This window comes from Leptidea sinapis, chromosome 3 (genome assembly GCF_905404315.1).
Source record: "Leptidea sinapis chromosome 3, ilLepSina1.1, whole genome shotgun sequence".
Classification (NCBI taxonomy): Eukaryota; Metazoa; Arthropoda; class Insecta; order Lepidoptera; family Pieridae; genus Leptidea; species Leptidea sinapis.
The window spans coordinates 12,534,172-12,643,333 of NC_066267.1; the positions used below are offsets into that span (position 1 = coordinate 12,534,172).

Below are 109,162 nucleotides of genomic sequence, written 5' to 3' on the forward strand. Positions count from 1 at the left end.
TAAACACCATCGAACAAGCTGGTATTTCAATCGAGCGCCTCAGCGTATCAAGCCGCCAGCCTCAGCAAGTACAATTTTTTCCACATTTCGGGATGTCGTTAGGGAATATATCTGCTGTCGCCATCCAGAATGTAATTAATTATACTTAGTATCTAAATTTTTAAATAAAATATAATATCATTAGTAAGGGATTATATCTGCTGATGATTCTTGAGGGATATAGGAAATTATTAATAACATAGGTACTTATAAGGAATTTATACACCAATAATGGGATGCAGAGTATTTTATTGTGGAGAATAAAAGCAGTTCAGCTACTTGTTTGATATTTCGTGAATTATTTTATTTATATTATATGGGGCAAACGGGCAAGAGGTTCACGGGATGGGAAGAGGTGAGGCAACAGCCCATGGACATCCGCAACAACAGGTATCAAGAAATGCGTTGCCGGTCTTGAAGGTATGCTTTTTTCTTGAAGGTTCCTAAGTCGTATCTGTTCGGGAAACCGCGGCCGGTAATTGATTCCACAAAGTGGCTGTGCGAAATAAGAAATTTCTTGCAAAACGCGCGGTCGTTGAATGCCACTCGTCAACGTGATGAGGGTGATACTTTGCACGTAATGTCCGATGGTGAAATTCATTTATTACGGGAAGTAAGCCCTGCACCACCAATAGGCACAGAGAAGGATGGAATGGAGAGCTCCATACCTTGCAGTACCACATCAGCAACAGCGGCATCTGGATCTCCCAGCGAAAAACAGATCTGCCTCTACGGGTAGGATGCAAAAAAGTACCGCATCTCATCCCACTCTGCTGACCTATAGCGCCAAACGCGGCGATACCCTAAGTAGCGGAGCTGTGTTAGGTGCGTGAACGGCACGGTGGTCCGGATCAGGCAGACGACCCCAGGAAACGGTAAACAGAAACTAAGTAGCCGTCCGGATGTGAGGTCAACAGAAGGTCCAACAATGAAGGTGTATGATCTTCCACATACGCGATTCGCGTTGGCGCAATAACCAGTTGCGTCAGAACATATGCTAAGGCGAACTCGTGAACAGAATTCCCTGCATGATCGGTGGTACGTGAGCCTAGCCATTCGGCGTGGTGGGTGTTAAAATAGCCAAGAAACACGTTCTCTGCACGGGGAATCTGCCCCAACACGGTATCTAAAGCCATTTGGATGTGCTCGAGGAGCCGGCCAGTCTATAACGCAGTTATTTAGGCATGCGTACATTCGCGGATGGTCATCGCAGTCTATTCGCAGCCAGATGATGGATAGGTCCTGTCCTTCAAGAAAACTCAGGCACCGAGTTCAGACATCCTCCCTGACGTAAGCGCACACGCAAGTTCGCAGTATAAAGGAGTGTTCCAAATTATACCCTGGGTATGAAAGGTAAGATGTATCAGCCTGAGAGGATATCTGTGTCTCGGTTTAAAAGAGCAGGGTCGGCTTCGCCGTCTCCAGGTGGAAGTGGACGGCATTTAAATTTGAGCGAAGCCCCTTGATGTTGCAGCAAAGACCACGGCGAATGTGGAGGAGGGTGGTTTGAGGTTTGCCCCCTCCAGAATACGCAGGGCAGCCTGGGCAACCATTATGTTGTACCATACCTAACCTACTGTACCTAACAGGTCCTAATTGTGGACGCCCAGGGACGGATTCTCCAAGACTACATAGCCTGGTACCATCCTGGAGTAGTCTACTTTAGGTCTATGCTGCCATTTGTGTTTGCTTTTTTAAAAAGATCTTTGCGACAACAACAAAAATATGTTATGGTGGCATTATCGCAAGATGCAGCGTAACTAAAGCATCGTATGAAATTTCGTCGAAATGATATTTCGTGACTGCTGCCGATGTACTATTTGTTAAATACAGCAACAAAAACAGATACTATACAGTAATAACAAAAATACAGCTCTCTTTTTCTCTGTGTAGTGTCCATTACACTAGTGAGTAGAGCGAGAGTAGTGACACATAGAAGATATCGCCAAACATTATAATGTAATTGACTACTTGAAGAAGTGCAAGTATTTTAGCTTAGCTTTTGACTCCAGTACCTACCTACTGATATTTCGGCAACATCCTAATATTCAGTTTTTTTTTTCTGATTTAAAAGTCTTTTGGAAGAAGTGGGTAGTAAATTGTTGGCTTAGTAGAGGAAAAGTTTGGAACGGTTTTTTATGTCAAGAATAAATTTCAACAGCAAAATGATAAAAAATATTCTGAACTGCAAAATAGCAAATGGTGGTGTCTTTTAGCTTTTCTATGCGAGATAACTAAGAAATTCAACAGCCTTAATCGAACCTTGCAACGTGAAAACAAAATAATTTCATAAATGGCAAACACAATAGTTGCTGTCGACGTTACCTATTATTACGAAGAAAATAACGTACCTACTGCATTATTAATATTACCGAAGAAAACTATTTGATTATTTCAAAGTATATAATATCTGCACTATCAGATCAATTTAAGGGAAGTTTTCAGGAGGAGGAGAAGGAAATTTTAAAATTTGCTACTGCTCGCAGAAAACCCCTGGCACCTAGAGCCGATAAGTATTTCACAATTATTTGCTTCTGTTTTCGATTGTAAGCAACATTTTTGACGAGTTCATTGAAATGAAAATACAAATCTTGAAGTTATTTTTAAAGAGGCAAGAGAGAAAACCAGGGGTGGCACAGACGCCTTATAGTGACGTTTTCAGAAGACTGTAGTGCCATCTGTTAGTTGGCCCGAAAATGAAAGCTTTGTCAGCTGTCACTCGCTTTGAAACTTTTCAACTTTTCTTTATTTGTGTCACTGCCCACGGTCATAAAATGGCGGCTAGTTCTAGCGTTTGCGCATGTATGTAGCTCTCGTGTTCCATTTTGCATATACGCACTACTAAATCTATCCTTTATGTTCTATGTTGTGACAAAATTAAATAACTAACTGTATGCGCAATTTCAACATGGTATAAAATTGCAATACCTTTAAAAAGTAGAGTTAGTTATTTAATTGCGTCACAACATTAAAAATGAATTTTATAATTTGGAGCATTTAATAGTATTTTCGGGGCCAATCTCCAGATGGCGCTAGCTTTCAAATAGACAGCTCATAATGCGTAGAGAGGGGCTCTCTTTTCCCTGTATATTATTATACTCTTTGGAGAAAACGGTGTGGGTACGCTGAATTTTAGGAGTACCTAGTGATGGCTGGGCTTGTTTGATTGTAACTGTCACAGTCAAATATAGGCTGTCATAATATGTCAGTGTCAAATGTCAAAAGATGAGATTTGATTTAGATCGATTCTCTAAAGGTAAAGTGTAAATTGGGAAATTGGTATTGAAAAATGAAAATAGTTTCTTATTTTTTAGTTATTCAAATATAACTCACTTTCTGAAAACTATGATTTTATTAGATGTGAAGTAACAAATAACCGGTACAATGGCCGAAAATGTATTAAAATCCAGTGAATCTGGAACCATCAGAGGTATGTTGATTGTTTTTTTTACAAATTTGCTTATTTGTGCTGATAGGAACTTGAGAATTATATCTCTTTCAAACAGACGCAGACGACAGTGGCTGCTCAACGCCGGATGAATCAAGACGAAATCTTGAAGAAGAATTTAATGTTCAAAGAGCTAAAATGAAAGAACTCTTCTTACAAAAAGAAGGTAGGAGATAGAGACAAAAGAAATTGTGCTATGTCAACATAACATAGTGTTCTTAGTGTGTCTTTCAAATAAACACTAAACAATTTATCTGTATGTATTTGTATACAAAATTAAAGCAGTGTTGTAAAGGTTTGTTGATAGTGCTTGAAATTTGATTTAGTTTAACTAAACATTGTTGCTCATTCAATGTAGACATAAGCTTCACAGGTATTTTTATCCGTATTTATATTATCTATTCATATAATCATTTCAAATAATCTTTTTCAAATTAAATCTAAATTAGCATTACCAGAACACTTAAAAACATTAGAAAGTTACCAGTACACTTAAAATCCGAAAGAAAAATTAATAAGTTTGTAAGTTCTTTCAAGACACTAATTTAAAAATATCATTATTCTATTAAAGAATACTTCGAGGAAAATTTTCACTAGCTATGGCATCCTTCTGACTGAAACACAATACTGCTTCACGGTAAATAGGTAAAACCACTGGCAAACTCCCACCTTGTAGAAAAAACCTTTACTTCACCATATTTGTTATACCTATCCAACTTCCCATTTTTGAATTTATCATAGTCATCCTTATAAGCTTAATATCCTGTATTTGGCATTATATCTAAAATATGAGTAGCAGTTTCATAGTTATATCAATGCATTGTGCTGTGAATTATGTTCAGCTAGATTCCAATGGTTATAATGTAAAATTCCTGATGAGTACATAAAACAGATGTTATACATACCAACTACAACATATTTACACATTAAAACCATTGAAATAGAGAAAAAGCTGTTGATATATCAAAATGTGGCTACTGTAACCACTATCAATTAATAAATTTCCGATAGAGCAGTAATTTATTTTGCCATATAAGTTAAGTAACCCTCACCCACTGATTGTATGAATTGTCATATGTAATGAAATTTCATTGAAAACATAGATAGGGTCACTAACAACTGGGCTATATGGTTGTCATACTTTACATAAACAATTGAAAAATTTGATATATTACTTTTGAGGCACAATCCAGATTTGTCTACTTTTATATTGTAACCTTCATTTAAAAATTACTTCATTATGTTTGTTATTAAACATGCATACTTAATTTAGCTGTTGTGATTATTGCAGATAACCTCAAACAACTAGTGCAGGAGAAGCAGCAGTTGGAGTCCGAGCTTTTTGGAGTGAGGGCCCAACTGGAGCAGCTGCAGACTCTCACTGAGAACCAGAGGTCGGAGATACAGAGCTTACAGATGTTAGTTAGTGGTGGGTTTATGCAATTTTATAAAGTATAAAAAATCTGTAGTAACAGTATACAGTCTGGCTCTATTATGGAGACATTAAATGAACTGAGACATTAAGTGTTCTAATGTGGAGTACCTAGCTAAAATACAGAGCTAAATAAACACTACTGCCACCTGGTGCTGTAAGGTACGGACAGACATGCTCAAAAAAAAAATGCTTTTAAGTATGCTTAAAGTGAGCATGCTCATGCAACTGTTCACATTTGCCAGCAATAAGCATGCTTGCTTCAGCATACTCATAAAAAGCATGCTCAAAGCAAACATACCGGACAGATGTGCTGCTATTTGGCACCAGGCTCTTGGACAAAATGGATGAACAAAGATATAGTGACGGTGATATCCATACAGAACTCAATAAAATAATCATAGTGGCTCGCCGCGGATCGAGATCAAATCGATAATACCATGCTAATAAGCAAACATGTTCAGACGCGCTCGGAGCACGCCCCCTTCTACCCGCGCCTCAGGTAGCATGCTCGAAAACCAAACATCGGTTGATTTTTAAGCACGCTCTAAATAAGTATGCTCATTACAGTACACACATGCTACTAATGAGCACATACTCAATAAAAGCATGCTTTCGTGCTAGTAATGAGCATGTCTGTCCCTTTAATACTGTTTTGTTCAATTATATTTATCTCTTAAGTCTATTGGTACTGGGGGCTGTGCATTGTGATCAGAGCTGTGTCATGGTAACTGTGTGAAGATGTTCCACATTAACAACCGGCGGGCCTGCTGCTTGGTCCGTTATGTTTTCCCACTAGAAATCGCCAGGAGGTTCAGATATTCAACTATAATAATTCATACTAGTATAAAAAATCATTGATATAATCTATATTTATATAAATGCATGAATGATGTTTGTTTCCAGTGAACTTAATTAATGAACGGATTTAAATGGAGGATTACTTCATGGAGTGCAGTTTATTCGAACTTGAGACATAGGATACTTTTTATTTCGATTTATAATCATTTTTATTTTCTACTATTTGTTTTGTATGGTTATATTTTCTATGAGAGAACTTATTGACGCACAGCTTAACAGTTCTGCTGTGAAACAACGTGGTCGCTATTCAAGGACTTTTCTGCTCCAACGGCCCCAAATTCATAAATAACAGTATTTTATTTATTATGCACACAACAATATCTACTAGTAAAATATATTGTTAACAGAACATAATAATGTTAATGGTGTCTCCATTCTGTTTAATACTATGTGATGCATAATGTTTTTGGATAACAAGTCTGATATGAAAATGTTAATTAACACATTTACCTCGACTTGCTATCAGATATATAACATTTTCTCTATATGTTAGACAATCAGCTTCATTATTTCGTTTGTTTTTTATGCCATGCTATTATGCCATTAAATAAGTTAAGGTATTGACAATATGTGGATGTACCAAGCACCTTAAAGCAAGCATCTTAAACTTGATTAGATACAACTAAATTAGTCATCAGTTTGTCATTATGCCTGTATTCTATTGGTGGAGAACTCAAGGTAAATATTTTATCATTTACTTTAATGTATTTTGTGTGGGAAGGGTTATTGGTTGTTCATTTTAATTTTTATTAACTTTAAGTTTTGTATATTAATTAACTTTATCTTTTACAATGAGTTAACAGTTTTTTTTATTCAATATAATATTTGTCACATTACATACAGTGTATTTAATGTCTAAATATTGAAATTGTTTGCGTTTCGCGTATAGTTTCGAAACCATTTGGTCAGTCTATTAATTTTTATTAATGTCAACGAAAAAAAAAAGATACCGCTGAGTTTCTTCCTCTGTTCTTCTAAAGTTCTCTCGAGAAGTTTCGGTCCGAATCAAAAGAACGACGAACTTCGAATTGAATCCTTATACAAAAGTACTTCTGGATTCGGTTAGTGCGGACGGATTTCGTATCGGAACCATAGACATAACCATATAAAGCGAAATGTAGTTACGATCATAATAATGTTAAGTGAATTTGGGAATAAGATAACGAAAGACAAAATGTTTCATCGCGAACTTCGTATCGGATATTCGGATCCGAAATATATTCGTAATAGGAAAATGTACGATCCGTCAACTGAACCAACTGCTCCAGTTACCATCAGCTGAACGTCTTGATCGTCTCGTCCCTTATTTGCATAAAAAAATAACACTTTCATAAGTCGGAAAAGTCGGTAACAGTACTATCACATATTTTATAGAAAACGGGACGAGTCCCGGCAACGGCGAGTGCGGCAACGTCGTGTGCAGGGTCGCCTGCACACGACGTTGCCGCCGCAAGCAGTGATATTTCAGTATGCGTGACAAGCCATGCTATTGGACGCAAGAATAGAGAGAAACGTGAAAGTTAATTACCCAATAATCATTTCCAGAAACATTGGAGGCGTCGTCGTCGAGTTCAGAGGAGCTTCGTCGTCTGCGCTCCGTCAACCTGGACTTAGAACAGAAGATATCACAGCTCAAGTCACAGGTACTGTGGGTGTTTGTGTGTGTGTCTGTGTGTGTTGTTGTAAATTCTCTCTGCGGGTAGTCGTAGAATGGAGGGAAAGAAAGAAATGGCCACTTGTCACTTGTTTGTAACTATTCACATATTTTTATGTATTTTTATTTTTAAATCTACAGCTTGCCTATCGTTTACGTTAACTTGTTAGAGTCTCTGTAGATATAGGTTTTAATTTATTTTTAATTATTTATAACACAAAGTTAAACAAATAGTAGGTACTCTACAAAAAAATTGCGTTTGGGGGCGTATAACGCTCTTATTTAAAATAACAATACATTGTACAATGCACACTTCATCATCATCATCAGCCGGAAGACGTCCACTGCTGGACAAAGGACTCCCCTACAGATCTCCACGACGACCAGTCCTCCGCTGCCCTCATCAAACGTATTCTGGCGATCTTGACAACATCGTTCGAAAAGAAATAGTTATCTTAATTGGTATTCTTGGTGGCACATAGAACACCAAATGTATACTACCAACCACCACTCACACGGTACATCCTCAGTTCACCTCAGTTTCCAACATGTCTTAGCTATATCTTATCTTTTAGTTACTGAAATAAATATATTTCATTTCATGCCAAGTGACCATTCCTTAGCAAATGATAGTTATTACTAATACGCATATGATTTATCTCGTCCTTTTATTCAAAATGAAACTATTTCAGCTTCTTAAGTTGAAATATTGTAAATTTAATGTCTGCATTATCTGTTAATTATATATCAAGCCTTTCATTCTACGACTCACCATGAATGTATCTATACATATGTATAATCACGGACTAGTAAAAGAATAGACTCCGTGCCACCTAACATAACATTGTAGGACCAGAACAAGCCGATTAACGTGTAAATACATAACCCCACGCACACACTTACACTACTACAGGCCGATAGGCGGCCATTATGAGAGTTGTCATCGTCTGTGACAGATCAGTTTGCGTCTCAATAAAATATTTTAAAAATGCCGTCGTGCGTTGTGAAAAAGTGTAAAAACGATACTATATCAGTATTTGTGATCCATGTGGAAAATAATAAAAAATGAAACAAATAAAAGTACTATAAGAATAAAGCAAAACATAAGTCTTAAATCTTCAGAGAATAATATTATAGTAGATCCGAAAATTATTGCTAATAAATTTAATAGTTTCTATTTATCCATCTCATCAAGCCCTAAAGTAAAAAACGACAATATAGCTATAAATTCTAATAAATTAATTAATTCGTTATTTCTAAATTCGTTTGAACCCAAAGACATCTTTAACATAATAAAAAATCTTAAGAATAAAAACTCTTTCGGAATAGATGAAATCCTCCCTTTTTTAATAAAAAAATGTGCTGATATTTTAACCTACCCGTACACTAAACTTATTAATCAATCATTCTGTGAAGGATTATTTCCGGACGATCTAAAGATATCCATAATAAAACCGGTATATAAGAAAGGAAACACATCTGATGTAAATAATTACCGACCTATTGCCCTTCTACATACATCAGCGAAGATATTTGAAACTGCAATGGCTATACGCCTAAGTAGTTTTCTGGAAAAATATTATATCCTAAATGAAAGCCAACATGGTTTCAGGAAAAATCATTCCACAACTTTAGCGATATACAAATATATACAAAAAATATTTGATTCACTTAATAATAAAAAATATTCAGTTGGCCTACTGCTTGACATGAGCAAAGCATACGATAGAGTCTCTTATGATATCTTACTAGAAAAATTATTTCTCTCAGGAATCCTAGGAATTGCCCATAAATGATTCAAATCTTACCTTAATAATCGTTTTCAATATGTGGAAATAGAAAATACTAACTTCGAGACTGGAAAGATAGACCACATAAGATCTAATAAAGCTCACTTATCAGGATCGATTCCACAGGGCAGTGTGTTGGGTTGTATATTGTTTCTCATATACATAAATGATCTTCCTAACTTAATAGATGATGATTGTACTCTTTTTGCTGATGACATTTCTATTTTGATCCCATGCTCTAATTTAAAACAACTAGAAGAAAAATTAAATATTACAATGGACAAAATCTTTTATTGGCTAAATAATAATAATCTTGAACTTAATATTAATAAAACTAAAATTATACCTTTTAAACCTTATCAAAAATCCCCCTTAAATATATCTTATTCTTACAAAAATTCACAACTTGAAACAGTTGACACAGCTACACTACTGGGAATTGATTTAGACTCACACTTGACATGGAAGCCATATCTACAGAAATTAAAAAGCAAAATGTCATCTTTTACTTATGCTCTTTACCAACTAAAACGCGTAACAGATTTCAAATCTGCCCTTGCTGCTTATTATGCATATGCACATTCTAGATTATCATATGCAATATTAATATGGGGAAACTGTAGTGAAATAAAAGATATATTTATTCAACAGAAAAAATGTATCAGAATTTTAGAAAATATTCAGCAGATGGATTCATGTAGACCATATTTTACTAAACACAAAATTTTAACCCTTACTTCAATTTACATCCTAGAAGCATGTAAATTTGTTAAAAAACATTCGGACTTATACTCAACACTACCAAGTAACAAGCGAAATAATAGAAATTTAAACAAATTAAAAATTCCCCAAACAAGTATGTCATTAGTGTCATCGAGCCCTCACCACATGGCAATAAAAATTTATAATCACATCCCAAACGAAATTAAAAATAAAGAGAAGCCTTCTCTATTTAAAAGACATCTTAAAAATTTTTTAGTTTCAAAATGCTTCTACGGTTTACCCGAATTTTTTAATTACAAGTGTGAGAATTAGTTACAATATAGTATAAGAATGTAAAAAATGTATAAGACTTATTTATTTCATGTATAACGTTGCTGTGCCCTTGCAGGGCGTCACATATTGTCTACCCATTAATGTACCAACCATCCTACTGTAAAATGTGACTTGCAATAAAATATTTTGATTTTGATTTTGATTTTGTGGCCATATATGATTATTTTAGGGAGAAAAAATTGTGTAACTAGTATCCCCCGTAGCCGCACACACACTAGCATAACGGTGCTTCACTTGCTAATATCACGGCGCGGAGTCCTTTTTTTACTCGTCTCGTTCGTGTTAAGTAGTTGTTATGTTACTTAAACTACTTCTTCGCTATATAAATAAATATTTAGTATATGCTGCCTGCTACTATGTATATTTGACAAAATAACTGTCCAAGAGTGTACACTTATCTTTTTATCATTACAATGTGTCTCACGCCTAGAACTTTAAAGTCGATATTATTTAATGTAGGTAAGAATTAAATATATATTCCGTTAATTTTGAAATAATGCTTGCCTTTATTTGTGAGAAAAACAAAGAATACAATATGTATATTTATTCAATTTGTGAAGGAAAACCCACGGGTGTAACTACAGTTAACTTAATTAAACCTCATTAGAATATCTTCAAAGTACTAAACCATGTTTGTAGGTACTGTATTACTGATGGTGTAGAGGTTTCCTGTGGCGTTCAAAAACTACGATAAGATATAAATAACACAACATAACGTGCTAGGCTTTTGACAAAAAAATACGTAAAAACGACGATAAACAGAGTAAATCAATAAAAAGTACAGAAAAAAGTAAATAAAAAAATAGTAAAGCACATGTGATTGAAATGTATTCATTATTATTATTATATGTATTTAGTTTTGGGTGATATTTGAGTGTATTAAGGTCAAGAGGACAACAAAAGATAAATTTAAATAAAAATAATCAGTCTTTACTTCCAAAGGGAAAGAAAAAGTTATTCAATTCTTAATCAACACTGACCAGTCGAGTATTAAATATGATATATTTAAAGAGCTATCTATATATGTGATCAATTTGCAAAGTGATCCGAGCGAAATTGTTTCGCTATTCATTTTTTATCATAAAATATTGCACTGAGTCAGATTTTACGTACAATATTCGGACGAACAAAAAAAAAACTAATGAGACCAATGTCCCATCTGAACTATCACAGTCTTGTACATAGTGGCGAAATTTACCTTTGTATTCTAATGTTATTGTACATTTATTTAAATTGAAACCTAGCTAGATCGATTTATCGCCCCCAAAATCCCCTGTATACTAAATTTTATGAAAATCGTTCGAGCCTTTTCCGAGATTCAGATTATCTTAATATGTATAAATTATGTGTCACGTTGTTTGTCCGCGATGGACTCCCTAAACTAATGAACGGATTTTAATGGGGATTACTTCATGGAGTGCAGTTTAGTCCAACTTGAGAGATAGGATAGTTTTTATTTCGATTTAGTACTCGTATATATTTTTATTTACAATATTTGTTTTGTATGGACATATTTTCTATGAGAGAATTTAATGACGCACGGTTTGACAGTTCCACTGTGAAACAATTACATTATAACAACAGGGTGCATTTTTAAGAAATAATTCTTGATGTTTTGAAATATTATTGGCAAATTCCTATGAAACAGTATTTTTTTTATCTACAGAACAACGTCTGTCGGGTCAGCTAGTATATATATATATATATATTCAAGAATTAAAGAGCCTATATATGTGATCAATTTGCAAAGTGATTCGAGCACAATTTTTTCGCTATTTCATTTGTTATAGTAAAATATTGCATCGAGTCAGATTTAACGTTATTCCGGTGCAATTCGTACCTTATTCGGTTATTGCAAATAATTCGTAAGGTACTAATTCCGGTGTGATGTATGTGAGTAGAGTGATGGAGGTGAGTTCTGGCGTGTGGCAGGAGGTGTCGCTGGCGCCGGCTACCTTGGTCCGCTCGCTGGCGAGGAAGCTGGGCGCGGACCACGAGGACACACCAGCCAGGAAGGTGACACCCTCGACAACTGTCATATCATTTAACATAAAGGGGAAGAATACAGGATGCCGGCTAGATTATGGGTACAACAACGGCGCCTATTTCTGCCGCGACGCAGTAACGTGTAAGCATTTATTGTGTTTCAGTCTGAAGGGCGCCGTAGCTGTTGGAATTACTGGGCAAATGAGAATATCTTAAGCCTCAATGTGACGAGCTCAGTTGTAGTGCCGCTCAGAATTTTTGCATTGTAATGGGCAGGGCGTATCATTTACCATCAGCTGAACGTCCTGCTCGTCTCGTCATTTACTGTCAAAAAAAAGTCCAAACTAATCTTAGCGACAATTCATTCGAAGTTCAAACGAAGCAAATTTGCTGTTAGTTGAAGAAAAAGGTTTAACTGGATTATATTTAAATAGAAAATTTGATTTGTGAGAATTGATGTGACTTTAACAAAACTAATTAGTTTGTTGTTGTAATATTATCTATTTATAATATTACACTTTCAAATTGGCGGTAATTTTCCGAAACAATGCATTATATATCAATTATTGACTTTCGTGTACAATGCGAATAAAGGACCATCATTGATTTTTCCAGTCGAATTAGTAAAAAGTTTTATATTTTTAATTAATTTGGCTAAAAGTTTAACGGAATTTGTTCAACCACAGACTGCTTCTTTCATACGGAGTGTTGTATTTTTTGTTTTATTTACTTTTATTATAAAATCAAATTATTTTTAAAAATTGCACCAATCAATGGCTGAATAGCTTTTTAATATTCCTGTGCTTCTATTTTTCGAGTTTCAATATGTTTTTTGCATGGAATGTTTCAAGTGTGCTTGTTGCATTACTATAAGTAATTATAATAACTGTTATTTATAATTCACATAATTTTCCGTGTTCTGTGGGCGCAAAAGAAGTACTAAATATGGCCGCATTTATTTGTGACCGATTTCTTATTCTAAGGTGCTGTTTCACAATATCCAAGTAAAGTTTCTGATAGGCTACTTGCTACTTACCTATCGAATAAAGACATCATTTGCGTTTCAAAATGTATTGATAGTGTTATCTAGCAGGTAAGTGCCATTTAAATTATTAGATAGTTGTAGGTAGCAGATATCATAGTTTTATGATGGATCGCCTCACAGAGTGACTATAATTTGAAAAAATAATATCATTTTATATAATGGTAGGGGAGCCCAAGAGACTAAATAGGGATTTACTCGAGCGTGGTGGGCACCTATTGGATTGTGTAGGCAAGATACTAAAAATAAAAAAGTTTATATCATTTGTTATCTGTCACTGAGGTGAGGTGGGGGGAGTTATATCGTATAAGAAACAGTTTTTTTTTATTTTCTTTACGTCAAACGGAACTATTGAGTTGAGGTTGCCATAACGATCTGCCAGATAAGTCATCTAGAAATCTAATATAGTGATCATGAAACGCAATCTGTTATATCTGGAACTTTTGTTGTGGCCATTAATTTATCTAGCCTATAATAAGCTGCTACTTTACTTGGACATTGTGAAACAGCCCCTATCGGCCGTTCCCAATATTCAGTGTATCTCTTACTTGAGATAAAAATCGTAACTATCGTCGACTTTTCTGTCCCAATAAACTTATCGAAGGTAACCCACCTTATCCGTACACATTGTCGGTCAATGGGACGTCGTATAGCTTACCAGCGATAGAAGTTTGTATGGAAATTGCAATTCACGCGTCCCAATATAAGGCGATAAGAATGACTTATCGTGTATATTGGGACAGCTTCAGTTTATTGACAGCTAATTACTGAGAGTAAAAGGTAGTAATTTATCTCTATCTGTAGATAGTATATTGGGAACGGCCGTTAGGCACATTATTCGAATAGAGATATCATGGATTCATGAAATGCGAATCTGAATAACTTTTATTTTGATGTCATCAGCTTTGTGTATATTCATTATAAAGATTGCAAATTAGTTTTTCGTTTTAAAGAGGTTGAAGTTCGGGTGTTATATGAAGGATTTAATGTAATGTAGAATGTGGAGGATAGCGAGCTGGTGCGCTCCATAGTGGAGCCCCTGGAGGCAGAGATCGGCGCGCTGAAGACCAAGCTCAGAGACACGGACGCGAGGCTGCAGGAGACACTGGTGAGAACCCTGACGATATATACTGGTAACGCACAATAAACCAGGTTAGGATACTCACACGAAAATGTAACTATAAAAAATTTTGAAACATATCTTTTTATTTGTATGGCAGCTTGGTTTTTTTTATATTTCAGAATAGTAATACATACTCTGTCAAACTTTCAGATGTATTAACTATTGTGACTTGTAAGATATAGCCCGTTGACGGACAGTGTTCCCGAAGTTTAACCTTCGGGTATGGAACTTGATCCCGTCATCCCCATTCTCTAGTACGCACTGATAATTTGCGACAGAAATTGATGTAATCTTTTACAGTTCTCAGGGAGGGATCCACAGAACTACTGGCATTACTTTTTGCTGTCGACTAGTCATATTAATACGTATATTTTGAATACAGTTTTTCGTTGCGCAGCGCTTGTTTTTCATACTTCCATCTGACACCAAACAAAAATAAGTAAATCATTCGATGGAACCCCAAGCACTTTCACCACTGCAGATGCAAATGTAACCCGTTTCGCGATAACAAACTTAATATTGTTTATTCGTTGAAATATTTATTTCTTGCCCTCATAGTATTATCGCTAACAGTTCCGTAATGTCATCTTCATATCATGAAATATCCTATACTGTGTATGATAAACCCTGTCCGCTTTTGTATATTTCGTTCTCTAGTGTCAACAAATTTAATTATATATGAAGATAATTTCAGAAATCAGTCGAAACGAAAGAAAAGACGAAAGACATCACAAACAGTGGCGGCGATGGGAAAGTAGAATCAGGTAATAAAAAAAATCGGTCTTGTGTAGGCTGAATCACATTTTGACGTTTATTCATTTTCTTACATTGCTAAAAATACTATTATAGAATGATGTTTTTCTATTTTTTGGAAGCGAAGTCAAAAATAACATTAATTAACTAATGCGATTATAATTTAAAATCAACCTTCCAAAATCGGGAAGTGCCGTTTGGCACTAGATCTTTCATATAAACTAAAATCGAAAGTGCCGTACGGCACACTACGCCTTGAGCTAGGTCCAACCCTCATTTTGTTTATAATATAGTTTATTTTGCATGGTCTTATAGCTTGTTCAATAGCTTTCTCAAACATTCTCTTATATCATTCTAATTATAAGCAATATATTATTAATACATACGACGCGGCGCGGTCTGTCAGATCGACGAGGATATTTTGTGTGACAGACGCATTGTTTGAGATACTGCATATAATTCTATACGTTTTACTATCACAGACTAAAAAGTGCGTCACGGAAAATCTGTCGTCTGCGATAGGCCTTTTATAGCGTATGTTTCTATTCGTATATTATGTGAGTGTGTGTGTAGGTCTGCCGCAGACCGAGGGTCCGAGCGGGTGTGACATGTGCGTGAACTACGAGCGACAACTGGTGACCGAGCAGAGCCGAGCAAACCGGCATCGAGACGACGCATTGCGAGCACAACGCGCGCTGCGTTCAGTGAGTATACTGTGTTGTATACTAGGTATATCTTAATATATATATTTCTTCTGTGCGTCTGTTGTAACTCAACTCCTCCTAAACGGCCGGACCGATTTTTCAAATTTAAGACGTCTGTACAGGACAACGTCTGTCGGGTCCACTAGTATATAATATATACTTAGTCTGGCCATAAATACTGTAACAAGAAAAAAAATATCTATAGCAAATAACATTTATTATTCTTAGTGTGTTAGATTTATACATAAATATAAAACAATGTAAAATATAAAAAGCTTATTCGAAGTGGTCACCATTGGTCCTTTAAATGTTAAGGCCAGTTATCAATAGAAGCACGCACTCTTTCCATGGGAAAATTCTTCACTGCCAATCGTACGGATTGTTTTAGAGACTCCAAATTATCATGACGGTTAGAGCAAGCCCGACTCTCTAAAACTGACCATAAATCATAATCCAGCGGATTAAGATCAAGACTAGACGACGGCCAGTCTTCAGCTCTGATGAAGTCCGAAACGTTCGTTTATAACAAAGACTGCGTAGACCGAGCTTTATGACCCGGCGCTGAGTCTTGCTGGATGGACCATTCTAGTTATTTAACATGGTGTTATTAAGAGGCTTTACTACCTTCTCAAGAATGGTATCTCGATACACTTGTGCCGATGTTTCTTTTTCACAAAAGTATGGCTCAGTTACTCCTTCATAGCTAATAATCCATCCCCACCAAACCATCAATGATGTCGGATAGTGCCCTACTTAATAATCACATGTCATTTCATCTGTTTGTGTCTTATTCATAATGACTTAGCGGAAATTTAAAACATCGCTAATATACGCTTGCTAAATAATGGTATTCATAATCGCATATTAGAGCTAAAACGCTCATTATCACTTCGATTAAGCTGACGTGACTTATAGTAGCTAGGACCCTTTAAACCTATTTTAAGCACTCGAACGCAAAAAAACATGGCCGACATCGATCAGCTGTTCGTTAAATATCCGCTCAAAGTCGTTGGAAATACGTCATAGATTGACAACCGACAGACTTCAAAACTTTGATTTTCGAAGTTTGAAATTATTTTGACATCGACTTTTGACAACCGACAAACCATTGACATTGAAAAAATGTCTATTTCCATTGACAGTTCCTCATTAAATTAGTTAAAATAATGTTTTTTTGTATAAAATAGCAACATTGTGTAACTGTATTGTTTTTAAAAGGTGTGTTGACATCACAATTGCTATCTTGCTGAAGATCACTCATTGGTTCTTCTAAAAAAAACTACACGAGTAGGTATTTTATTACTTTCGTTTATTCAACGGGCAGTGTTACGACGTCCCAGAGAGGTCCGTACCGTACGACAGCCCGAGCACGACAGACCCAAGTGTTGACCGTGCGGCTGTATTTATAGGACCCGGCGCACGTGCTAATCCACGTGTTTTGGAATGCGGCGGTATTTATGAGGCTCGGTGCACGTGCACGTGTTTTCAATTCGTGTTGTAGTATTTGCGCATATATATAGTTATTGTGTCAAATTGGTAGGCGGAAAGCAACCACCGGATTCTGAAATGAAGCTATTGTTAACTCGTGACTCATCTTGTGTCGACAATATTTTTCGAGTGATGTGTTGTACTCCGATGTGTCGCACTCCCAACCAGGCGACGGAGGAGCTGGAGGGCGTGCGCTCTATCCACGACGAGACCGTCCGCGGCTGGCAGGCGGAACGCGCGGAGAGCGGGCGCCGAGTGCACGAGCTGGAAGACGCATTGCGGGCGGCCGACGAGGTGTTGCGGGCGACGAGTGAGGCCGCCGAGCGAGCCTCGCAGCGGGCGTTGGACCTGGTCACCACGCTCACCGTCGACCGGGAGACGCTGCAGAAGAGGCTGGACAGGTGCGCTCATGTCACCTGTACCCACGTGAAGGAGCGAGAACATATATCTACACACATGCTTCAAAACCTCTATTAAAGATTCTAAAACAGTTAGCTTATTGCCAGCATTAAAACACCCACCTACTAACCACTAGTGTTGTAATAAAATTCAGCACAAAATTACAACACTCGTTTGGATGATGTAATGGTTACTTGGACAGGCTTTTTTAATGTTACCAATAAGCTATTTCAGAATCTTTCATAGAGGATTCATATTATGGGTGTAAATAAAGTCTTGTATGCAACTGTTGATAATTAGGTATGAGAACACTTTTGTGATACTATTATCACACCCACATTCGTGTTTTAATATCCCTTATTACACAATAGTCGCATAATTAACTATTATTAAGGCTTACAAACTATACACATAATTTAACATATACGAAAAAGATAAACATTGATAAGTGTTTCTATTTACATATCTAAGTTAAAGGCATACCTTTATATGCACAACGTTAGTAAAAATAAGTTCGCGAAAGCCGACCAAAAAGCCGCGTTCTCCTACACATGACAACGCTTCTTCACACAAGACCAACAAAACTAAGTCATTTTTAGATTCTGAAAAAGTAAAACTCTTCACCCATCCTGCACATAGCCCCGACCTAGCACCCTGTGATTTTTGTATTTTCATCAAAATCAAAGATTTGATGAGAGGTTCACTTTTCCCAATTCCGAAGAGGCAGTGATAGCGTTCAATCAGCACGTAGAAAGCATGCCGTCAGATCTGTGATCCTCCTGTTATAAAAAATGGTTCGATCGCATGAAAGAACGTTTAAAATATAAAGGAGACTGTTGAAATGCAATAAACATAATATTTTGGTTATAACATGTTGTTTTTTTAAGTTACGCAAAACTTTTAGTGTGACCTACATACATCGACGTAATTAACAGGATATTTATTAATAAACGTTTTAAAAAGCACGCTTAAAACTCATATTCATAATTTATTCTTTTAGATTTATTTTTTATGTCAATTAAACGTCTACCACCGATTCGAAAATGAAAAGAGCCTACTAGTATTATTAGTAAAAGTCTGTATGGTTTTGAAAAAAAAATAAATTTGAATTTCTTGAATTTTTTAATGAATATACCCGAAATCGAACACAAAATTTATTTCTTTCAATGTAGACTACATACTAAGAAACTGTCTATAAACAATCTGATATTAGTATTAAACAGTTTTCTACTGCAGGTCTAAGCTATATTTCAACATGACCTAGGTTTAGTAAAAGTACTGCATGTTGTTTTTATACATGCATCGTTCTATGAAAAAAAAAGTAGTCTAGAAAAGAAAAGTCTACTGGAAGTTGAGTCGTTACGGGACGCTTAGAAATAATATGCACAAAACTATGACATATTCAAGTAAATTTATTTATTTACACCCATGATTTAAATCCTCTATTAAAGATTCGAAAACAGTTAGCAGTAAGCTAACTGTTTCAGAATCTTTGATAGAGGATTCATATTAGATGTAGACCCCTTATTACACAACAGTTGCATAAATAACTATTAATAAGGTAGACATTACCTGGATTCCGGATATCTCAGAAAAAATAATAGGTAAGTTTAGTATTGTTTGTTAAAACTCTATTATTTGTTTCGTCTTCGATATCCGGAATCCATATTGAGTGATATGTTTATTATCTTCTGGTACTCTTTACGATGATGCTATAATGTGTTGATTACATAAATAAAATTAAATGAGAATTAATTCAAGTCGATATATTAATTGGTATACAATAATTAAAGATCAAAATATCATCTATTTGACAGCATTAAAATAATTAGATAAGGAAAGGGACCATTGATTATTAACATTAGAAATGATTTGTTTCTGATAGTACTTCCGAAATGTGTGTTCTGATTTCCAATTTCCCGTGGACAGAATCTGATCGATGCTAAAATTTTCTAACCAGTTTAAAGATCCAACTGCCGAACGAACTGAACCAGGTGGGGCATTAATTCCTGCATCTTTAAGTGCTGATTTTACCCAGCCCCCTATTATTGTTCTCGTAGCAGGTCGTGGACTACCCCTGGTTGTAATAAATAGATGACTGAAGTCGCCTTTCTCACGGCGTTCCTGTGATACGTGTATCAGACGTCTAATCCAGTACACACAGCAGATCTTTTGGTTGGTATTCTTAAGCATTTTCCACCCGGACTGTCTGTGATTAGCCTTATCAGTTTTCGAGCCGAATACTGGCCAAAGCAAGACTGAATCACCTTCATCTATAAAGTTTCCTGAGCTTTATGCAGCAAGGTGAGATCAAGGACTCTTCTGCCGTACGACAATAATAACAAGATTGCAGTTCGTTTAGAAACTTCAAAAATATTATTTTCATTAGGATTGACTTTAGATAAATGACTTATAAGAATTTTAGGATCCCAAATAAGGGGTTTTAAAGCTTTTACTCGTGATACCGAAATTGCTTTTAGTATATGCTTAATAAAGAAATTTGAAGATAAATCAACGTTATTGGTGATATTGGTAAAAGTTGAAATCACGGATTTATGAACAAGTATAGTTCTATAGGCCAGTCCTTCTACATTGTGGAGGTATGCAAAGTATCTTGCCACCTCTGTAGGAGAAGGTAATTTAAAATTTGATGAACCCTTAGCACACCATTCTTTCCATTTTCTCCATGCTGGCGCATAAGTGTTAAGAGTTGATTTTCGGCAACTGGATAGCAATAAGGCTTTATCTTCTTCTGAACAATCCTCGATTACCTCTGACCACCCAAAATCAGCCACGTTTCCAACTGGATTTCTTGTATTCGAGTTGGATGCATCCACGTCCTTGTGTCTACCAGTACTCTGAAGATTTGCAATGCGAAACGGGGCTTGTTTTGCTCTGCGCTGGATGTCGGCTATCCAGAAGGATCTCGTCCATTGTGGGGCTATCAATATGTAAAGACCCTGAGCCTCGTTTAAGTGCTGCAATACCAGAGGAATCAAGTTTTGCGGGGGGAACAACCATGCTAGCCGAAAGTTCCATTGTTGACAAAACGCGTTGTGAAATAGGGCTTGACTGTCTAGAGTGTCTCTCGTTACGTAACAGTCCACTAAATGAGCCGTATTTGATGCAAACAGGTCCACGACTGGAGTTCCCCACATCTGAAATATGTTTGAGTGGCTTCGTTCGTCAGATGCCATTCGGGCAAGAGGTCCCTTTGGCGTGACAAGGAATCTACTTCGACATTGTACCGCCCCGGGAAGTACTGAGCTGTTATGCATGTGTCCAACTCGTCTAGGAGAACCAGTAACTTCTTTGTCAATTTGAGTAATTTCTTTGACTTGGTCCCACCTTCCTTGTTGATATAAGCTACCACTGTGCTGTTGTCGGTTTGGATCAGTATGTGACATTGGGGCAATTGATCCTTCTTTTCCAATATTTCCTCTTTGACATTTACATGCCAGCGTTTCTGTGTCTCTGTCCACTGACCTTTGATCATGGATTGTCCAACCTGAGCACCCCATCCCATATCGGAGGCGTCCGTTGTTAGGAGATGGGAGAACGGTGCCGTACCCGAGGCTGCGTTGTACCACCATTTCATTTCTGTCACGGCAGGTTCTGGCAACTGAAACGGTTGGTAAGGGTGTAGTTTTGGAAGCTGTCGACTGTAATATTGTAACGTTCGACAATGAAGCCTTCCTCTCCGAATCACGAATGTGGCAAAGTTGAGTTTCCCCAGAAGGGACTGGGCCTGTTTGAGGGACCAACTGCCTTTCGACATTTGTTTCTGAAACGCTTTGCGGAGCGTAGTGCACTTCGGCTCTGACAAGGATCTCGTGTTGTGTTCGGTGTCCCATAGAATTCCTAAAAACTCTAATTGACGAGTCGGAGCCAGATCAGATTTGTCGAAATTTATCGTCCATCTCAGTGTCTGCATGAAGTGTACTGCAAAAGCTATGTGATCGTAAAGTATCCGGCGATTTTGATTTACGATAATAAAATCGTCGAGATATACTACGCACCTTATGTTGTGTGACCTTATATGTTCTGCGATCCAGTTTGTCACTGTGGCAAAAGTCCTTGCTGCTGAGGACAGGCCGAAGCGTCATCTGGAGCAGTTTCCCTTTGTAGCTCAGTCTCAGGAATCTGCGATGTTCTCTGGCAATCGGCACGTGGAAATAAGCCTGGCTCAAATCTAATTTTGCCATCCAATTTCGATTCTGTAAAAACTGTGGCACTCGGAAATGGCTGAACAGATGGTATTCCTTTTACGTATTACAATCCTTATTTACAATCCGTATTTACAAATTCGTTTAACTTTCTGAGATTGAATATCGGTCGAAGCGATCCGTCCGACTTCGGGACAAGAAAAAGGTTGAAAGGTAACTGGGAGAAGTTTCGGCTTCCTCTAGAATTTGAGACTTAAGCATCACTTCTATTTGTTGGGTCATTAGAACACTCTCTTTGGTTTTGAAACATTCCAGTACTAGACGACTTGGGGTTATTAGGGGTGGTTTCAACATAAAAGGGATGCGCATACCTTTTAAGATTTGACAGACATGCGGTGGTGCTCCAATTTCTTTCCAGATATGATAATATTGCTTTAGACACCCACCTCGAAATGCTCGCGAGTCATGCACGGCGGTTGAAATGTCTAGTCGGGGAGTCAGAACGGTGCTTTCTTGGTTTTCCATTCTGTCGTCCCCTCGATGATGCGGATCTGTTATCTGAGAATGGTTTTGATTTAATAATTTTTCCCCTTTTAGAACTGTTACGAAATGGCTTTTCACTCAGTTGCTTGCTTGTGGAAGGCTTAGGAATATTATCGTTCATCTGAGGTTGCCTAATTGAACTGCTGTATCCCTGTGTTGTACGCATTGCTGACGGCGGCAGACAATTTCTCGGCCCCCCCAATTTTTTGACTCAAGATATTTATTTGTTCGTTATTAAACAAATACTCTGCGGATGGTGGGATTTTCCTCAGAGCTTCAGAATGATACTCATCAGGAATTTGTTTAAAAAGCAGTTCGCGGCGGTTCTGAATGGTATCAGCTCGCCTACCGCAAGTAAGTTGTATTAAATCATCCGTAATTTTCATGTAAGTAGAAGAATCTTTATTAAACGATTGATTAATTTTTTGAAAAGCGAAGTAGGTGTTAGATTTGTTTCCTTATTTCTAGACCAATCAATTATTTCTTGTAATATTTTACCCAACACATCTTTTTGTGTCAAAAGAGCATTCGTCATGGCAGAGAAAGAACGTTCTAAAAGATATTGACGATATTCTTCAGTGGATTGAGAACCAAAACGTTATAACTCGTCATTAATTTCTAGTTCTACAAATCCAGGTGTCGTAACGTATTTCTTTTGTACTTCAGCAAACCGTATCGAATTCCATTCCTTACAATTAAATCTTTGCAATTATTTTAATTTAGTGAGGTACTTTTCATTTGATTTAGGGTAGATCGGATCTTTAACTATAGTAGATGACTCAGCTAAAACCAGTTAATTTTTATCCTGATCGTTATTTGGGGGCACTAATGAGAAACTCGAACACGATTGAGAACCCGATGTCTGCATTGAGGGAACATCAGAATTTAATGACGTAATCGGAACATTATTTAAACACGACGTTGCAACCTCTAGCAAGATTGGTTTTTTGTATGTGAGGTATTCGCAGAATTAAACTGATTATAAATCATATCTGATTGAGAGTGGGTAATGATATTTGTTAAGAAATCAACTTGTTGTGATAATAATTCAAATTGGGAATCACTTACTTGGCGCACTCGTTTCGACTTCCGAATGTGTGATTTTTCCTGATGCTTATCGGTATTTGAACTGGATTCACTCTCCGAACTGGAACTCGATGACGAATTTTTCCTACTTCTTTCTTCATATCTTCTTTTATTTGAAGCACTTATATTTTCACTAACTGAATTAGGCTACATTTAGAAGGGAGACAAAGTAAAGCTTAAATAACTTTTTTTTTTAATTTAATTTGCTTTACTAAAGTAGCTAGATCGATGAGAACGCAACGAAAAACGACGCTATAATGAGGAAAAGATTTTGTGCGTCGTTCCAACTTAACAACTTTAGTCCGTAAAAGAAACACTAGGTGGCACTGCACGCACAAACCGGAAGGGAGATAGATGTCGCTAGCATCGAAAACGCTTGAAAAGCAAGGCTTTGACTCAATATGGATTCCAGATATCGAAGACGAAACAAATAATATCGTTTTAATAACTAAGAACTAAGAAAAGTACATATTATGACAACAACGAATATTTATAATCAGTTTACTGTAATATGAACGGATATGATTACAGCTTAGAGCGAGATAACGCTACACTCATCGGCAAGTACACGCGAAAGGCAGTCGAGATTCAGAACGAAGTTATCAACCTCCCCGACACTGTCATTGTAAGTATCTTTATTGTATAGGAGGAGTAACGGGCTCATGAGTAACACCGGAGGAATTACACGAGTGTGGATAGTATAAATAATAATAATATTATGTAGTTTCGCTGTTTCACTACCATTCAGCTGTTGTTGGCGATCTTTAAGTAAAAAATGATTGGAAATAGTACCTGGAGTATAAGGTATACGTTTGATAACATGTAAAGATACCATAAGAAGTGACGAGGACAACTGCCCGCCCAATACATTGCAGTGTGGTTGATGAGCCAATGTATTGTCACCACTGGTGGTGTGGACTGACGCCCTTCAAACATAAACACAAATAGGTTTGCATGCTTATAGTTTGGCGGCAAACAAAACTGTTGTAAATAATACAAAAGGTGTGGTTCAATAATTGAGCCGAGTGGTAATTGTGTAGGAGCTCCAAGAGCAATGCCTCCAGCTGCGAGACCAGCTGATCGTAGTGCAGCTGGGACGAGAGGAGGCACTCGCCAGCGCGGAAGAACTGCGGAACCAGCTGCTGCAGCACAGCACCATGCTGCACCAGCAGGATGCCGCGCTCGCGGCAGCCAGAGCCGAGACCGAGCAGCTTAGGTATGGACTCGTCCTTCGACCTGTTAGATAAAAGACGGAACCTTCCACACCAGGGCTAATTCCACACCAGCGCTAATCCACAGCGGTCAGTAGCAGTTGTTTAACGACATGTTGTTATAATATCTTTGAATAAAACACTTTTAAAGCATTAAAACGCGTGTAATTGTAACTGTGTTTGAATGATAATTTTTTGCCTAAATAACTATTCATAATCAAAATTTTGTGATAAAAATATAATTATTTTGTATTTACTGGTAATAACTGCGACCTAACTCTACTTCACCTAAAGCAGCGCTAGCGCGTCCGCACATTGACTGTGGTTCGGTTCAACCGTATTTAAGAAAAGGCTAATCGTTTATTTGTTATCTTTCACCTTACCTTTTATTTAGCAGTAGATGTTATTGCAAGTTGTAATTAAGTTTTTACAATACATTTGCAGAGAGCAGGTAGACAAGTTACAAACGGAGCGAAGTCAGATCACGGAGATAGCGGACAACCTGCGCAAGTCCACCATGATGGTTGAACAACTCACTGAAGAGAAGGTGAGTTTGTTGATAGGATTTTATTTATAAGAGGAAGCAAGAAGGTCATTCACAGAAGCAGGGTCTAGAGATGAGTTGCCAGCTGGGAGAACTGTAGATTCTCACATACACTTTAATATTTCACAATTGTACATTTCATTTAATAATTTATTTTTGGCACACAAAAGTGATGAATGTTAAAGTTGTATTTAAAAAGAAATCTTAATTAAGTCCATTGTTTAATTAAATTAACCCCTCTGTTAATTAATTAATTGTGCTTGCAATAATGGACTGTATTCAGTGGATGAAGATGCGAACGTTCCGATGTACGGAAAGACTACGTTTTTTCCGATCAGAAGTAACAAGTATATTATTGATTTATAATTTATTTTTCATAAATTTGTTAAGTATGAATACCCTCCCAACGGAAATACTCTACATATAAACTATAGAGTCAGTTCTATTGTTGATGAATATTACAAACTGACAGCAACGTCTGATGGCGGAGGCCCAGGAGAGCCGCTCGCGTGTGTACGTGCTGCAGCAGGAACTGGACAACAGCGAGAAGGTGCAGCAGGACTTCGTGAGACTGTCACAGTCCCTGCAGGCGAGACATCCAATAACAATTGTTTATAATAAACTTTTTTTCACATTATAGACATTTAACTAAAAATTTTTGGAATAATATTCCATTAATGATATAAAAATCGCTTTACCAATCTTAATTTTATACTTGGAAAATTGGAATGATAATGGGAAATAATAAAAACAAACAAAATAGCGTGAAGCACTGGCACAAATGAGTAATAGTCTATACACTACACGGTCAGCTGCTGCGAACTATAGGCGCCGCCCGACCGTCACGCGACATGTAACACACAGACGAAAAAGTTTGAGACGATGTAATAAAAGTTTCATTTTAATAATAAAACTTTATTTAAATCCATGCATAGTACATATTAAACGATAACAATTGATAACTTATTAACATATTATATCCAATTACACTTAGATTAATCTGATTTCTAGTTATGAACTCTATTTTGTAATTAGTTTCATTATTATTTGCTTTAAAGGGTAAGAGCCACCCCCAAGGAACAATTGTTAGTAAAAATAAAATACTGCAGTAATTGAGGAGCTCAAACACCAAATCGTACCAGATTTATACTTTGAACGCAGTCATCTGCGTAAATTTAATAAGTAATTTATTTAGCGATTGTAGTGCTATTTCACCGTTTCACAAATGTGCGAACAGGAAAGATGCAGCCCGTTATCGATTTCTGTATATTTTTTGGTGAAGTTGGCAGTTTGGTAGAAAATTCTTTTGGCCATCTAAATCGTATCAAGTAATTTTAATGAGCAAATTTTAATCTAGGCTTGTGGCGTTTTGTAATTTTGCGAGAAATTGTAAAATTTATGCTGTCTATGACTTTCGATATACTATGAAATTAAGAATAAGTAAAACGTACAAGCATTGTTTTCAATCTTCATCACCTAAAAATTATCATAATTGGATTTTATTTTTTGATAGAAAAATATTTTTGCTTTATATGCCAACAAGTGTGTGGTATATCTTAAATGTTTTCTACTCAACACTGTGTTTTGATGATGTTCATTCATTTTTATTTTATTTTTTATCCAGAGCACAGTTATAATAATTTTACACAGCTTACGTAAGCTAAACTTTAGAATATACAAGGAATTTATGGACCTTTTTTTTCTAAAAATAGTACACGAGCAAAGCTGGGGCGGGTCGCTAGTTTTCAAATAAGGAAGAAATGACATATTTTTTTTTCTGTTTAGAAATAAATGTACGGGTATGTAGGGCGTTTCTCAAAGTTTTGCCCCTAAGAGGGTGAATCAGGTTGAAAGACTATTTGAGCAGTTCGTAAATTTTTAAGGAATGAGCCATGGGAAGGCGTGGCCAGATTTTACCGATTTATAATAAATAGTAAACAATGTCGGATTCATGATTTTATGACGATAGGTTGTGATAATTATTACATTACCATTTTTACCCGGCGCCCGCTCGCTTCATTTGTTGAGTGAACTGTTCGTATTACCTGCTCAGGGGCGTGCATACCATATAGGCAATTAGGCAATACCTACCTCGTTAAGAACCTAAATAAATTTAACACTAGTGTTAAAGTTGCTTTAGTTTAATGTGATTGCGTTATTCTATAACCAAAGTTAGAATAACATAAACTAAATTAGGTAATAGGTTGACACCGAATGGTCCCGAAATTATATGCGAAACACAAATAACTACAGTATTTAGACTTCAAAACCTAGCGCTGTCGGATTTTAGCGCAACTACGTCTAGTTAGATTTACAGTGCGAATGCCTTCCTTGCTAGAAAACCAATGCACGCCCCTGTATAGGTACAGTACACAACCCACAGGACCCACGGTAGGCTGTGGGTCCTGTGGGTTGTGAGGGTGATGGGAAGGACAGCAGTCAAGTGATATGTAACGAGCTTGTGTTGGGTCCTCAGATACAACTGCAGCGGATCCGCGAGGCCGACACGGAGGTGCGGTGGCAGCACGACGATGACGTCACCGAGTGTCCCTCCTGCAAGACACCGCTACCCAACAATAAGAAGAAGGTGCGATGTGAGACCGCCACCGTCGGCTGTGATCACAGCTGTCGAAATGAAATCTTAAGAGAACACACAGCCTCTAACCGGAATTATCGGATACTATAGTAAATCTGGAGGAGAACTATGTCGCCGGACACTCTTGTCAACGTGTGGGAAAGTGGTACTTTGAAAACGCAAATGCATGCGCAAAATCGAACTTTGCGCACGATAATAGGAAAACCTTATTAAAACCTTTATCTGCACCTATATTTTAAAACCTCTATTAAAGATTCTACAACACTTATCTTATTGCCAACATTAAAACACCCAATCTCCTAGTAACCTGACTTTGACCCCTACCCCCCATACCCCTTATTACACAACAGTTTCATAAATTACTTTTAAGTTATAGCTTGATTTTTGCGTTAGCAAATAATTTATTTTATAAAGAGGCGGTACTCGAACGGTTAGCTCAGTTGGTTAGAGCACCGGCATGGAACGCCGGAGGTCGTGGGTTCGAATCCCGCATCGTTCATAAAATTTTGTTTTTCAAATTTTATTTGTGTAAATAATATATTTTTAAAATTATAAATTATTATATGTATTAAACCAACTAGCGAGTGATTTTGTCGAAGTGCGTATATCTCAATTCATCAATTTCCTGCTTGGATAAAGGCTAAAGATTGGAGATGTTTGTTTTTGACGGTTGTTGTTTAATGTTAAGGCTCACTCGAGCCTGTGTTCGTCTTATAACGACTGTACAAGTGGCGAAGCGACACACAGTCACCTGTGGCAAGTGAAACTGCTCGTAGTGCTACGCTATGGTTCCGTATTATGACTTTGCTGTCCATTCACCACAGACCGCAATAGTGAGACATTGAAACCAGGAAGGTGAATCCGAGTATAGGCCTACTGGGATTCACCACGACCTTATGTCAAAAAGTTAAACTTCGTATTAATACTAATAATATTAAATACGGTTCAGTTCCGAATGTGGTGAAGTTACGTTACGATTTAGGGAAATTGTACGATGCGTATTCTCGTTACAAGATAGAAAGCCAATTGTTGGGAGGTGGTTATTTTGCAATATTTTGACGTTTGGTTGAGTAAACAACTTAAAACATTATCTAATAGAGCATAGAAAACCCTTTTAATAGTAGTAGAAATATTTGTATTCCTAGAACAATATTGGTAACAAATAAAATTCGAAAAACAAACAAAATTTTTATGAACGATGAGGGCTCGAACCCACGACCTCTGGCGGTATGTGTCAGTGCTCTCCCAACTGAGCTAACCGTTCAAGTGACGCATCGTCATAAAATCTTGTCTACTTTGTTCAACTCTCAGGTTGTGGTTTCAAATTTTGTTTGTGTATTAATCCTAGAAGTGAGGGTTATCACTTTAAAAACATAACAAATATTGGTAACTTCGTGCAAGCTTTACGTTCAAGTGTCGTTGACGTGCGGCTCCGATTCAGTAAACGTTCTATGGAAATGGAGTAGAATACCAATCTAGAGCAAAACTTGGATAGGATCGAAACTTCAACGATTTTGTAATTACTTACGTGAATAGCGCCGTATATTGTTTTCATCTATTACCACTCTCATTACGTAGAAATATTGCCGACGTCTCATTATCGATGATGATAGCTCAATCTAAAACCAATTGTCCATACGTCCTTTCTAAAGTTAATTTATATGTACCATACCTGCACTCTCAGAAAATAAACTCAATGTCCCGCGTAGCCGTTCCAATTACAGAGCTAATGCATTTGTCCACCGCAATTCAAATATTTTCAATAAATTAAAACACTTGGATAATATTGACCTATTCTGCTCTGACGTACAATAAGCTAAAATAATTTTGGCTAATTGTAACTTAGGGCTAGATCCTAAATGGGATTGTATTGTATATAATCTAGTTTATATGTTTTAAATCTCGCAAATGTTATACCTAGACTTAAGTGTAAAGCATTGTAAATATTACTTGTGGAGGCTCATAAAATATTTACATGTCTAAAGTAGCGTACAGCAAAAATTGTTGAGATAAGTTACACCTATCTATCTCAGGGACTTTGCAACATAAATCTATACCTTCATACCAACAAAAATCTATACTTTCATACCAACAAAAATCTGTAACTTCTGTCATAAATTCTCAAAAGATTGTAATCTATATAATACTGACATTAAAAAAGTACGAAAAATTAATAAGTACCTTACCTTTAGGCTCTCGTAACACTTCAGGACTGTTGATTTCATTTTGAAATATATCTAGCATTAACTTAATCTTTGCCATTTGACGATCAGATTTTATTTAAGTACCTAACCACAACGTGTAAATGATTAGGTAAACAACTTATTTACTAGCAAAAAAGCTTTGACAGCTATCACAGTTACTAAGTCATACAAAATGGCGACAAAAAGTAGCGCGAACGTTCGGAAAGTGTAAGTGTAGGCCGCTTAACGCTGTTCATTAGTAAAATAATGTTAGGGATAACAAAGACAAGCCAATGTTACATTTAGTTCACCACAAAAAATATACTACGGAGTTTCATCCAACCCCTTTTAACCATTGTTATTATTATTAGTTAAAATACTTAGGTGAGTTGTCTCTCTTCACCCGCAGTAAAATATTTTATTCGCATTCAATTGTGCTATTAACTCATTTACCATAAAATGTGGGTTGACTCTCTTCACTACCAAAGCGACGAAATGGCCATTACTTATTAACATTTACCTCTGTATTATGGCTGTCAGCCCCTGTAATATAAATAGTTTGTTGTTACGTGTGTTTATTGTTGTGTGCGCAGGTCCACTGCCGCCACTGCGGGCGCATCTACTGCAGCGCGTGCGTGTGTCGCAGCGTGCCGAGCGGGCCCCGCGGCACGCCGGCGCGCGTGTGTTCCGTGTGCGACACGCTGCTGCGGCCACACACCGCGCCGTACTTCAGCACGGCGCCGCCGCACTCGCCCGACTAGCGACCTCGTGTACTGAGAACGTTGCGTTACGTCTCCAATCAGAAGGGCTCTTATTAGTAGGCAAGGGACTCATCTACTCGTGCCGCTGTGTGACACTAGGAAAAACTTGTAATATATTTCCGGCTCTTACTCTCATTGTCAGCTCCTAAAACGGATATGGAATTTGTGTTGATGACTCCATCAGGGGCGTGCATATTAATAGGCAATAAGGCAGTGCCTACCTCATTATAAACCTAAATAAATACAACACTAGAGTTAAAGTTAATTTAGTTTAATTTGGGTACATTATTTTATAACCAACTTCTATTTAACAACTACTCATAAAATTCTACCTTAAGCTAAATACCTACGGTCAGCAATCTTTTCAAATTCCAAAGCTCAACTACGACTAGTTAGATCCACAGTGCCTTCTTTACTAGAAAAATAATGCACGCCCCTGGACTCAACTTACATTTGCTTTTCACAAATAAATCACCACTGTTTTTGTCTTTGGATGCATTAACGCTCAGAACGTTACCACAGAGTGACCTCGGCATGGCATCACCTATAAACCAAACACGGCAGCTCATCCGAGTCTTGTCTTGTACATCGATTCATCCCGAGCTTTAAATAATTTAATTCGGGTTGGAAACAGTATTTTTTAAATTTCCTGATAAACTAGCGAGCAATAGCTACTAGAATAGCAAGAACAGACAGTAAGTATATAAATGTGGCGCATTTCTTAAACATGTGATGTTTGATAATGGAGTAATGTTTATTTCAAGTAGAATGTCACATCAGTTCGTGAACAGTTCAATTAGATTGAATCGTGTGAATTGTAAATAGACGAATGTATATAATATATACAATTAGATAGAATATACTATTGTTATTGAATTCGAGTAGTGTACGGAGAGAGTATATTTATTTAACGTAATATTGATATAACACCGCTCAAGTGTCGAGAGACACGAGTGCTTATATCAATATTAGTTTGACATTACAAAAATTCAGTGAATAAAATAATAGAACTCTTTTATTATATTTGGGCAGCCGTCATTATTTCTAAGTACGTTATCTTAGCAGTACATTCACGTGTGCAGTATTCGGGATTCCAACTTGTCCATTTAAATGTCTAATTCTTAATAAATTAAATTTGTTAAGTATTTAAGTTCAGGAAGTCTATTAACAAAATCGAAAGCTGAAGTTTCGGTCCGAATCAAAAGAACGGCGAAGTTCGAATTAAATCCCTATTACCAAAGTTTTTCGGATCAGAATACCGTGGACGGATTTCGTTTTGGGGACCATAGACACAACCATAAAAAGTGAGGTCAAACAACGAAAAAGTAAATGTCAAGTGAATTTGGGAATAAGGTAAACGAAAGACAAATTGTCTAATTGCGAACTTCGTATCGATCTTCGTATCCAAAACACTTTCGTAATAGGAAATTGTACGATCGACGGATCGTACATTTTTAACAGAAACTTTGTATTTCGATTTTTGGTAAATGGGCTCGAGATGTGTGTTGTTGTTTCTTGTGTTATTCTTTATCTGTTGAAGTCTGGACGAAACGTGGTTCGATGCGTTCTGTGATATCTCAAAGTTCAGTGACAGGCGTATTGTGCAGACAGAAACTCGTTTTAGGTTATGCAATATTAATGTTGTCTCTTCTCATGTCAGCCAGTAAATGTAAGCCACGGTATTTACAATTTATTTTAAATTTACTTAACCTTCCGAAATCGGCAGTGCCCCAGGGCCCTAGATTTTTCAGATGCACCAAAACCAAAAGTGCCGTACAGCACCCTATTCCCTCATCAAGTTCTAACCCTTATTTTGTTCACAAGATGGTTTTTTTTGCATGGTTTTATAGCTTATTTCAATAGCTTTATGATACATTACCTTATATCATTATAATTATAATCAATATTGCTAAACGTAAAGTAATACGCGAATGTGCGAGCGCCAAAATTGCGTCGATCTGTGGCTACCGCGCGATCATAGTTTTCCGGAACGGAAGGTTTCTTGTTCGGCGTCATTTATACGAGAGTTAAAATTTTTAGCGTTCAAAACCCCAAAAAAACCGATATAAGGTACATCACAGTACGTATTATTATGTTGTATAGGTATCATCGTAATTAGAAACCACGTTTTATCGGACAGATGTGTAGAGTACGAGCATGGTGTGACCAATGTGCTCAAGTGATCAAATTGTGCTAATTTCAACCATATTCACATAGTCATTGAATGGCTAATTTAATTATATCAACTATTATTCTGGTATTGAATATGTTCTTCTAAATCATTCGTATACAAAATATTTTATAATGGTAAAGATACTTTTGTCAGTTCCATTTTAAACTTCCGCTAATGGTAATACAAGCCTGTGATTGGTTGATATAATTGTGAAGTCATTCAATGTTTACGTATTATTAAAGTGCCTTCACGCAATAGTGCGTTTCGTATTAATTTATCTGATAAATCTTTTCCAATAAAAGAGTAGCTGTACACCTATCTTGTTGCGAAGTTCGGTGTCCTTGTGTGAAGGCATCTTTAGTTAGTTATAAATTAACAGTCAATGTTATTATATAAATATATTTTACTCTAAATAAATCATAAATTTTTAATTGTGTCAATCTTTTTCTTAAAGTTTTATGCGTAGTTACGCCTAATATATTTTTTCTCCTTTATGATAAAAACCTAAGTTTTATCATTTTACGAGTATACTTCGTCCAAACCTATATTTTACTTTTAACAACTTGACATATTAAAATACACCATTTATGTAAAGCAAAACGGTAAGTTTCATCGTATTGAAAGATCAATCAAGAAGGTCATAGACAACATCATTTTGTCATTCTCAGAGTTATTCATTTGCATTTTTCATGGTTATGTATTTAGGTTTTTTTTTTATTGTTCATAATTAAAAGTATTTCAGAGCAAATACATATAAAGTCACCCACAAGAAACCATGTAAGGTTTATTCGTGGTGACGAGATCGATCTTAATTATTAACATTATTATATTAAATTCTTACACTAATAATTATATTAACACGCCTTATATATACATAATTACATTAAAAATTGTTTGGTTCATAAATACTTTGCCTTTTCCGGTTCTTTCTCAATACTTTCTAAAACGTTTGCTGGCAAACCATTTAGTGTGTCTGGCAATAAATACTCCCATTTCCGCCTACCATATGCATTGTTACATTTAGGTAATATGTTTGTGTTTAGGTAGGACAGACTACGGAGGGGTGGTTGCCGTGACTGTCTTATTAAAGCTTTAATGTTTGAGATTTCTTCCATTATAACAGAGATTTTTATCTTATCGTATACATTTACAATTCTGCAAAATTTAAACACACCCATTTCGTTATTTTTATATTTCTTTCTAATGTGTTGCGGTACTATAGTTTTTAATATTTTAAGTTGTAATTTGTAAATGTTGTCAATGTATCTGTAATAAGTACGACCGTAACTACTCAAGCAATAATTAATTATCGAGTCTGCTAATGCCATATAGATAAGCCTAAGAGTTCTATAGGGTAACTTGTATATATATACAACCCGAATTGATTTCCAATGAGGAAAGATAATCTAAAACTTAGTCATTTCCCATGGGGGACCAAAAACAGGATTTGACATCGCTATTTTGGCATTCAAATCTCCAAAAACAAAATAATTTAATTAGGAATTAAGTGCGGCCGTGTATTTAAAGTGGCTCAGAGAAATGCCTACATCACTTGAAGAGCCATCTGTAATATGAATTGATAATGCACCGTATCACTCTCGTTAAATAAATAAAATGCCAACACAGACAAACCGAACAATTGAAATCATAAACTATTCTTTAAGTGGGGAGTATGTGGATGAATCTCTCAAAGGAGAACAATCAAAAATGTTTAAAACAAAGAAGCAGCGAAAACAATATTTAACAGCAGAACATGACATTATCGTCGACAGACTTCCCCACACCACTGTCAAACTAGTGAAGCCTGTCAGTGAGATCCGCATATTTCACCCGGCCTTCCGGGTCCGTCACTGACCTGTATAAATACAGTGGTATTCAGCCAGGCTGTTATATATATCCCATATCATGTACAGCAAATTTTTTGTGCCTATTTGAAGCGCCACTCGCGGGCGTCGAGAGATCTAATTTTGACGTATAATACAAATGGCTGCGAAGGAATGTATCAATAACTTTGAATTATTTTTGCATTTTGAATTTATTTCAACGCATATTAATATAATGTAATCATACAATTTTTGTAGGTAAATAAAATTTCATCATCACTAGTTCTAGTACCGAAGACTCTTGCTACATGGCCAACAGCGCCAAAAATGGCACAAAAGCACTTTAACAGAGTGGTATATAGTAGAGGTCAGTGGGGTCCGTCCATTTCCGGATATCAAAATCAATTTATTCATGTAGGTCACGGAAATGACACTTATGAATGTCAAAAATATTTTCTTATTGAATCTACCGCTACTTCGTAAGGGGTTGAGCTAATGAGAAGAAGTAGGAAGAAACTCATTGCCACTCTTTTATATCAAGATTTACATTTAAGTACATCGATTTACAAATCAATTCAAATACAATATAATATGTAAAATGATGCAACAGACACACTCAAACGTCAAATAGTCAATGTCTAACTCGAGTAAGTCAAAAAAGTAAATGTAAATTAATACAAAAGTTATTGAGTACAGTAGCTGCATCATCCACATACACGATAAATAAATAAAGGTATTCTGTGAGCATATTCTAAGCGATTATAAATAAATAAATATGTATATATCCATACATATATATATACACACACAATAACTTTTAAAAATCTGAAACCGAGTCTCCGGCAACAGGATCATCCTGCCACCACAAGCAGCGCCCGTTCAGCATGACGCATGAGCCAGCCATCGCCTCCCTCAACCATATTTTAGGGAAGGGGACGACCCGTCCCATGTCGCCGCCACAAGCAGTGACATTTAAGCGAGCATGACGAAACCTGTTACGAGAACCACGTCTCTTCGGCCACCTTGCCCAACATTATCAACTGCAGAATCTCGCATCTGGAGGGCGTGACCATTGTAGGCTCCCCTTTTTCTTTTGATGTCTCCCAGAGTGGAGAGAAAAGAACCGGCCTGTAAGGTATCATATCGATCTGAAATCACCTGGTACGCAAGTTCATACCATTTTGCTTGTACTTGTAAGAAAGCTACTCAAAGACCGCAGGTGTATATATCTTTTTATTCAAAAAGGGTAATTAAGACATACAATATCTTTCGCTCATCATTTAGTTGTTTCACTATACCGAATGAAGAGCGATATGGAAAAGACTTACAGCACCAATATAAATGACGTTGAATTTTGGACATGAGAGCAAAAGAAAATGCAAGGGGAAAATAGAATAGAAGGGTGTGGAGCCATATTTGGATGTATAAGAAAATTTTATACTTTTTGGAAGTCTATTTTGGTAGCACCAAATTTTCATATTAATAAAGTTTTCCTCTTACGAAGGAATATATTATTGAAAATTAAAGGGAAGGAACTTGGAAATGTAATAAATAGTTTGGTATACTGTCACCGTCCTTCATACTGCACCACCGTCAAAAGTATAATTCAAAGACAATTCAATTAAAATATATTTAATAGTAATACATAGGTAGTAGAAGTAATACAGAAAAAGAAGTCGGAAACACAACGGACATAAAATTAAAAAACTGTTGAAACCCATTTCATAGTTGGAATGTCATAGCCGCATTGAGAATGTAGTTGTTAACTCGTGTTTAACTTGAATAATTAACTTATAATATTTCAAACGATATTACGTGTTTATTACGATGATTTAATGAATTACATTCACAAGTATGCGAGTACGTATGTAGGCACGTAAAAATGTTTATCTACACCCATGCTTTAAATTCTCTATTAAAGATTCTGAAACAGTTAGCTTATTGCCAACATTAAAACACCCAATGTTCTAATAACCATTACATCATCCAAACGAGTGTTGTAATGTTGTACTGAATTTCATAACACTGTTGATAATTAGGTATTAAAACACTCATGTGATACTATTATCACACTCGGCTTCGCCTCGTGAGATAAATCCACATTCGTGTTTTAATACCCCGTATTACACAACAGTTGCATCTGTTATAACACTACAAAAGTAACTTCAAAACTTTATTACACTATTTTTCGTATTTTGTGGCATGTGTGCATCAATGTGGCCGCAGCTAATGACTACTATTTAGAATTTTCATTAGCCTCTGTAATAATGATGGCGCATATAGCCCAGAGGCTAGTGACCGAGATACCTGTTTTTATCTATTGACAGTGTAACCTACAAAATAAATAGCTTGAATGTAGATATCACGTCACCCTAGTCCCTCTAGTAAGAGGGAGAGTTCAAAAAATGACACAGGCATTTAAAAAATGTGCATCAAAATCAAAGTCACGCAGCTCGGTTTAGGCGAGAAAACATTACTTACCGCGTTGACTCGACGATCGTAGTCCGGAATCCGGATAGTCCTTACGGCAAACGGTCTCAGAGTAAAGGCAAATAGCCTAGACATTATATCAAGCGGTTCTCGCTAAGCGGTTGGCTCAAAGACACACAGTGATAGCTCTATCTGCAGCCCCGCCACCGGTAGCTTGTGAATGGCTCCGCTGCCGGTACAAACCAAATAAAACGAGTGTCATTTGCTAGAATCATTCCTTATTTATATTACACCACTAAAGGGTTTTAGCGTTTAAAAATTCGTGCTCAAAAGGTATGATAAAACTTTTTCAACATTAATTTCCCCTTTAATAATATGTGTGTGATTTTGGATTAAAAACGTAAAAAACCTCTAACTTAGCAGATATTGATCAAAAAAAAAGGACAGACTAACAAACGTAAATCTTATAGCAAGCCTCTTTTTCGTCAGGGTTTAAAAAATACCTAACTGCTACTCCACTTATGTCACTGTCCAAATCAGGTTCTTAATTCAATATAGGCAGCCTACTTAAACAATCTATAATATTTTAAACAGCTGGAGTATACGCAGATACTTATAGATATGGCAGTCGAAGCTTATTATGGTGTAATTTGTGGCTTTGTTTTTGTATGACGTGAATTGTCTATATGTATAGAACGTCATTTGGTTAGGGGTTATTTTAGTCATAATAATAATATGACAACACCTAAAACTACTCCTATTAAAACTATTCTGACTACTTCCAGGGGGCCTATCATCAACTTTTAATAAGCGATGCGATACCGATGCAGTTCAGTTTAGGTACCTAAACTGAATCACTAGAATTCGTACCATGAAGTGCCTTTTACTGAATGGCGTTTGGATCGCTTATGAAAAATGAACGAAATAAATTTGTCTGTGGTCCGCGGTGTGAGAAAGAGATGACGCTCTACAGTCGTAGAAAATAATAAATAAAATTATAAACCATTAAGAACTTATTAAATAATAGTAATATAAATAAATATAGTTCTTTGAATAACAAATTAAATGTTTTCTCAGGTATTTTCGTAAATATAACGAGTTATGAACGCACCTCCATTGATGGTAGATTTGACAGGAGCATAGAGTACATTTTTTAAATTTGTTCTTGCAAACAGGCTATAGCCAGGGCCCTTACTGCCTCGTCTTTAGTATTTTCATTTATTTTCAGTATTTTGTTTTACAAATAAGTCCAATAAAGTATTCTCTTCTCATCTTTCATCAATAAAATTTTCCTTTTTTGTATGTTTTCACTATTTTTTAAAAGTTATTAACAACACGATTCACTTTCCTCTAAGGAAGTAGCAACTTTTTTCGAATCGCTCACTTTGACACATAAGCTATCCAGTTTAGGTTGAAATATTACCTCATGGTACCAATGAATGAACGAACTAAATCAGTCTGCAATTCAATTGACATCATTGAGATTTAATATCAGTTGATTTGACGTCAACCTAAATTAGATAGCTCTAGTACGAAATAGCAAAGCAATTCATTTTAGTTTTTCAATTGAATCGTAGTAAGAGTTCATGGTAGGCCCGCTGAAAGGAGCACGCGGAGACTACTTCTATTGTGTCAATATTCTTAGGGTCGAACGAAGGACTATAATTGTTTCGTCAATGTCGCCTGTTAGACGATTCTATCTTACAAAGTATTCAAAATATCATTTTCAATCAATGACGTTCTATACAAATAGACAAAACACGACACAGCTGAAACATGGAACATGCTGTGGCATGTTCCATGTTTACTATGGTGTATTTATGAATACACCATAGTAAACATCGACTCATATATCTATGCAGCAAAGTAAAACATTTATTCAGATAAGTTCTTATATATGAATATAACGTCATTGTTTTGATTTTATAACTTAAAATATAAAATTCTAGGTCTAATTATATCAATGTAGTCCCCTCACACACTGTTTTGAATGATTCAGCTAATTCTTAATTTATCGCACATTATTTTTAAATTACAGATGATTCAAATATTTTTTTTGTCAACGATTTTGTGTAGTCATTATATAATATTTAAGATTGATTATTTATAACTATAAATTTATAAGTCCTACACGACCACTTTATCTCTGGACCTCGCTGGGACGTGAAGCACCCTCCCATTCCCCTTTCACCTCCTCGCGCTCGTACTGTTGCGTCAGTACGGTCGTAGTGTTGTGATATTTTCGTTCTATCACTGCTTTGTTTTTGAAGTTTACATTATTACGTTTTGACTTATGTTTTTTTTACTTATTCCAGATTCTTTCATTGAATTTTTATCATTATATAATTATAATAATCAGCATCACAACACAACATTATTACATCAATCTACAATACTGAAAAAAATAAATCGATGTTTATCTAATAATAATAATATCCTAAAGATGCTTGTTTTGCACACCGTAACAAAGCGACGATGTGACGTCATAGTCCAGAGATAATGTAACCAGGTAGTATTAAGATGATTCTATATTCATAATAATGATCGAAGGTATAACTATTATTTTGATTATTAAGTGATAAAATAAAAGTATATAATAATAATAATAATAATGATGATGAAATATGATAGAAAATATGATAAGCCTAGGCTCTAACGTCCGTGCGACACTGTCTAGACATTGTCGGCGTTTAACACAATATCCTACTTTCTAGACGTCATCATACCGTATGTCCTTATACTATGATACATTTTAAATACATTCAAGCTTTTCATGATTCTTAAATCAAAATTAACAAATTAATTATAGCATCAAATAATAAGAGAGCCAATAACGAGCGCGCGGTGTCGTACACGTGACACGCGACGTGGGCCGCAGCTGGTCCTTGTCTAGTCGGGGTGTCCCTCCAGGCTCAATGTGATGACGTCACTCACCAGGCAGTCCGCCGGCTGCGAAACAACGTTGTGTTAAATATATTGCTAATACCAGCACGATGCGTCTTTAACTAAAATAGATATCAAAAAATGTCATGATTTTTCATTCTTAACTAAACTCTTCACTTAAATGACTCAATAACTTTTGTTTTGTAATTTACATTTACTTTTTTGACTTAATCGTTGTAAGGCACTGACTATTTGACGTTTGTTGCATCACTTTACATATTATATTGTAATTGAAATGATTTGTAAAACGATGAAAATGTAAATCTTGATTTAAAAGAGAGGCAATGAGTTTCTTGATACTTCTTCTCATTAGTTCAATCCTTTACGAAGTAGCCGTAGAATTAATAAGAAAAAATATATTTTTTGACATGCTAAGTGTCATTTCCGTGACCTACAAATAACCTACCTACTTATAAAGTGATTTTGATTTGATTTAACGATGGTCTGCAGCGAGTCCTTCTTGATGAACACGACGCTGCTCATGTGGGGCGGACACTTACCGCGGAGCAGATGCCGACGAGCGCGTCCGCACAGCCGTAGAACTCCTCCTTGAGCGAGATGACGATGGTCTGCAGCGAGTCCTTCTTGATGAACACGACGCTGCTCATGTGGGGCGGACACTTACCGCGGAGCAGATGCCGACGAGCGCGTCCGCACAGCCGTAGAACTCCTCCTTGAGCGAGATGACGATGGTCTGCAGCGAGTCCTTCTTGATGAACACGACGCTGCTCATGTGGGGCGGACACTTACCGCGGAGCAGATGCCGACGAGCGCGTCCGCACAGCCGTAGAACTCCTCCTTGAGCGAGATGACGATGGTCTGCAGCGAGTCCTTCTTGATGAACACGACGCTGCTCATGTGGGGCGGACACTTACCGCGGAGCAGATGCCGACGAGCGCGTCCGCACAGCCGTAGAACTCCTCCTTGAGCGAGATGACGATGGTCTGCAGCGAGTCCTTCTTGATGAACACGACGCTGCTCATGTGGGGCGGACACTTACCGCGGAGCAGATGCCGACGAGCGCGTCCGCACAGCCGTAGAACTCCTCCTTGAGCGAGATGACGATGGTCTGCAGCGAGTCCTTCTTGATGAACACGACGCTGCTCATGTGGGGCGGACACTTACCGCGGAGCAGATGCCGACGAGCGCGTCCGCACAGCCGTAGAACTCCTCCTTGAGCGAGATGACGATGGTCTGCAGCGAGTCCTTCTTGATGAACACGACGCTGCTCATGTGGGGCGGACACTTACCGCGGAGCAGATGCCGACGAGCGCGTCCGCACAGCCGTAGAACTCCTCCTTGAGCGAGATGACGATGGTCTGCAGCGAGTCCTTCTTGCTGCGGATGAAGGCGGCCACCTTGCCAATGTTTGTGTTGTCGAGCGCCGCGTCAATCTCGTCCAGCAGGAAGAACGGTGCCGGCTGGTATCTATTAGTAACATCGACAATTTAATGCAACATATTGACTAAACAAACTATATTCTAAGCAATCTTCTTCGCTTTTATCGAAAATTCAACTTTTTGTCATTGTTAGGGATTTGCATCGGTAGTTTGCATCTTATTGACAGAAGGTCACAAGCGGTGGTGATCAGTTTTATATTTCGAGTTGGGTAAACATTCCCAGTGGGGTGCCACAAGGATCGTCACTCGGTCCTTTATTTTTCACCATCTTTATAAATGATATTTCAGCCTGCATTCTTGACACTCTTTTGCGCTGTTTTGCTGGTGATATGAAGATATTTAATACCATTGCGACTTTTAATAATGTTCATAACCTTAAAGCAGATTTAGCTGGACTTGACAACTATTGCCTAGCCAATAAGCTTGATCTTAATGCTTTCAAATGCTCTGTGGTTACTTTCACACACAAATATAACATCATATAATTTGGTTATTAAAAGTCTCTCAAATTATAAAAATATTATAATCTCTATAAACAATTTCATATACTCTCCATCAGAAGAAAAAAGCAGATATATCTTTCCTCTTGAAAATAACTTTGAATATTTGATTGTCCCGAGCTATTAAGTTTGATAAAATTAAATACAAGGGTAGTCTAAAGGGTAATCCTCTTGTACATACACCACTTGTTAAATCCAAATACAGGCAAAATTTAAAATTCCTACTTGTGGCGAGTGAGCAGAAAATTGATAAGCGCGTAGGGCCTATTATGTACAAGCGTAGCATCGCCCAGGCAGTTGATATTAAATGGTTAGAACATACTTAGATGTACTACCATCATTGACATTATTAACTTAAGTGTTTGTAACTATTTTAAACTAATACGTAATCTACTATCCGGTACTTTAATTGGCTTTTTCTTATTATTAGTCTTTTATTTAAAACTATTGTACGCTGTTTTCCTCTTAGATAATTTATACGTCTAGATAGAATCTCTTGCTTTTAAACAACCGATCGAAACGGGCCAAGAACATTAATTTAGTGTGTGAGACAAGCTACATCTTACACTTGCGATTGTTATGAAACTTTAGTTGTTATGACGCGTTAGTGTGTGTGCATTGTTTGAAATAGAGGTTAGTTATAGACTTTATTTATTTCGACGTTTTCACAGCTACGTGTCATAGTCTATCTAGATGTATAAATGATCTAAGGTTTTCCTATATGAAATAAACTAGCCTAAAGGAAGGAACGTTGGAATTCGTTGAAATAAGTAGCCATAAATCATCCACGATAAATTTCGGATCGAATGGTGGCAGTTTCATGTCGACACGATCAGTGGTTAAGGCGTGACAGAGCCTCAAACAAAGACCATTCTCATTACATATATATATAAATAAAGAATGTATTTATTACGAGTGAATGGCGAAGAGCAGCGCGAGCGCGGCCACGGTCTTCTCGCCGCCGGACAGGTTGGACATGGGCTGGAACCGCTTGCCCGGCGCCACGCAGTTGTAGTTGATGCCGTCCAAGTACGGCTCCTCGGGGTTCTCCGGGCCCAGGAACGCTTGGGCCGACTGGTTCATCGCCAGTGCCTGAACAAATAAAACAATTCTTGAAGTACTGAAACACATGTGGTTTTATTTATTGTTTATCGCGATTTTATGTTACAATTTGAACATATCAATAATATTACTGTCAGAGAACAAAAACTCTTACTGTGCTAATTACAATTTATGTAATTGTTTAAGAACAAAACAGTTCAATCTCTGGCGCAATGTACTTTGTCACATAACATGATAACCAATGTTAACCCCATATTAATTTTGTCATCAAAATAAAATAAAATTACAATAAATGTTGCCTTCATTCTATTGCTTCTCTTTAAATTATGTAGTTTCAGGTCTGTCTCGTTCCTGTAGGTATCGAAATCGTAAGCACGTACGGAGGCTTCTACACAGTAGGGTCTGTTTGACTAAGTCGTGGTCTACCAACGCATACAATTACTATCTGCAACTAATGTAACGAAAGAATATTAATTTAAAATTACGATTACAAACCTATTTATATTATAGAAAAAACAGAGCTATTTTTATAAGATAACCTTATACTAGGTAGGTACAGTTTTATGTAAAGAAATCAACCCTAGTGTCGTCAGAAGAGGTAAGTGTCACGCGATAGATATACATGTTACATCCAATGGGGCTCCAGAAAGATCTTTACCACATACAAAGATCGCTAGTCAAAGACACCGATCATATGGAACACATGTGAACTTGAGGTGAGTAATAGTAATAAAGTTAATAAAAAAAGCACATTCAATTTTGTTTTAAGTGAACATTATCAAAACACAGGCAAGTGGAAGCAATGGTTATTTGATTTTATATAACACGGTCTCTGTAGATTTTTATAATCAATTGAGACGAAAAAAGGAACTGGATCTTAGTTAGACTCGCAGTACTTCACTCACTTTGTAAATGCCATCGATCTCATTCGCGACGTGCTCAAAGCACTGCTGGAACTTGTCATGCCGCTCCTTCTTAACCTGTTACAAACAATTATATATATTAAGTAATTCCGGTTGTATCCTGACCCGACTTCTGTTGCCAAAGTCTATGCACTCGCACAGCATGCTCCATTAGTAGAATATCATCAAATTCAAATATTTTCATTCAAAATAGAATATAATACCCGTTCGAAAAAGTATACCCCAGACCTAAGAAGAACGGGGCCAAGAAACTCAGCGGGCATTCTTTTTTTTTGAATAAAAATATCATTACAAATGTAATATCGAACAATAAAATTTATTATATATATATATATATATATATAATAGCTTGAGAGCGGCCGCCACATTCTCAATCTGTAGTATAATTTATGTTATAGTTACCTATACTATACACAAACGTTTTTAACAATTCTTTTGAATTTCGTAATACATTTGTTCACTTATGTGCCCCTATGTACATACATAATATTATCAAGAAAATATTGAGAGGCAACAGTCTAGATATTTATTTCTTTAAATTTTTCCTTTAATGATTCTTTAGTCATCAGCATTACTGTACACAGAAACCTCACTGCAGATGGAAAGCCGTGGTGGTTTACAAGGTTATAAGACTACCTTCCATACATACTACACAATATATTTGCGTAAAAAAAATTATTGCGTGTATGTGTCTTGGTCTGGCTGGTGTTGCCAGAGAGTATGGGCTGCGGCTTGTCTGTCTTCCTATATATGTATTTAGCAGTGACACTCGCACGCAAGAGTTGTCTTTACTGCGTTACAAATTTATTTATTGAAGTTATACTTCTTCAGGCGCGTTATGAAAAAATGATGAGAGTCAAATTTTAAGATGCCCGCGCATCACTGTACCACAAAAGTAACAGGTTGAAGTTGGTTCCTAAAATTTTCTGACGTTTGCGTCATCCGTTTATTTTGGTTCCTTCGTCCATTATTAGGACAGGCAAAGGGTTCAAGCCCAAACAGCCGTATTAATTATTTAATAATTAATCGTCAAATCCATCTTTGCAAGATTTTTACAAAATTGTTCTTTCTAAAAACGTAGAACAGCACGAGGAATAAATAATTTCATTGATTTTTGCTTTGTTAGGCCAAAGAAGTATAACTTCTTGCGTGCATACATAAGTACACACACACTTTTTAATATGAAGCGTGATAGTGCGTGCCGCTCCACAAGGACATCTGCAATGTCAGAGGTCTTGTGGTAGGGTTGCCGGCCGGTATCCCCTCAGCTTCAATACCCTTGAGTGGTATCAGTTCAACAATACCGCAGCTCGCAACTGAATTGTTGTTTGTTTTAAAAGGAGTTGTTTATGTGTAATGCTCTACATTTAAAAATCCCAGTATTTTGATTAATAATTAGTACACAATAACAGAGTAAATAGTGACGCAAGCGACATACTTTTTAGTTTATGAAATAAATGGTTCAATTATGTGACCTAACGTTAACAGATACAGACATTGCGTAGTTATCTCTAGGATTTTAAAAGAACTAAAAGAATCTTTTTTTTATGAAAATAAGGGACGAGACGAGCAGGACGTCCAGCTGATGGTAATTGATACGCCCTGCCCATTACAATGCAGTGCCACTCAGGATTCTTGAAAAACCCAAAAAATTCTGAGCGGCACTACAACTGCGCTCGTCACCTTGAGACATAATATGTTTAGTTTCATTTGCCCAGAATTTTCACTAGCTACGGCGCCCTTCAGACCGAAACACAGTAATGCTTACACATTACTGCGTCACGATAGAAATAGGCGCCGTTGTGGTACCCATAATCTATCCGGCATCCTGTGCAAAGGAGCCTCCCACTGGTAAATTTCTAGCATGTATCACTTAAAGTTAAGCCTCGTTTATCTTTCCCCTCATATATTTTATTTATAAATTAACTAATTATAAAATCTAATTAAAATCCCATCAAAATGGGTGATTTAGTAGGAGTTAACAGATAATACAGAATCAGAGGCTTTGTTTAACACAGTGTAAATATAATAAATGTGTGAACAGTACCTTCTCGAAGGCCAGCTTGGCCTTGTGCGCTCTCTTGCGCGCTGCCACGAACGCCTCGTTGGTCGCGTTCACCTTCTCGCGGACTTCGTTCAGCTTCTGCATCGCCTGTACATCCAGAAGTCAATATTATTAGCAGTGAAATTAAAAACAAAGCAGGCTCAGCTTAGCAGCACGTTTGAATCGCTATTTCAATCAACAGAGCAAACAACGCAATACAAGAATTAGACTGTTGTTCTTCTTTATCGCCCAATAAAGCTGTGAATGCCTTTCATACACAAATGTATAAATCACATGTATAAACAATCCTATGAGGAACGACTGGCTGAGTTTAACATGGTGAAACTGAAGGACAGGAGATCTATGTATGATCTATGTTTTCTCCATAGCACAATAAATCGTGACGGAAATTATGAGTACCTACTCAGTCGTATTGCACTTAAGGTCCCTTACAAGTATCCGAGAGCTAAGTTATCTAATGGGCGTCATTAATAGAGCACGGCAATACTTCAAGCCAGCCCACATTCTAGCGTTGTACAAAGCGCAGGTCCGGCCACACATGGAGTATTGCTGTCATCTCTGGTCTGGCGCACCCCAGTATCAGCTCGATACATTTGACCGCGTGCAACGCAGAGCAGCTCGAATTATCGGGGTCCCAGTGCTCTGTGAACGGCTGGATCACTTGGCGTTGCGTAGAGACGTCGCTTCATTGTGTGTCTTCTATCGCATTTATCACGGGGAGTGTTCCGAAGAGCTGTTTTACCTAATTCCTGCCGCCGAATTCCACCTTCGCACGACACGCCACAAGTTAGGATAATATCCTCACCATCTGGATGTGTGGCGGTCCTCCACAGTGCGGTTTACAAGGAGCTTTCTTCCACGTACTAAAAGTTGTGGAATGAACTTCCTTGTGCGGTGTTTACGGGACGATACGACATGGGTACCTTCAAAAAAAGCGCGTACACCTTCCTTAAAGGCCGGCAAAGCTCCTGTGATTCCTCTGGTGTTGCAAGAGAGTGTGGGCGGCGGTGATCACTTAACACCAGGTGACCCGTACGCTCGTTTGTCCTCCTATTCCATAAAACTAAAAAATCAAAAATTTTCTATACCCCACCGTGTAAATCGAATTTAAGCTTACAGTCCCCGGTCAGTTAAGCGCATTCTTGAGGAGTACAATTAAATATTTGGTCGCACTGAGTTGGACGTGTTTCATGACTCTTTATATAGTTTTAAGCTAAAGATTTAGGAGCATTTAAGAATTTAGTTTATATTATTGTTGTAAGTTACTGTAAAATTTAAAGTCATGTAGTATTAGGATTTTTATTCCTGTTTTGGTAAAGCTATGTACAACATAAGTTACCCTGCATGAATACTAGTTTGTAAAGATAATAATATATGTAATGTGGTTGTACTTAATAAATAAATAGCTACATGCCATTTCCACTTGTGTATTCTTTTCTGCGATTAAAATAGAAGAGTACAGGAGATGGTCGTGTATACCCTCATATTAGGCGCCTGTATCTTGTCCACCGTGTTCTGCAACGAGTTGATGTTCTTCTGCAGTTTGTCGGCTCTGCGTTTGATGTCGTCCGCTTCCTCAAGCTCTTTCAAGGACGCGGGCAGGTCGCTGTAGTCCACTCGAATCCTGGCAATCATCAAGTAAATTTATTCCGTCAACTAGATCATTTATTTTCGTGTCCACAAAACAAGTAGAAATAAATTAGAACTGAATAGTGAGAGGACTTGCTTTTTTTACTGATTCATACCTGGAATCCCGTTGGAACTGCTGTGAGGTGGACATGGAGGAGGGCTCAGACTCCTCTGTCTCGTCCAGGCTACCCTCCAGCAGCGGCACTTGAATGTCGTCAATCTGAAAATTAAACATTTTCAATTAAGTTTCGTACGCATTTGTACAAGAGTATGGGAACCTGACCCAAAGCATTTTGGTCACTATTTTGGACACGAGGAAGCAGCATGTTGATATCACATACGGACGCACCTTGCACTGTCGCAGGATGTTGTGTCGTTCACTCTTCTTGCTCTCGATGCGTGCCTCAATGCTGCCGATCTGTTTCTGGACGCTCGCGATGTCTTTCTGCACCGCCGCGAGCTCTTTACGGGCCTAATATATTGATTATAAATGTAAACATTAAAATATTGTATATTTAGGAATCAGACACTCATTTTATAAACTAAAACTTATACATATCTTATTGGAAAAAAATTGCGTGAGTACAAAGTACACATGTTAGAAGTGAAACCCGCATTGTGCATGAACATCTAAACTGCATATGAAGTGGTGGTACATGTTGCTAGGATTAAAAACATTCTCAATATGTAATTGAATTTGGAACGAACTTTTTAAAACAACATGGTACTTTTATAATCTGCCAGTAATATTTTCAAACGAATAAAAATTCTTTCCTGTTTTATTTTTTCACATAAGAAAAAAAAATCAAAACCACCCACCTCTTTTAAATGGATTTAAAGCAATCCTTTCTGGTTTTATTTGTATATTTATAAATAATAATAAGTTATCGCTAGAAAGCACGGTTTGGACAGCAATATGAATCCTCATGGAATTGTTGCAAATAGTTGTTTTTTTTGTTTTTTTACTGTTTACGTGCAGATTATTCGTCTCAAACCAATGCACTATCTTTGAGAGTGCATTGCTTACCTCGTCATCAATATCCGCACGTCGCTTCACTTTAAAAATAAGTGAAGTATCATTAGCAAACAATACAATCTCATGGGTATCATCTACCACAAACGGTAGATCGTTAATATATATAAGAAACAAGAAAGGACCGAGAATAGAACCCTGTGGAACACCTATTTCCACAGGTTTACCCGAAGACCGTTTGCCATTTACATCGACTATCTGAACTCTTTCGCTTAAATATGATTTTAACAGATGTAGGGCTCTATTTTTCAGTCCATAATGCTTTAGTTTTAGGAGTAAAGTTTCATGGTGGACGCAGTCAAATGCTTTGGACTCTTCCCAGGCGTCAAAGATGTGCTCAATGAGTCTAGTACCCGCATTAATCTATACTAATATTATAAAGCTGCAGTGTTTGTTTGTTTGTTTGTTTGAACGCGCTAATCTCTGGTACTACTGGTCCGATTTGAATGATTCTTTCAGTGTTGGGTAGTCCATTTATCGAGGAAGGCTATGTTTTTTTTTTAAAATTAGGGATCTGTAATAAAATTGCTATTTTGTAACACAAGGTGTAAAATCGAAAACCTATTTTTGCGTGCGCTGCAAAAATTATTGACAATAGAACAAAATGATGTACAGGCTATAATATAGGCAATATTTTAATACTTATAAAACTATCGCGTGAATTATACTTTATATGGCAAAACAACGTTTGCCGGGTCAGCTTGTTGTTGATAAGCCCCTAGTGAAACCAAATTAATTTTTGTTCATTAATTTACAAAAATGCATTTGTAGCTGTTGAAGCAAAAGTTTTTCAAACATTTTACTAAAAACAGGCAGCACTGAAATAGGTCTGAAATTGGCAGTGTCAAAAGAACTGTCCGATTTAAACAAAGGTATAACTTTGCTGTATTTCATGAGGTCAGGGAACTCACCCTCATCTATGCATTCATTAAATATTATTGCTAATTCAGGTGCTATAATGTCAAGTATGTATTTTACAATATTAGTCGAATGGCACCATAGGTCTTTTGTATTTTTTTGGTTAATTAATTTGAAGATTTTTATTATATCGTTATCTGTAACATACTTAAATTTCAATTCAATGGAAGATACAGGTACGTGTAATTTAAGCATATCACGTGCTGCTTTTGGTGAAGAGTTAAGGTCTTTGGTCGTGATAATCGGGATTTCGGAGAAGTATTTATCAAATTTATTTGTAATTTTTATTTCCGAATCTATAACGCAATTATTAATATTTAAACAGATAGAGGTGTTACGGCAATTAGATCTACCAGTTTCTTTGTTAATTACACTCCAGCTCGCTTTTACTTTATTATTCTAATTTTACCTGCAATGAAAAGTGTTTTTGTTTCATGACAAACTACTATAAAGAGCTTGGAGTATTTCTTTACATATATTTTAAATTCTTCACTATTATTGTAATGTTTCTCCATAATAAAGGTCATATAAGCGTTTATGACTTTTGCGGATGCCCACGGTTTCCCAATCATTAAAACAATGTTTGTTGTTTACTGTTACCGTTACTGGAGTAAAAATCCTGTCAAATTCGTTACAGAAGGAATTGAAGACTAAGTTATAGTGAAAATTAGCAGTTTCACCACAGTGTAAAAATGGTATCGTATTTACCAAATTATTTCTAAGCCTCTCAAGACGGCTGGTAGAATTCTCACGTTTTTTGGTCTGACATTGTCCAATCTTGTATTTACTAAAGGATCCGTCAAAACAATTGACTGCTGCTTTGGCTCCATTAAAACTTATTCGTTTAGTACTATTATATTCAGCAATATTGTATATTTATATATAATTTAAGTCATCGCTAGATGGCACGGTTTGGACAGCAATGTCGATATAATACATGAAAATTGGACGTTATTCCAGAAAAACGTTCCAAACCATAATCATGTAGAAATTGAGTTAAGAACACAAAACTGTTCACGTGATTCATGAACTGACAAAAATGGCAGCACTACTGTTATTCTTTACATGAAATCTTGGCTTAGTAAGCCCAATTCACATGCATTGAATACACTAATATTGATTAAACTTCAAACACGAATTCCTTAAAGTGTGAAGAATATGGCTTGGAACGTTTTTCAGGAACTAGGTCTAAGTATGAAATAGGAATTGTTGCGAGTAGTAAAACTTATTTGTTCAGCAATATTATATGGTCTTTGAAATTAGTTTAAATATCATGGACTGGATCCACGCCAGTCGGCGGCCCCCTGACCTGCGCCAGCTTGTCGTCGGCCAGGTCGGCGGCGGCGCGCGCCGCACTGCGCTCGGCCTTGAGCCCGTCGGCGCGGCGCAGCTCGCGGTCGATGTCGTGGCGCTGCTTGGCCTCGGCCTGGCGGTGGGCCTCCAGCTCGTCCTCGCCGTCCTGCACCGTGCGCTCCCACCGCGTCACGTTCTCTGGCGCCGCAACACATACACCGGTGACTACTCATTAAATAAAAGGGGCAAACGGGCAATAGCCTCCTCTGATGGGAAGCGATGAGCGACCGCCTAGATAGATAGATATCTTCAACACCGAGGTCAAGGGATGCGTTGCGAGTCTCGAGTTAGGGAGAGTATGCTCCTAAGTCGAGCTAAATGAGCGAGGCGAGAAGTTCCTCGCAAAACTCGCAGTTGTAGAATACTATCCGTAATGTGATGCATTTTTGACGTAAATTAAAAAGATGGAACTCGCCTGCCGGTTTCAAACTGAATAACTCCTTTGAGCATTCCGCGATATACATGCGATAGAACACGCAGAGAAAACCAAAAGAATCAAGCCAATCGAAGATGACCATATCGTCTATAATTTTATAGCCCATTCGTTTTATGTAAATGGAAGTAGCCGGTCCTGGGAAGCGCCCGTTAACGCTCGGGGATCGATACATTCCATCAATCGATTAATGTAATTCTGTACTCAACCATATAATCATTAAAACATTTTAAAATTAGTTTAATAAACCAACTAGTGTTGTTTCACTTCAACAGGTGTTTTAATATTAAGCAAAATTCATATAATAAACGTTAATTATCTGAAAGCAAAAAGGAGGTTAAAGGTGGTAAGGACTTCACGATGTTGGGCGCTATCGACAAATACATTAATAATGAATATAAGAGACGACCATTAGTGTATCTATGGTTAAAGTATCTTATATCTTTAAGCAAGCAATTCTCGTGTATACATATATGAATCTCGAAAATGAAAATTTATATAAAATTTAATATACAGGGGATTTCGAGGCGATAAACCAATCTAACTAGGTTTCAATTTTAAAAAATGTAGTTTTATCTATGTTATAATGAGATACAGCTACATTAAAATACAAAGATAAATTTCGCCCAATATACGATCCGGAAAGCCGAAAACCCCGGTTCGAATCCAGATGTCCTATTAGTTTTTTTTTTTATGTTCAACTTTTGTCCATTCTTGTAAATTCCGAGCAAGACTCAGTCGTCCGGATATTGTATAGAATGCTGAGGTATAATTACTCTGCGTGTCCCGAGAGCGCTCGAACTCCAGATTGGAGGCGATGCGATCGATCTGTGCCTCGAACTCCATGCGGCGCTTGGCCCTCTCCTGTTGTGCCCGCAGCTCACGCTCCTCGTACTGCCTGTGGAGATATAAACACAAATTTTAAAAAGAGCAACCTCAGAGTTTCTTGCTCGTTCTTCTCTAAGGAAATTTGTCTTACCAACGTACTGTAGGAAAATATTACATATTTCAAGTATGTATTTTTTTTTATTTCCAATTTGATTTGAATGACAGAGGGCAGAACAAATGCGGCGTCATTACCACAAGCGAATGCATCGCGACTGGTCCGCGCTTCTACCGTCGAGTAATTTTCGGGAGACGACGGTTACTCCGTCACGATTACTGTCTAGGAAACAGTGCAGCCCACCTTACCAACATGTCTGTTTCTAAATAAATCACTGACCTGTATAAATACTACTGGATAGGCTGTTTCATATGTTTGATAGCAAATTTTTTATGCCTATTTAAAGCAGTTTGTCAGCCGCCAGTCCAGTGGTATACAGTAAAGGTCAGTGAAATAAACTCAACGTATTGCTGTTGTTTGTCGGTTCCGGAATTCTAGAAACTGCAAATCGTTAATGTATGCCACATCACATGCGAATGTGCATGGGTAGCGAATAAGCTTTACTCAATAGTCTTGTACACAAAATACTTTTAATAAAATGTAGACCGACGTGCGATTCGTACCGTATGTTGGCGACGCCGATGTCGCGGCAGAAGGCGCGGAACACCACGTCCTCCACATTGTTCATGTTCTCCTTGACCTCCTGGATCTTGGCATCACGCGCGCGAATCGTACGCTCAATCTCCTCCACTTGGGGCTGCCCAACACATAATATTTCTTCATAATAGTTTTTTTATATGAAATGAAAGGACAAACGAGCGTACGGGTCACCTGGTGTTATGTGATCACTGCTTCCCACATTCACTTGCAACACCTGAGGAATCACAGGAGCGTTGCCGGCCTTTGAGGAAGGTGTACGCGCATTTTTTGAAGGTACACATGTCGTAACGCGCGTTAACCGCTACATATCCAGATGGTGCGGAACGTCTCATGTCTAAAGCTGACGAGCACAATCTATCACCACCAGCAGCATGTGGTGTGCTCGGCGTATATATTACCATCAGGTCAAGGTCCTGCTCGTCACTGTATTTGTTATCATCAATATATAAATGACAGGTTAATTGATCAGTTACGAGGTCGATGGAAATATCTCACAGATGTGTTACACTATAACATAACATAAGGTTTAAAAAAGGCCTGAACCCAGGGTCTTAAAACAAGCTAATAATAAGAAATTAACCACATATGATTCAGTAAAGGCATACAGAGTCGAGTCACACACAAAAAAATAAAACAATGTCTTTTTTTACTTCAAACACCTTAAGGGCTTAAACACAACGTATATGAACAATTTGTTATTTTTTTTGAAGTGATAACCCTCACTTCTGGGATTAATTACACAAATTAAATTTAAAAACAAAATATATCAACGACGCGGGACACGAGCTGTTGTATTTCGTGCGAGAAAACGTATATGTTTCAAATACAACTCACGCCGCATAGCTATATAAGACCTTTCTAGGGCTATGGATGAGATTGTTACAATTAATATAATTATCTGCATGTAGAAGAGTGAAAATAAAATCTCGATGCTCACTTATGTTGATGAGCAAATGGGCCAACTGGTCAACAGATGGTAAGTGATCATCAATGTCTATACTCCCTTGCGAAACCAGGGGTGTCAATGGAGTTTTTGCCAGTGGGAGGCTCCTATTAACAGGGTCTATCGCTAGATTATGGATACCACAACGGCGCCTATTTCTACCGTGAACCGGCAATGTGTAAACAATACTGTTTCGGTCTGAAGGGCGCCGTAACTATCGAGATTACTGGGCAAATGAGACTTAACATCTTATGTGTTCAGGTGATGAGCGCAATTGTAGTGCCGTTCAGAATTGTTGGGTTATTCAAGAAGCCTGAACGGCACTGCAATATAATGGGTAGGGCGTATCAATTACCATCAGCTGGACGTCTTGCTCATCTCGTCCCTTTTTTTCGTACAAAAAAAAGTTTTATAAGTCGTTTCGGTCCGTGTACGCGAACTTTTAAAGTCGTATTAGTTTAAATTGAAGTATCTTGAAAGCCGCACAGTTTAGGAACGCCTCACAACCAGATGCAATCTTTGTAACTCACCCCAAACATATCAATCTTGCGATCCAACTCCGCGAGCTCAGCGTCCAGTGCCTTGATTTGCTTTTGCTTAAAAAAAACGAAAACATCCAAATTATTCAATGTGAACTGTTCTCACACTACAAATGTACAGACAAATTAACAATATTATATTACTTATATAAGATCTGACTTTTGTTAATTAACAGTTTTTATAGATAAAATTTAAGGTATTAATAAATTACGTCAAAAAGTATCTCAGTGTGTATAAATATCTTAGACAATAGTGTAAAACCAGTAACCCGGTAGTTATGTTCTGCTTAGGCAGGGAACCAATTATTGTTACCATACATTTGTTTGATAATTGTATCCCCAGAATTATTTAAAACCAATAAGCAGTAAAAGTTGTCATCAATTTAACAATAATTAAAATTTTAATTTTAAGTATGTGCGGTGATATGGTTGCCTTACCGATTAATTTATGTATGGTTCATAAATTAAACGAGACTTAAGTACAATTGGTTTATTGAACTAGGTCTAAATGGTTAAGATGGTAAATGGTTGTGTGCACACGCGAACCGATTGATGCTCGAACGTGAACTTAGGCACTGCGCAATTCCCAAAAGCGAGTACGATCTGCCCCAATAGTGGAATACAATCGGCCCCAATAGTGGAGTACAATCGGCCCCAATAGTGGGGTACAATCAGCCCCAATAGTGGGGTGCAATCGGCCCCAATAGTGGAGTACAATCGTCCCCAATAGTGGAGTACAATCGTCCCCAATAGTGGGGTACAATCATCCCCAATAGTGGGGTACAATCGGCTCCAATAGTGGGGTACAATCAGCCCCAATAGTGGGGTACAATCGGCCCCAATAGTGGGGTACAAGCAGCCCCAATAGTGGGGTACAATCGGCCCCAATAGTGGGTTACAATCAGCCCCAATAGTTGGGTACAATCGGCTCGAATAGTGGGGTACAATCAGCCCCAACCACAACCCCAATAGTGGGGTACAATCGGCTCCAATAGAGGGGTACAATCAGCCCCAATAGTGGGGTACAATCCGCCCCCATAAGTAGAGTACAATCGTCCCCAATAGTGGGTGTACGGTGGTTTGGTTCCGTACAGAGTAAAACACAAGTTAGGCTCAAATGGTATATTGAAACCTTAACTTATGCTATATGGTAAAATGGTAAAATGTTGGTATGGTAATGAGCACGCGAATCGATCGGCGGCTTGTCGCGAACTGGTTACAATATTACTTAGGAAATAACGCGAGGCGACGTAAACGCTGACACGCGAAACGTGATGTACAGTCGACATGCTGTTGACCGTACATGCTGCCACCGCGAGAGAAGAAAGAGTGGTGGTGAAGATGGTACAAAAAAGAAATGGTTATGGTTAGCGAGTGACGTGAGACAAGGTGATAAACAAATTTGCATTATCTAATGGTAACCTTAATGTCTCTAGCCACAGTAATCACTAAAATTATGCCTATGCACTACAGGAGAAGTGGATTGGTCTTTCACTTCATCACTACACTTATCACTATTTTTACTAGCACTAGATTGCCCGTGGTTAACTACACTTACACACTGGTCACTAACACTATACACAAACGCTGCGTTCGTCAGACCCCGCGGCTCAGGGCGCGGCGGGTGCGACGCGGCTGGCCCTGCGCCAGCGGCTGCCGGCGCGGGCGGCGCGCTGGAGTCCTGGCGGCGGCTGCGGCGCGGGCACCACCGCCGCACGGCGTACGAGGCGGCCCCGGCCACCAGCACACCCGCCACCACGTATATCGCGACGTAGTGGTGAACGTCGTGATAAGATATACCACCCTTTAGACCACTCTCTGAATTCATTTGTTTTATTTTTGCGCCTATATCATCTAGCTCCTGATCGTAACCACCCATCACTGATGCTGGCTCCGAAATCAGCGACACGAACGTCTTATTCTGGTTAAAGATGTGGTTGATGGGGTGAATGTCTATCGCTGGTATATCCGTCTGTATGGTTAATGTATTGTTCTGAAGCCTCCGAGCATAAATGGTAATGTCTTGTCCTTTCAGAACACAATCTGGACCCAACCTGGTAATGCCGCTATTATTAAGATGATTGGAAAACATTTGCTCTCCACAGATGATACGTACTGGATACGAGTCGCAGCAAAAGAAAAAGTATGTATTGACCTCGCTTAGCTGAGACCACCAATCTAGACATTTGGCAGTTTTGGTTCTGCACTGCTTCGTCTCCTGGTCTTTGGAGCACATGACGTCATCATGACTCATATGAGAAATTGGTTTTTCCAAAGGACAAAGTTGTGTCTCAGTATCTAAATGAAGACAATTATTTAATTCTAAGTGTGATATGGTCATAAATGAGTCTCTTCGTAAGTTGATCGCAATGTAATCCGAAACTGGAACTAGGGTGACCATGGTTTTGCCGTTCCGTCTTGGTACAGGATAAATTTTATATACTTGGTAATGGTCTCTACTCACTAATGGTATTCTAATTTCAAAAATAAAATAGTCATTTAGCATTTTCGCTCTGACCTTGAGTAAATGGTACATTTTGGTTAATTCTGTATGCGTGTTCTCTATTGGTAAACTTAAATCGTTGGACAATCTTCCGGAAATAATATTTAATTCTTCTAGAAGCTGGTCGGGTTTCAAAAGATGTATGTTGAACTTCCCAAAGTACACCTCCGAAACAGTATCTAAAAGAACATCCTGCACATTCTTCAAATTCGACTCCAAGCTGTTAGCTGCCATAGCGCATAATAAAAATTCATTATTGTTTTCCACGTCTTTCAATTGACTCTTGACATCATTGGTAGCGTTCTTTAACTGGTTAAGGTAATGAGTAAATATTTTATATTGTTTGTCAATTGAGCCTTGCATCCTCTTCAATACATTATATTCTGCTTCTATTACGGAAGTCTGGTTTTTCCATAGAGCAGCAAGATGGTTTTGGTTTTCCCTAATTAAATCGATGTCCTGAATATACTGCTTAGCGAATTGGTCATCGAGTACACCGAACAGCGCGTGTGCAACATTACCCACAGCGTTGATAAGGCCGCGCCTGCGCCGCGCGTGCCCGCGTGGGAACTGCTGCGTCGACAGAATGTTATTGTAATGCGATAACTCTGTATAACTGTGCTGTAATTGTATTAAAATAGATTCACAATGGTTTCTGACTGACGATTCCTTGCAAATATATTCCATATGATCAATATATTTGGATAACAATTTACTGCCTTGCCAATATGGTTTTAAATCGTAGTATACAACTAGTTTCCATTCGTCCTGAACTAGTCGCATGGTTGATATTTTATCTAAATATAAACTTTGACTGTCGTTGAAGTTTATAGCGTTGTATGCACACGTGGCTGGTGAAAATAAAAAGGTAAACAACATAAGTGCCATGGTAAATAAATTAACAATTCCTCTTCTAGCTCGTCGCTTTGGTTTTGGTAAATCGTCGTTCGACTGGTGTTTCGGCTGGTTATGGTCAGTGGTTTCATGAATTTGGTTACTGTCTTCGTCGTTGGAGTGGTTAATAGGTAAAAGAGATAGTTTGACTACTGGTCGCTTCATAATGCCATTTTTGGTTTTAACAGAGACTACTCGAACTAGCCCATCTTGCCCCGGATGTAGCTGCACGATTCGACCGAGAGCCCATTTACCCGGTGGCAGGTTAGCATCGTGTATAATTACAATGCCGCCAACATTTAAATTTGGTTGTGAACGTCGCCACTTGGACCTAGCGTTCAACTGTGTGAGGTACTCCGCTCTCCATCTCTTCCACACATCTTGGTAAATCTTCTGCACTAACTGCCATCTGGTTCGTAAGTCGTGTTCTGACTCAACAATGGTCAATGTTGGTCCACTGGACAGAAAATGAGAAGGGGTCAAACAATCTAAGTCTTCGACGTCTTCACTCAGCGGGCACAGAGGTCTGGAGTTAAGGCATCCTTCTAGCTGAGCTAGAAGAGTAGAGAACTCCTCGTAGGTGAGTTTTTGTTCTCCTATTACTCGCTTCAGGTGGTATTTCAAGCTCTTCACTGCAGCCTCCCAGAGACCGCCTGCGCTTGGCCAAGATGGTGCGTTGAAGTGCCATTCTATCGACATTTCAGCTATTTCTGCATAAAACTGGGCATTCAATATGGTTTTCAAGTTAACAATCTCCTCTTGCAAAACTCTATTTGCTTTTATAAAGTTCGTCCCGTTGTCACTGTAAATGTGACCGGGCGATCCTCTCCTGGCCGCAAGTCTTCTGAGGGCTGCCAAAAATGCTGAGGCGGTGAGATCAGAGACCAACTCCAAATGTACAGCCTTGGTCGCCATACACACGAAGACGGCGACATATCCTTTGGTACATCTCACTGATCTACCCTTCGCAGACTTGACGTCAACAAAACCAGTAAAATCAACCCCCAAATGGTAAAAGGGGCGGGTCCTGTTGATTCTTGCAGGTGGTAAGTCTCCCATCAACTGGTCGTGTTTCAGGGGGTCGTGCCTTCTACATAGCACACATCTCCGTAGCCTCTTCTTTACAGCATTGTTTCCTCCCAGGATCCAATATTCTTGACGCAGCCAAGCAAGGGTTAACCGGGGACCCCCATGAAAGGTCATCTTATGCGCGTGGTCAATAATCATGTCAGTAAGCAAATGGTTATGTGGTAAAATACACGGATGTTTCATACTATCTTCTATTTTGGCGTTGGTCAATCGCCCCCCAACCCTCAAGAGCCCCTGGTTATCAATAAATGGTTTCAATTTTAATAATTTACTCTTAGGGTTAGGTTGGTTATGGTTTTTAATATATTGTATATCTTCTAAAAATTCTACTTGTTGTATATGCCTTATAATTAAGTTTTTAGCTTTTCTTATTTCTAATATAGTTAAGTAGTTTGTTTTATTAGTATTAAATGACTTAGGTGTAAAACGTAACACCCACGCAAGCACTCTTGAAGCTCGCGTAAAATCGCTGTATCTGCTAATTATACTATCTATAACCTTGTTTTGATATTTAATTGTGTTTACATTTATATTTAATAATGGTTTTTTAAGCTCTTCGCAGGTTGTATATAATTTATTGGTTAATTTGGACTCTTCAAACGATCTTAGCCAGTGGGGACCTATCCACCACATGGAATGGTTAATCAGCTGTTCTGTGGTAATGCCTCTACTTGCGCAGTCAGCTGGGTTGTCCTTTGTTGACACATAATGCCAGCTACTCGATGGTATAATGTCAATGACCTGCTTCACCCTATTCGCGACGAATGGTTTCCATTTACATGGGTCGCCGTTGAGCCAGCCTAACACAGCTGTCGAATCAGACCAACCGTAGATTTTGATGTTGTAATCTGATAGGCATTTACAGGTGATCTTCATGACCTTGGTAAGTAGAACCGCTGCACATAACTCTAATCTAGGTAACGATACATTTTTCTTTACAGGTACGAGACGAGACTTCGAAGCTACTAATACTACAGAAGACTGGTTGCTGGTAATATTGTTGACTCTGCAGTATACAACACAAGCGTAGGCATTTTGTGATGAATCACAAAACCCATGTAATTCAATGGTGTCGTTCTTAGAAGACTGCAACCACCTTGGTATGGTAATATGGCTAATTTTCGTGATGTCAGCCTCTATGGTTTTCCATTTTGTGTTGATGTCAGCTGGTAATTCGTCGTCCCACAGAAGATTTAAGAGCCATACTTCCTGGAAGAGTAGTTTCAACTTGGTGGTAACTGGTGAAAGCCATCCAAGCGGATCAAATATCTTCGATATATTCGAGAGTAAACTTCTTTTGGTGAGTTTACTGACTGGTTCGGAATTCAATTGAAAAGTGAAATAATCTTCGTCGGGATGCCACTTAAGTCCTAATGCCTTGGTTGATTCCTGGTATTTAAAAACATATGCTTGGTCTTCGCATGGTAACTGGTTATCTGGTAGTACATCTGGTTGATTTGACGACCACTTCCTTAGATTGAATCCACCTAACTTAAGGAGATTTATGAGGTCGGAAATCAGCCTCCTTGCAGACTGGAGGTCATGATGTCCATGGAGGAGGTCATCCATGTAGAGCCTGGTAGCCAGAACTTCTGCTGCTTCTGGGTAACGGTGACCTTCATCCTTAGCCAGACGTTTCAATGTCATCATGGCTAGGAATGGTGCGGCCTTGGTGCCGTATGTGACAGTGGTAAGTTGGTATTCTTCTAATGGTTGCTTTTCAGAGTCCCTCCACACGATCTTCTGGAGCGGCTGGTCATCATCATGGACATCTATAAATCTGAACATCTTCTCTATATCGGCTGTGAAGGCTATTTGGTACTGCCTCCACTTTAATATGAGAGTAAACAAATCCTCTTGTAAATTTGGTCCAGAGTACATAAGGTCATTCAACGAAAGTCCAGTCGAAGTTTTCGCTGAGGCATTAAAAACAACTCGCGTGGCAGTCGTCGTGGAATCCGTTCTGATTACACAATGGTGAGGTAAATAGCACTGAAGTATCGGATTACTATTACATTTCTTCATATGGTTTAAATTAATATATTCATGGATAAATTGTTTGTAGTTCTGTTCGATAATTTTATTTTTACAAAATCTGCGTTCTAATTGCCGAAATTGGGCTACGGCTTTGGTTTTAGACTCACCCAATTTTTCGGTAATCTCTGGTTTTAATGGTAACCGTACAACATAACGTCCGTCTGGTTTGCGCGTAGTATGCTGTTGATAATGATGAAGGCAATGGTTATCTTCATCCGTAATATTTACAGAGTTGTCTGAGATATCTTCAATCTCCCAGAACCGCTGTATATCCTGCAAGTCGACCATGACGACGTTGCAATATGTTTGGTTTGGTTTTATGGTACCACTAAGAATCCAACCGAGCTTGGTATTTTGCGCGATTGGTAGTGATGTGCCATTACGAATTAAACCTGGTAAAATAATTAATTCGTAAACTTCAACGCTTAAAATTAAATCTATTGGTCTACTTTTATAAAACTCTGGATCTGCGAGTGGTAACTTTTGTAAATACGGCCAAGCTGGTTTTTCTAATGTTTCGTGTGGTAAATTCCCGACGACATGCTTCATCACATAGGCTTCCGTTTTAAATGTGAAATTATTATGAAGAGATGACACTGAAAGCTGTGCGACTCCCTTACTATTGTTGGCTTTTGCGCCTACTCCGACCACCACACAGTGGCGCTTAATCCTGGGTAGGCCTAAAAGTTGAGCGGCATTCTCTGTAATGAGAGATGACTCCGCGCACGGGTCTATGAGGGCTCGCATGGTATGGTGACAGCCATCCATAGACATAATATTAACTTTAGCTGTTGCTAATAATTTGGGCATGGTTTCTTGTGGGGCATTGGTAACGCATATATTGGATCTTCTAGGAGAATTTTCGATCTCGGTATTTCTAGAAGTAGATGGTGCAAAAGTGACAAGAGCATTATGCAGAAGAGTATTATGCTGCTGGTTACAAAAACGGCAAGTTTTTTCCGAAGAACATTCCTTGTCATAATGGTTAATTAAACAGTTTTTACATAATTTGTTGGATTCAATGACCTTAAGTCGATTCAGCGGTGCGGATTCTAGAAATTGTTTGCATTTAAACAATTCATGGCAACACGTTTTACAGAGTATGCATTTCCGTTGTGGCGCAATATGTACTGGTTTCGTATTGACGTGGTTTATTACAGCTGGTCTTGGTTTAAAATTTCTGTTCATAAAATTATGTAAATGGTTATTGGTATGCTTTTCAGCCCATGGTTTTTGGTATTGGTTTTGGTGTACCTGGGATGAATTTGATTTGTTGAAGTCCTGCTTACGACGAGAGCTTTCTAACGAAGTAAATTTAATTTCTAAAAATTTCAAAAAATCTAACAAAGTAGGCAATTCTTTTGGATTCTTAAGCGACACAATGTAGTCATTATGGGTTTCAGTATCTAACTTTTGGCACAAAATATAGACGATCAATGGGTCCCAGTTGGAAATGTCGATGCCCATTGCTTTTATAGAGTTAAGACACTCGTTGGTGGTGTCATGTAACTTTTTGATGACCGCTGCAGATTGATGTTGAATCGTAGGCATGGTTAGTAACAATTGTATGTGAGAATTAAATATTAACCTAGTATTATGGTAACGTTGGTTTAATATGTCCCAGCATACTTCGTAGTTTTCAGAATTGATGCGTAAATGGTGAACTAATTTTTCAGCCTCGCCACGGAGCTTACTTTTCAAGAATTGCATTTTCTGCGCATTTGGTAAAGATTTATTATGGTGAATTGTTTCGGAGAATAAATCTTTAAAACATATCCAATCTTGGTAGTTTCCGCTGAAGGTGGGAATGTCCATTTGTGGGGTTGAACGTTCCCTGTAAGATGACGACCACATCTGTCTGTTCACTGCCTTCTTCATGGTGTTGTATTTCTTCTCCATCTCAGCGAATGCTGTCTCATACTCTTCGTTGTCGAGCAGCCCTTCGCTGTCGATGTCCCAGTGAAGAGAATCGATGACCGACCATCTTGATTGGATAGTTCGTAAAATATCTTCGAACTCCCAGCGGTCGGAGCAGCTTTCAAGGTCGACAGCCTCTATGGTACGGGATAGCGCCTTGAAGTTGCTCTTCTGCTTTCGCAGCATTTCTTCGACCCTACTGGAGTTGCCCTGGTTCGATAGCTTTGGTGCAGGGAAGCTAAAAGAGGGACCCTCCTGAGCGGGAGAGAAAATATCGCGCCTATCTGAGCCCTGCGATAATGGTGTAGCAGGTCTCAGTAATGGTTTGCTGGGATCGCTGGTTACGTAATTAGAAATCATATTCCTAACTTCCTGGTAAAAATCTTTCGTCCGCTGGTAATGGTTTTCCGCGAAGTAGCGATGGTTAGGGTCTTCAAACTCAGCACAAAGCCTAGTATGGTTGGTCTGGAATTCACTCCAGTACGAGTCTAAAGCGTTGAGACGTTTTTCAATATAGGCGGGTGTCTTTCGTTCTGGCCCGTCCTTCTTGAAATTAACACACTGCGTGTTAATCGCGGACATAATCTGGTTTTGGGTGGTTAATAGAGCCTCCATGGTTACGGGTCAAAAGAGAGTGGTAAAGAGTGGTGAGTGATAAAAAGGAAAGATCTTACTTGAAGACTGGTACGTGGTGACCTGGTGTGTCCTCAGCAGTCTCCCCGTTGGTAGTCGCTGGTAGTATCGCCGATCTGGTGAACTGGTTACACTCCACACACAAGCACTTTGGTCAACACTAATTTGGTTCACTACACACGCGACGAATTTTGGTTAAAATGGTTAACTGGTTAACAAAAGGCCGAAGGACCACAATGTCCTTGGAATGGTTAAAAAAATTCTGGTCACTGGTTAACAAAAGGCCGAAGGACCACAATGTCCTTGGAATGGTTAAAAAAAATTCTGGTCACTGGTTAACAAAAGGCCGAAGGACCACAATGTCCTTGGAATGGTTAAAAAAAATTCTGGTCACTGGTTAACAAAAGGCCGAAGGACCACAATGTCCTTGGAATGGTTAAAAAAAAAAATTTGTCACTGGTTAACAAAAGGCCGAAGGACCACAATGTACGGTGGTTTGGTTCCGTACAGAGTAAAACACAAGTTAGGCTCAAATGGTATATTGAAACCTTAACTTATGCTATATGGTAAAATGGTAAAATGTTGGTATGGTAATGAGCACGCGAATCGATCGGCGGCTTGTCGCGAACTGGTTACAATATTACTTAGGAAATAACGCGAGGCGACGTAAACGCTGACACGCGAAACGTGATGTACAGTCGACATGCTGTTGACCGTACAGTGGGGTACAATCAGCCCCAATAGTGGGGTACAATCGGCCCCAATAGTGGGTTACAATCAGCCCCAATAGTTGGGTACAATCGGCTCGAATAGTGGGGTACAATCAGCCCCAATAGTGGGGTACAATCGGCTCCAATAGAGGGGTACAATCAGCCCCAATAGTGGGGTACAATCGGCCCCAATAGTGGAGTACAATCGTCCCCAATAGTGGGGTACAATCAGCTCCAATAGTGGGGTACAATCAGCTCCAATAGTGGGGTACAATCGCTTTAGTTAATCATGCGAAGATAGCCTTTATGGTTTCTAGCGAAATGCGGTTCTGCCCACGATAATTGTATTCTTTAATTCTTTGATGCGCTGCGGGACAGAAACAAAAGGGACGCGCTGAGGGACGGCCTTATTGTTTAACTTTGGGGCACTTTGTATATAACAAAGGAAAGATGCTTTAATGAATTGTGTGTGTGTGTGTGTGTGTGTGTGTGTGTGTGTGTGTGTGTGTGTGTGTGTGTGTGTGGGTACGACAGATGAGATTTAAAGTCTAGTGAATATGTCAGGAATGTGGCGAATGTAGGTGTTTAGTTACGCACAGATTAATAAGGTTATAGTTAGTAACGTGAATTACGCACAGACACCTTCCGTACAGGCGTAAGTGTCACTATACAAGGCGGTAGAGTCAGTTACCGTGGTGTCTCTGTCGGAGATGGCGTACTTGAGGCGGGACTCCAGGCCACGGATCTGAGAGTCCACGGTGGTGAGCTCGGACTCCTTGCGAGACTTCTTCATCGACTCGCGGAGCTCTTCCGTCAGTTTCTCCTGTGTGATACAATACAAGTTTCGAATAATTTCGGATCGACAAAAATTTCAATGATTTATTAGCTATTATTTTATATTATTTGTTATTCACGCGAGTATCATATTACTAATTTTCTTTACTTGTAACATGTATAGATCACACAATTTATTCCAATTCAAAAAATCTTTATTCAGTGTAAAATTTTATAAGTTATTTAGTGCAAGTCAGGATGAAGTATAAAAGTTACAATTGATAAATAGCATTCAAATGAGTATAAGAATAGTCATTAACAATAAATTAAGAAAGATTAATCCCAACAATCTTTACCACTCAAATAATCTCTCACATTATAATAGGCCTTAGATGTTAATTTATTTCTTACGATACATTTAAATTTTTTAGTTGGTAATATTTTAATATAACTTGGGAGTTTATTATAAAATATAACACAATCCACTATAAAAGATTTAGCAGTTTTACGGAGCCTAGTAGATGGAATTGGGAGTTTATTTTTGTTTCGAGTATTGACCTTATGTCCATCACTATTCTAATTGAATTTTAGAGCACGACAAATCCATACATCACATAATGAATTAAATTCATAACAAAATTTCTTGAAATAATAACAATATAGGCTGTCAAAAATTTTGTCAAATAAATCGGAATAATTCATTACAATTAAAGTAACATTACATTTAAAAAGGGGGTGTGTCTTTAAGACCACGTGACAGAAGAGAAAATTTCATTAATCACGGCAAAGTTTATAAAACGAAATAAATTTTTGGTTGTCTTTGCCTCTCACTTCGCAATATGCATAGCAGACAGCAGTACCTTCTTAGCCTTGAGCTGCGACAGATGTTTCTCGTCCCAGCGCTTGGCCTTGCGCGCCAGGTCCAGAGAGCCGCCCGAGATGATGCCCGACTTCTGGTAGAACGTGCCGTCCAGAGCTAACGCCTGTCACACACAACGTGCCTCGTATATAAGACAACTTGCGCTCCAAGGTATACGAGGACAAACGATCGAACGGGTACAGACGATCATTATCTTTTTGCTACGTTATGATCACCAATGGGAGTCTTCTTTGCGCAAGATGCCGGCTAGATTATGGGTACCAGGTGTATGATTTTCCAACACATTCTTAAATAATTTCAAAATACATATGTTTATATAAACCATCATATCCTCCTTATAAAAAACAATAGAGCCATTCCGCACAAAATAGTCTAGCACTATCGTATTTATACGTACATCAGCTAGTTAAAATTCGTCACCTCTACATGGCAGTTGTTGTTGAATAATTCATGACAGCTTGTTCATTATCTTTTGCAGTTTGATTCTATTTTGTTATTATAAACAAACCAAAGTTTCTATATATTTAGGCGCCTTTTCCTGTCATGAAGCAGTAATGTGTAAGCATTATTGTGATTCGGTCTGAAGGGCGCCGTAGCTATTGAATTTACTTAGCAAATGAGACTTAACAACTTATATCTCAAGGTGACGAGCGCAATTCTAGTGCAGCTCAAATTTTTTTGGGTTTTTCAAGGGTCCTGAGCGGCTCTGCATTGTAATGGGCTGGGCGTATCTATTACCATTAGCTTAACGTCCTGTTCGTCTCGTCCCTTGTTTCCATAAAAAAAGATATAGGATAACAAACAATCGCAGGCACTCACTGCCATCGTAAAGTGATACCTTATCATTTTGCTACGTTTTTATCACCTCATTGCTCTGTTGCAACAGTTTGTATATTTTATTAAAAAGAACCCAAAAAAAAGAGCTGGGAGAGTTTCTTGCGCCACTTCTTCTCTCTCAGACCGCCATTTGTTTCCGAAGCGGTAGTTGAATCCAGTATATTAGGAATGTAATCAATTTTGAGAAAATAAATGCCTTTTATCTACACCATGCTTTGAATTCTTTATTAAAGATTCGAAAATAGTTGCTTTTTGCTAACATTAACACACCCAATGCTTTTTAATGTTAGCAGTAAAGTAACTGTTTCAGAATATTTTATAGAGGATTCCTATTATGAATGTAAATAAAGTCTCGTATGCAGCTGTTGATAATTAGGTATTAATATAATTAATTATGACAATCTTATCGTAAATTAAGGACTACCTAACGGTTAAGAATATTTTAAAGTTATTGACAATAATTGAATTTGGACTTTTATTATATTGACATTTTAATCATTTCTTTTATTTTATTTTTATGCTTTGTTTGTATAGAGTTTATGTATATCTTAATTTATTAATCCTATCGTGTTTCTGTTTCGTTATTTAATTAAATTTAAAAAAATTGTAAAATGTATAAGGCTCATCGGAAATAATTTTCTATCTATTATTGTACCTGCATTTTTTTGGTATAGGAGGATAAACGAGCGTACGGGTTACAGGTTAGGTGATCACCGGCGCCCACAATCTCTTGAAACACCAGAGGAATCACAGGCGCGTTGCCGGCCTTTAAGGATGGTGTGACGTGCTTATTTTGAAGGTACAAATGTCGTATCGTCCCCGAAACACCGCACAAGGAAGCTCATTCCACAGCTTCGTAGGACGAGGAAGAAAGCTCCTTGAAAATCGCACTGTGGAGGACCGCAACACATCCAGATGGTGGGGATGATAGACTAGCTTGGGGCATTTTTATGAATAAATAAATCATTCATTCATTCATTCACATTCACTCGGATTCCCCTCGTGTGATAAACCCTCATTCGTGTTTTAATACTCCTTATTACACAACAGTTGCATAAATAACAATTAGTTCATCTACGATTGAGAGACAATGGACATATGAGCCGCGTCCGATGTAGTAAGTGTAGTGTGTGTAGTGTGTGAGTGTTCGCACGTCGTAGCGGCTGCTCTTGCTGCGGTCGAGGTCGTAGGCCACGCGTGAGGCGTCCTCGGGCGTCTCGCACACGAGCGCGTTGTTGGTCACGAACAGCACGGCGCGGTGGATGGCCGCGGGCTCGAACCGCAGCACGTCGAACAGCAGTTTCACGTTCTTCGGCTCCTTGATATCGCTGCAGACAACGTCCACTACCATTTTATTTCTTTTAAACGGCCAACAACCAGTTTTTTTTAAAACATAAGGGACGAGTCTTTCATTTCATACTAAGGGAAAGCCAGGGTTGAAGCAGAGCACGTTAGGTGAGAAAGTTAATGACTGTTACGAGGGTGTTGTTTATAATGAGGGAGACATACTTTATTTCGAGTGATAACATAGTAACGCATAGGAGGAATAAAAAATACGAACGAAATTAATATTATTGTTTCACAATTACTATACCATCAATAGTATGCTTCATTTAAATCAAGCCAAATATTAAATAACCGGTATGAACCGACTATAGCACCGCGCGAACAACTAGTCCTAGATATATATTTTTTAAATGAAAATAAGGGACGAGACGTTCAGGACGTTCAGCTGATGGTAATTGATACGCCTTGCCTATTACAATGCAGTGCCCTCAGGATTCTTGAAAAACCCAAAAATTATGAGCAGCACTACAATTGCGCTCGTTACCTTGAGACAAAAGATATTATATCTCATTTGCCCAGTAACTTCACTTGCTACAGCGCCCTTCAGACTGAAACACAATAATGCTTACATATTACTGCTTCCCGGCAGAAATAGGCACCGTTGTGGTACCCATAAACTAGCCAGCATCCTGTGCAAAGGAGCCTCCCACTGGTGTACACAATAGATACTTATAATAAAACTTCTAAGACCTATAACAAAAGAATAATAGAATTGGGGTGATCCTTATTTCACTCCCACTGGTAAAGAGGTGTGGTGTTTGGTGTGAGTCTAAAAGAATAAGAATAAGATTAATTTATTTAAATTGATTTTTTTACATAAATTACATTAACTTTAAATATTTTACAAGCTTATATATAAGTATGACTAAATTATGATTGCCATTGAATCACCACACTCACACACCAGTCGGAGACTGTATCGTGGGATCAAATAAAGATACGATTAACAGTAAACCACTATATTGGTTGTCATCATTGCCATTACTATTACAAATTTTGAAGACACTATATACAACTGTAAAATAATAATTTAATTAAAAAAACTACAAATTTATCAAAACTAAATTTAAAAGAAAGTAAAATAAAGTTAAAGTAACAACATGTGTGTGTGTGTGTGCGTGTGTGTAAGTTTATGTGTGTGTGTGTTTATGTGTATGTGTGTGTAAAATTAAATACAATGGATCAATATATTCAGTTTTTTAATAATCTAATTCTCCTAGGTATTTACTGATTTTTATTTTCATATTTTTTGTACTTAAGTCTAATATACCAACATGTTTATGCATAAAATTATAAATATTTAGATATATAAGGTGCCAGTCGTTCCGAGAACTTGGTATTAATTCTTGGGCGAGTTATGTTAAACGTGCGTTTCATTTTGTTAGTGGCAAAACCCGGAGTATTGATAACATTTTTGTGCTCCTTCATTACACAAGCCAATATGAATAATTGTCGAACTCTTAGCACGCCGCATTCCGTATACAAACTGTCCGTAGGGTGTCGTCGTGGCTTCCTGCACATGACTTTTAGAAAGGCTCGTTGCGCTCTCTCTAATATTATTAGATGAGATTTTGCAGCTCCTCCCCAGACTGTTATGCAATACATAATGATTGATTGACATAGTGCAATATAGATTGATTTAAGCAATTGGCAGTCAGCTGAGTTCCTGAGTAGCCTTATGATAATCATGAGTTTTCTAACTCTTCCAGATAAGGATAAGATGTGCGGCAAGAAGGTGAGTTTTTCATCCAATTGGACTCCCAGGTACCGTAATTCCGTCGTCCTCTGTATCTTTGGACAAAAGCATGGTGCTTCTGCTGCTTTATCACATCTATGTATTTGAATGAATTCGCAGTCGGTTGGAGCACTAGCTTTTGTTATGTGAAACGACAGGTAATTCGTTTTCCCGGGGTTAAGAGTCAGGAGGTTATTATCTAACCAGTTAGCTACTACGGCGAGGCCTTTTTCCGACATGTGTTTTGCTTCTTCCCATGACTTACCTTTAAATAATATTACGGTGTCGTCAGCATAACAAACGATATCCGCGTTTTCAATGTTCAATTTAAGTAGGGAGTTCATGTAAATTGAAAACAGGGTTGGGCCTAAGATAGACCCTTGTGGAACACCCACTGTGACCTCTTGCAATTCACTAATGTGTTTACCTACACGCAGACACTGTTTCCTGCCAGTTAGATAACTAGCAAACCACTTCAAAGGAAGGCCTCTGATGCCCATACATTCCAGTCGCTTCAAAAGTATTGGAACTGAGACAGTATCAAATGCCTTAGACAGATCCAAGAATACCCCAATAGATCGATGTCTACTGTCCATGTACCGTGAGATCAATTCTGTTACCAGTAAACATGCATCCTCTGCGGATTTCCTTCGACGAAAACCAAATTGACGATCACAGAGTAGGCCCTTAGATTCAAGATAAGAAGTGAGTCGGGAATTGACTACCTTTTCCAAAACTTTTGATACTACACTGAGCAATGAGATTGGTCTATAGTTTCCAGGCACTTCTTTTGATCCAGATTTATATATTGGAATTACCATTGCTAGCTTCCATGATGCAGGAAAGACTCCAGTAGTGATACTCAAGTTTATTATATGAGTCAGCGGTAAAGTTATATGGTCCGAGTTTTGCTTAAGTACTACTGCTCCTATTTGGTCTATTCCTGAAGCACTATCTACTCGTAGATCGTTTAACCAGTGTTTTATTTCAGTCTAGTCAGCTGGTTTTATGAAAAATGATCTTATTGGAGTGTTTATATGTTTTATTTCGGATGCTAAATTTTCCTTAGTTTTTTTGATGTTATCAAGAATTGTCTTAGTAAGTTGTCTACCCACAGATGCAAAATATTCGTTATGCAACTTTAAACAATGTTCTACTTCATCAGACGTTTTAATTAATTCTTCAGCATTCTGCTGTGAGCGTTTATGATGAGTAATATCTCCAATCACCTTCCATAGCTTCTTTTTATCATGTTTACTTACTGTCAAAAGTGAGCGTTCGTAATTGTACTTTAGTCGATGTAGTAGATTATTACAGAAGTTTCTATATTTTATATAAATTACCTTTTTAATTTCAACGTTTGGATTATTTTTGTACTTTTGATGGAGTTTGTCTCTGTTTCGAATACGTCGGATTAAACCAGGTGTAATCCAGGGTCTAATGTTAAATTTAATTCTACTGAGCGTGACCTCTGATCTGTGTCTAGATATAATTGTATTAATTGTATGTGAGAAAATTTCTACTGACCTTGAGACGTCCATAGTATCATACACTGCCGTCCAGTCAGTATTTTGAGGATCGCGCGTGACTGCGTATCAGTTTTTGTCACAGTTCTACAGTGTTTGTGACCAACCGGGTATTTAGTTTTAAAACACGTAATCGTCATATCGTGATCAGTCGGATCCGCGCTGCAAATGAAACCCTCTGCTGACATGTTGTTTTTTATGAAAGTGTGGTCCAATCAAGTTTTGCCGTGAGTTGGTTTTAAAAATACAGTTAACAAACCAAACTCGGCCATCAGGCACAGGTATTCGTGACGTCGTGGGTCTACACTTGTAGGACATATACCTACTTCATGTCAGCAGTAATTATTAGTGAGCTTTTTGAGGATTCCTTCGTAGTAGGCTTTCCAGGCCGTCTAAAAAATTCGTGGTGTCCTTTACTGATGCGGATCTGTAAATAGCTATGATTTTTGGACCTTTGTATTTACAAAGTTTGATATTTATATATTTATTTTGTTTGATATTTATCAATTTGTAAACAAATTGCGTCATTCAGTTCAGGCTCACATACAGACACTGAAATTCCGTTTAGGACATAAACGACAACACCACTACACTGGTTTATAGCTCGATAAGTTCTAAACGAATCATATCCATCTAACTGCATGACTATTGAATAATCATCAAGCCAACATTCCGTCAAAATAAAAACATCGTAAGTTATAACAAAACGTTGCAGATTTGCTCTGAATAGGTCAAAGTTTTTGTTTAGACTTCGAATATTAAATGTTAAAATTTTAAAATTATATTTTCCCAACTGAAGCAGAGCGTTACACGATTCTATGTCTTCAACCTTATGGCACGTTATATTCAAGATGTTATCAATTTCACTTATCATGTTACTAGCCATTTGAGTTGTGGTAAATATAATATATTCTTTGGTATTTTGGGGTTGTTGGTTGAAGACAAGAGACAATTGTATTTATTAAATTGCTGAAGTGAGAGATACATAAGTTGTCGGACAACGAATAATTACGGGTTCTTTTAATTACGTTTTGAATTTTATAAGAGCTGTGTTGGATAGTGAATGCTTGTGAATATGGGTTTGTGAATAAGTATAAGATAATGCGTGTATAAGATAATGTTTTTTGTGTGCGTAGGGTGTGTGTGTGTTGTGAACGTAGTTGTGATACTTTGAATATGATTGAGAACAGGTTGTATCTATAACAATTATATAACCTCAAGGTGGTGAAACTAATACTTATGAAATGTAACAAAATAGAACTCTTAAGATGTATTTTCTTGAATGTTTGAAATGTTTTGTTGTGTTTCCTTATTTATGAAACAATTTTGCAGATCTTCGCCAGATTTGATGGTGACGTAACGGACTTTTTCAGCTTTACGAACATATATAGTTCCGTTTCGGACCCAACAGAAATTCGGATCGTCGAACAAGGCGAATAACAATTGGGCATGTAACTGGAGAATATCGGGGTTTAGACATTTGCGAGGCTTTTGGGCCAGCTCTTTCTACGTCGACATCATTTTCGGTAAGTGATACTCCGAATTTTTTGGATATAAGCATGGCTATATGAGTTATGCTCTCATTTTTCTGTTCATTAACACCAACAATTTCTATTTCGTTTTTTAAAAGACTTTGTTCGTAGTTATTTATTGTTGACTCAATGCGCTGGAGAGACCCTTTGAGGTTTGTGATCTCTGTCTGTTGAGTCAAAAATTTCCTGTCATACTGTTCGAGTTTGATGGTAACCGAATGTAGTTCACATTTAACTGTTTTTAAATCCTGGAATATCTCACTGTTTTGCTGCTTCAATGCTTGTAACTCTTGTCTCAGAAGTCTGATTTCGGTTAAAACAGATGCTAGCTCTGACTACTCTTCAGCCTTACTGCCTCGGCTTCCCCGTATTAAGTTTAAATTTCCTTGTTCGTTCGTGTAGGTTGAGTTCAAATTGCTTCGTATAGGTGTTGTGGAATTATCAGTTTTCGGTCTTGTACATACACACCCAGGGCAGATCCAAGTGTCCTTAAATTCTTGAGAAAAGGTGTCAAACTGCTTGCTATTGACTTTGAGACATTCTAGATCATAGAGTTTACCACATGAGGCACATTCGAAATACTCAAGTGACATAATTTTGCTATTGCACGCATTACAGTTATTTGGCATAATGTAATAAAACATAATATATTAAATTAACAGTGATAACAATTAAATTAAATTAAAAATATTTGATCTATGCGGATGGGATTCGAACTCGGTTCGATGCAGTGTTGATTTAAAACTCTCTACTGGCCACTAGGCCAGTGACGTCAAGACTGTAAAAGGCGTTTAGTATTCGAGCAGAACGAACAACACGTCTTACTAGGTCGAATCAAGGGCAAAGTTTTTTAACTACCTACAAGTTACAACCCACAATAGGCACTTTTGGTTTGTAAATAATAAATAGTATATAACACTTTTTTAGTACTTATCTTCTTATACATTCACTTTCACAGAGAAAAGTATTTAATTTACACTATTTTAAATTTACAAAACACTATATATGTTATTTAGTTATACTTAAACCCCCTTATTCATAATAGTCTGCTAACTTAAGGCATTGCTAATTCTCACTCTGTCTTCTTCTATTGACCTAAGTCAGAATGAGAAAAAACACTCCTAAGCGGCTGTTTAAAGTTAGCGGACCATTATGAATAAGGGGGTTAGTATTTAAATAATATATTATGTAAACTTTATATCAAGCGGCAACATGTACCGAAACAATGAAAAATAATATGTTGTAGCTAATAACTAATGAAGAATAAAAAAATAAGTAACGAATTGCGACAATCTATATATATAAAAAAGAAATGCTGTTCGTTAGTCTCGCTAAAACTCGAGAACGGCTGGACCGATTTGGCTAATTTTGGTCTTAAATTAATTGTGGAAGTTCAGAGAAGGTCTAAAAGGTGAATAAATATGAAAATACTCGGATATAATAAAAACAACGATTTTGTATTTCCTTAGATGTGCCGCCGTCGTTCAGAAATCAAATTGAAAGAATAGTTAAAAATGAATAACTAAATAGAATCTTTGTTTCTCAGGAGGTAAAAAACGAACTTTATTCTAGCTACCTATACTTAGTGGATTAACTACAGCTGTTAACTATGAGGGCAATACAAAGATAAAAATAATTGACTTGCAATAAAATATTTTGATTTGATTTGAAAAAAAGATTGCTGGGTCAGCGAGTCTTATATATAAAATTCTCGTGTCCCGGTGTTTGTTACCAAATCCTCCAAAACGGCTAAACCAATTTGTTTGAAAATTTGTGTGTATATCGGGTAGGTCTGAAAATCGGCCAAAATTTATTTATCATACAACTGAATGATAAGGGTCAAACAACCCGAAATATTTTTGTTTTTATTTTTTTTTATTATGATGCAGCATTAAAAAAATACATATAACCATCTACGATCAACACCTATTTTTGTATCGCGACTTTATTATTATTCTGTTCCATCCACAGATCCGCAATAGGGAGCAATGCAAGATCGAATACAATAATTATTGTAATACGATATATTTGGTAGGTCTGAGAATCGGTAATCATCTCATACCCCATAAATTTTAATAATTACATTATTTTTATTACTTCACATGGCAATACAACGTTTGCTGGGTCAGATAGTATTATACATAATCGATGTAATTACCGCAGCCTCTCCTTGAGCGGCTTGGCTTGTATGTAGTCGAGCGGCAGGAAGGTCTCTGGCTCCAGCATCCTCTCCTTCAGCACCTGGATGCAGCGGCGCGCCGTCTTCTCCGTGTCCACGACGATGGCCTCCATGTACTTGCCCAGCACCTTGGTGATGGCCACGTTGTACCGCTTGTGTGTCGGCTGACACATGTTGATCATGCGGTCGTACTGCCAACAAATATGACTCATTCAGTTCACTTATTTTATAACAATTATTTTATTGCCACAACCGATCGGGGAACATATTCTGTCTTATTAATAAACGCAGTGTAAAGTTACTCCAAGTTTAAAATTACTTCTACTAAATATCTTCCATGTCATGTAATTTTGTAGCGACAAAGGTAAGATAAAGACAAACGGCCTTACAAATAAACTTGATAAAAAGTTATACCTGACAACTAGTCATACATAGAGTTCCTCGTCGTAATATAAAGCCAGTGACTCACGACTCCGGGTATCTCCCGCTTGAAGCTCTCCACGATCTCCTGCTTCTTGCGGCGCCGCGCCTCCTCGTGTTTGTCGACGCGTGCGTCCCCCAGCTGCGCCGCCACGTACAACTAGTCATACATAGAGTTCCTCGTCGTAATATAAAGCCAGTGACTCACGACTCCGGGTATCTCCCGCTTGAAGCTCTCCACGATCTCCTGCTTCTTGCGGCGCCGCGCCTCCTCGTGTTTGTCGACGCGTGCGTCCCCCAGCTGCGCCGCCACGTACAACTAGTCATACATAGAGTTCCTCGTCGTAATATAAAGCCAGTGACTCACGACTCCGGGTATCTCCCGCTTGAAGCTCTCCACGATCTCCTGCTTCTTGCGGCGCCGCGCCTCCTCGTGTTTGTCGACGCGTGCGTCCCCCAGCTGCGCCGCCACGTACAACTAGTCATACATAGAGTTCCTCGTCGTAATATAAAGCCAGTGACTCACGACTCCGGGTATCTCCCGCTTGAAGCTCTCCACGATCTCCTGCTTCTTGCGGCGCCGCGCCTCCTCGTGTTTGTCGACGCGTGCGTCCCCCAGCTGCGCCGCCACGTACAACTAGTCATACATAGAGTTCCTCGTCGTAATATAAAGCCAGTGACTCACGACTCCGGGTATCTCCCGCTTGAAGCTCTCCACGATCTCCTGCTTCTTGCGGCGCCGCGCCTCCTCGTGTTTGTCGACGCGTGCGTCCCCCAGCTGCGCCGCCACGTACAACTAGTCATACATAGAGTTCCTCGTCGTAATATAAAGCCAGTGACTCACGACTCCGGGTATCTCCCGCTTGAAGCTCTCCACGATCTCCTGCTTCTTGCGGCGCCGCGCCTCCTCGTGTTTGTCGACGCGTGCGTCCCCCAGCTGCGCCGCCACGTACAACTAGTCATACATAGAGTTCCTCGTCGTAATATAAAGCCAGTGACTCACGACTCCGGGTATCTCCCGCTTGAAGCTCTCCACGATCTCCTGCTTCTTGCGGCGCCGCGCCTCCTCGTGTTTGTCGACGCGTGCGTCCCCCAGCTGCGCCGCCACGTACAACTAGTCATACATAGAGTTCCTCGTCGTAATATAAAGCCAGTGACTCACGACTCCGGGTATCTCCCGCTTGAAGCTCTCCACGATCTCCTGCTTCTTGCGGCGCCGCGCCTCCTCGTGTTTGTCGACGCGTGCGTCCCCCAGCTGCGCCGCCACGTACAACTAGTCATACATAGAGTTCCTCGTCGTAATATAAAGCCAGTGACTCACGACTCCGGGTATCTCCCGCTTGAAGCTCTCCACGATCTCCTGCTTCTTGCGGCGCCGCGCCTCCTCGTGTTTGTCGACGCGTGCGTCCCCCAGCTGCGCCGCCACGTACAACTAGTCATACATAGAGTTCCTCGTCGTAATATAAAGCCAGTGACTCACGACTCCGGGTATCTCCCGCTTGAAGCTCTCCACGATCTCCTGCTTCTTGCGGCGCCGCGCCTCCTCGTGTTTGTCGACGCGTGCGTCCCCCAGCTGCGCCGCCACGTACAACTAGTCATACATAGAGTTCCTCGTCGTAATATAAAGCCAGTGACTCACGACTCCGGGTATCTCCCGCTTGAAGCTCTCCACGATCTCCTGCTTCTTGCGGCGCCGCGCCTCCTCGTGTTTGTCGACGCGTGCGTCCCCCAGCTGCGCCGCCACGTACAACTAGTCATACATAGAGTTCCTCGTCGTAATATAAAGCCAGTGACTCACGACTCCGGGTATCTCCCGCTTGAAGCTCTCCACGATCTCCTGCTTCTTGCGGCGCCGCGCCTCCTCGTGTTTGTCGACGCGTGCGTCCCCCAGCTGCGCCGCCACGTACAACTAGTCATACATAGAGTTCCTCGTCGTAATATAAAGCCAGTGACTCACGACTCCGGGTATCTCCCGCTTGAAGCTCTCCACGATCTCCTGCTTCTTGCGGCGCCGCGCCTCCTCATGTTTGTCGACGCGTGCGTCCCCCAGCTGCGCCGCCACGTACAACTAGTCATACATAGAGTTCCTCGTCGTAATATAAAGCCAGTGACTCACGACTCCGGGTATCTCCCGCTTGAAGCTCTCCACGATCTCCTGCTTCTTGCGGCGCCGCGCCTCCTCGTGTTTGTCGACGCGTGCGTCCCCCAGCTGCGCCGCCACGTACAACTAGTCATACATAGAGTTCCTCGTCGTAATATAAAGCCAGTGACTCACGACTCCGGGTATCTCCCGCTTGAAGCTCTCCACGATCTCCTGCTTCTTGCGGCGCCGCGCCTCCTCGTGTTTGTCGACGCGTGCGTCCCCCAGCTGCGCCGCCACGTACAACTAGTCATACATAGAGTTCCTCGTCGTAATATAAAGCCAGTGACTCACGACTCCGGGTATCTCCCGCTTGAAGCTCTCCACGATCTCCTGCTTCTTGCGGCGCCGCGCCTCCTCGTGTTTGTCGACGCGTGCGTCCCCCAGCTGCGCCGCCACGTACAACTAGTCATACATAGAGTTCCTCGTCGTAATATAAAGCCAGTGACTCACGACTCCGGGTATCTCCCGCTTGAAGCTCTCCACGATCTCCTGCTTCCTGCGGCGCCGCGCCTCCTCGTGTTTGTCGACGCGTGCGTCCCCCAGCTGCGCCGCCACGTACAACTAGTCATACATAGAGTTCCTCGTCGTAATATAAAGCCAGTGACTCACGACTCCGGGTATCTCCCGCTTGAAGCTCTCCACGATCTCCTGCTTCCTGCGGCGCCGCGCCTCCTCGTGTTTGTCGACGCGTGCGTCCCCCAGCTGCGCCGCCACGTACAACTAGTCATACATAGAGTTCCTCGTCGTAATATAAAGCCAGTGACTCACGACTCCGGGTATCTCCCGCTTGAAGCTCTCCACGATCTCCTGCTTCTTGCGGCGCCGCGCCTCCTCGTGTTTGTCGACGCGTGCGTCCCCCAGCTGCGCCGCCACGTACAACTAGTCATACATAGAGTTCCTCGTCGTAATATAAAGCCAGTGACTCACGACTCCGGGTATCTCCCGCTTGAAGCTCTCCACGATCTCCTGCTTCCTGCGGCGCCGCGCCTCCTCGTGTTTGTCGACGCGTGCGTCCCCCAGCTGCGCCGCCACGTACAACTAGTCATACATAGAGTTCCTCGTCGTAATATAAAGCCAGTGACTCACGACTCCGGGTATCTCCCGCTTGAAGCTCTCCACGATCTCCTGCTTCTTGCGGCGCCGCGCCTCCTCGTGTTTGTCGACGCGTGCGTCCCCCAGCTGCGCCGCCACGTACAACTAGTCATACATAGAGTTCCTCGTCGTAATATAAAGCCAGTGACTCACGACTCCGGGTATCTCCCGCTTGAAGCTCTCCACGATCTCCTGCTTCTTGCGGCGCCGCGCCTCCTCGTGTTTGTCGACGCGTGCGTCCCCCAGCTGCGCCGCCACGTACAACTAGTCATACATAGAGTTCCTCGTCGTAATATAAAGCCAGTGACTCACGACTCCGGGTATCTCCCGCTTGAAGCTCTCCACGATCTCCTGCTTCTTGCGGCGCCGCGCCTCCTCGTGTTTGTCGACGCGTGCGTCCCCCAGCTGCGCCGCCACGTACAACTAGTCATACATAGAGTTCCTCGTCGTAATATAAAGCCAGTGACTCACGACTCCGGGTATCTCCCGCTTGAAGCTCTCCACGATCTCCTGCTTCTTGCGGCGCCGCGCCTCCTCGTGTTTGTCGACGCGTGCGTCCCCCAGCTGCGCCGCCACGTACAACTAGTCATACATAGAGTTCCTCGTCGTAATATAAAGCCAGTGACTCACGACTCCGGGTATCTCCCGCTTGAAGCTCTCCACGATCTCCTGCTTCTTGCGGCGCCGCGCCTCCTCGTGTTTGTCGACGCGTGCGTCCCCCAGCTGCGCCGCCACGTACAACTAGTCATACATAGAGTTCCTCGTCGTAATATAAAGCCAGTGACTCACGACTCCGGCTATCTCCCGCTTGAAGCTCTCCACGATCTCCTGCTTCTTGCGGCGCCGCGCCTCCTCGTGTTTGTCGACGCGTGCGTCCCCCAGCTGCGCCGCCACGTACAACTAGTCATACATAGAGTTCCTCGTCGTAATATAAAGCCAGTGACTCACGACTCCGGGTATCTCCCGCTTGAAGCTCTCCACGATCTCCTGCTTCCTGCGGCGCCGCGCCTCCTCGTGTTTGTCGACGCGTGCGTCCCCCAGCTGCGCCGCCACGTACAACTAGTCATACATAGAGTTCCTCGTCGTAATATAAAGCCAGTGACTCACGACTCCGGGTATCTCCCGCTTGAAGCTCTCCACGATCTCCTGCTTCTTGCGGCGCCGCGCCTCCTCGTGTTTGTCGACGCGTGCGTCCCCCAGCTGCGCCGCCACGTACAACTAGTCATACATAGAGTTCCTCGTCGTAATATAAAGCCAGTGACTCACGACTCCGGGTATCTCCCGCTTGAAGCTCTCCACGATCTCCTGCTTCTTGCGGCGCCGCGCCTCCTCGTGTTTGTCGACGCGTGCGTCCCCCAGCTGCGCCGCCACGTACAACTAGTCATACATAGAGTTCCTCGTCGTAATATAAAGCCAGTGACTCACGACTCCGGGTATCTCCCGCTTGAAGCTCTCCACGATCTCCTGCTTCTTGCGGCGCCGCGCCTCCTCGTGTTTGTCGACGCGTGCGTCCCCCAGCTGCGCCGCCACGTACAACTAGTCATACATAGAGTTCCTCGTCGTAATATAAAGCCAGTGACTCACGACTCCGGGTATCTCCCGCTTGAAGCTCTCCACGATCTCCTGCTTCTTGCGGCGCCGCGCCTCCTCGTGTTTGTCGACGCGTGCGTCCCCCAGCTGCGCCGCCACGTACAACTAGTCATACATAGAGTTCCTCGTCGTAATATAAAGCCAGTGACTCACGACTCCGGGTATCTCCCGCTTGAAGCTCTCCACGATCTCCTGCTTCTTGCGGCGCCGCGCCTCCTCGTGTTTGTCGACGCGTGCGTCCCCCAGCTGCGCCGCCACGTACAACTAGTCATACATAGAGTTCCTCGTCGTAATATAAAGCCAGTGACTCACGACTCCGGGTATCTCCCGCTTGAAGCTCTCCACGATCTCCTGCTTCTTGCGGCGCCGCGCCTCCTCGTGTTTGTCGACGCGTGCGTCCCCCAGCTGCGCCGCCACGTACAACTAGTCATACATAGAGTTCCTCGTCGTAATATAAAGCCAGTGACTCACGACTCCGGGTATCTCCCGCTTGAAGCTCTCCACGATCTCCTGCTTCTTGCGGCGCCGCGCCTCCTCATGTTTGTCGACGCGTGCGTCCCCCAGCTGCGCCGCCACGTACAACTAGTCATACATAGAGTTCCTCGTCGTAATATAAAGCCAGTGACTCACGACTCCGGGTATCTCCCGCTTGAAGCTCTCCACGATCTCCTGCTTCTTGCGGCGCCGCGCCTCCTCGTGTTTGTCGACGCGTGCGTCCCCCAGCTGCGCCGCCACGTACAACTAGTCATACATAGAGTTCCTCGTCGTAATATAAAGCCAGTGACTCACGACTCCGGGTATCTCCCGCTTGAAGCTCTCCACGATCTCCTGCTTCTTGCGGCGCCGCGCCTCCTCGTGTTTGTCGACGCGTGCGTCCCCCAGCTGCGCCGCCACGTACAACTAGTCATACATAGAGTTCCTCGTCGTAATATAAAGCCAGTGACTCACGACTCCGGGTATCTCCCGCTTGAAGCTCTCCACGATCTCCTGCTTCCTGCGGCGCCGCGCCTCCTCGTGTTTGTCGACGCGTGCGTCCCCCAGCTGCGCCGCCACGTACAACTAGTCATACATAGAGTTCCTCGTCGTAATATAAAGCCAGTGACTCACGACTCCGGGTATCTCCCGCTTGAAGCTCTCCACGATCTCCTGCTTCCTGCGGCGCCGCGCCTCCTCGTGTTTGTCGACGCGTGCGTCCCCCAGCTGCGCCGCCACGTACAACTAGTCATACATAGAGTTCCTCGTCGTAATATAAAGCCAGTGACTCACGACTCCGGGTATCTCCCGCTTGAAGCTCTCCACGATCTCCTGCTTCTTGCGGCGCCGCGCCTCCTCGTGTTTGTCGACGCGTGCGTCCCCCAGCTGCGCCGCCACGTACAACTAGTCATACATAGAGTTCCTCGTCGTAATATAAAGCCAGTGACTCACGACTCCGGGTATCTCCCGCTTGAAGCTCTCCACGATCTCCTGCTTCTTGCGGCGCCGCGCCTCCTCGTGTTTGTCGACGCGTGCGTCCCCCAGCTGCGCCGCCACGTACAACTAGTCATACATAGAGTTCCTCGTCGTAATATAAAGCCAGTGACTCACGACTCCGGGTATCTCCCGCTTGAAGCTCTCCACGATCTCCTGCTTCTTGCGGCGCCGCGCCTCCTCGTGTTTGTCGACGCGTGCGTCCCCCAGCTGCGCCGCCACGTACAACTAGTCATACATAGAGTTCCTCGTCGTAATATAAAGCCAGTGACTCACGACTCCGGGTATCTCCCGCTTGAAGCTCTCCACGATCTCCTGCTTCTTGCGGCGCCGCGCCTCCTCGTGTTTGTCGACGCGTGCGTCCCCCAGCTGCGCCGCCACGTACAACTAGTCATACATAGAGTTCCTCGTCGTAATATAAAGCCAGTGACTCACGACTCCGGGTATCTCCCGCTTGAAGCTCTCCACGATCTCCTGCTTCTTGCGGCGCCGCGCCTCCTCGTGTTTGTCGACGCGTGCGTCCCCCAGCTGCGCCGCCACGTACAACTAGTCATACATAGAGTTCCTCGTCGTAATATAAAGCCAGTGACTCACGACTCCGGGTATCTCCCGCTTGAAGCTCTCCACGATCTCCTGCTTCTTGCGGCGCCGCGCCTCCTCGTGTTTGTCGACGCGTGCGTCCCCCAGCTGCGCCGCCACGTACAACTAGTCATACATAGAGTTCCTCGTCGTAATATAAAGCCAGTGACTCACGACTCCGGGTATCTCCCGCTTGAAGCTCTCCACGATCTCCTGCTTCTTGCGGCGCCGCGCCTCCTCGTGTTTGTCGACGCGTGCGTCCCCCAGCTGCGCCGCCACGTACAACTAGTCATACATAGAGTTCCTCGTCGTAATATAAAGCCAGTGACTCACGACTCCGGGTATCTCCCGCTTGAAGCTCTCCACGATCTCCTGCTTCTTGCGGCGCCGCGCCTCCTCATGTTTGTCGACGCGTGCGTCCCCCAGCTGCGCCGCCACGTACAACTAGTCATACATAGAGTTCCTCGTCGTAATATAAAGCCAGTGACTCACGACTCCGGGTATCTCCCGCTTGAAGCTCTCCACGATCTCCTGCTTCTTGCGGCGCCGCGCCTCCTCGTGTTTGTCGACGCGTGCGTCCCCCAGCTGCGCCGCCACGTACAACTAGTCATACATAGAGTTCCTCGTCGTAATATAAAGCCAGTGACTCACGACTCCGGGTATCTCCCGCTTGAAGCTCTCCACGATCTCCTGCTTCTTGCGGCGCCGCGCCTCCTCGTGTTTGTCGACGCGTGCGTCCCCCAGCTGCGCCGCCACGTACAACTAGTCATACATAGAGTTCCTCGTCGTAATATAAAGCCAGTGACTCACGACTCCGGGTATCTCCCGCTTGAAGCTCTCCACGATCTCCTGCTTCTTGCGGCGCCGCGCCTCCTCGTGTTTGTCGACGCGTGCGTCCCCCAGCTGCGCCGCCACGTACAACTAGTCATACATAGAGTTCCTCGTCGTAATATAAAGCCAGTGACTCACGACTCCGGGTATCTCCCGCTTGAAGCTCTCCACGATCTCCTGCTTCCTGCGGCGCCGCGCCTCCTCGTGTTTGTCGACGCGTGCGTCCCCCAGCTGCGCCGCCACGTACAACTAGTCATACATAGAGTTCCTCGTCGTAATATAAAGCCAGTGACTCACGACTCCGGGTATCTCCCGCTTGAAGCTCTCCACGATCTCCTGCTTCCTGCGGCGCCGCGCCTCCTCGTGTTTGTCGACGCGTGCGTCCCCCAGCTGCGCCGCCACGTACAACTAGTCATACATAGAGTTCCTCGTCGTAATATAAAGCCAGTGACTCACGACTCCGGGTATCTCCCGCTTGAAGCTCTCCACGATCTCCTGCTTCTTGCGGCGCCGCGCCTCCTCGTGTTTGTCGACGCGTGCGTCCCCCAGCTGCGCCGCCACGTACAACTAGTCATACATAGAGTTCCTCGTCGTAATATAAAGCCAGTGACTCACGACTCCGGGTATCTCCCGCTTGAAGCTCTCCACGATCTCCTGCTTCCTGCGGCGCCGCGCCTCCTCGTGTTTGTCGACGCGTGCGTCCCCCAGCTGCGCCGCCACGTACAACTAGTCATACATAGAGTTCCTCGTCGTAATATAAAGCCAGTGACTCACGACTCCGGGTATCTCCCGCTTGAAGCTCTCCACGATCTCCTGCTTCTTGCGGCGCCGCGCCTCCTCGTGTTTGTCGACGCGTGCGTCCCCCAGCTGCGCCGCCACGTACAACTAGTCATACATAGAGTTCCTCGTCGTAATATAAAGCCAGTGACTCACGACTCCGGGTATCTCCCGCTTGAAGCTCTCCACGATCTCCTGCTTCTTGCGGCGCCGCGCCTCCTCGTGTTTGTCGACGCGTGCGTCCCCCAGCTGCGCCGCCACGTACAACTAGTCATACATAGAGTTCCTCGTCGTAATATAAAGCCAGTGACTCACGACTCCGGGTATCTCCCGCTTGAAGCTCTCCACGATCTCCTGCTTCTTGCGGCGCCGCGCCTCCTCGTGTTTGTCGACGCGTGCGTCCCCCAGCTGCGCCGCCACGTACAACTAGTCATACATAGAGTTCCTCGTCGTAATATAAAGCCAGTGACTCACGACTCCGGGTATCTCCCGCTTGAAGCTCTCCACGATCTCCTGCTTCTTGCGGCGCCGCGCCTCCTCGTGTTTGTCGACGCGTGCGTCCCCCAGCTGCGCCGCCACGTACAACTAGTCAAACATAGAGTTCCTCGTCGTAATATAAAGCCAGTGACTCACGACTCCGGGTATCTCCCGCTTGAAGCTCTCCACGATCTCCTGCTTCTTGCGGCGCCGCGCCTCCTCGTGTTTGTCGACGCGTGCGTCCCCCAGCTGCGCCGCCACGTACAACTAGTCATACATAGAGTTCCTCGTCGTAATATAAAGCCAGTGACTCACGACTCCGGGTATCTCCCGCTTGAAGCTCTCCACGATCTCCTGCTTCTTGCGGCGCCGCGCCTCCTCGTGTTTGTCGACGCGTGCGTCCCCCAGCTGCGCCGCCACGTACAACTAGTCATACATAGAGTTCCTCGTCGTAATATAAAGCCAGTGACTCACGACTCCGGGTATCTCCCGCTTGAAGCTCTCCACGATCTCCTGCTTCTTGCGGCGCCGCGCCTCCTCGTGTTTGTCGACGCGTGCGTCCCCCAGCTGCGCCGCCACGTACAACTAGTCATACATAGAGTTCCTCGTCGTAATATAAAGCCAGTGACTCACGACTCCGGGTATCTCCCGCTTGAAGCTCTCCACGATCTCCTGCTTCTTGCGGCGCCGCGCCTCCTCGTGTTTGTCGACGCGTGCGTCCCCCAGCTGCGCCGCCACGTCCTCCAGCGCGGCCTGCAGCGCGGCCGCCTTGCCGCGGCACGACCCCACGTCCGCCTGCCGCCACCAACAACCATCATCATCAACTTAACAATTTGTGATGTTTTTAAAGTGATTACCCTCACTCACTTACACAAATAAAATTTGAGAGTTGAACAAAGCATCCAAGATTTTATGACGATACGTCACACGAACGATTAGCTCGGATGGTTAGAACACTGAACGCCAGAGGTCGTGGGTTCCAGTCCCGCATTGTTGATAAAATTTTGTTTTTCAAATTTTAATCGTTATACTCTGAAATATTTTTACATTTTGAATTAATTTCGTTTGCTGACGTTGTCATCACTAGTTTTAGTACCGCAGACTCTCGCTACATGGCAAATCAGCCAAATAGTACAGGTCAGTGGGCACGACCGACCGATGATGCTACCTCTTAGTTGGTACTTGTTAACACATCAAGCTGACAATTGATTTCCCGAAGTTTGATAAAATTAAATACCCTGGTTAGTCTTTTACGTTTCAATCCTCTTATACATGCTCCACTAGTTAAATCAATATACAGACTAATTCCTACTTAGAGTAGGACCTATTATGTACAAGCGTAGCATCGGCCAGGCAGTTGTTAAGTAACGAATTCTTTGACTTAGCATACTTAGATGTACTACCATCGTTGAGATTATTAACTTAAGTGTTCGTAACTATTTTAAACTAGTAGATAATCTACTATGCGTGAGGTACTTTAATTGGACATATTTTAGACAAACGATAAAAACAAGCCAGAAACATCAGTTTAGTGTGCGTGACAAGCTACGTCTTACACTCGCGATTTGTATGACAGTTTGTGTTAGAGTGCGTGCATTCCTCAAAATAGAGGTTAACACTAAACTCATTTTTTTCTCGACTTTTTCCCACCTGTCAGAGTCTATCTAGACATATTAATGCTCTAAGTCTACAACCTGTTTAACTCTGTCTTAACATCGTAATGGAATGAAAGTTGGAGCATTTTAAAACCCAGAAACGTTCAACGTTCAGTCATAGTATCGACAAAGCAAGCTGATTATTCAGAACTTTTTCAGTAATGCTACTTCGCACGAAAACTCAATGTCAAAAGGTAACAAAAATAAACAATCGCTCTTTAATGTAGTATATTACAAAACCTTTTCAAATATTAGTTATTTAATACATAAAGAAGGAAATGGAGAAAAAAAAAATAATGAAAAAAAGAATTAGTTCTAATAAATAAGGTTTTCTAGTACGTCACTAACATGTTCCTTAAATTGGCAAAATATTAGTTATTTAGTTTGTAATTTTTTGTTTCAACTTCAACTTACTATTTAATTAATTATTACATATATTTGTTTAAATTAATTTTGTTACCAAAATTTATCAACGATGCGGGAAGTTCGTAAATTGGTTACAAATTTAATTTATGTAATTAATCCCAAAAGTTAGGGTTATCACAAAAAGTTAGGTTTGTATGGAAATTGCAATTCACGCGTCCCAATAATATATATACACGATAAGAATAACTTATCGGGTATATTGGGACAGCTTCAGATTATTTACAGCTAATTACTGACTGTAGAAGGTAGTATATTGGGAACGGCCGTAAGTTGGTTGGCCGTTGGTTTATATTAGTTTCACGCAAAATGGATAATCTTGAGCGCGCCTGTGTAAAAGTTGGAGTAAGATTTGAGAAGGTTCGGTTGGTGAAATATACATATATAAATAAACCATATAGATTTAACAAGGTATATACGAGTCAGATGTCAGCAGGATGTTACCTGCAGCTCGGCGCGGAGACGGCGCTGCTCATCCAGGGCCTGCTCCGAACTCTTGATGTGCTCGTTCAGCTTCTCAATCCGCTTCATTGCTTCGTTACGCTCGTGACCCTGACGAAAACACACTCATGAGCCATAGCCAACCCACTGAAGAAATTAGCAGCCATAGATTGACAGATGACGGCTATAATCTTGTACAACATCGAGATAGCCGAAATCCACTACGTTTTAAGCAACTGTTAGGTTTTAAACTTGGCCAGACTATACTTCGTCACCAATACTACTATACTGGAATACTGGAATGACTACTATTTCTAACATATGTTAAATGCACATTTCATTATAAACTAAATTTAAATTTTTACTTAGGCAGTCCCGCCTCTTATTACGTAATACTTCATCATCTTTGGTATTAGATTACTATTTGCTTCAAAAGTCATCTATCAGTTTTATTTTCTGTGACGTGTGTTGCACAATAATCAAAGAAAACTACTAAAATAATAGCACAAATAATAAATATTAATTTAATAATTAATAAGTTAATTAGTCATTATTTTATTTAAAAATATCATTTAATGTTAAATTATAACAACTTTGGTACAATAAATAACAAAAGTCGGTCATTCTGATATAAATTTATAAAATAAGGATGAACGTCAGAATACGAGTGTACTGCTTATGGCGAGCGGCCGGTCGCAGACATGATTTACGTGGCAAGTTACTCCTTACACCATAAGATAAGTGTGTTTGTTGCGGTCGGAACAATTCGACCGGAACAAACATGCGCAGACATGCTCATGTGATACTATTATCACATAATAACAGATAAATCCACATTCGTGTTTTAATACCCCTTATTACACAACAGTTGCATATATAACTATTACAGACGGATAATTCAATCTGTTGTTAGTATATACAGACCCCCAGATGCAGTATATGAATTATTTGAAAGTGTATTGGAGGAGGTTTTATTAAAATTATGGAAGTCGAAAAAGTACCTATATGGTATATATGATATGTGGTGATTTTAATATTAATTTATTAGAAAAATCCACCACCAGTATTAGATTCAGATCTTTGTTCAAATCATATGATTTAACCAATATTTTCTTAGAGCCTACTAGAGTAACCGGCACCTCCAAAAGCTGTATTGATAACATATTTTCAAATTATATACCCATTTCTCAGGCAATAATAAACCACCAGAGTTCAGACCACTTTGGGCAGTTAGCCTCTTTTAATATTGAGGTCAATAAATGTTCTAAAATTAAAAAGTTTACGTTTGTCCCCGTGAATAATAGGCGGATGGAGAAATATAGAGGTAATGTGTCAGTTAAACTCTCAAATTTGGATTTATTGAAACATAATATTAATCCTAATGAAATGTATGATATGTTATTTAAAATAATTAAAACAGAGTTTGCTTCTATATTTACTTCAAAGACAGTCAAATCAGGTGGTTTCTTATTATTTAATGATTGGGCAACAGCTGGCATTCATAGGAGCAGACAAAGGCTATATGAACTATATAGTCAGACATCATTATATAATCATGATGCATCTTTTCTCGAGTATGTTAAAAATACTCTAAATTATTTAAAAGTGTTTGTTCTATTGCAAAGTCTATGCATATCAGACAGATAATTAAAAATGCACCGAATAAAATAATGATGACTTGAAATGTGATTAACTGGGAATCTGGAAGAGTGAAAGACCGCAACATTGAATATAATCTATCAATAAACAGTTGTAACAACAAAGTTGCTTCTGCTTTTGAGAAATTTTTTTCTGACATTCCAGTTTCTATCACAAGCACTCTTGTCTCCTCCACCAGTGTTGCTGAGTCACTTCTTCTGGAAAATGTTAAAGAATGCCAACAAACTTTCAATTTTAGTTTTGTTAGCCCTAGAGAAATAATTAAAACTTTTAAGTCTCTCGACATGAAAAAAACTGCTGATGTATGGGGCATTTCTGTTAAAATAATAAGTTCAATAATTGATGTCATAGCACCATATTTTGCAATAGTATTTAATAATTGTATTAATTGTGGCGTGTTTCCTGACCTTCTCAAACATAGTAAAATAACACCAATATTTAAGTCGGGATGCTCTTCTGACCCGAACAACTATCGTCCTGTGTCGGTTTTGCCGACCCTTAGTAAAATTTTTGAAAAAATAATTTTAAGCCAAATGCTTACTTACTTTAACTCTCATAAGTTACTTCATTTGAAACAATTTGGCTTTACTAGGGGACGTTCAACAACGGATGCAGGTGTTGAGCTGATCAAGAATATTTTTGATGCCTGGGAGGAATCGCAGAATGCACTTGAATTAGTCATTTGAGAAACCACATGAGTCAGTCAAGCTAAAGTTTTCAGAAACTAAAAAAACTGTTTGTCATAAAATTTTGAATGAAACTTGATAATAATATCTATGTCAAAAGGTAGATAATAGTGTATCATATTGTTAAAAACATTGTATATCAATAAAACATAATGTTGTATGTAAATATTTAACATTTAAAATGCTTGACTTATGTTGTTTCTCAAATAAATATCAGTTTAGGAAATAAAACTCAACATTAACATCAGTTTTTTATTAATTATATCAAAATATTACTAATTTTCTTAAATTTCTTGTCCATTAGTTGTTGGAATTTCAAAAACAGTCTTATAAAAAGCTTGAATTTGTTCATCTTCTGGTAAATATCTTTGTAATTTTTTTATGTCATTAATTTTTTTTATGTTAATTGGGACATATCCATCAGGGTAAGCTGTAGATGATGGCAGAATGAGCGGATCTCTGCTTGAATTTCTAAGGCGAAATGTGTGCACACAACACCATCAATGAATCTAGAATGAAATTTGGAATCTAGAGTTATGCCAAGAAATATAGCAGATTCCACCGGTTCTATCACCTCTCCATTTAACAGAACATTTGCATTTACATTTTTGACATTTGGTACGGTAAATTTAATGAATTTAGTTTTCTTGCTATTTAACAATAGGTTATTAGCGCTAGTACACGATGTCAGATAAAATATCGTTCACTTCGTCATACATAGCTTGGTTTCTTTTCACTTTGAAAATCAGTGAAGTGTCGTCCGCAAACAATACTACCTTATGTTTTTTCTCTATAAGATTAGGAAGATCATTTATATAGATAAGGAAGAGGAACGGTCCAAGAATAGACCCTTGTGGTACCCCCATACTGAGAGGAGTCCCAGGAGACCTCCTGCCATTCACGTCGACCCTCTGAATTCTATTGTTTAGATATGAAGAAGATCGAGCGAAGTTCCTTTTATGCCATAGTGGTATAGCTTCCTGACCAGCGTTGAATGTTGAACACAATCAAAAGCCTTAGATAAATCACAGAAGATGCCTATCTAAATATTCTTGATCAGCTCAACACCTGCATCCGTTGTTGAACGTCCCCTAGTAAAGCCAAATTGTTTCAAATGAAGTAACTTATGATTAGACAATTAACTGACATAGATACGGCGCGACTGGTATACTTTAGTTATTTCCATAATATTATGTCCTATGGTATATTGCTATAGGGCAACGCTGCCGATATTAATACAATATATTTTGTGCTGCAGAAGAGGGCTATTCGCGCTATTTATAACCTAGGTCCTAGAGAATCATTGAGAGCAAAGTTATTTATTTAACATCTTGACTGTTGCTTCTCAATATATTCTTGATAATGTAATGTATGTTCATAGGCACATAAGTGAATTTGACAGAAACTGTCATAACCATAATGTTAACACCAGGGACAGACATAAACTGATGATGCCTACTACTGGGCTAAGTCGAGTTAGTAAGTCTTTTGTGGGGCGATGTATATGCTTTTACAACAAGATCCCAGAAAATGTTCAAAACAAAAGTATTACGTTATTCAAAAGAATTGTTAAAAATGTTTGTGTGGTAAAGGTTACTATAACATAAATGACTTTCTTAATGATACCACAGATTGGGAATGGAGCGACCGACCTCAGGCTATTAAATAATAAGTTTAATTGTACAATGTTGCTTTGTTACTTTGTAAATGTTACCTTAATTGTAAAACATATTTTTGATGAAAAAAAAAAGCCCGCTGAGTTTGTTGCGCCCATTCTTCTCAGGCCTGAGGCATTCATTTCGGAATGGGTGGTAGTTTTTTTGACTTTCAATAAGTGATTTCACATCCTATTTTGAATAAAAATATTTGAATTTGAATTTGACAACCTACCTTCTGCCTGTGTTTGTTCTCCACTTCCCCCTTCTTCCGCATCTCGTTGTCGAGTCTGTCCTGGTCCGCCTTCTGCTCGCGGTTCACCGAGTCCAGTTCCTGCAGGTAGCGCGCCGCCTGTCTGGATGCTTCCATCTTCAGCTCTTCGTATTCACGGATCTGGTGTTTGGATACAAATAATATCAGCTATGAAGATTCAAGTTGCTGTATATGGGCTCATCACTTCGACGTTGTATCATCTCAAAAATATTTTACATATGAAGTCTTCATAGCTTAGTGCTTGAATTTTAACATTAGAACCCTAAATTTAAATCCCGGTAGGTGCAAACATTTGTGTGATGAATATTATGATTGTAATATATATTTGGGTATGTAAATATGTAATAATAAATTGGCACTTATCGCACAAGCTATGTCGAGTGTGCTGCACTCCTGTTTTTGAGGTATATATTCCTTTATTTAAGTATAGATTCAGCTCAGTAGCGCACAAGAAAATATAGTTCCTGATCATCTAAACGATCCAAACAAAATAAATGAGCATTTTCTGATCCTACCAGCCAATATTAAAACATACGCAGATATCAGAATTAGTAATGACACACCCATCAATGACACCCTCAATTCGAAACCAACGACAGAAATAGAGAACAAGACAATTATTATGAATATAAAGTCAAATGCGTCAGGTATTGAATGCCTAAACATAGAAATGCTAAAACTAACTCTTGATGTGAACCTTCCTATTATAGCAAGAATAATCAATAAGTCCATCGATACCAGCACATTTCCATCTTGCTGGAAGAAAGCTATCGTAAGACCATGTCCGAAGAAGAACTGTGTTACTGATCTGAAAGATCTCCGCCCAGTTTCAATTCTGCCCGTGCTGTCTAAAGTCCTGGAAAAAGTAGTACTAAATCAAGTTTTGCAGTTTGTCGAGAGGCATAATATAATCCCCAAATATCAATCCGGCTTCAGGAGAGGTTACAGCACTGAAACTGCCCTCCTAAATATCACAGACGACCTGACGGAAGCTTCGGACATGAGGATGAGTAGTATCATGGTGCTGTTAGATTATTCTCGTGCATTTGACTGTTTGCACCCGGAGTTACTTTAAGCTAAACTGCATCGATACGGTTTTTCAAGGAACACGTGTAACTGGTTTAGAACATTTTTTTTATGGAATAGGAGGACAAACGAGCGTACGGGTCACCTGTTGTTAAGTGATCACCGCCGCCCACACTCTCTTGCAACACCAGAGGAATCACAGGAGAGTTGCCGGCCTTTAAGGAAGGTGTACGCGCTTTTTTTGAAGGTACCCATGTCGTATCGTCCCGGAAACACCGCACAAGGAAGTTCATTCCACAGCTTTGTAGTACGTGGAAGAAAGCTCCTTGTAAACCGCACTGTGGAGGACAGCCACACATCCAGATGGTGAGGATGATATTCTAACTTGTGGCGTGTCGTGCGAAGGTGGAATTCGGCGGCAGGAATTAGGTAAAACAGCTCTTCAGAACACTCCCCGTGATAAATGCGGTAGAAGACACACAATGAAGCGACGTCTCTACGCAACGCCAAGTGATCCAGCCGTTCACAGAGTACTGGGTCCCCGACAATTCGAGCTGCTCTGCGTTGCACGCGGTCAAGTGGATCAAGCTGATACTGTGGTGCGCCAGGCCAGAGATGACAGCAATACTCCATGTGTGGCCGGACCTGCGCTTTGTACAGCGCTAGAATGTGGGCCGGCTTGAAGTTTTGCCGTGCTCTATTAATGACGCCCAGTTTCTTTGAAGCCATTTGGCTTTGCCCTCCAGATGGCCACGGAATTGGCAATCGCTCGAGATTTCAAGACCCAGTATTCCGATAATAGGCGAGGCTTTTAGGGAAGTGTTGTCGAAGAGCGCTGATGCGACAAATGGGGTTTTTTTAGTGGTAAACGCGCAAACTTGAGTCTTCTGGGGGTTAAATTGGACAAGGTTCAATTTACCCCATTCCGCGACCTTCTCGAGAGAGGACTCGATAGAAGACACAAGTTTCTCCCGGCACTGGTCGACGATTTCCCGAGAGAGACGTGCATGGCCCGTGTATACGGTATCACCAGTGCCGTCATCTGCATAGCAATGAATGTTGGAGGTGTCCAACATATCATTGATATGCAGAAGAAACAGCGTAGGAGATAGCACACAGCCTTGGGGCACTGCAGCATTCACGGGCTTCGGGTTCGAGCAATGTCCGTCGACAACGACCTGTATGCTGCGCCCAGTGAGGAAGCTGGAGGTCCACTTGCACAAGCTCTCGGGAAGCCCAAATGATGGAAGTTTAGAGAGGAGCGCCATACACGGTCAAAGGCCTTCGCTATATCCAGGCTAACTGCCAGGCCTTCCCCCTTGCTTTCAATAGCCGCAGCCCATCTATGTGTTAGGTATACCAGAAGATCACCTGCCGACCGACCATGGCGAAAGCCGTATTGTCGGTCGTTGATCAACTGGTGACCCTCTAGGTATACGAAGAGCTGACGGCTAATTATGCTCTCCATGATTTTGGAGAGCAGGGAGGTAATAGCAATAGGCCTGTAGTTTGCCGGACCCGAACTGTCTCCTTTTTTTGGATCAGATGGACAAGGGCTGACTTCCAAAAGTCAGGGACTACGCCTTTGGAATAAGAGTGCCGGAATAAACGCGTTAGCACCGGCGTCAACTCAGGGGCACACGTTCTAAGCACGATTGGAGAAATGCCATCCGGCCCGCTCGACTTCCTCACGTCCAACGAAAACAGAGCTCGCCTAACAGTTTTCTGTCTGAACTGTACTTCAGGCATAGAGCTCTGACACCGTGGGATGGTCGGCGGTGTTTTTCCGTTATCGTCAAGAGTCGAGTTGGAGGCAAAAAGAGCGCACAGGAGATCGGGTTTCTCTTTTGCCGTATGGGAGAGGGTGTCATTCCTCATGTGCAACGGCGGCATGGACGGCTGGCTGAAGTTACCAAGAGCAGCTTTCGACAACGACCAGAACTTGCGTGTTCCGGTCGGGTAACTGGAAAGCTGTTCGCCAATTTTGACGACGTGTTTTGACTTTGCACGGGCGATTTGCCGCTTAAAAAATCTGGAAGCACGGTTGTATTTCCTCTTAAGAACTATGCAGTTCGGATCCTTTGTGCCCAGCGCCGCAACCCAAGTTCGATACGCCTGTTTTTTGCAGTCAGATGCTGCTTTAACTAACGCATCGAACCAGGGCTGTGATCTGCCACCGATCGGTACTACAGAGCTTGGTATGAAAATATCCATGCCCTGTAGTATCACATCGGCTACTGCAACGGCGCAGGCACTAGGATCATCCGAAGGGAAACAAACCCTGCTCCAAGTGTAGGATGCAAAAAAGGAACGCATCCTATCCCAATCTGCTGACTTGTAGTGCCAAACGCGGCGGGTCGCTGGTGGTCTGCGACGTGGGCGTCGGATAGGCACTACACTCCTGACCAGGCAATGGTCGGACGTTCCGAGAGGGGCGTCGACAATGACCTGGTAACCGTCGGGATGTGTAGTCAGCAGAAGATCTAATAAGGACGGCATGTGGCTATCCACATCCGGGAGCCACGTTGGCGACTCAACCAATTGGGACAGACCGTACGCCAATGCAAAATTATGCACAGATCGCCCTGCGTAGTCTGTGGTACGTGATCCAAGCCATTCGGCATTGTGCCCGTTGAAATCACCCAAGACTATGATTTCAGCGGAGGGGATCTGTGCAAGCACGTCGTCAATTGCCGCTTGAACGCAGCCCATGGGATGATCGGTTTATCTTACAGATAGACAGCAAATGGTGGTAATTGAAGGAAAAAATGGTGATAAGAGTTTCTCAACCTTAAGACCGCTAGAGAGAGGCGTGCCGCAGGGCTCTCTATTCAGCCCTATTTTGTTCACCATATTTACAGCTGACTTACACAATAATATTAAACATTGCAAATACCATCTTTATGCAGACGATACACAGTTGTACTACTCTTTTGATAAAAAAGATACAATAGTCTATTAATAAAATTAGCGACGATCTTAGAAATATCTACACATGTTCGGAGAATAACAGCCTGGTCCTAAATCCTACAAAATCGCAAATGATAGTCCTAGGAACGAAAACTCAAATTAATGCAGTGTTGGAAAGTAGCGTGGACATAAAAACTGACAACGTGGTCTTAGAACGGTTATCGTCCGCACGTAACCTTGGAGTTCTACTGGATGGTGAACAAAAGTTTGTGGAACACGTGAATACTAAAACTAGGAAAGCTTTTTTTTTAAATTAAAGACCTTGTATCAAATTAGAATCTATCTTTAAGAAGATTTGCGTTTACTTCTGTGCAAGACTGTGGTACTTATTTATTTATTTATTTATTGGTAATCAACAGCGTTACAGTAAACGTTAATAAACAATAATATATAACATAATTCTTAAGGCCATTATAGATTACTCATATTGACAATATTATTTTACAATAGTTTTACAACAAGATATATTACAGAACAACTGCCTCTTGTGTTTCTTATTTACTGTGAGTATGTTTGTGTGTGGGTGTGAAAGCGTACTATCGCAGTTCAATTACTGTAGCTCCGTCTATGGGCCGAGGTTGACCGCTAGCGCAGAGAGGGCAATACAGAGAGTGCAAAACTCATGTGTACGCTTTTGTTTCAACATACCCAGGAAAGCATATTATATAACTCCCTACTTGAATAGCAAGGGCATCCTGAACACGAGTGCAAGAAGACAACTTCACTATGCTTGTTTAACTCAAAAGGTTATTTGGAACAAGAAGCCTGAATTTTTATTTGAAAAGCTCCGTTGGGTTAAGGATTTCAACCAACACATCTGCGTGCAAACAGACAACTCGGCCTGATAATCCCTAAGCACAAAACAGCTCGGTTAAGGGGATCTTTCAGATTCTCTGCAGCAAAAATATGGAATGACTTACCTCCTCCTCTAAAGAAACAAATGAGTATCGAGTCCTTTAAAATAAATACCGTTTTGCTCTACTAAAAAAGGAAATTGCTGCGGAGAAATTGAACCACTTCCACTGGAAATATCTTTCTCTAAAAGATTTTTTCTGTGTTCGGACATAAACACACGCTCACACTCACGCACATACCTAAACACACACACACTTACATACACTTGCAAGGGTTATCAGAACACTTTTTTTTCTAATATTACATTTTATAAAAAAAGATAGCTTAAGTAGGTAATCGGGGAGCCACAATACATCCACTCCCACTCAACACCTTAGGGAGGAGGGGATGGCTGATAAACAGTGCTGCATGGAAACATAAATCCATGATTCCATGTCAGGTGAAGCTGAGCTTTTTCCTTTTGCCTTTTGTTTCATCACGTATCCTAATTGTTCATTTTATATTTGTAATGATTTGTATGGCAATAAAAACTTTATTATTACTATTATTATTTATTGTATATTATGAGTCTCAAAAAATTTATTAAGATTATATCAAGCTTTAACTGTTTATTAAAACTTTCGTGAGTCATTATTATCTAGCAATAAGACCCATAGTGCCGATGATTACGTAGTCGACATTGTGAGTACATTCTGTGCACCCGTGGACACCAATAGTGACACAGTGTCAGTGATACCGTGTTCGTCATCACCACCGGAGCCCCCAGCCCTGTCCAGCCGCGCACTACGAGCCCAAGTCCGCAGTAAGAGGTGGGACGTTATCGCGAACCCACCACACTCACCCTGATAAATGACCTCCGAATGGTCCGAAACTAGCAAGTACCGACACCGATAAAACGTGAGTAAAGCCGTATTAATAAATAACTTTAAATGTTTGTTGATTTAAAAACTGGCAGTAAGTTTTAGCCTATTCTTCTCTTACGAGCTAGTAAGATGTATAACTTCGTCATTTACTAGTGACATTCATGAATTTAAATGAATAATTGATTTTAGACTTCCTTGTTTACCTGCGCCTCCTCGAGGTGCACGTCAGACCGTGCTGTGGAAGTTCCCATCTGCGTCTGTTGACTCTGTTCCCACAGCGCCTTCTCTTCTTCTACGACACGGAGCTCTTCCTCCAACTTTCTGTAATGTTGCATCATACATTTATCAGGGTATATCCTTCTACTGAATCAACATGAAGCAGTAATCATTTGGAAAGTTTTTGAGAATCTATTTTTTAAAAGAGTGTGACAAACTAGTGCTAAATACTCTTAACACTAGTGCTATATTTATTAAGCTTCTTAACGAGGTAGGCACTGCTAATTGCCTATATGGTATGTACGCCCCTGTATAATATGAAAAATCTAATAGTTTCTTGCAGTTTAACGCATTTTTTTCAAAGACCTGGACATAGACCACACTATACAGCATCCAATTGGTATACGGAGAACATAGGAGGTTGAGTGATCACCTGATGTCCGCCTGATGCGCCTCGTGAGCCTTCCGCGCCTGCTCGAGTGTTTTCAAAGCGCTCTCCAGCTTCTTCTGCGTGTGCGTGACACGATCCTTCGCCTTCACAAACGTGGGACGCTTCTTCGATATCTCTGCTTCCTGGAAACAATATGCTAACATGATCAACACATTCACTGCTACCTCTGGAACATTACAATATATTGCCTGGTGGACCAGACCTCGCCACTCTTTGCCGACAGGTGGTCCTGTGACCATCGCCCGTGCGGTGGCAAGAGGAGGCAGTCAAAGACAGCCGGCGACCAAGGATTTTCAATGAAGCTTTGCAGTTGATGTAGGGAGCGTGTATATGTAAAACTTTATATAAATAATAGTATGACGTTCTTATCTCCGTGACCACAGAATATATAATAGTACAAGACGTACAGTAGTCTCTCTCCACTCAATGAATTAAAGTTACATGGACTCTTGCCCCATACAATAAGGTGTAATTCAGATCGTACAGCACTATATACCTACATTTTTATTCACCTAACTTCTAGGTGCTCCCCTCCCTCCATTTCTATCGCGTGCCTCCTCTTATATATACATAGTTGTAGTGTGCCGTGATCGAGTACCGTTCAAGAAACCGCCGCAGATGATACTCTAGTTCAAAATGTTAAAAGAGTGAGATAGGTATATCGATATATGTGCAGATACCACCTCTCTGATATTTTGTTACTTACAGGCAATATGTTTGAAATATCAAAGAAACTCTCATTATTGTAGAACCCTAGTAACTATCCTGTTAACTACTACTAATAGTGTTCAAAACATAAATATGACATACTACAGGAAAATGAAACATTAGTGAATGGGTCTTATAACATACCACTCATTTTTATTAATAGTTATTTCTGCCCAATAAACTTACCACTTCCCGAATATCCTGCTCTATCTTGGCCAACTCTCGTTGAGCAGTTCCTGCTTCTTTTTTCTTCTCTTTCAAGACCTCCTCAGCTTTCTGCCGCTTTTTCTCAATCTTGGCAACATCATTCTGCTTGTATTGCAGTTCCTCCTCGCAGTTCTGGATATCTTTCTCATTGTGGTAAAGGTGGAACAGCTGAAGCTCCACTTTTTTTTGTTGCTGTAAGATATGGTTAGTTTATATATTTGTGTACATTTTATATTTCGATTAGAGCATTGAAGATATTCACAAACTAAAGCTGTAACAAACACAGCAATTATAAACCTGATCAGCATTATTATAACCTAAAAGTTACAATAATATTTTATTTATGACAATAAGGGACAGGATGTGCAGGACGTTCAGCTGATGGGAATTGATACGCCCTGCCCATTACAATGCAGTGCCGCACAGGATTCTTGAAAACCCAAAAGTTGCGAGCGGCCCTGTTATAAAATACTATTGCGCTCGTCACTTTGAGACGTAAGATGTTAAGTCTCATTTGCCCAGTAATTTAACTAGCTACAGCGCCCTTCAGACCTTAACACAATAATGTTTGCACATTAACGCTTCACGTCAGAAATAGGCGCCGTTATTGTACCCATAATTTAGCCGGCAACCTGTGCAAAGGAGCCTCCCACTGGTGAAATGAAATAATAATGTAAGCTTAAATAATAAAGAAACAAACGAACCAACTCCTCCTTGAGTCTGGTGTACTTCTCCGCTTCTTCCTTCTCCATCTTGGCTTCCTTTCTCTCTGCTGCAACTCCCTTTTTCTTCTGGTATGAGAACTGTGCCTCCTCGTCAGCGCGGTTTACCTCCATACGGCATTGTTCATACTGCTCTTTGAGTACCCCAGATCTAAGTGTAAAAATAGCAATTGCAATAGAGCATTTTTGGTGACCACATTTCTTAATTTAAAAATGTTATTATTCTTACATTAAGTCATATTACTTTGTTATTTATTCTATTAGTGAGAATATTAAATTCTGGATTCATAACATTTTTTATTTATTGATTCACCTGGTTTAATTTAGTTTGTTGTGTTTGGCAAAAATATGAGATAATTTTTTTCTCTAAGTGATAAGAGTGTTAGACAAACTTACAGATTATTATTATAAAATAAAATAAATAAAATATCATTGGTACACATGGGGATCAACCAGCTCCTACCACATTAGAGAGAATTATAAGGCCTTTGTGCCACCAATACTATGTGTGAGTGGTTTAATAAAGGGTGTTATTTAAATGGGAAGCATAGTATTGCTATTTTTGTGAGCAAAATATAATCTGTGAGCATGAACGAGTAAAAAAGGAAGGACTCTGCGCCGTGATATTAGCAAATGAATCACCATTATGCTAGTGTGTGTGCGGTTACGGGGGATACTAGTTACACAATTTATCTCTCTTAAATAATAATATATGGCCACAAATACTTATATAGTATCATTTTTACACCATCAGAGATGATGACAATTCTCATAATGGCCGCCTATCGGCCTGTGGGTGTGTAAGTGTGTGTGTGGGGCTATATATTTACATGTTAATCGGCTTGTTTTGGTGCTAAACTGTTATGTAAGGAGGACACGGAGTCCTTGTTTTTTTCTAGTCCGTGTCTGTGAGCAGAAATAGCTAATAGATCAGTAACTCATGGCCAGCAAACATTTAAATAATCAAAGATCAATTTGTCATTCTGGATGGCTGTAATTATTTTTGTACAGCATATTAATTGTATTAGTTGCAATTAGCTTTTGCAGGGAGTAATAGGGAAAGCAAAAAAGGATTGCTGCCTGATTTTTTTATTGCAAACAAAATCTTTGTATGCTGACCAAATAATTTAAATGTTGTTTTTTCTTGTGGCTCACCTAATTTTATAATTGCTAATCATTTAATTACTTCTCTTAAATAAATTACCACCTACCCACTAATTTCTTCAAACAGTGCTGTCCTCTCCTTGGGATTCTTCATGGCAATGCTTTCAACAGCCCCTTGGAACACGAGAAAGTTCTTCGCTTTCACATTTATTCCCAACTTCTCCAACTCTGACTGGTATTGGCTAACAGGCACTGACTAAAATTGGCAAAGTATACAGATACATGCATTTGTGTAACAGTGTAACAAGAGATGGTCTATACCAGGGGTGCTCAGACTGTCAATTGCGAATGCATTTTGAGTTGATCTCGAGAAAAAAAACTATTCACAGATTTTGTTATAGGAAACTCAAATCGGTAATTACGTACCACCTTATGAGAAGTATGCTCAGGACATGCAGTGTAATACAGATTCATCATCCAAAGTCACTCTTCAGTTAAGTTTAGAACTTTAGACACTAGAACGCATTTGTTTTGTAATTTTAATCAATAAACTCGCAATTTTGAGTAACTATGTTTTTTATTATATTTTTAGTATTGTGCACAAAACTCATATCTATGTGTCTAAGTTAGTGAGAAATGATTGCTTTGTAATCAATAAAATTCCTAAAATTTCCGAGAGATGGCGCTGTGCCCAAAGGGTACAAAATTACATCGCACTATCATGTGTTCTTTACTATTCATCTAGGTCAAGGTCTTATACTCATGTTTAATTTTTGTTCAATATAGTGTTTGAGAAGAATAAAGGTGTAAGTGCAAGAGTGTGTTTTATTGTGAGCCATATGGTAAGAGTGTTGAGTAAAGTGCTAAACATAATGGTGCCGAAACCCGGGAAAACTGTGAGTAATAGAACTTAAGTAAATATCAGTGAAAAAGACTTAGTGCAATCGCGGTTATAAATTAACTTTAACTATTTCGAGTGTTTAAAAAAAAAGACTTAGTAAAATTCAGTGTTTGTTTAGACTTAGAAAAATTTCGCATTGTAGACGATAATATCATCCATATAGACTTTGAAAAATTTTGTATGAGAATAACTTGTACAAATATTTGATGAAATAGTGACTTAGTTAATGCGGCTAATATGAACTTTGTTGTTGCCAATAGGACATTTATATTGATAAGTTTATGATTGAACTTCAGATATATTGGACATTTGAAATTGTTTATGTTCTACTACTGAACTTTTGGTTTATCGAACTTTTGTTTTAAATTAATTAGTTTTCAAATAAAGATGCAGTCGTTAATTTTGGTACAAGAAGATCGTTTTGAAAACTTAATGAAAGCGGAGAGAAATTATAAAAAATCACCGAAAGAGAGAGTAACCAAAGGTTATACTGAATCTAGATTGGAAACTTTAGAAACATTATGGACCGAATTTAAGTGTGATCATCGAGAAATTGTGGCGCAAGCTACTAAAGATATAAGAAAAGAATTATCATACTTTTCTGAGGATTTATACGAGCAATTTGAAGAATTTTATACTGTCTACAAATCACTATTAAAAAGTAAACTTGAACAGCTTCAATCTTTAATAGAAAAGGAAAATATAATTGTTTCTATGCCCAATTCTGGAACATGTTCTATGCATAATGAAGTAAATTTGCCGTTAATTAAACTACCCTCATTTACTGGAAAATATAATGAATGGCAATCTTTTAATGATTTATTTGAGAGCTTAAATCACAACAATAAGAAGTTAAAGAGTGTACAGAAGCTTCATTATTTGAAGAGTTGTTTAAGCGGAGAACCTGAAGATTTGCTACGCAATTTAACTATTACTGATGCAAACTATGAGGAAGCCTGGTTATTATTAAAAAGGCGATACGACAATAAAAGATTTAATTGCAACGCTGTTTTTAAGACATTATTTTCCATTAAACAAATCAATCATGAGTCAGCCAGCGCACTTAAACTAATCCTTGATACAACACTAAGTTGTCTGAAACAGTTGAAAAATTTGGGTATTGACATAGCATCGTGGGATGCAATCGTGGTGTATATAGTTGTTTCCAAGTTAGATTCTGAATCTCATAAGCAGTGGGAAATACAAATGAGTAATACTGCACCAGAAGAAATGCCTAAATGGAGTCAACTTGCTGAATTCTTAGAAGCTAGATTCCGAGCGCTAGAAATGATTGATACAAGTAGAAGTGAAGCTTCTGTGCAGATTCATCACATTCCGAGAACCAAATCCTTTCATACTTCAGATTTTGACCAAAGCAATTCGGTTAAGGATCCTGTTTGTACATTATGTGGAGAGAATCATTATCTGTTTACGTGTAAAAAATTTAGTACACAACAACCAAAAGAGAGACAAGAGTTTGTACAAACCAAAGGATTGTGTTTTAACTGCTTAGCTCCGACCCATTCGGTTAAAAACTGTAGGCTATCAAAATCCTGCCAGAAATGTGGCAGACGTCATCACACTCTCTTGCACTATAACAAAGAATCGAACAATACTGAGAATATTGCGCAACTATCAACTTCGTTGGGATCAGAGACGAGAATTATATCTAACTTCGCAACAGAGAAGCTTCAACCCAGCGAGGTCCTACTTGCAACTGTGCTTTTAAAGACAAAAGAACGAAACGGCTGTGAGCACCATATCAGAGCACTTTTAGATCAGGGCTCACAGGCGTCATTCATCACGGAAGCTACAACTCAACTGTTAATGTTTGGGTGTCAGGTCTGGGTCCTGGTGAAACGAGAGTCAGACACATAGTTTCTATACATGTCGAATCACGCCAGAATCCCAAAAATTCAATCCAAGTAGATGCGTATGTGCTGAGATCATTTCCATGGGTACTTCCGTCAACTAATGTTTTACCACCTGGTGGTAAAGAAATTGAAAATCTATTCCTAGCCGATCCAGGCTACGCAACTCCTAGTAAAATCGATCTTTTACTTGGAGCTGAAGCTTATAGTGAAATATTGACAGAGGGCATGATCAAACATCCAAAAGGCAATTTAATTGCCCAAAACACTATTTTTGGATGGATTATATCGGGAAAGCTGTCAAATGACACAAATACGCGAGTCAAAAGAGTAGTTAACATGCATCTTCAAATCAGAGAAGACAATCTACTAAAACAATTTTGGGAACTAGAGACGGAACCTAATAATATTTTCAAAGAGAAGTTGACCAAAGAAGAAATTCAATGTAATAACCTATTTGAAACTATAACTACGAGAGATAACGATGGGCGGTACGTGGTATTACGACCGTTCAAAAAATACAAATCAAATGTAAAGAAGAACGGCTTAAAGAGTTAGCTTCAAAAATATTTTATTCAACTAAAAAAAAACTGTTAATGAAGTTTAGACACGATGAAGAATATCAAAAGGGTCTGGAAAAGTACGTAACGTTAAATCATGTGAAGGCAAATGATACTTTAAAAATTTTGGGAATAAGCTGGACTCGAACTATATACAATTTTGAAGATACAGTAAATTTTGACGTTAGAGATAAAATAACTAAGAGAAAAGTTCTTTCAGATATTGTAAGGCTGTATCATCCTATGAGTTGCATAGCACCGTTTGGGGTCAAGGCCAACAGATATATACAAAAATTGCGGCGAGCAAATTTAGAATGGGACGATATACTACCAGAATATATTTTAAAGGAATGGTTAAGTTTCAGAACAGATTTAGTAAACCTAAAAAATTTAAGATTTCCGAGATGGATGCCACTGACAAATAATTCTCGTACAGATTTTCATGCCTTTTCGGATGCATCTAAATCAGATTATGCAGCAGTTATTTACTTTAGAGCGGATAATACTAATGGAAATGTTAATGTTAGTTTGGATATAGCCAAGACAAAGGTTGCCCCAACTGAGAAAGAGGTAACTATTCCAAGATTAGAGCTTTGCGGTGGAGTTCTGGCCACAAAATCGTTATATGAGGTTTCCCAAATCTTAAACATACCCAAAGAACTTTCTGAAACATTTAACAAAATTAAACATGACCAATGGAGCTATGTATCGATGTATATAAATCCCGCTGACTGCGCTTCCAGAGGTCTGCAGCCATCAGAATTGTCAGGCCACCATCTTTGGTGGAACCGGCTGCGAGGTAGTGGGATTAACTCTGACAAAATAGAATTTTCTACACACGAAGAAGAGAAGGCTATCAAAACTTGTACTGCTATAAAGGAAAATAAATATTTATGGACAAGATTTTCTTCGCTATCAAAAGCGTTTCGAATTTTATCACGATTTAGAAGATTTTGTACTTTATCCAAATTACGTAAAGAAGAAGGAAATAGATTATATTATTTTATAACTACAGAAGAAATGGAAAATACATTACTAATTAGCGTTAAACAATCTCAAGAAGTCGAATTTAGTGATGGCATAAAAGAGATCAGGAAACGAGGCAGAGATCAAGTAAAGAAATACTATAGAGAATGTTTGCGATATTCAAAAATTAATAAAAAACCGTTGAGGGGACAGTTACCTGAGGTTAGACTAAGACCGAGTAAGCCTTTTAAATCTACAGGTGTGGATTATGCTGGTCCAATTAATGTTCGAGCATCACCTGGCAGAGGAATAAGATCTTATAAAGGCTACATTGCTCTGTTCATTTGCATGGTGACACGCGCGATTCACCTGGAACTGGTGTCTGAGTTGTCAGCTAAAGGTTTTATAGCGGCTTTTAGGAGATTCGTGTCGAGGCGAGGCTTTTGTCAAGATATATTTAGTGACAATGGCACTAATTTTGTGGGCGCTGATAAAACACTGAGAGAAATGTTTGACGCAGCAAAATCTAACATGCCTGAAGAAATTGCCAGAGTACTAAACATTGAAGGCACGAAGTGGCACTTCATTCCGCCACATTCGCCCAATTTTGGTGGTATCTGGGAAGCTGGAGTACGTTCCGCAAAGATGCACTTAAGAAACGTCATTGGTGACAGTACTCTTACATATGAGGAATTGTCCACTGTGTTGACACAAGTTGAAGCGTGCTTAAATTCACGGCCAATCACTCAACTCAGCGATGATCCTGATGATTGTCTACCATTGACACCAGGTCATTTCCTTGTCGGCGAGCCACTTATTACTATACCAGATAAAGACTATTCCGAAGATAAATTTACTGGATTAGATAGATGGAGGCTGATGCAAAAGATGGTAAATGATTTTTGGAAGAGATGGTCAAAGGAATATTTAGTTACTTTAAGTCAGCGATATAAATGGAATAAAGAAACAAATGAACCTGAAATAAATGATATTGTCATTGTTAAGGAAGATAACATTCCTCCAGCCAAGTGGGTACTGGGAAAGATTATTGAGAAGCATACTGGTAAAGACAATATCACAAGAGTTGTAACTATAAAGTGTAAAAATACATTTTTTAAAAGACCTGTTAGTAAATTATGTTTTTTGCCTAGATCAAGTTAGAATTTTCATTATTTAAAATAGTTGTCACGGTGGGCGGTTCCCACCCAATCAAATAGTGGTTGTAAAATGTTTTCATAAATTTGTAAGGGTTTAGATTTATACTAATTTTTATTGTGTTTTCTTGTGTTTTCTTGTATTAAGTATTAGATTCAAAAGTTTAATTTTGTTTACTTTGCTTTATTTGAGTTGTTAATTTCAGTTTATTTTTTGTTAAAGAGTTTGATATTTATTTGAAGGACAAGTCCTTGATGGGCGGAATGTCTAAGTTAGTGAGAAATGATTGCTTTGTAATAAATAAAATTCCTAAAATTTCCGAGAGATGGCGCTGTGCCCAAAGGGTACAAAATTACATCGCACTATCATGTGTTCTTTACTATTCATGTAGGTCAAGGTCTTATACTCATGTTTAATTTTTGTTCAATATAGTGTTTGAGAAGAATAAAGGTGTAAGTGCAAGAGTGTGTTTTATTGTGAGCCATATGGTAAGAGTGTTGAGTAAAGTGCTAAACACTATGTCATCGTGATGCTCTACCTAGATGGCAATTATACTTCATCACACAAACTTGAAGCCTCTCAGAGTTGAACTATAGATAGTAGTCTAACAGTTTTGAGGTAAATCGCCAGCAGTTCAAGCTTGAGCACCCCTGGTCTATACAGTATAAGCAACTGTTTAGGTATAAGCAAATAGTCGGTATGTGACAAACAGGTCAAACAGTCATTAAAAATACTCCCATTTAATATTATTTTATGAAAGAGGGCAAGCAAGTATACCGGTCATCTTGTGTTAAGTGATGACTGCCACCCAAACTCTTCTGCAACACCAAAGAAATCAGCAGAAGGGGTTAGGTTTTTTTTGAAGGTGCTCATGTAATTATTATTCTGAACATACTGTGCAATGATAGCCTTTAAGATCGGCTCTCTCTTTTGCTGTATTGGCCAGGGTCTCATTGCCCATGTGACAGCAATGATGTCTGCCCTAAGTTTCTAACACCAGCTTTCCAAAACACCTAGGATGTTCTAAGATTTTGCATGGGCTTAGTATCACATTATTTGGAGCGGATAGATTGGTATCTATGGATTGAGCTGTATGTGAGCTAGTGTTAACCTTCATCAGCCACAAACTACAGTACTTTCCCATGAAGAAATGTTGAAGAATACATGTTACAGCTCAAGGGTGGCAAAGCAAGCAACAACAAAAAAGCTAACACATAGCTTAATGTCAGTTAATCATCTCATCAGCAACTGCTTTACACTTTTAGCCTGTATATCACTAACTCCTAAGCCATACACATATATAGGTGGATAATGAGGGTTATGTTGGGTCTAGACAAATGTTTTAGGTGTGGTTAACATTTACAACTTTTGAGTTATGTATAATTTTTACTTACTTGACCATTTATCCTATGATCTGATGACTGACCAATAACAGATCTCTGAAATTGTTTTTCTGTCAAATCTTCTAAAATAAATGATGCTGTCACTGATGCACTATAAATATAAACAGATATAATAATTAAACTACTTAAAATACTTTACATTAATAAACAAAGATATTATTATTAAAATAACATTATTTAGTACTCTAGTTAAAAGTACTTTACAAAATGCTTCCACAGTTTGAAGTTCAAACTATGGTCTATGCAAAGACTAGCAAACATTTTTTATGGAAATGAGGACAAATTAGTGTACCTGGTCTCAAGTGATCACCGTCACCCAAATTATCTTGCAACACCAGAGGAATCACAGGAGCTTTGCCAGCCTTTCGGGAAGCTGTACATGCTTTTTTTGAAGGCACCCATACCCGTTGATAAAATTTAAAATAGCATGAGTTACTCAGAAAATATTTACTGATTTTTCAAATAAATAAGATATCTAATGACAAGTGATCAATCAACTGATCACTTGTTTGTTGATATCACTACCACCACATGAGAAGAGTCACAGAAGTGTTGCCAGACTCTCTTTAATGATAAGTCTCAACCTGTTTTAGTGAGAAACTGCTATGAGCTATAATAACATTTGGGTGCTGAATTCTCACAAAAATATTACAGCTAGATTATCTGAATGGATGATCACATTCTTGAAATATATTTTATACTATTGTCAAATATAAATAAATCTTAAACTGTTTTAACTGAGTAATATAACAGACTGATCAATTTGGTATTAAAATCATACTTGGTACATTTTAACTTAACATGGCTGACTTACGATCTGGCAACTGCCTTGTTGATAGAGGCACCGTGAATGAGATCACTCAGACGTTTCACACGGAGAAGGGATGTTTTCTCTCCCATTACAAAGCTCACAGCATCCATGAAGTTAGATTTACCTAACAATTGTTATATTAATATGACATAAAATTAAGAACCTTATGAACTAAAAAAGGTGTAAGTATAGTTAAGCAGCCAGAAGTTTCTTAAATAAAATACACACTTTAGTTACATTATTCATAATCAAACAAAATCAAAGTACTGCGATCTCAAAAACCACCAACTAAGAATTTTAGATTCATTGATAAGTAGTATGTTAAAATAGGTGCCAGAATAGCGACTTTTCCATGTTATTTTACTTAATAGTCTTTTAAGATTTAAATGGTAACCTTTATTTTCTTTACCTGAGCCATTTGGTCCGACAACAGCAGTAAATGATCTTAGGGGTCCAATACGATGGTGGCCGCGATAGGATTTAAAGTTTTCCATATCTATGTATTTTAAAAACGCCGGCATTTTGTTTTTGGAAATTCAGCATCAATAGCAATAACTGAATTACCTAAATAGGTATATTGTTACTAATTTCAACCGCCAAATTTGCAATCAATAAACAGTAAACACTACAGAATCGGGATTAGAATTCTGTAGATGGCTGCCAAACTGCCAACGCTAGCCAAAGTGCCAACTGCCACTGCGGACTGTCAGTGCCAAAGCTTAGGTAAATTAGCTTAATTTTGACACATATTTTTTTTATTAATTTATTAGTTGGCATGGGATGCAAGAGGTAATTGCTTGTAATAATATTGATACAAGTGAAAGAATTTATAAAGGTAAGGAAACAAAAAAGGAATAATATTCGTAGTATTTCTAGTCCAGTGGTAGCTATTGCTTAAGTACATATTGTGCTCTGTCCATTTTGTAAGCATTCAGAAAGTAAATCAATTTGGGTTACATTGATCAAAAATACTAACACTACACGCCGGATGTAGGATGATAGCGGATGCAAGAGTAGACGAGGATAAAGTTGTTAT

At 39.5% G+C, this 109,162-nt stretch overlaps 2 protein-coding genes and 1 non-coding gene across 5 annotated transcripts; 2 read left to right on the forward strand and 1 right to left on the reverse strand.

The window, feature by feature from the left end:
• The first annotated feature begins 3,280 nt into the window (after positions 1–3,280).
• Positions 3,281–33,469, forward strand: LOC126979524 (rab GTPase-binding effector protein 1). Of its 3 annotated transcripts, XM_050828850.1 has the most exons (15): positions 3,281–3,469; positions 3,546–3,653; positions 4,779–4,916; positions 7,326–7,423; positions 12,213–12,296; positions 14,306–14,416; positions 15,126–15,195; positions 15,758–15,888; positions 17,545–17,777; positions 24,102–24,195; positions 24,611–24,786; positions 25,226–25,328; positions 25,798–25,914; positions 27,802–27,912; positions 30,698–33,469. In XM_050828850.1, exons 1-15 carry the CDS (start codon positions 3,424–3,426, stop codon positions 30,863–30,865), a joined length of 1,788 nt encoding a protein of 595 aa, XP_050684807.1. In that variant the 5' UTR covers positions 3,281–3,423; the 3' UTR covers positions 30,866–33,469. The 3 variants fall into 3 exon arrangements, with proteins under 3 accessions (XP_050684807.1, XP_050684808.1, XP_050684810.1); XM_050828851.1 differs by lacking the exon at positions 12,213–12,296; XM_050828853.1 differs by lacking the exon at positions 3,546–3,653.
• Positions 28,347–28,420, forward strand: Trnas-gga (transfer RNA serine (anticodon GGA)). Its single transcript has one exon. It is a non-coding gene; the product is annotated as a tRNA-Ser (tRNA).
• A 3,008-nt stretch (positions 33,470–36,477) lies between the features above and the next one.
• On the reverse strand, positions 36,478–108,804 carry LOC126979514 (structural maintenance of chromosomes protein 1A). Its single transcript, XM_050828830.1, has 27 exons — positions 108,536–108,804; positions 108,130–108,250; positions 107,307–107,406; positions 100,567–100,715; positions 99,338–99,506; positions 98,613–98,825; positions 97,701–97,840; positions 97,255–97,372; positions 91,299–91,457; positions 87,067–87,174; positions 85,178–85,339; positions 75,148–75,359; positions 68,003–68,177; positions 65,993–66,115; positions 65,050–65,181; positions 54,567–54,632; positions 53,057–53,190; positions 52,327–52,448; positions 51,074–51,255; positions 48,163–48,285; positions 47,930–48,033; positions 47,664–47,808; positions 46,167–46,271; positions 44,102–44,176; positions 43,048–43,226; positions 41,485–41,662; positions 36,478–40,240 (listed from the first exon to the last, which is right to left on the reverse strand). Exons 1-27 carry the CDS (start codon positions 108,645–108,647, stop codon positions 40,181–40,183), a joined length of 3,666 nt encoding a protein of 1,221 aa, XP_050684787.1. The 5' UTR covers positions 108,648–108,804; the 3' UTR covers positions 36,478–40,180.
• Between the last annotated feature and the right edge of the window lie 358 nt (positions 108,805–109,162).

Coding starts and splice junctions, on each gene's coding strand:
- LOC126979514 (XM_050828830.1), bottom strand. CDS start 108,647: ATGCCGGCGTTTTTAAAATACATAGATATGGAAAACTTTAAATCCTAT. Junction 98,826..99,337: donor CCAGACTCAAGGAGGAGTTG/GTTCGTTTGTTT, acceptor CATATCTTACAG/CAACAAAAAAAAGTGGAGCT. Junction 65,182..65,992: donor CGCAGCTCAAGGCTAAGAAG/GTACTGCTGTCT, acceptor TGTATCACACAG/GAGAAACTGACGGAAGAGCT.
- LOC126979524 (XM_050828850.1), top strand. CDS start 3,424: ATGGCCGAAAATGTATTAAAATCCAGTGAATCTGGAACCATCAGAG. Junction 7,424..12,212: donor TATCACAGCTCAAGTCACAG/GTACTGTGGGTG, acceptor GGCGTGTGGCAG/GAGGTGTCGCTGGCGCCGGC. Junction 15,889..17,544: donor CACAACGCGCGCTGCGTTCA/GTGAGTATACTG, acceptor ACTCCCAACCAG/GCGACGGAGGAGCTGGAGGG.